This window comes from Oryx dammah, unplaced genomic scaffold (assembly GCF_014754425.2).
Source record: "Oryx dammah isolate SB20612 unplaced genomic scaffold, SCBI_Odam_1.1 HiC_scaffold_28, whole genome shotgun sequence".
NCBI classification, from domain to species: domain Eukaryota; kingdom Metazoa; phylum Chordata; class Mammalia; order Artiodactyla; family Bovidae; genus Oryx; species Oryx dammah.
Genome location: NW_024070212.1, coordinates 93874646 through 94018824, shown reverse-complemented (window position 1 = coordinate 94018824; position 144179 = coordinate 93874646). Strand labels below are relative to the sequence as shown.

The following is a 144179-nucleotide window of genomic DNA, read 5'->3' as shown; positions in this document are numbered from 1 at the left end:
AGTAATGTCCATGTGTAGAGTGTTCTCTTGTGTTGCTGGAAGAGGATGTTTGCTATGAGCAGTGTGTTCTCTTGGCAGAACTCTATTAACCTTTGCCCTGCTTCATTCTATACTCCAAGGCCAAATTTGCCTGTTACTCCAGGTGTTTCTTGACTTCCTGCTTTTGCATTCCAGTCCCCTATAATGCAAAGGACATCTTTTTAAGGGTGTTAGTTCTAGAAGGTCTTGTAGGTATTCATAGAACCATTCAACTTCTTCAGCATTCCTGGTTGGGGCATAGACTTGGATTACCGTGATATTGAATGGTTTGCCTTGGAAATGAATAGAGATCATTCTGTCATTTTTGAGATTGCATCCAAGTACTGTATTTAGGACTGTTTTGTTGACTATGATGGTTACTCTATTTCTTCTAAGGGATTCCTGCCCACAGTAGTAGAAGAAGAACTAAAGAACCTCTTGATGAGGGTGAAACAGGAGAGTGAAAAAGTTGGCTTAAAGCTCAACATTCAGAAAATGAAGATCATGGCATCCGGTCTCATCACTTCATGGCAAATAGAGGGGAAACAGTGAAAATACTGGCTGACTTTATTTTGGGGGCCTCCAAAATCACTGCAGATGGTGACTGTAGCCATGAAATTAAAAGATGCTTACTCCTTGGAAGGAAAGTTATGACCAACCTAGACAGCATATTAAAAAGCAGAGACATTACTTTGTCAACAAAGCCATCTAGTCAAGGCTATGGTTTTTCCAGTGGTTATGTATTGATGTGAGAGTTGAACTATAAAGAAAGCTGAGTGCCAAAGAATTGATGCTTTTGAACTGTGGTGTTGGAGAAGACTCTTGAGAGTCCCTTGGACTGCAAGTAGATCCAACCAGTCCTCCTAAAGGAGATCAGTCCTGGATGTTCATTGGAAGGACTGATGTTGACGCTGAAACTCCAGTACTTTGGCCACCTGATGTGAAGAGCTGACTCATTTGAAAAGACCCTGATGCTGGGAAAGATTGAGGGCAGGAGGAGAAGGGGATGACAGACGATGAGATGGTTGGATGGCATCACCGACTCAATGGACATGGTTTTGGGTGGACTCCAGGAGTTAGTGATGGACAGGGAGGCCTGATATGCTGCAGTTCATGGGGTCACAAAGAATCAGACACAACTGAGTGATTGAACTGAACTGATATATATATGAAGCAATTGTATGTAAATTGATACATATTAATTATGTATTAGTGTTAGTGGTGTTATTAGTGGTGGTTGTGATGTCAGTGATTACACAGAGACAAACTCGCATGCCTTCCGGGGCCTGCCAGGTAACATCAGTATGTGAAGCAGCCAAGGATAAGCTGGAAGAATAGAATATATGGAGACCTAGAGAGTGTCCTCTTAGTTTTCCATTAGGATTGACTGGTTTGCTCTCCTTGCTGTCCAAGGGATTCTCAAGACTTCTCCCCTACCACAATTTGAAAGCTTCAGTTCTTCAGTGCTCATCTTTCTTTATGGTCCAACTCTCACATCCATGACTACCCCAAAAACCTGTTAACTAAAGACACTGAAATCTGGGAATTTATAAAACACTGCTCGGCTGCCATCAATTTTTGACCCCTTGTCTACCATATGCCAAGCTGTGTAATGAGTGTTTTACAAGTAGTTCCCTTAATAATCCTGCTAGTGAGGTGTCTGTTTTACAGTAAGTGAAAGTTGCTCAGTCGTGTCCAACTTTTTGTGACCCCATGGACCATCCATGGAATTCTCCAGGCCAGAATACTGGAGTGGGTAGCTTTTCCCTTCTCCAGGGAATCTTCCCAAGCCAGGAAGTAAACCAGGGTCTCCTGCATTGCAGGTGGATTCTTTACCAACTGAACTATCAAGAGAAGCCCATTTTACAGATGTCAAAATCAAAGCTTACTTGCCAGGTAGTAAGTACCAGAGGAACTGGGACTGAATAAAGGCAACAGAGGCTCAACTCCAAAGCCAGCAGTACTCTTTCTTTTTAATTGGAGGATAATTGCTTTACCACATTGTGTTGCTTTCTACCATACAACAACACGAATGTCATAATTATCTATTTATTCCCTCCATCCTGAACCTTCCTCCCCACTCCCAGCCTACGCCTCTAGGCCATCACAGAGTGCCAGGCTGGGCTCCCTGTGTTATATAGCTGCTGACCATTATATGCCAATTAAAGTAGTACTCTTTTGACCCTGCTGTATGGTGTAGAGGTTGCTCAGTGAGTGGAACTGGGGTAGGCATCCTACAGGCTATCTGTCAGCATTGTCCCCCTTATAGATGTGCTTTCTTGCTGATCTACTTTTCTAGGTGGGGGAGTCAGGGCAAGTGAAAGAAGGAAGGTGCCTGTGATCCTTGAAGTGTCCCTGGAATGTCTTCAAGGCCCTCCCTGTACAAATTACACATCCTGCTGACATCACTGTCTATGCTCCTTTCTCATGCCTGACACAGGATCCTGTGTTGGTCACCATGCAGGTTATGACTGTGTTTGTGTTTGTGTAAGCTCAAAAGGGTTGGGCCCTTATTCATCTTTTCATCCCCTGCCACACTTGCACACTGGTATCCACTGAGTGACATCTGCTGGGTCTGAGTTCTGCTTGCGTCCATCTCATCAGGTGGTGAATTCAGGCGATCAGTTTACTGTCTGAGATGTTTGGTTTCCCAGCTTCAAAACTGGGATGATAATTGTCACAGGTTAGATTACCTAGGAAGCAGACTCTCAGACATAGACTAGTGTGCAGAAGGTTTAGCAGGGAGTACTCTTGGGATCATTGCCAGGGAGGGAAAGGGAGGGGAGGATAGAGGAAGAAGCAGGATCAGGCAGGGGGAGAAGTGGGGTGCAGTAGGGGTTGCAGTACAGTCTCAGTAAAGGCCTCAGGCAACCCCAAGAGGATCTCTTGAGATAGCCCTTCAAAACTGTCCTAAGTCAGAATAAGAGTGCCCTGTCATGCGAGGTCTTCATATTAACCAATTACTGGATGTGAGGTGCCCCAAGAAGGCGGCATGACCTTGGGAGAGACAACTCTCTTCAGTCAGCTGAGGGCTATCTATGAGACTGAGGCCTTCAGTCCTGAGGGAAGGTCTGGGTGGCTTATCACAGCCTCAACGGCAGAAGCAACTTCCAGGGTCATTGGAAAGCTGATACATACAAAAGCATACTCAAAAATGCTAAGCAAATATAAGGTTTCAGTTGTTGTTAATATTATATATAATATATATATAACATTACATATATATTATATAATATTATATATTGCCATCTTCAAAACTGGGATGATAATTGTTACATTATAATATTATATAATTTATATTATAATATATAGTAATTATATATATAATTATATGTGTATAAATGTATAATATATGTACTATGTATACATACATAATAATGTATTAATATGTAATTACTATTAGCATTTATATTTATATGTATTAGGGAATCAGTAGATATTTCTTCAACTTAGTTTAGTCTATTTTCTTAGAGTAGGGTCTCAGTTAGAATCAGGAAGTCAGTGTAAACCCTTTTTATTCCTCTCACTTCCCCAAAGACACCCTTTCCCCTCTCTCTTTTGTTATTAATCTTGTCTTAAAAGTGCTTATACTATCTTATTTTTAAACCTCTAGGGTTGGTTTGATTTGATTTCCTTTCCTCTGAAATGACTATTCTGAACTCTGACCTTAATCCGGGATGGTTAGAGCAGCTGGAAGCACTTTCTTAACTATCTATCTATCTTCACACTTTATATCCCATATAGGCTCAGAGAAATTCTAAGTCCTGGTACAGTTTTTAAATATTGCCAACATTATTCCTACCAGCGAGGTTAATTAAACATCATTGAGTGCTGGCTCTAGCATTCCCACTTTGTACTGACCCTGGAGTCAATTCTGTCAGCTTACAGGGCTCAGACATGAGAAAACCTTGGCAAAAACCGTCAGTATGGAAGATGAATGTTCCAGAGATCAAGAATATTGAGCAGCTCTGAGTCAATTCCAGGGACCAGCTGCTTATAGGAAGAACTGTGTATGGGAGTTCAAAGGTGTAATACATTCTTGATTTCACACACACACACACACACACAGATTGCTTAGGCAGTTATTCTACGAATTTCATCATATGATTTCTCTCAAACATGCACTCATGCGAATATATTTCTAACAAAAATCTCACTGTCACTTCCCTGCTAAATATCTTCTGTAGTTCCCTAACATCTAAAGTCATAGGAAAGCTCTTTTAGTTCTCTGTATATATCAGCATCTTTTATATCCATGCCATTTCCTTTCCCCAGAAACCTTCTCACTATTATGAATTCTTGAGGTCTCAGTTCAAATGTCATGTCCACCAAGCAGCCTTCCCTGGCTTCCCCACAGTGCCACAACACTTGCCACTCTGTATTGCCATTCCTTCCAAATTATGAGCCACTGGATGGGAAGGAAATTAATTCTTGGACCTGACAGAGAAGTGAGAGGATGAGGGTAGAGGGAGAATGAAACAAATTATATGCAAAACCCTTTTAGTTAAAACTTATGTTCTGTAGAGTCAGGTCTCAATTATGTATATGTCTAAAAGTGTGACATAATATATCTGATATTTGATTTTGTACTTGGTTTTAAGAAGAACCAAGAACCATCTTTTGATTCAAAGATTAGAAGAGCTTCTAAGGAAAGGTGTTCTGACAGAGGTAAAACTTTCCCCTGACTGCCCTCTTGTGGAGGTGCTAGAAGATCCCAGAGATGACAGATAGAAACATAAACCTTGTTCCCCAGGTTGAGAGAACAGTGTTCTGGATTGTTCATTGTTCTGTGTACTCAACCTGCCATATGTAGGTAATTACAGATTTTTAAAGAATTAGAGTATAGTGAGACTTGCTTCAAATGGAATTCAGTTTGTCTCTGGTAGATCAGATGGTTTCTTGAGAACATTAGAATATCTAGTGTGAAGGTTAATGAACAGCGCATGGAGAAAGGCCATGTATGGTTAAGAGAGGTCACTGGTGGATTTAAGTGTAGATTCACACCAGCTTTCACTAGCATATCTTCACAAGCTGAAGGAAGCGCTATTAAGCAAAAACACTTTAGATTCTATTTCCCCTAGACCAGTGGCTCTAGCCATGCCAAGAATCATCTGCCGAGCTATGTTAAAACACTGATTTCTGAGCTTCTAATTCAGATCTGATTCAGCGAGTCTGGGCCAGAGTCTTAGGAATATGAATTTTAGTGAGTACGCGGTTGTGATTCTAATGGATGAGACCCCACATATCTTTCAGTGGAGAGGGGTTTTGTAGAGTATATGCTTTTCCATAACTAGGGCAACTTTCTGTAGAAGTCATGATATTCTGACCCGTCATCCCATATAGCGTACTTTTTAGACCTCATGCCCTGATTTTTGGCTTGAAAGACATGGTGATGTTCATTTCTGTACATGGGATTGCTAGTTAGAATTAGTGTTTGATCTATAAGTATGGTGAAGTTTCCCTATCTCTCTTCCTCTCTTCCTCCCTTTCTTTGTAGCCACCCTCCTGTCTACCTGTCTATCTATTTACCTTTATACCTGCTTACTCATATTTATGGACCAACCTATGCTCCATGCCTTGTGCCAAGTGAACCACAGGAAGAACCAGCCATTTGAAACAGAGGTTACCCAAGATTTGGGCATTTTTGAAGGGGAAAGATGAAAGGCACTGGCTAGGAAAATAACTTCCTTTGGAGAATAATACCAACTACCATTTCTTGGGTCCTGGTGCATACAAGGTTTTGTTTGAGCCCTCCGAGCATCTCTGGTGGGCATGGGGTTTGATTCTAACATGATTTTGCCCCTCCTACCATCTTCTTGAGGCTTCTCCTTTGCCCTTGGACATTGGGTATCTTTTTGGTGGGATCCAACGTTCTCCTGTCAATGGTTGTTCAGCAGTTAGTTGCAATTTTAGAGTTCTTGTAGAAGATGAGAACACACATCCTTCTACTCTGCCATCTTGGTTCTGACTCACCTTGGGTCTCAGCTATGAAGATAACACAATCCTTATGGCAAAAAGCGAAGAGGAACTAAAGAGCCTCTTGATGAAAGTGAAAGAGAAGAGTGATAAAGCTGGCCTAAAACTCAACATTCAAAAAGCTAAGATCATGTCATCCGGTCCCATCACTTCATGGCAAATAGATGGGGAAACAATGGAAACAGTGACAGACTATTTTCTTGGGCTCCATAATCACTGCAGATGGTGACTGTAGCCATGAAATCAAAAGACTCTTACTCCTTGGAAGAAAAGCTGTGACCAACCTAGACAGCATATTCAAAAGCAGAGACATTACTTTGCCAACAAAGGTCCATCTAGTCAAAGCTGTGGTTTTTCCAGTAGTCACATAAGGATGTGAGAGTTGGATCATTAAGAAGGCTGAGTGCCGAAGAATTGATGCTTTTTAACAGTGGTGTTGGAGAAGACTCTTGAGAGTCCCTTGGACTACAAGGAGATCAAACTAGTCAATCCTAAAGGAAATAAGTCCTGAATTTTCATTGGAAGGACTGATGCTGAAGCTGAGGCGCCAATACTTTGGCCACCTGATGCAAAGAACTGACTCACTGGAAAAGACCTTGATGCAGAGAAAGATTGAAGGCAAGAAGAGAAGGGGATGACAGAGGATGAGATGGTTGGATGGCATCACTGACTCAATGGACATGAGTTTGAGCAAGCTCCAGGATTTGGTAATGGACAGAGAAGCCTTGAGTGCTTCAGTCTATGGGGTCACAAAGAGCTTGACACAATTGAGTGACCGGACTGAACAGACTGACCATTTCTTGAGCGCATACTAGGTGGCAGGTAATCTACAAGGTTTTTAGGTACATTATCACTAACCCAGTGAAGTAGTTCACAGGTGAGAGAACTGGAAACTTAAAGAGAGAATGTAACCATTGAAGTTGTCCAGAGTCACCAAGTTTGAAACTGTAAGTTGAATCCAGGTGTGTCTGACTCCAAAGCTCACTGCTTGCTTTCTCTGGATGAACAATATCGCTAACTATCTGCAGATGGGCACCAATGCTCATCAGCCTTTTCTAGGTCCATCAGTTAGTTTCTTTCTCATTAAACATAGAATTTTAGTTGAAAATTCCATTTTCAAGGAAGTAAATTAGCAAATCAAGAATTTCTCCAGGGCACTGCTACTAACATCTTCCCAGTTTTTGGAAAATCTAAAAATCAGTTGCATTTAAGCAAAGAGAAGTATGCTTACTGTGTTTTATAAAAGAGATTTCTGAAGATTGTTTAAGGACCAAACTGGGCAGCCATATTTCTTAATTTTGTATTTTGTGGAGAACCTACGGCATTGTTGGCACTCCTAAAAGGTCAATAGCAAGTTGTTTGATATTTCAAGTTAATTGTGAGTCTCTGCATGTTTGCATAGCTGAACCTTTATTGCTAAAGGTCCCTTATAAATGTTGCATTGCCCTCAATGTTTGAGGCTGCCTTGAATGCCTTGTATGCTGGTGGAAATGCAATTGTTGCAATGGGAAAGCATTTGATTTAACACAGTATAGTTCATTTTCCTTTAGTCATCAAAACATTTTAAAAAATTAAATTTCTCTTTTTCTATGAAAGAAACATGTTCAATTGTTTAAAATTAGGAAAATATAAAACAGTGTATAAAGAAGTTGAAAGTGTTAGTCATTCAGTCATGTCTGACTCTTTGTGACCCCATGGACTGTAGCCTGCCGGGCTTTTCTGTCCATGGAATTCTCCAGGCAAGAATACTGGAGTGAGAAGCCATTCCTTCTCCAGGGGATCTTTCCAACCCAGGGATCGAAACTGCGTCTCTGCATAAAGATGAATCTACCATAATCCTCTCATCCAAGAATAATGGTAGTAATAATTTTTAAAATGCTCTCTGAGTAAGGTGTGCTTACTGTGTGTCAGCCACTGTTGTGAGATAGGTGAGATAATCCTAACTTTGTAGATTTGGTAACTAAGTCTTAGAAAGGTTAATTAACTATCCTCCTGAGTGGCAGGTACTATAGCCTGGATATAGTGTTCTATTTTTTTTCCTAGTTCCAAGCTAATGCTTTGTGCATGTGCCTCTCCCATGTAGTCACTGTTAACGTTCTAGTATGTTCCTTCCAAGTCATTTTTATGCATATTTTCATGGCTGATATCATACTGTGAACACAGTTTTTGACCCTCCTATTTTCACTTAACATAAGGGTATTAGGGTTTTTCCTATATAATCTGGCTCTGCCTTCCTCTCTGACTTCATCTCATACCTGTCTGCCAGGTTTCAAGATCTCATGCAGAGGACAAATCTGATGAACTGAGGTTTAAAATGCTTCCATCCCTTAGTTGTCCCAAGTTCTTCCTCCATCATTGTGATATATCCTCAATCATCTCGGTAAAATATTTATTAAGTGACATTCTTTGAAAATTTAAAAAAAAAAAAGTGTCTTATAAGTATTTTTTTTTTTAAATGGATGTCAAATTCCAGCCACACTGACCTATGTGTTCCTGGAAAAAGCCCAGAGTGTTCCTGCCTCAGGACCTTTGCACCAGCCACTCCCTCTGCATCAGCTGTTCATGTCTCAGCTCTCAAATGGTTAGTTTTTTTTTTTTCTCATCCTTTAGATCTGAGCTGAAATGTGTAGGTTTTTCCTGAATGTCTGTCTCAGGTAGGTCCTGTTCTCTTTCTTAGCCCTTGTGGGTTTCCTTCATAGCACCTGTTACAACTTACTATGAGTTTATTTTATTTGCCTTTGTATTATATCCTCATGTCAGCTTCATCTTTGTAGATCTAGCCTAATGTGGGCCTAACATGATTCTATACTGAACACATTTGTATACATGTGCATGTGTGTGTGCTAAGTCGCTTCAGTTCCACGTAACTTCCACATAAGGGTACCAGTCACACTTCCCCCTTGCTAGTGAAAAGTCTTAACTAAGTATACATCTGTGAAACCATCCCCTCAGTAAAGTGGTTTTAAAATAAAGTGAAATAGACAAAAAAAAAAAAGTATTAGCTTTTTTGATAGGTGACTCAAATGATGCCTGCAACATTATAGATACCCAGAAATTTTTGTTGAATGAATAAAGGAATCTCACTTGATAAGGGGATGATATAAATTGACACATGGCCAGAGTTTCAAGAACACCTGAATCCTTTTCTCAGCCCGTTTTCTTATCAGGTCACACAGAGATATGTAAGTGTAGAGAGTGATGGCAAGCAGAGGTGCACAACTGGGCGCCCTCTTCAGCTCTGGTAACCTGGGCTGGACCTTGCAGAGGATCCCTTTTTCTGGGCCTATGGGCAGCCAGAGCCTAAAGACAGGGTTGCCCCCTTTCCCTTTTCTCTTTTCCCATTCATCAGAATGAGGAGCAAAAGAAGACTATTGTTGCTGGAATAGACCTCTCCAAATGTCATTTTCATGTCATCTCCTTAACAGATGAGCTACTATTTTTATTCATTGTATCAAATTAACAAAGACTTTTAAAACTGATAATATTTAATGCATGGCATAGTAAAAACTTTACCCTCTGAGACTGTGAGCCAATAAAAATCTCCTGAACCTGACTGGATTTATTCCTGCAAGCCTCTTTTCCAAGTGAGCAGTGAAAGGGGAGATAAAACCGGAGACCTGCCCTTATCAGTGTTGTTTTCATGTATGTGTTTTTTAAACTAGTCATGAGGTTAACATCTTAAGGGAAAAAATCAAAATAACCTTTTGGCCAACCCAATATTTTGCAAATGTTTGTTAGCCAATTTTAAGCCCACTTAGGGGTAACTGTTCACACATTTTGTCTATGTTGATGTCTTTTGTGATATATTTATGTTAGTGCTTTAAATAGTAAAAGCAGTAATCCTGTTTTATATCTGTGGCAAATGTTTTTCCATCTTATGTTTCTTATAATTTTTACTGTTTTAGTCTTATTAAGCTTTTAAATTTACATGTAGTCCATTCTGTCAATTTTTTTTCTTGTTAGTTGCTTTTAAACATAGAAAAATCCCAGATTGGATAAATGGTTCCTCATATTTTATTCTTATTTTATGCTTTGATGAGTATGTCTGGTTTAGAAGGTGCTTTTTCGTTGTATAAAGGAACATTGAAAATGTTTGAGTTGTAAATACCTGGTTCTGTAGTACCTTCCTCGAAATTGGTGTAAACTTTTTTTTTCCAATTTGGCTTTGAAAAAAAATAGATTTCAAAAAGAGGTATGTCCAGATAAGATTTAGAGGTATTTCTTTGTTTAGTTCCTTGGAATCATTCAGCTTTTTTTATGCTCTCCCTGCTATCTCCTTGAATAGTATGCAGAGGAACCCTTTAGCATACTAACATAATAAGGATGCTTTTTATGGCTTAAGAGATCTTGGGAATCCTTGGGAAATTGTTCGGTGACTCTCTGCAATGGAATTAATGTGTTTAAGCCAGAAGCCTGAATGCTATGTAAGAAATACATTTTCAGAGCTCTTCTTGCAGTAAGCTCTACCACCCCTCCCCCGACTGTCCCAGGAGTGATGCGCACTTGCCCCCCGCTCCCCCCCCATGCCGCCCCAGATAATTAGATTGCTGCCAGTGTTCCTTTGTTGCTTGTTTTTCACAGACGGGAGGTTGTGTATTATTCTAGAGGGCTGGGCGCTGCTGTGGTGTCAGTCCATTGTCTCAGGAGCTCCACAGATCCAAGGCTGGTCCTTCATTCTGAACACCTCAAGTCACTCCCTGGCCTTGGCTATTCTTCATCTAAAGGGAGAGACCCCCAGAGGCAGGTTTGATCCTTGAGTCAGGAAGATCCCCTGGAGCAGGAAATGGCAACTCACTCAGTATCCTTGCCTGGAAAATACCACGGACAGGGGAGCCCAGCAGGCTATAGTCCGTGGGGTCGCAAAGAGTCGGACATGACGGAGCAACTGAGCACACACACACTGATTGTTCTTACCTGTTTTTTCAAAGGGAGAGTGCTGGTACCAAGGAAAAGGGTGGGAAAATCAGTTCTCTTATTTCTTAAAACTAAAGAAAATGAGCCCACACTTTAAGGATATTTATTTTATCATCCATTATCTTCCTTAGATAGACCTTGTTGGAGCAGGAGATTCTTTTCCTAATCACCATACTGATTTGGATCCCCAAAAGAGCCACCTAGAAATGGAACTCTGAAATATGATTTATTTTAAATTAATGTGTTTTCTTATTTAAACCAGCTTGGTGTAATAAGGAAACATAGACACAGAGAGGGTTAGGAATTTAGCCAAGATGTTACTAACTAGACATAGCTACTTAGTTACAGAGTAAAGATGCTTGCTGTTCATGTCTTCCACGCCAGGACTTTCTATTGCTTCTTTTCTCACAATCTCCAGAGAAGTATATTTTACAGCTTTGGCAATGAACAACAAACAGAATACATATAGCTTCTATTTTTAAAAATTCTTTGCTAAAATGGCCCACTGAGGACAGATACATTTTTTTGTGTGTGAGTTTTACCTTAGTGATATGACGTACATTGTTACCACCTGAAGTAGACGCTGACTTTTCTACATAAAACTTGCTATAGACTGCTGCTGCTGCTGCTGCTAAGTCGCTTCAGTCGTGTCCGACTCTGTTCGACCCCATAGACGGCAGCCCACTAGGCTCCCCCGTCCCTGGGATTCTCCAGGCAAGAACACTGGAGTAGGTTGCCATTTCCTTCTCCAGTGCATGAAAGTGAAAAGTGAAAGTGAAGTTGCTCAGTAGTGCCAAACTCTTAGCGACCCCATGGGCTGCAGCCTACCAGGCTCCTCCGTCCATGGGATTTTCCAGGCAAGAGTACTGGAGTGGAGTGCCATTGCCTTCTCCATGCTATAGACTAAATAATGTCTAAAATTTATATGTTGAAGCTCTAACACCCAGTGAGACTATATTTAAACACGGGGTTTTAGGTGGTATTTGAGGTTAAAAATGTTAGTCACTCAGTCGTGTCCAACTCTTTGCAACCCATGGACCATAGCCCACCAGGCTCCTCTGTCCATGGCATTCTCTAGGCAAGAATACCAGAATGGGTAGCCATTCCCTTCTTCAGAGGATCTTCCCCACCCAGGGATCGAATCCAGGTCTCCTGCCTTACAGGCAGATTCTTTATCATATGAGCCATCAGGGAAGCCCAATTGAGGTTAAATGAAGTCATAAGTGTAGGGTCCTAATTCAGTAGGACTTGTGGCCTTATAAGCTGATGAAGAGAGAGATCTTTCCCTTTCTCTGCCATGTGAGTCCACAGCTAACATGAAAGTGATCGCATCTATGAGCCAGGAAAATTCCTATTATCAGAACCCATGACACCTTGATCTAAGGTGTTCCAACTTCCAGAACTGTGAGAAAATAAATTGCTGTTGTTTAAATCACACGGTCTATGATATTTTGTTATGATAGTCCAAGCTGACTAATATACAAGTATTATTGTCTTACTACATTCTGGTTCTTAGACCCAGCAGACCTGAAAATTACAAGATCATTGAGAATGATCTGTGGTTTTTTATTTCTCTGTTTTTGTGTTCCATTTTTGGCCACACCATGCGGCATGCAGGATCTTAAGTCTCCAACTAGGGATAGAACCCACGCCCTCTGCAATAGAAGCATGGCATCTCAACCACTGGACCTCCAGGGAAGTGCCATGATCCATGTTTTAGAAAAAATTGTTCTGATGGTTTCTTTGATGCTCTGGGTTCCTTTTGTGGATTTGAGTTGTGAATGCTTCAGAGCACTTGCTTTTTTTTGGACTAGTAAGAAATAGCACTTTTTTTGACTGGCAATGTCCTGGCTCACTGGTGGGTGGCAGCTGGCCTGTCTTCCATTAAACCAGGAGTAAAGGATACATTAGCGTCATGATGTCACTGCAGCCAGAGTTCTTTGCTATGCTCAGAACTCACTGCTGGGCTCCTGAAATCACTTAATCAAAGATAAACACACATATACCTGAACAGCATTACTCTGCTTGTTTTATCTTCCCTGCCATGCTGAGTTATTAACATCTGTATAAAACATCTGAATCATAGAATTCTTTTAGGCGGTCATCCCTTCTCTCTGTAGGCCAACTCTTCCACTTGCATCTATAATGAAATTCTGAGCTTCTCATCTTCCCCACCACAGATTTGGTATCCTCATGCCAGTGGATCCAGCTGATGTCAGAATTGGAGGCAATATTTAACATTGCAACCTTGGACAAAGTATGAGATCTAAAAATGTGTGACCTTATGCCTCATTAAGTTCTTTTTTAATGAATGTATTAGCTCATTTTAAAAAAATTTAATTGAAGGATAATTGCTTTACAATGTTTACAGTGTTGGTTTCTGCCATACAACAATGAGAATTACTCATAATTTTACATATATATATATATATATATCCCCTCCATCTTGAGCCTCCCTCCTATCCCCCCACCTCATAAATTCTTGAAATAAAAGAAACCCTGTCCCTGATCTGCAGGTGTTAGCAGAGTGGTAATGCTACTTTCATAATGTTAACCACCTCTGAGGATGGACAGGCTCCTTGGATCACTCAAGACTCTAGAAACCAGGAAACAAGAAAGAAAACCCACCCACATAGACAGTGAGCACCTCTCACATCCTCCTACAGACCTTGTTCTCCAAATGCTATTCAGTAGAATAATCAGTTAAACCTTGGTGAGCTGCAGTGATGCTTCAGATCCATTCAGATGACTATATTTGGTTCCTAGACAGGGTGGAAGCAAGCAGGGTGCAACCACAGCTCTATTTAGTAGCCAATGATGTTGACTTAAAGCAAGGCTTGAGGAGTCCACAGCAAAGCTCTGTGACTATGAGCCACCCTGAAAACCAACCAGCTCCCTAAGGATTATCTGGCCCACTGCCAGACACTGGGATCAAGAGGAGAATTAGACATGATCTGTGGCCTTGCAGAGCTCTCAACATAGTGGGAAAGAAAGACCTATAAACCCATCATTACAGCATGAAAAGTGCTGCAAAAGTGGAAAGGAAACAGGGGAGGAAATAGGAATAGAGAGGACAGTACCTAATGCATATTCTTAAAAACTGGCCAAATTAAGTTAAAGAGATAAGACATTGTGACCTTGTAAGTTACCTTTTAGATTCTAGGTAACCTTCCATAGTTTCTAATTGCCATGAAGAAAACACAAATTTTGATATGTCTTTTAAACTTTGAATTTCAGCATTTTCTCAAGTGTTGGCTTCTTAAAAACTTCTTTCTTACCCTTTTTGTAGTTAGAATGGACTGGAGAGGTGCGTGTGTTTTTTTCAGTGGATGCTACTTTGGGTGGCATGGATGAACCCAGGTGCAGGAAAATGCAGCTACTGGCTAAGGCCACCTGCAGAAGAATAGGTGGGAAACCTCAGTGCCCAAGGGACTCAGTTGTTTGTTTTAAGAGTCATGTAAAAGCCTGGCATTTGGGGTCCCAGCATGGAAAGCACAGCATTGGGATTCTGAGATTGATATTTGGGCATTAGGCAGGTAGAGATTGTAAGAAAGTCTGTTCACTGGAGGCAGTTGGAGAATTCTGGTGCTGAGATCAGTGGAAAATTGCAGAGGCCAAGCAGGCTCAGTCAGAGGTTCTGTACATCAACCTGCCTGAGTCTCCTTTTCCTCCTGTTCAAAATGGTGATAGTTTGGTTTGTCTGATAGTTATAAGGGATAAATGAAACTCACGTGCCTACGGACACTGGTCCTTGAAAAAAATCTAACCTTCCCCACCCTTCCTTCCTTCCCATACTCCCTTCCCCTGCCTTCCTGCACTACTCATTTTCACTTATCAGGAACTCATAGTCAGTCAGTCAGTTCAGTCACTCAGTCTTGTCCAGCTCTTTGCAACTTCATGCACGGCTGCATGCCAGACGTCACAGTCCATCACCAACTCCCAGAGCTTGCTCAAACCCATGTCCACTGAGTCAGTGATGCCATCCAACCATCTCATCCTCTGTCACCCCCTTCTCCTCCTGCCTTCAGTCTTTTCCAGCATCAGCAGGGTCTGTTCTAAAGAGTCAGTTCTTTGCATCAGGTGGTCAAAGTATTGGCATTTCAGCTTCAGCATCAGTCCTTCCAGTGAATATTCAGGACTGATTTCCTTTAGGATTGACTGGTTTGATCTCCTTGCAGTCCAAGGGACTCTCAAGAGTCTTCTCCAACACCACAATTCAAAAGGATCAGTTCTTCAGGGCTCAGCTTTCTTTATAGTCCAACTCTCACATCCATACATGACTACTGGAAAAACCATAGCTTTGACTATATGAACCTTTGTTGACAAAGTAATGTCTCTGCTTTTTAATATGCTGTCTAAGTTGGTTATAGCTTTTCTTCCAAGGAGCAAGTGTCTTTTAATTTCATGGCTGCAGTCACTATCTGCAGTGATTTGGAGCCCAAGAAGATAAATTTTCTCACTGTTTCCATTATTTCCCCATCTATTTGCCATGAAGTGATGGGACGAGATGCCCATCACTGGCCGAGCTTAGCTTCTTGAATGTTGAGTTTTAGGCCAGCTTTATCACTCTTCTCTTTTACTTTCATCAAGAGGTTCTTTAGTTCCTCTTTGCTTTCTGCCATAAGGGTAGTGTCATCTGCACATCTGAGGTTATTGATATTTCTCCTGGCAATCTTGATTCCAGATGTGATTCATGCAGCCTGGCATTTCACATGATGTACTCTGCGTATGAGTTAAATAAGCAGGGTGGCAATATGCAGCCTTGACGTACTCCTTTCCCAATTTGGAGCCAGTCTGTTGTTCCATGTCCTGTTCTAACTGTTGCTTCTTGACCAGCATACAGATTTCTTAGGAGGCAGGTAAGTGAAGTTACTCAGTCGTGCCTGACTCTTTGCGACCCCATGGACAGTAGCCTGCACCAAGCTCCTCCATCCATGGGATTTTCTAGGCAAGAGTACTAGAGTGGGTTGCTGTTTCCTTCTCCAGGGAATCTTCCCAACCCAGGGATCGAACCCAGGTCTCCCATATTGTAGACAGACGCTTCACCATCTGAGCCACCAGGGAAGTCCAAGGTGGTCTGGTATTCCCATCTGTTGAAGAATTTTCCACAGTTTGTTGTGATCCACACAGTCAAAGGCTTTAGTGTAGTCAACAGCCCACAGTACACAGATCTATACTAAAATGTTCTCTACAAAATGTACCAATAAGGCTTCTAAGGGAGGTGGAGATACAGTAACTTCTAAGACACTTAGTGCGGTATTGCCATTTGAATAAATGGAAGGAAAGGTTTGCTACAATAAACAAACAACCCTAACATCTCAGAGACTTTACAAGGTTACTTCTTACTCATACCAGAGTTCAACAGGGTTCGAAGAGGCTGTGTTGCTGTCATTCGGGACCCAACCCCTCTCATTTAGTGGCTCTGCCTTCCTTTACTAGCTGGGAGTTTTCCTTGGTACCTCTGCATCTACTTAGCAGGCAAGGAAAGAATGAGAAGATAAAATATCATACAGAGGTTATTTATGCACCAGGCTTAGAAGTGTTTATTTCTACCCACATTCCAATGGCCAGAATCCAATTTACTCAGCCCCACTGTTGCCCAGCTGGGTGGCCAGGCAAGAAAGTAGACAAAATTTGGTGGACACATAGTCCTTGCCCCATGGCCAGAACTAACTAAAATTGGGCAAGTTATTGGTAAAGAAGTGAATAACCTTCTCTCATTGAAGCTCTATAAGCAGTCTAGTGACCCTTTGTCTGGGATATGCTGTTGGGGTGGGTGGGGGCCTTTCAAGCCAGAAAAATGAGAGGACATTTCTCTCTGTGAGATTCTCTGATTTGGTAAAGCAGCAGAGAATTGGAACCACATTACCTAGCTGAATTTCTGGTGCCTTAAACTGAGTTCTTGGAGTAGAAATAGAACACTGAATTTCATTTCATAAATTGTTCTTCCAGCTTGACGTATTGGAGGTTTTTAGCACGCGGGATCACACCTGGCTGCCCGCCACCTTCTGCCATTGCAGATACGCTTACAGGAAGCTGTAAGAGGATCTGTTTCTGATGCTGGCGGCATCTTACTAAAATGCTTTTGCTGGCATCATGGAACAGGAGCAGAATTCAGCTGGGACCAATAATGAGGCTATTTAGAAAGTTCTTTCCTCTACCACCTGACAAGGCAGATATGGTGGGGATTTTTCCACTCTCATTCTGTCGATGGTGGCCGAAATTAGTTCAAGACCATCAAAAGTGTTTAGACCTCGAGAGCTGAAGTCCCAGACCGATAAAGAGGACAAATCCTCTTTTTCCTATCTAGTAGAAAAAGAAGCTCACCCCAGAGACTCCCGACATAGAGGTTTGTCACCTATTTGTTCTTTTAACAGACCTCGAAAAAGCACAGCCATGTGTTAGTTTGAAAGGAAAAAAGTATTGGTGTTTGTTTAAAATATCTCTAGATAACATTACTGTGGCTGATGCTTTTACCCATGAAGTAATATTAAATTAAAATATTTTTTTCTAAGCAGTTTCACTTCTATCTTCTCATTTAAAACTCCTGGTTATTATTGTACGAGCCAGAGATTTCATGATTTATTCCAATTTAATAGATAAGACTACTTGAGGTTCAGAGAGATTAAACGACTTGTTTAAGGTCTATGAGATGTAAATCAAGATTAGTACTCAGTTATCTACACTTCCAAACTCTTTTGCTAGACCACATGAGGTTATCTTAGCTGATGCTTTTTCTTTGGGGTGGAGGGGAAGGGGTGGTGGTGTTACAGCCCATTATAACGGGGTCCCTCTATATGTTGACCCATTCATCCATCTAGCCATCCACAAACTCTGTAGCAGGCACTGTGTTTGAAATACAAAGATGAATGAGGGTCTTTGCCTTAAATGAGTTCGCAGCTTAGTAGGGGAGATGGTTGTTGTTTAGTTGCTAAGTCTAGTCCAACTCTTTGCGACCTCATGGACTATAATCCACCAGGCTCCTCTGTCCATAGGACTTTCTAGACAAGAATACTGGAGTAGATTGCCATTTCCTTCTCCAGGGGATCTTCCCAACCCAGGGATCAAACCCACATCTCCTGCTTGGCAGGCAGATTCTTTACCACTGAGCCACCTAGGAAGCCCCTAGGGCAGATGCACATGTCGATAAATAAGTGATAGATACAATTGTATGTGAAGACACCAGGTTATGATGGGTGTGTACATGGGGAAGGAGCAGGATTGGACACACAGTGAAAGCGTGGTTAGTTCTTTCTGGTAAGGTCAGGGATGGGGTCACAAAGGGGGTGACTTTTGAGCTGACTCTCAATGACTATCAGACACATTAAGGGCTTGGGGGCATCCCAACCAAGGGCACCAGTTTGTGTGCAGAAGCATAAGAGACTGAGAGAATATGGCCCATGTATGGATATTCTGGCATATTTGGGGATGGTTTGGAGAGTAGTGAACTCGGGGGGTTACCTGGCAACACTGCTGGACTAAAAGTGAAGGATGACATTCTATAATGCTTGTATTCACTGGTGTCCTTGGGCCCATAGTGATATCTCAATTCTCTAAACGTAGGGAATGTTTTGAGTCTGACCTACTAGAGGCTTCCCTGGTGGCTCAGATACTAAGGAATCTGCCAGCAGTGCAGTAGACCTGGGTTCCATCCCTGGGTTGAAGATCCTCTGCAGAAGGGAATGCCTACCCACTCCAGTACTCTTGCTTGGAGAATTCCATGGACAGAGGAGCCTGGTGGGCTGCAGTCCATGGGGTTGCAAAGAGTTGGACATGATTGAGCAACTTAACACTTTGACTTCAATTCACATAGTCTAGAAGGGGATGGCAGCCCACTCCAGTACTCTTGCCTGGAAAATCCCATGGGTGGAGGACCCTGGTAGGCTGCAGTTCATGGGGTCGCAAAGAGTCAGACACGACTGAGCGACGTCACTTTCACTTTTCACTTTCATGCATTGGAGAAGGAAATGGCAACCCACTCCAGTGTTCTTGCCTGGAGAATCCTAGGGATGGCGGAGCCTGGTGGGCTGCCGTCTATGGGGTCTCACAGAGTCGGACACGACTGAAGCGACTTAGCAGCAGCGGCAGCAGCCCTTGATGATTGTGCACTTTCTTGTCTTATTCTGTCCTTATTCCCATAAGTCAGCTTGGCCTCCTTATTGTGATGGTAAATGTTCAAAGATCCTGAACCATGTTATGTTCTTGCTGCATCCCCTATCCCAGAACTAAGAAAAGTATATTGTGGATGCCAAGGAATTGCCTAGTGGTTTGTAAATCTTCAGAAATCAAGCCGTTAACTCTAGGGAATGTTCATAAGGCATGACATTATGAGAGAAGAAGCATGTGGCTTTCAGTTCAGTCAGGTAACCCAGCACTATGCCAGTCATGCGGACATAGTTGAAGAGTGGCTTTGGCCCTAGAAGAGTGTTCACTCTTGAGTGGAAGGTAGACATGAAAGGCAGTCATTACAATTCCATGAGGAATGGAATAGTCTTTGGGACAAGTTCTGTGAGATGTCAAAAAGGGAACTGTTAATTCTGCCTGGGGGAAGTTGGGAAGGTTTACTGTCTGCTCCTAGTCCGATATAATCTCTCAAGGCAAGGGATTTGTGTGCCTTGTTTAATGTTGAATTCCTAGTGTCTGGCACATAGTAGGTGCTCTGGGGAATTAATACTTGGACTTGATATTGAGGGGTGAATATGTGTTCACCAAGCAGAAGAAGCAGGGAGATTGTGATCCAGGCAGAGAGAATAGCTTGTACAATGATACATATGCAAGTATACGTTTTTATTTACCTAAATGTTGTTTCTTTGAATGTAATTCCAGAGAGTGTTCCTGTAGAGTGTGACTGTTAGTGGGCTTTCTGGATAATGGCTTTTCTTTTTTTGTTGTTGTTTTTGACCACATGCTCCTCACATATTGCTGTGCTGTGTCTTAGCAAGGTTGACCATAACCAGCACATATTCACCAGGGACTTTGTCAACATCATAAGTAGGTATCAGATTAAGCTGGTTTTAGCTAATGTGACCATGTAACCTGATTTGCCTTGGAGAGTGCTGATTTATGCCTGTTGTCTAAGCATAGTTATTAACAAAGCCTCCTTGTACTCTCAAATGTATCTGAGTTTGATCAAGAGAAGGAAGGGTTCCTTCTCTCAAGCATCAGTCTGGGAAGGTGGTTGATGTAGAAAATCCCACCACCAGATTTTAGGGGCACTAATTCAACACCTATTTAACAGATATTGAATGAATGTGATTCTATTCTGAATACTCCAAGAATCTCCAAGAACGACCAAGACATGGTTTCTCCTTGGCCCTTATTTCAAAGTGATGATTGCTTATATCCTGTCCTTCTCATGGTTGGTTGTGAGAATATCACAATAAATACTCTGAAAATGTTTGTTGAATGATTATAATGAGTCAGTGTATGCATATTTAAGTCTCTCTTCCTTAGTTGCCCTCATCTGTCAATGCAGGGATAACAGTAATAGTACCTACCTTATAGGATTATTGTGATATTAAGTGAGTTAGTGCATGTAAAGAGCTAAGACTGGTGCCTGGCATATTACTTATTGAGCATTTATGCCCAATAGATAGAAGTTTTTATGTGAAAGTGCTTTGCAAATAAAACAGAGCTACCTATAGCTTTATATAGCTTAAAAATGAGAAAAACATCTATTTGGAAGCTTTGCTTAAGGAAGGTTGCATTTTTCAATTCATTCAACCATTTGATTATGAATCAGATATGATCCTACCCTTAAGGAGCTTAAGCCTAATAAGAGAAGCAGACATGCAAAAAAAAAAGACTATGAACTTACCTATCTTTGTGGCATGAAACAATGGCTTTTAATTTCTGGAGTCTGAAATTTTTTATAGGTCTGCTGGGTACTCCTTCATAGACCATTCATTGAAAATCTCAGTAGAAGAGAAGGTGGACATTGAGGTTAATCAAGGAAGCAATGTAGTTAGACTAAAATTTTAGAAAGGTCACTATGGTTGGTAAGTGGGATTCAGTCAAAACTGGAGGTAAGAATATGTTGAAGACAATAATCCAGGAAAGAGATGCAAAGACTTGAACAATGACAGTAGCATTGGGTGTAAGAAAAATTAAGGAGATATAATCTACACAACCAAGCAGTTGGCAGGATTCTTAGGAAATTTTTTCTCAATTTTTACTTATTTGGCTGCACTAGGTCTTAGTTGCAGCACATGGGATCTTTGGTTGTGACCAGCTAGCTCTTTGTGGCAGCACATGGGCTCTAGTTCCCTGACAAGGGATCAAACCCAGGCCCCCTCCATTGGGAGCATGGAGTCTTAGCCACTGAATCACCAGGGAAGTCCCAGGACTCTTGGGAAACCTACAGACAGCTTTTTTCAACAAAAAGAGGTATATCTTGAAGGATAAGATAGAGACACCATTTTTATTTTCCAAGCCTCCTCTGGGTTCTTGTAAAACCTGTGTTGTCTTTGCTATTAATTGTTGAAGTTTGTATTTCTGTAAGTGAATAATGAAAGTGGATTAATTGTGAAGCTATAAGGTAGGTAGAAAGTATAAGAGGAGTAAGCACTATTACCCTGCTTGGTTGGGGAGCCTCAGCAGCTGAGACTTGCCATTTGGAGTCTCAGGTAACAATTGTTGTTCAGTAGCTAAGTCGTGTCCAGCTCTTCGTGACTCCGTGGACTACAGCACACCAGGCTTCCCTGTCCTTCACTATCTCCTGGAGCTCAAACCCATATCTACTGAGTCGGTAATGCCTTTCAACCATCTCATCCTCTGTCGTCCCCTTCTCCTCCTGCCTTCAATCTTTCCCAGCATCAGGGTCTTTTCCAGTGAGTCAGCTCTTCACATCAGGTGGCCAAAGTATTGGAGCTTCAACTTCAGCATCAGTCCTTCCAATGAATATTCAGGATTGATTTCCTTTAGGATGGACTGATTTGATTTTCTTGCTGTCCAAGGGACTCTGAAGAGTCTTCTCCAGCACTATATTTCAAAAGCATCAGTTATTTGGCACTCAGCCTTCTTTATGGTGCAGCTCTCACATCCCTACATGACAATTACCAAATGTTTTAAATTAGATGTAATAGATAAGGAAACTTGGGCCTAAGGGTGGTAGCTTTGGTGCTAGAACCCAAGTCTTCTGACCCTCAATTCACCTTTTACCCACAATATTATCATTTAGACTAGACTACGTTGGTTTCCTCACTGGTTTATGAGTTCCTCAGAGTGCCCAGGAAGTACATGGGGGCAGGGTAGATATTTAACGGGGCCCAATCTTCCCACCAGGAGACCTGCACCATTTTACTTGTTTATATGTTAGAGATTTTCCTAAGATTTTACTTTGAAAAATTCCCTTGCTAGAAAAAAGTTTGAAAGTAAATCCTCTGGAGTTACAAACCAGCTAGAAATAGCATAGTAGTCCTATAGTGCAGAGCTATCTACTCTCCTTTTAAACTACCTACCTACCTATCCATCTGTATATAATGATTTAACTTTACACACATGTTCATATGCATATTAAACATTAATTAATGTTACTGCCCATATAGGTAGTTATATTAGTTACATGATATTTAGAGTACGCTATTAATTCTCCTAGGCACTTGAATTTCCTAGACTTTTTGCAGAGTTGTGGTTGTTTCAGTTCAGTTCAGTTCAGTCGCTCAGTCGTGTCCAACTCTTTGTCAACTCCCATGAATCGCAGCACACCAGGCCTCCCTGTCCATCACCATCTCCCGGAGTTCACTCAGACTCACATCCATTGAATCTGTGATACCATCCAGCCATCTCATCCTCAGTTATCCCCTTCTCCTCCTGCCCCCAATCCCTCCCAGCATCAGAGTCTTTTCCAATGAGTCAACTCTTCGCATGAGGTGGCCAAAGTATTGGAGCTTCAGCTTTAGCATCATTCCTTGCAAGCAAATCCCAGGGCTGATCTTCTTCAGAATGGACAGGCTGGATCTCCTTGCAGTCCAAGGGACTCTCAAGAGTCTTCTCCAACACCACAGTTCAAAAGCATCAATTCTTCGGTGCTCAGCCTTCTTCACAGTCCAACTCTCACATCCATACATGACCACAGGAAAAACCATAGCCTTGACTAGACGGACCTTAGTCGGCAAAGTAATGTCTCTGCTTTTGAATATACTGTCTAGGTTGGTCATAACTTTTCTTCCAAGGAGTAAGTGTCTTTTAATTTCATGGCTGCAATCACCATCTGCAGTGATTTTGGAGCCCCCAAAAATAAAGTCTGACTCTGTTTCCACTGTTTCCCCATCTATTTCCCATGAAGTGATGGGACCGGATGCTGTGATTTTCGTTTTCTGAATGTTGAGCTTTAAGCCAACTTTTTCGCTCTCCTCTTTCACTTTCATCAAGAGGCTTTTTAGCTCCTCTTCACTTTCTGCCATAAGGGTGGTGTCATCTGCATATCTGAGGTTATTGATATTTCTCCTGGCAATCTTGATTCCAGCTTGTGTTTCTTCCAGTCCAGCGTTTCTCATGATGTACTCTGCATAGAAATTAAATAAGCAGGGTGACAATATACAGCCTTGACGTACTTCCTTTTCCTATTTGGAACCAGTCTGTTGTTTCATGTCCAGTTCTAACTGTTGCTTCCTGACCTGCATACAGATTTCTCAAGAGGCAGGTTAGGTGGTCTGGTATTCCCATCTCTTGAAGAATTTTCCACAGTTTATTGTGATCCACACAGTCAGAGGCTTTGGCATAGTCAATAAAGCAGAAATAGATGTTTTTCTGGAACTCTCTTGCTTTTTCCATGATCTAGCGGATGTTGGCAATTTGCTCTCTGGTTCCTCTGCCTTTTCTAAAACTAGCTTGAACATCAGGGAGTTCACGGTTCACGTGTTGCTGAAGCCTGGCTTGGAGAATTTTGAGCATTACTTTACTAGCATGTGAGATGAGTGCAATTGTGAAGTAGTTTGAGCATTCTTTTGCATTTCCTTTCTTTGGGATTGGAATGAAAACTGACCTTTTCCAGTCCTGTGGCCACTGCTGAGTTTTCCAGATTTGCTGGCATATTGAATGCAGCACTTTCACAGCATCATCTTTCAGGATTTGAAAGATGATGGTGGTTGTTTAGAGCATGGGAATATGAGCAGGTGATGAACTTACACTCCAAGCTGTAACATCAGCAGCACTTTCCTCTTTTCCATACTTTCTGCATCATCTGGGCCTTGCTGGAGTTCTCTGTGATTGAAGACCTCTCCAGCTATACAACCACAATTTCAGTGTGCAAACCCTCCCATTATACTCATTAAATAAGGTTGCAGCCAGAGCATCTCCCCCTCTAGCAATAAAATGATGTCTCTGTTGAAAGCTCATGGCTTCAGCTCATGGGTTTATTCTAAAGAGAGACTTCCACTTTATAGAGTTTCTGATTTTAGTCACTTGAACATTTATTAGAGGGGAAAAGATCATTCTTTAGCAGAGATTTCTCACTTCAGAAAAAATGATTTTGTGCAAGGGTAAATTCCAAAAGTTAATGTTTTTAGAACAATCTTTGAAATTCATCTATTTATCATTTATTTCTGAGAGGCCATATCTTCACCTGCCATGTGAATATATTCATTTTACTTTAACAAATATTTAGAGTGCCAACTATGAGACAGCCACTGTGCTCAGCTGGAGGGAAACAAAGACAGATAAGAACAATCCTTGCCCTGGAGTACCTTGAAAACATCTCCAGGAGACAGACCTGTAAACAACCATGGTAATTCTCTGGCATGAATTCTGTGGAGGCAGGAAGAACAAGCAGCTATGAAAGCTCAGATAATGAAGCAGCTAATTTTGCCTGGTGAGGCTGAAGCCTTGAAGGATGGGTATGATTCTTTCTCAAGAGAGAAGTCATACCAAAAGGAATGAAATAGCAGGGGAAAAAAGCATGGGATAGAAAGGCCAAGTGATGTAGGAGATTAGAGTAGCCAGCTTAGAGCAGTATATATGGAAGGGAATTTCCCAGAGAAGTCAGAAAGCTTAAATGAAGATCAGATTATAAGGAGTCTTGAACATCATACTGCATAATTGTATTTGATATAGGCAGTGAGGATCATGAAGGTTTTTCAGGTTAAAAAGTCACAGAACATAGATTGAATCATATGAACTTGACAGGATTTGACTGCTTTTGACCTAGAAAAACAATTTCATATGTTCAACCTAATATAAAAAATAGTTAACATTTTGAGTACTTAACAGTATATCATAAACCCCATGTAATACATGCCTTACTTACATCCATTATCTCATTTAATCTTCACAACCTCAGATTGTTGTCCTCATTTTAAGTATGATGATGCCAAGAGTATCCTTTGAACTTAAATCAAGATGCTAGTCAAATTTTTAATTTTAACCTACCATCTACAGCTCTGTAGTTTATTAAAATAACTCTAATGGCCAAACTATGTATTGGAGGAACATGATACTAATCTGGCTCTTCATTTGGGGCAGTTTTTTAAATCTCCTTCAAAAACTTGATTTCCCTTTAGCCAGCATTCTTATACTGTAACATCAGTTGAAAAATCTGAGTTAGCCTTACCGAAAATTTTGTTTGCTAATTAAAAACTATTTATATATAGACCCTGACATATTAGAGCTGGCATCTTTCACTTCTTCTTTACTCAAAAACATTCTGGTCCAAAGAGAACAAGTGATTTGCCTAAAGTCTAGAATTATTAGGATAGATGGAGCTGAGCTTGAGATCTCCTGACTCCTCTCTGTTCCCTTGTGATTTAAAATGGATCTTACTTTCAAGAACACACAATTAACACCTATTGTGCATGAGGGCCATTGTTCTAGGCATGTTCTTCAGTAATATTCTTACACATGGCTATGTGTAAAACTTCTTGTCAGTTGGATGGCGCAATGTGGCTATATACTGATACCAACTGAAAAGATATGTGGGGAGAATCTGTCTCTTACTTATTTGTATTTTGTAATTGACACACATGGATCGTGTGGACTTGATAATAAATTTTTACAGTGAAGAATTCCATTGAAGTCACCGCCTTTGTGCATTTTGTTTTCTTGTACCCCAAGGTACCCATATACTAATAGACAGTAAAGAAAAAATTTCAAGCAGGAGTTTGTATCTGAATTGTGAAATCTTTAAGATGACAAAAGAGTTTCAAAATTCTTGAAAAAGAAGTTTTAATAATGTACATAGCATATATGGCACACAGTTTATATTCCTAGGGTTTTGAAGGCTAGCAAAACCTTCAAGCATTTTCATTTTATTGGCAATGTAAAAATAATCAAATGGGATGATTAATTGATTATCCCATGATCCATTTTATGGCTAATAAATTAGGCAAGGTAGGTATTGTGCTTAGTCACTCAGTCGTCTCCAACTCTTTGCGACCCCATGGACCACAGCCACGAGGCTCCTCTGTCCATGGGGATTCTTCAGGTAAGAATACTGGAGTGGGTTGCCATGCCCTCCACCAGGGATCTTCCCAACCCAGGGATCGAACTCAGGTCTCCCGCATTGCAGGTGGATTCTTTACCGTCTGAGCCACCTACCAGGGAAGACCAAGGTAGGTATTAAATGGTATTAAATAACAGTGAGTACCAGTTTGGGGTAAAATTGGAATTCTTTTTTATATTTTTCTTTAAACTGTCCACAGAAGCTTAGGTTATATGTAACATAGTTTGTAAAACCTTGATGTACTGTTTAAAACTGTGAATTTAGTTATTCACTCTTCTCAATAAGGAAACAGACTGAATAGTGAGGTCAGTAACAATAATCCTTTTAAAAGAACTTAAGTATAATTTCTGTAATAACCTAGAATTGATGGTGACTTGATAAAAGTTATATATTTGTGAATAATGTTAGAGTAGGACCAGGGCTTCTCCAGAAGCTGAAATTTCACAGGAGCCCAGCATTATTATGGTTACATAGAGCATAACGTTAGATAATTTCATAATATCATAGAGCAAGGTTAGCATGAAATCAGTATTTGTAACCTACAAGGCTTTGGGGGTTACAATGTTAAAACTTCTGTTCAAAAATCTTATATTAAAAAAATACTCATCCTCGTTAAAGGTGTGATCATTTTCAAGGAGGTATTTTGAACTTGAATCTGCTGTTGCTAAGGTGTTGCTAAGGGAGATGAGCTACTCAGCACTAATGTATAACTTTACTCCTCTGCCTAAAAGTAGTTAAATCATTCCCCCAGCTTCAGAGTGAGAGAGGGAAAGAACTAAAAAGGGTCAAGTGGACAGTTGCCTCTTTCTGACAGTTATGTAGCATGCTTCTTGTTTTTCACATTTTTTCTTCACTTTTCATAGAGAAAGGAAGTGGCCTTCCTAGGCATAAGAGGGTTGAAAAGGCAAACTAGGATGCTGAGTAGGGTAGGGCTTGTAATGAATGTAGACTGTCCCTGGCTAAGGCAAAAGGAAGTGCTTGACCACTGAGAGAAATGCTTCTGCTGATGACCAACCTCAACAAAGGGCTTTTTACAATAAGCCAGCAAGCTGTAAGAGTGGTTTGAAAAAAGAAAATTATGTATCAATGAATGAAGCACCAAATCATTGTGCCCTAAGCATTTGGTTCAAAAGTTCTTCTAAAATATTTGGAATTAATTACTTATGTTCTTTTATTGTGTGCCCATTATGTTCCAGGTACTGATATTCTACGTACTGGGGTTGTAAGGGAAATAACATACAATTTCTACCCTTCAAACTCACTGTACAGTGTGAGAGTAACAAAGAACTAGAATTCATCAAATACAATCTGTAATAGAATTGTTTGAAAATTGTTCATGTTCGGAATTATGCTCACAGTTGAGTTTTTGATAAATAAAATGTTGAAAATATTTGGAAATTTTAACCTCTTGGGGATTTAGTTGACAATTCTATCTGAAGATCAGGCACTCTTACCTTTACTTTCAGAGATGGAGGAAGGACTAGAACACACACAAAATAATAGCAGGCAAAAACATGCCCCTGTAATTCTCAAGGACCAGGATTCTATCACTGCCTGGTGGCAGAATACTAAAATTACAGGTGTAAGTTAGGTGGCTGGGGTTTTTTTATTTTAATTATTGCTATTGTTTTAGATGTCAGCACATATCAACAGTATTATTCTTAATGTTAGTTTCCGATTATAGAGTAACAGTGAATAAGATTTAAATTTTTTCAATGTACACTTTTCTATATAAGGTAGAATTTATAGCAAAAAACGTGTGGACTGAGGTTAAACATATTTAAGCTTGAAACCTAAATTTGCATCTTTCTAGCTGTATGATCTTGTGCAAATCACTTAAATTCTCTAATCTTTCATTTTCTTATTTTTAACCTCAGAGTTGTGAGATTAAATGGGATTTATAAGCAAACCGCCTAATGCAATGTTTGACACACAGTTCAGTTCAGTTCAGTTGCTCAGTTGTGTCTGACTCTTTGTGACCCCATGAATCGCAGCATGCCAGGCCTCCCTGTCCATCACCAACTCCCGGAGTTCACTCAGACTCACATCCATTAAGTCAGTGATGCCATCCAGCCATCTCTCATCCTCTGTCGTCCCCTTCTCCTCCTGCCCCCAATCCCTCCCAGCATCAGGGTCTTTTCCAATGAGTCAACTCTTCGCATGAGGTGGCCAAAGTACTGGAGTTTCAGCTTTAGCATCATTCCTTCCAAAGAACACCCAGGGCTGATCTCCTTCAGAATGGACTGGTTGGATCTCCTTCCAGTCCAAGGGACTCTCAAGAATCTTCTCCAACACCACAGCTCAAAAGCAACAATTCTTCGGCACTCAAATTTCTTCACAGTGCAACTCTCACATCCATACATGACCACTGGAAAAACCATAGCCTTGACTAGACAGACCTTTGTTGGCAAAGTAATGTCTCTGCTTTTCAACATGCTATCTAGGTTGGTCATAACTTTTCTTCCAAGGAGTAAGCGTCTTTTAATTTCATGGCTGCAATCACCATCTGCAATGATTTTAGAGCCCAAAAAATTAAAGTCAGCCACTGTTTCCACTGTTTCCCCATCTATTTCCCATGAAGTGATGGGACCAGATGCCATGATCTTCATTTTCTGAATGTTGAGCTTTAAGCCAACTTTTTTGCTCTCCTCTTTCACTTTCACCAAGAGGCTTTTTAGTTCCTCTTCACTTTCTAGATGCTTAATAAATGCTAATTCTTGTTTTGGGTTTTTTTTTTTTTTTCATATAAGTGCTTACTGAATAAGAGGTTGTCTTTCCCACAGTCATCATGTCATAATTTTCCTCTATTTACAACTTTAAAAAAATGGAATGGATTCAGTTCAGTTCAGTCGCTCAGTCATGTCCGACTCTTTGCAACCCCATGAACCGCAGTTGGCCTCCCTATCCATCACCAGCTCCCAGAGTTTACCCAAATTCACCTCCATTGAGGCAGTAATGCCATCCAACCATCTCATCCTCTGTCATCCCCTTCTCCTCCTGCCCTCAATCTTTCCCAGCATCAGGGTCTTTTCAAATGAGTCAGCTGTTCACATCAGTTGGCCAAAGTATGGATTCAGAGGAGATCTCAAAAGGGGTCTAACTAGAATGAGATGACTGCCAATATCTCCTTCCTGTCTTCCTTTTCAACCCATGTACCTATATGAAATACTCTCCACTCTCCAGAACAAACCCTGTCATTCTTTAAGCTTACCTTCAGTTCCAGCTTCTCTCATGAAGCCTCCCCCCATCACTCCAGATGATATCCTCACCATTGACTGCCCTTCAGTATTTCATTTTGATACTGTTTTCTTTACATTCTTCCTTATACTATTAGGATTTATGCATAAAATGAAGCTCCTTTCCCAGCCAGACTGTAAGCTCCTTGGTGCACATTGTGACTTGTATTTCTTTTTAATCTTTATGCTAAGAATTTAGCACTGAACTTCACCCACAGGACCAAGTAAATGTTTATCTGCAGCAGAAATTTTTCATTAGAATTGGAACAGACAGTTCAGCCTTTCTTAGTTATTATTGTCTCTTTATTCTCTAATTATTTTGAGAAACTTTGAATTGTATTTTCTTCAACAAGATTGCCTTATCTTGTAGCTAGGTACTAATTCATTCAGTTTTTCTGTATTCTCCATGTTAATAATAATAACTACCATTTAGAGTGCTGCCTCCACCAAGCCTCTATCTACTTAATTCAGGAAACAAACTTTAATGGAAGTATTATTTTACCCATTTTTACAGATGAGGCTATTAAAGTTTAAGGAGCCAAGCATATCATTTCCTCCTGAGAAGGTTTTTGTGCATGCGTGCATGCTCAGGCACTCAGCTGAGTTTGACTCTTTGCAACACCATGGACTGCAGCCTGCCAGGCTCCTCTGTCCATAGGATTTTCCAGGCAAGAATATGGAAGTGGGTTGCCATTTCCTACTCCAGGGATCTTCCCGACCAAGGGGTCAAACCGATGTCTCCAGCATCAACAGGCAGATTCTTTACCACTGAGCCACCTGGGAAGCATCAAGAAGATGTTCATCAACCCCTAACAAATCAAAAGTAATAGGCTGTGGGATAGTATTTGAGGTGATGAGTGCAACTATTGATCTTCATTCATTCCCTATGACTGGAGTGCCGTCTGGAGCCAAACTCTGTACTGTAAGGGGCCGAGAACAAAGAAGCTGATTCAGTGTTTGCTGAGCAGATACTCTATGTAAGAGGTTTTGCCAGTTTTGGAAGAGGGTTGGGGACAGGGCTGGGAACTCAATTGTGCCTGCTTAGATTTTGTGCTTTGTAGCTTTAATTCTTTATTTGTCTCTCACTACAAATTTACAGCCTGGTCATAATGAAGGATTAAATGAGATACATTTGTGGGCATGCCTAGTTAGAAACACATTGCAAAAAAACCTTTTGGACATTTTTAATTGAGAAAAAAGTCAAACATGCCTTCCATCTTCCTTTTCCTTTCTCTTTTAGTCTGTGCCCATCTTCCTCATTCATTCAGTATGTGTATACTATGTATATTTTTCTGTGATTGTGGAGGGGAGCTCTTACTTTTTTAGATGAGGAAAACACCTAGAATTCTTAGCTATAAAAATTGTCACTACTGTGATGTTGAATGAGATTGTGCATATCAAGTGCCTAGTACAGTGTCTGATATATGGTAGACTCCTGGTAAATCAGCAGTGTTTATTCACACTTTTTAAGTCCTACTATTTCTTTCTTTCTTCTTCTCTTCCCTCCCCTCTACTCCCCTTTACCTTCATCTTTCCCTCTTCCTTCTACTTCTCCTCTCCCTCCTTCTTCCCCAAATTACCTACCTTGTCTTTTATAGTACACCTATTTGTTCTTATTTGTAGTTATAGAATTATAAATGAGTCCAGAGTTTTAAAAGGCCCTACATTGAATTATTTTCAATATTGTATTAATCTAGTTAAACACTATATCCTTTTGTGAATATTTATATCTATACTAAGGTTTTTTTCTTTGTTTTTTATTTTTAGTACAGTTCATCTGAACTGAAATGAAAAAGCCTCAAATCCCTTAATACAGAGGTCTTCAGAAATCTCTGTGTGTTTGTACATTGGCCCTTCTGAGTTCTCTTAAGTGATGATGAAGAATATATCAGTGAAAAGTCCAGTCAGGGACACCCCTAAATTAGATTTCTTGGATAAATGTGTATTTACCATTTTTTTAGAATTTTGTAATTAAGGCAATTTTTTTTTTTAAATTTTCTTTCCTAGAAAGACACCCTGGTTATTTAAGAGTGTGGTCAGAGGCACATTTGAAAAATCATGCATTGTTTCTGGAAAGAAGCCTCTGCTTTCAGCTGCTATTCTAGCATAGGCTTCTGAGTATGGTAAGAAAGCAGGGAGATCAAGTGTGTATCTACACTTAAGTTAGTTTCCTTGCCTAGGTGAACTCTTGGCCATTTAAGTGGACTAGACATCCATTTGTCATATTTCTCACACAATAGCATTTTTACAGCTATTTCCCACAATCCATAGTAGATAAAACTACTTAGGAAAGAGAAAGGCATCACACAGTCAGGTCATATATTAATATCTCTAGTAGAACATCAACAGTGAGTTCCTGATCATACTGATAGACTCTGTGTCATTCTGGCAGGTTCTTCTTTCGTCTATAGTATGTTTGCATTTTCTTATAAAATTTGACTTATTGTTTCTACAAGAAAAAAACTAGACAAAACCAACACAATTTATCAAAGGAAAATTAGGCTTTAAATTTTATCAAAAGCCCTTAAATATAATATGCCATTGTCTGGGCATACTGATTGTATTTTCCCTAAAAGAAGAAATGCCAGCAGCTCAGGTTTATTTTTCAGAGGAAGAGAGAGAGGATAAAAAGAAATTGAACCACAGGAAAATGTCAGGTCATAGTCACTGATGATGCTATTTAAATGATGTGCCATAATCATATTAGACCAGAGCACAAGGAATTCCTGAATTCTGCATGACAGCAAAGAAGGGCTGGCAATTACCTCTGTGTGTGTGTTTGTGTGTGTGTATGTGTGTGTGTGTGTATGTGGTTATGTGTCTGTTCACTCTACCTTTCCACCCCATTTTGCTAATTCAATTGAGGGGCAAGAAGAGGTAATCCAGACACCCGGAACAGGAGGGAAAGGTCTGCAGCTGTGCTTGGAGGGACTGGTGTGAAGAGAGAGGCTCAGTCTGACTTGGAGTTGTGTGCTATTGCACGTGAATGCTCCGGAGCTGCTCTAATCGACTGAAAATGAGCCGGCTACGGTCATATGGAACAGGTCTGTTTAGCCACATCGCTGGGTAGCATGGCAGATGGTAGACCGTCAATGGGTGGTATTGATTGGCTGGATTTGCCTTAGGGTAACAAGACTATGGGTCCTTAAAAACCCGCTTCATCTTATTTTCCTTTGTGCAGCTACGTACAGTTGTGGTTTTCTCTTCTCACTCCCCCAGCCCCCAATATCTCCTTTTTTCCCTTTCTAAATCAAAAGCCTTCCTTGGTAATCAAAATAGAGAGGTTACCTTGAGATAAACACTCTTTAAATTATCACCAAGGCAAGAAAACTCGAGAATATTTTACTTACTAGGCTGATTACATTTTAATGTTTGAAGAAAGTGACATTTTTAAATTAGTGTTTAAGGCATATGGTGAGTGTACAAATTAGCTTATTTCATACAACCAGAATTTGATGAGAGCAACTCCTCCTTCTCACTCCCCAGTTAAAAATTGTCATTTGAAACTTAATATATGCGAGGAGGTTAAATGGTATTAAGGGATGCAGACTTCACTTAAAGATGAAAAAGACAGTTACTGTTGTATGTGGCTAAATGTTATCTGGATGGGCTGGAAAAATACTAGTGTTAACATCCGTGTTTGCAAGAGGATGTGGAAGTTTCAGGGCTTTAATTTTGTCCAGCCAAGAAAACAAAATCCCAGGTATTTGTGTGTGTTGGTTTCTCTTTTAGATATGAGGGAACATAGAATGGTGCTTGCTTGCTCTGTGAGTAATAAAATCCTCCTTAAAAACAAGCCATATAATGATATAAGTGGTGAGATTTATTTTTGTCAGGTGGTTCTTTATCCTTTTAACATCATCCCTCCATCACTTGGAGCTTTCAACTTGAGACATTCTATTTATTCCTGGCAGAGTAGCAGATTAATTGGGATAGAATTGTACAAAGGAGATGCCAAGTTTAACTATACAGACAAAATAGTACAATTGTTCCATTTCAAGGTGGATCCTAGGGAAAAGGAACAGCACTGGGGATATATATGTGATAGTTTGCTCTTGTGGTTGTTAATAACTATTTGTATAATTGTGTTCTAAAAAGAGATGCTCAAGGCTTAGGTTTTTGTTTGTTTCCAGTATCTTTCAAGCTTGTGGTTATTTCCTATCATGAAAGATCATAGCAAATATTACTCTGGGAAAAGTTAACACCCTTAAACTCTTGCCTCCATCTTGTGTGTGCTTCGCTCATATGCACACTTTCAAATTGGGTTTTATCATGTGTCAATATTTCTTTCAAAATATCTCCATGAAGATTTTGGGTTTCCCCCTTGCTCTACATTGATTGGATTTTCCTTTTTCATCCTTTGCTGAATGAAACAAAGCTTGTTTGTGTTTCATTCTTCACAGTTCTTATTAGAATGGGTGGTGGTGTTTTGTTTCCTCACTATTAAGTCAGGAGAGGGAATTTTATTTGTTTATTTTGACAAGACACAGAGAGAGATACAAGACAGATGCCTCTTAGGATGCTGGCGTTTCTCATGTTACATCCTACACCAAGAGTTATTCCAAGGGAAAAAAAACACAAAACAATCTTTTAAGATGGTTCATTTGAATCTGTGCACTCTACCCACCTGGTGGTTATACAGTGAACTGTTACTTTAAAGAGTAGTTTAAACACCAGCCATGTTTGGGGCAGGCTGCTCTTGCAAAGAGAGCAGTACATATAACAGGAGTCTACTGTGTGTGAGATAAGGGGAAAATTCAGCTCACTGACTAGAGGTTTTAATGTGTGAACTCTAGGGAAATAATATATTGACTGTTCCGTGGCACGCAAGAAAATTGAAGAACCCTTTGCAGACGGAGTGCTTTGCAAAGGATTCTATCTGTTTCTCTTAAAACAAAATCTGTGGCAAGATGTTTGAAATCAGCAGGACGCTTAATGCTGCTTTGTTAAATAATGAGGTAATATTTTGTCACTTTTTTCTGGGCAGCATCTGTTTTTTCCCCCCCTCTTCATTTTTTCCTGTGTGTTTATGAAGGATTCCTTTTTTTTTCTTTCTTTCTTTCTTCTTTCTTTTTTTTTTTTTCCTTCACACTGAAGTCAAGGAAATACAATTCATGCTTCCATTTCCGTTCCTTCCTTTCGGTGCTTTTGGAGAATTTGGTTGTCTTTTTTTATTTGCTGTTTCAGCCGGCTGCTGTTTCCTAGCCCATTGTGCCACGTAAGGCTTCTCCACTGCGCGGAGTAGGTAGTTATTAACGCTGAATTGGCTTCTGGTACAGTCCATCTGGACTCTGTATGGGAAAGCTGTCTGCCGGCGACTGATGCTGAGATATCTGCAACCTTTGGGATGTGAGCATGGTGGCGAGGGGCTGACTGATAGGAGATTACTTCTTTTAAGGGAAATTGTTATTAATGAGTCAAGAAACTGCTCATTTATGGTAAGAAGGATACAGCGGCGCTGGCAGCCCCACTGCTCTAGGATATCATTTTTAGGTTGCCTTTGCTGCTGGAGTGAGACAAGTTTCTTCCCGTGGTGGTGGTGGCTTGTGGTGGAAAAAAAAAAAAATCATGCATGACTGGGAGACTCGCCTGCCTGATTCTTGCGATAATATATTGAGAATCTGTTGCTTTACAAATGTCACACCACTGATGTAGCGGTCAACCCCTCACTCTGAAAGATGAATGGTACTATTGGAAATGCAATAATAAGGTTGACTTTTCCCAACAATAGGATTCTGCCTTTGTCTTTAGAGAAAAGGCCTCTGAGGACATTTGTGCGTTTGTTTGAGGATTCTGTTGAAAGACTTTAGAGTGGAGGTTTTTGGAGAAGTGATCGATGTACAAAGTGCATGGATTTTTTAGCCTAGCAAAACCAGCTAATGATTTATACTGTAATATACACTTACTATTTTGGAAAAGTGGCCGGAATATCTTCTGATACACCTAATGTTAATTTATGGCTCACTAAGCATGCTGATATTAGTATGGATAGGAGAAAGGATTTTAAGAAATTCTGACTTTTATAAGCTCCAAAGAAATATACAGTAAATATTTCATTCCCAGTGAGCTCTTTTTATTTGTGTGTTTGTCAGCACTGTGTTCATGTTTACTTTTCAGAGTATCTTGATATTGGTGAACTTGCACTCAGAGTTTCTATTGTTGATTTGGGGCACCTGTACCTGCTCTGGGTACATATACTGAACTCTTTAGAATGCATAACCTGTGCATTTGTCCTTCGTACACAATTCAAAGGATACTGTAGTACTATTGTGACTCGTAGGACTCTTTATACATTTGTTCAAGAAATTATTTTAAAAGTTTATGTAATTCAGTATTGTTCCACTTGATAGGATTATGGTTTTAACATTTCTACTTTTCTGTTTCATGTACTTTCATTTCTAATAGCTGAATTTATTTATATTCAAGTGTAATTGTTCATATTGTATGTATAACAGATATTGTTTTATGGTGTATCTGTATTTATAACATGTGTATGTATATCTATATACTTGTGTATTTGTATCTGTGTGTTCGTGAAATAGTAGCTTGGAGAGAATAGTTTTAATTTTTAATGTAAAGGTTATTTTCTTTGATAATAATTTTTCACAGACCCATTTATTCTCGGACTTTGAAGCCCAGAGTGTAGCATGATTTTCGGCCTGGCATGTATTTCCACATGGCCCTATCCCATCCTGCTGTCAACTACAGCCAAAGATTAAAAATTATGTTAAACTATGTCTTGAGTAATATTTGTTACTTCTGTGTATTTGTTGAGGAACAAATTGACTAAATTATGAATTAAATAAATAGTGATAAAACAGCCTTTGGGATAAAAGTAAAGCATAAACTTCTTGGATAAGCCACTTTAAAACCCAAAGTAGAACAACAACAACAAAAAAAAATTATAATACTAAAGGCTTGGTAGCATAGAGGTTATGAAATGTATAAAATAGGCAGACGAACTGTATACATCACCACACACTATTTTAAGAGGCCAAAATAAAAAGACATCCTTGGAAGGAGAGAAACAAAATCATGTGTTCAGTTAAGATGAGCACTCTGCACTGGTTATGAAATGAGGCTGTTGTCAAAAGTGTATTTTACCTTTCTGTGAAGCAGAACAGAAAGAACAGAGAGAATGTGTTCCAGTGGATTTTTAAAAATTCAGATCCTGCCCCCATCCAAGTTGAGAAATAAATTCATTTGAATAAATCATTCATCATTCTGTTTTGAAAAACTCAGGCAGAAGGCAGAAAGGTAGAGGGTGGCAGCTGACCCCCTTCTCCCCCAGCTTTTTTTCTTTTTTCTATTTATGAGGAAATAGTTTTCTGAAGCAAACTGGTATGAACCTAGTTCACAGAGCAAGCCCAATCTCAAATTTTCTTTTAAAACACTGGCCATATTAGCTGCAGAAGGAGCATTACTTACTAAAAATCAGCAATACTGGAAAATAATAAAGTTAAAATGTAGATATATTTGCACATTAAAGTGCTTCTGTTGTATCTTTAAGCCCAGAGGCAGATCATTAAATATGCATTTCGCTAGAAAGCAACTGTCGAAAAAGATAAGGTGGTTGAAAACATTCTATGAGGGAAAAGCCCTTCTCTGAGGGGTGGGGTGGTACAGCCCTTAGGACAAGGGCAAGGGAGAACACTCCCACTGTTAAGGTTTGCAAGCCGCCAGTGACCTGCAGTTGTTACAGTACTTTTTGAACTGGGAGGAGGGAAAAGGTAAAAATACAAGTATGGCTGTTGTTGCTTCAGCCTGGCCTTAATTACCAGACACAAGAAGCAGTTCAGAAATCTGGTCTCTGTTGTTGTAGAGGTCACCAAATCATTAACATCGTCAATCTGGCAGTAGCTAATTTAAATAGCACCTGATGTTGCAACGCCTCCCTTCGTTTCCCCGGCCAATCAGATCCTGGCTTCGGCTGACAGATGGTCCCATAAATGGATGTAAAAAGGGGAAGCTTCGAGCCAATTTCAGCAAGGCTCTGTTCAGTTGTTCTTATCTACATCCTAGAATCGGGGGTTTCAGCTCACTGCTCCTTTTCTTTCTTTTTTTTTTTTTCTCTCCCCCCACTCCCCCCATTGAGATAATTGATTTACTTTACAATCATCCACTCTGTGTTTGTGGATCTTTAAAAATATATAACAATAGTAGTCATTTAAAAATATATTCTGAAACCTGTGCAAATTTTAAGAGAAGAGTCGAAGCTCTGCGAGACCCAATATTTGCCAATAAGAATGGTTATGGTAGGTATGACTAGATTTATAATCTGTTGTTTGTGTTGCTGGAGGGAAGAAAAGCATCTCCACCTTGACCAGTCTTATGCTTGCACAAGAGTTTAGTTCTCTGCTGCTGTTTGGTTCCTACATTTACTATCTCTTTTGTGTAGAGAGTGCGGGTAGGTCCTTTTATTGAGAAGCAGTGGGGAAATAGATTTTCATTTTTAACAGGTCATTGTCAATTTTCCCTTCAACATAAAGGTGGGGGTGGAGAAGGGGAGGTGGGCTGAAATAATTGCTGGTTTGCTGGAAGAGGTTATATTACATGAGACAATAATGGCAAAAGAAGGATTTTCTTTTTTTAAGGGAGAGGGAGGTTTGTCTATGTGCCTGGGTTTCGTGGGGCTGGAGGTGGGTGCAGCCGGCTTAGGAATCTCTCCATTTCTGAGCTGGAAATTTAAACCTTGTGAGGCAGCTCCTGAATCCTGAACGTTGAGATGGGCAGTTTGTGTTTCGGGGGACTGCGCAGTCAAAACGGCAAAGAGAGTGATTTATTTGGGCTTCAGTAAATGCTGCATCTTGTATTTCAAAGAGTTTCCTGTCATGACCTCATAAAAAAGAGGAGGCGGCTTGTATGTGTAGCGGTGCCTGGCGTGTTGAGTTGTTGCTTCCTTCTCTGGGCAGCAGCTCTGTTAGAAGGAATGTCAGCTTTTACATAACGTTCCTTTCCGCTTTTGACACACTGTGTGAGGGTCCATCTTCTTCTGATCACAGATGGAGTGGAATGGCTTGAAGATGGTAAGTGAAAAGAGGAAGGCAGCTTGGAGACTCCAGCCGTGTGTGCGTCTGTATGTGTGTGCATGAGGATGGTGGACTGTGCATTGTAAATCACTGTGCAGATCGTTTGTGTATGTGTGTGTTTGTTAGTATTTCTCTTTTCTGAAAACCAGAATCCATCTCCAAGTGTGACGGCACTGCATGCACACAAGGCACACACACTGTCTCTTCCATCAGGCTCACATTTTAGCCAAGGAAGGTTGGTGTCTTTTTTGACAATCACAGTGTCACCATCACTGTTGGCTGGCATGTCCACTGCCTCTGTGAGCTTTCAATGGAATTGCACGACTGTTAAAGTTAAAGGCACATTTCTTTTTCCGTCTCCTGCTCGGAGTGATGGGGAAGGCTGGGAACGAGGGGTGGAGGAGATGAGGTTCAGTAGCAGCAGATGCAATTGTGGAACAGGACTTTTGGATGTGGAAGGGGAAGTGGGAAACCTTTCTGCCAAAGTAGTAGATCTATTTTTAGTATCATCTTTTTCTGAAAAAAAAAAAAAAAAAAAAAGAAGCAGGGAAACTCCTTGAGTCCCACTCCTGTCGCCTGATGTTGACCCTGAAGATATGGCACAAAATGGCACGGTCAGATGCCACGGGTGCCCACTTTGACTTTGAATTTCACTAGCAATAGCTTTCACGGGATTTCAAAGCTGATATGGGGGAAGGCTGTAAATTCATATCAATCTCACTTATTTTTTGCTAGAAAAGCCTGGGGAGGACTTTTCGCTCTGCATAGATGTTATAACAAAGCTGTGGTCTTTTTCCCATTCTTAGCGGATTGCCTTTGTCTGGCTGCTTGTTTTGATGGGTGTAAAACAAATAAGATTAGACCGAGCAGCCCAACTGAAAGCGATAGCTGGGAGGAAAACCCAATGAAAGGTTGCCGGGGAAACGAACAGAGGAAAAGCCGAGTAGGGAGCAGGTGGCTATCATGAGAACACACTGCAAACAGTGTAAAAAAAGGAGGAGGGGGGGACAGGACCTCGATTATCTTTGCTGTTCTTTGTGGCCGGCCCAACTTTAATTATTCTTTATAAATAGGTGTTAATTACATTTCTAACTCTGGTTTACAGTGATTTTTAGAAATCTATTTTTAAGCATCTGTTCTGTCTCCCCTGGCTTTTTTTTTTTTTTTTTTTGGTTTAAAGAGAGAGAGAGAGAAGGAGAGGGGGAAGGGAGGGTAGGGAATCTTGCTTTTTTTCCCTCTCTGCCTCTCTGTCTTTCCCCCTTTTCCCTGCTGTGAAATTGTACGTGCGAAAAATCGCAAGGAATCCTGTGAGGCCATTTGAAAAAAATGTAAATTATATTGAATGAAGTTGACAGAAGCATAATAGTGAACTCCCACAGCTGATACGTTCTGCAAATGATTTCTTCGAAATTTCCAGCAAAATATCCATAGGAGAAACATAGGTAGAATAGATTTACCCTAAGCAATGATTTTGTGCTAGGCGATATTGGTGTTTTTACTAAATCAGATATTGATACTACAGTTCCAGGGAGTTCATTGTATCTCTCATTTCATATCCCGAGTAGAAATTACTTTTTAAAATAATACGTGAAAAGCTATATTCTAGTCTACTACTTTACCTTCATCTCTATGCCTCCAGCCGCAGGATCCATCAGGCTGTATCCTTGCAACTACTGCCTTCCATTTGGCATTTGGTCCTCGTCCTGGTCTTGGCATAAACTGAGTGAAAAGCTGATTTTTTTCCAGCATCTCTGAACGTCTGGGACCCATGCGTGCACTGGATGATAGGCATCTCTCGCTTTTTCTCTCTCAAAGTGTGCTTTACTAGTGGTCTCTTTCTCATGATGGTGGGTACCAAAAGGACTGAAAGATATATTACTTAGGTTAATAGAAGGTATCATAAAAACAACTGAAAGTATGATCTATTATGGTTTCTTCCGGAGAGATAAATTAGGTACATGATAATTTTAAGCCCAAGAATGAGAGATTAAAAGGCACTGAAATGTGTTAAAAGGTTGGGAAATATAACTGGCTGTATTGAAAGTACTCTTAATTTTACTCTCTCCAATGCAAATCTCCGCACCACCACCCTCCACCCCAATTCTTTCATCCTTGCAGATGCTTATGTTTTATCTTATTGGGGGATTTTTAAAATTTGTTTTGACTGTCGAGGTAATAATAAATAAACTTACATTTTTTGGTCATACACTTAAACCTTTCTCTCATATCATGAATGTGTAACCATATGTCGCTATTAAAAATAGAATAGTTTTCTGATTATCTCAAATGTATTTTTTCTGAGAATTTTTTGATATGTTTTAGTTAGGGGGAAAATAATTACTGTAGGAAATGTCACCTTGGCTTGGATTGTAAAAAAGACACGTGGTTCTACTGCTGACCTTCTTCGCGTCTTTGTCTTAAAAATATTAATACATACTACCTGCATGTGGAGGTGTGTCTTTATGGGAACACAAGGCTGAGTGTGCATTTATTAAGAAATGAAAATCTGATTGGGAATATTTCTGCAAAAAACACTTGACTACATTACAGTTTTAGTAATCAGAATGTTCATGTATCTTATTGTAAAATAATGCTTAAATAATTTAGTATTTAAATTTTTGAATGTAGGTAGGTAAACAGCTGAAAAATCTCTTTGAAAATCATTGATTTATAGGACAATGTTAATATCTCATTAAAAAACTAGCAAGCAACTTAACCATTCATTTGTGACCTCAGTTCCATTCATTCCTAACTGCTATTCTTTCAAGTCATCCTCCTGACCAGATATAGATGAGTTTGCTTATGTTTGATAGTTTTCCAAAGCCCTAAAACTTTTTTATCTTCCTGTAGCCTTTCCTTGGTCCTTTGAATAGTCAAGGATTTTATTATGATAGGAAGACCATATTGTTGTGAGGTAATAACAATAGAATATTTTTTAAAGAAAGAGAAAGGAAATGGGCTACACAGTTTAGTATTAAAACTCCGTCTTGAAATAGAGTTTGAGACGTGTTAGACTTCAAATATTTTAAACTTAGCATTTCTATTGGGGATAATCTATTTAAATTTTTAAATCTGGAAATCATTGCATGAATAGTGCTCTGTGTGTGTGTGTTTAATACCTCTAAAAGAATTTATAAGTGAATCAAGGTGTTTTACTCAAGTAAGGGTTACCATGAACAATAAACGGGTTTCTTCAGGGCAGGTCTTTTTCTTTGGTTTGATTTCTTCCCTTTGCTCTTATTTCCTTGTTGGGGGTAGGTTCTCTTCCTATATGTAGACCAAAAACTATTCCTTCCATGAGGAGATATGTTGATATGCTGCTCCAGTTAGCCCTTGGTAATGCCTTATTTTAATTAAGAAAAAGCTGAAACAAATTATCAGTGTGTACTGCGAGTAAGAAATGGCGGTCTTGATAGAGGTCACTGTACAGAGACAGAAGTACTTTGGCCTTGACAAATTTCTCCATCAGTTTCAATGATCTGTGGCCACTAGGCACTTAATTTATATGCCTGGACACTTAATATGTACATTTGTTGGCGAGCTGGCCAACGGATTCTAGACACGTGAGTGTGCACTGGCAAATGCTGCAATGCAGTATTTTTTCCCAATGTCATTGAGAATTTTGGGGGATTGAAGAGACATAAACAGTCCCAAGCTTTTATCATACTGTTTTCCAGTCGATGGGCCATATTGCACAGAATTGGCCAATTCCCCTTTTGAAAGTGAAGTAAACATTTTATTGCCCACTATCCATCTCCCATCCATTTGATAGATTATGTGTGTGTGAGCAAGAGGGATTGTGTGTGTGTGTGTATGTGTGTGTGTATCAGTGTAAGCATTTGTGTTTCTGGAATCCTGCACCTGTCTTAGGCTTTCCTTATTTGGTATTACCAAATGTGTATACATACTTGCAAATATATGTGCGTCTAAAAATGGAAAGAAAACCAAACTGGGCCGTCTTCCCATAAGAAGTGGCTTCTCTTCCTCACAAACTCCAAAAATTTTCTTATTAGAAAAATACAAAAATTCAGTAAAAAGACATATCTAAACCCCTTGGACCATTAGTAACCAAACACCTTTCTTTAGTTGTGATTTGAGAAACCATATATGTGCAGATTCATAACAATATTTGTACACTAAACGCTGCCCTTTCAATCAACCATTTGGGTTCAAGTTAAAATATACGTGTATATGAAAGGAGAATTGTGTTTTCTTGGGGAGCATTTGCACCCAATCTTTAACCACTGGTAAAAACAAGGAGGAGGTTGGGTGGCTTCTCTTGCTTCATTTTGTGAAGTGTGTGTGTGTGTTTTAGGAACTTCCTTATATTTCTTAAATCTCAGTGTATTATAGGGGTAGAGAGCTTTTATAGGTGAGCAGCTTTCTAAGGGTAAAAGGAAAGGTGATCTGTGGGTGGCTGGGAGTCATCACAAGCAGTAATTGTCATAAATTAGCCTTCTAGAGGTGGAAGGAAAAATGAAAGCTGGAAGACAAGAGTAGAGAGGGGTACCAACCTGGATCTGAACCTTGCCGACATAAGAGATAATGAGTGATAAATCTGAACCGGTGCAGTGCGGGATGCCCGATAATTTCTCAGAACCTTGACTTTGCAGGTTCATTACTTCTTTGCTTTGCTTGTTCACACCTTTAATTATATCCAGTTTGGGATGCTAGCTGGGGGCACCGAAGATGAGCCATTTTGTTTGTTGTTTACTTCATTAAGCATTCAGGCAGTGTGCTTACAATAGCTTTGGAGCATCAGCAATAAGAATCAAGCACTTTGGAAATGGAATTGTTACAAAAGAACAAAAAATGAGAAAGCAATCAGTCAGCTAGCTTGCTTTAGATGTTCACATCCACTCTGCCTAATGGTAATATTTATGCTGTTCCTTGTACATTCATTAAGAAATCACTTATGCAGTGTCAGTGCTCTGAATAGGCGATGGCTCTCTCTCTCTCCCTCTCTCTCCCCTCCCCATCTCTCTATCTCTGTCTCTCCCCATGCCCTCTCCCTGCTCCTGAGATTTTTACCTTTTGATGGACCATTTTAGCACTGGCCATTTTTGCTTTGGGTGAGAGCATTATTCAGATCTTCATTGTATCAAACACCAGAAATATTTTCCCCTCTAATGTGGATCCCCGCCCCCTGCAAGGATCAAGAAAGATTGAATGCTGAAAAAAGAATTCTTAAATAAATTTTGGTTGAAAAAGCGGTGAGAAATAGGGTCAGAGTAATTGTTGTAGTTGCGTTTTGTCTTTTGTTGTTTTAGGAAAGCCTTATTTTTAACCACAAAAGTAAAATGCAAAACTAGCAGATTCGATTTTTTTTAATGGACAAAAATTACAAGTCATAGGTCTCTCCTGAAAATAACTTTCTCTGGACTCTAGGTTTGAAAGTTACTTTTAAAATTGAATTTCATTTCTTAATTACTCATTTTAAAGCTATAAAATATAGTAATTCATGAGGATTTTTTTCTGTAAGAGGTTTAGTTCCTTTTTTAAGATATGAGGAAGCAGAGAAACAATTCCGATCAAAATGGTGAATTCTAAAAAACACACCACAATGTGGAGGTTGCTTCTGTTTTGCACTTTGTGGCTTTGAATCCTCTCCTGCTCATTCCGAGTTAGTTATCTTCTATTGTCTGCTCTCTTGGAACAACTCACCCTTGATGTTATTTTGCCAACTGTATTCATAGTTGAGGCTGGCTGCCATTTGTTGTTGGATGAAGAAATACTTGTTGAAGACTTACTATGTGCATTTTTTTTGAAATGTGAAACTGAAAGTCACCATTTCTTCTGACACTGATCACAATATATTTTAGAGACTAAATCTCTGTGACTTCAGGATAAAAGGGAGTGAGGGATTTTCAGGTTGGACATCATTCAATAAGGTTTATGTCAAATTTTGGGAAAAGATCTGCTGAAACATTCAAGTATATAAATGTTTTTCCTTTTGTATTTTAAGAGTCTGTGCATGACTCTAGAAGATAAAAATAAAAACTCTTCTGGACATTTTTGTCTATAAGCTTCCATGTATCCAGATGTTCACTCTCAGGAAAAGGTAAAGTTTGGACAGCTGGAAGGAACTTGTCTATCTGCTATAACTTGACTAGATAACCTATTAATTTTGCAAAAATAAGAAGGCCTTGCTTCTGACACGGCTGATTCTCTGAATACGTTTTCTCATGTTACTCTCCAAGGACGATTTGAGAAGATGGTGACCTCCTTGGCATACCACTGTGCAAACTTTTTCTTAGTTATATAGAAGTATAGCTGATGTCACCCCTGTGTAAACTTTACATTTGCTAGGAGAGTTACTTTGTCATGTACACCTAGATACTATGTGCAGTGTGGATATATGTGTGTATTTGTGTTCGTGTGTGTATGGTAGGGGTAGACAGCCATGACCCTGGGAAGTATCAGTAATGGCTTTTCAAGTAGCCTGTGTTTTCCTCAGCTGCCAGTCTAAACCCTGTAGAGTTTTGCTTTCTAATTTGTACATGAAAAATAACAGGCTGAGTTGAACTTTTTTTCTAGTGCCCCCTTTGAAGATGCAGCAGTAGTAAATACAGCTTTAATGATAAACTTTAGCTCTAAGTGCTATTTAAAAGTCTGTAGTGGAAAGCCTGAGAACTTGCAATCTTTACTAATGAAACTTTCATTAGGAAAGGACTCACTTAAAATGGAGTAAATGACTAAGTCCCTGTAATTTGTGATTTTGACCAGATTTGACTCATCATTTCTTATGTTACTTTTTGTAATGCAGCCAGCCACACATCTAAAATTCTGGATATCGTACATGTCTTCAATATTAATTATCTCTGTTAATGCACTGGGTACAGACAGTACAATTCCCATAGTCCAGATTCTTACTGTAACACTAAAACAAAAATGATATTTATAAATAATATTGGGAAAGTTGTCCTCATAGTAACCATTCCCCGAAGGAAGCTTTACCTAAATGTGCATTTATTATTCACGATATTAAAAGGGAATCCTTAGCTTTTACTTTTTTAATTTGGGCTAAAATATGTAAATTGGTTTTATTTTGGAGTTGCTCTGTTTTAGGTGGCTTTGGGGGAGGATAACTTTCTAGCTTGATTATATTTTAATCGTCTCTATGGTAGAAAAGGTTCCAGGCCTGAAATCAACCTGGTTATTGCGATTAGAAACCAGAGGGCCAGTGTGCAGATGAGGCTACAAACTTATTACATCGACGTGGGCACATGTAGGAAAATTAGATTTGTTTCTAACTAGATACCACTCTTCCCATGTCTTTGTTAGCAGGGCCAGCTCAGATGCCGTGGAAGCATGAGTCTGCCTCAGACTGCGAGGACCTTCATAGGGCATCTGTACTGGCAAGCCTCTGCAAAGAGTGCTCTGTCTTAGGAAACCAGGATGTGCAAAGAACTTCAGAGTCAGGTGGACTTGGTTAGAATCCCGGCTTCTCCAATTAGTAATAGGGTGATCTTGGATGAGATACCTGAACTTTCTGAGCCTCCAGCTTCCTCATTTTTAAGATGGGAATGATAATGGCTAACTCAATGGAGGTTCAGTGAGGCTCAGATGAGAAAGTATTAGAAGGCAGTAGTCATACACAAGACTTAAAGATGCGTGGAGGACATTCACTCCCTTTCAGTCTGTAGGCATTCTATCCATGCCAGTGTCCTGGAAAGGAGTAACGTTGCATGCTATGCTCACAGTCTCCTTCCTCTCCTTGGAACTCATGAGGATGGAGGTTTTGTTTGGCACGTCTTTAAACATAGACAGGCCCTTAGTTCTTCCCTGGAGTTGTGCAGCTTTATTAAGTTTTCTGTATTGTCCTAGGCTTTTGCCTAGGTGTGTACACGATCACCTTTGGAATTAGAATTAACTTGGGATTTGGTCATTAGAAAAAAGGTGAATATAAAATTAATTTTAGTTGAAGAAGTTTTTTTCCATTTCATGAAAGAGTGTCTTTAGGAACTTCAGAATTCAGACATAAATAAAATAAAAGGAAGTTGATGATTGGATAGCATCACCGACTCAATGGACATGAGTTTGGGTGGACTCCGGAGTTGGTGATGGACCGGGAGGCCTGGCGTGCTGCAATTCATGGGGTTGCAAAGAGTCGGACACGAGTGAGCGACTGAACTGAACTGAACTGAAGGTTAACTGATATGGTCTCGTTGTCTATAATAGATAGATAGAGTTATTTGACTTTGGCCCAGAAACCGACTTACTTTGGACCTATTTTTTCCCTTCATCACATCAGCTTTTCTTCCCTCTATCCCTCTTGTTTCCCCAACAGACAGTTTTGAAGTTCTGTTTCTCAAGGAGTTGGGAAGAGGTTGAGGCAGAAAGCAGTTTAATGAGATTTTTCTAACTTGCCATCAGTTTTTCTCCTGCTTGGTGAGGCAGGATGATGGATGACTTTGGCAGTGTAAACAGCTCTAGAAGTGATCAGATTGACTGAGAAGTGTGGGAGGTGGGAGTGGAATGCTGGCCCTCAATTAATAGCCTTCCATTTGAAGGAAGAAAAGAGAAAGGGCGGGAGGGTGGGGAGCGGAATCACCCCAAAGGTCTTGACACAGGTGTTGATCACACACATGTGGGAAGGGGTAGTGGGTGTCAGGACTGGTGTTAGGCCAAGCCTAATTTTATACCTTTTCCCAAGGCTCTGAAGCAGGAAATAAATAGGCATATAAAATAAATTCACAAATTGTTTTCAGTTGGGACCTGTTGCTGTCACCAGTGAGGGTGAAGCAGTAACACATGTAGTGCCTTCAGGGGATTCAAGAATTAAAATGGAAACATATCTTTAGAATACTGTTTTAATATCATGGATTTTGAATTCCACTCTATATATAATCATAGCAAGGATGTGAAGGGAGTAATTTTCTTTCCTTCAATTTAACACTTAAAACTAGGGGAAGGGATTATAAATTGATCTGATCCCCCAAGTGCCATTTTTCAGGCCTTATGTTTTTATGAAAAAGATCCTTTACTGTGAAACAGACAACTGAACTTTTTTCTTTCCGTATGTATACTATCTCAAGACTTCACCAAGTTTCATCAGAGGATTTTGTAAGCAGCTTTATATGTGGTATCCAAACTCTCTGGAAGAATTTGGTCAATTTTTAGATTGTGTTTATATGGTATAAATATATCAGTGAAAGAAAGGGGCTTAAATTTGAAGAAGGTAAACTAGAAGACGTTTCTGCATATTTTGTCCTAGAAAAATCTCATACCTAGTAATCAAAGACCAAAACGAGATGTTTAGGTAAAGCATTTGAACAGGTGAGTGAACAGGGGAAGGGCAGGTGGATATTCTTAGGATCGCCTTGCCAGATAAGTGTTTGCATTATTTTAAAATGATATATATGTAAGCCTATACTTGAACCTCAATTCCTTCTTGCTTTATACCTCTGGCTTAAGGTTATCTGCAAGAAGGAAAAAAAAAAAAAAGACTTCTAGCTTAAAAGAGTAAGAACTCTTGAACAGGTGAACTTGCGAGACATGGGCTTGTATTTGATACAATGTTAACAGTACTGTTCCTGAACTATCAGTTGTTCCGGAATAGAGGAGGAAGTTTACATTTCTAGAACTTCAGCTATTCCCAGTCCAGTTCTGCTGTAATGGATCTGTGACCATGGAGATCATTTCTCGTATTCACTTAACATTGTAAGATCATTTTAACCCTGTGTTGGCAGTACAGTCTCTTTAATGTAATTAAAGAAGGGACTGTTGGCCCCTTTCTATAGAAAAATAAAGCTCAACTGCCTGCCTTAGGTTACATGTTTAGCAACATCAGAAGTCCTAGATCCAGAGTGTTTGAGAATACATCCAACTTGGCTTCTCTGGAAGCAAAGGGGAACAATTCCTTTTCCAGATCAAGTTATTCAATGTGGAATCAGCAAACACAATTGTGTGTCTATTGCGTATAAACTACACTGTTGGTGCCTCCTGGGATGTCGCAGTATTTAAAACATACTCTAATATAGTAGATAAGGATTATGACAGAATGTGAAAATTGTCTCAGCAGAGGCGGTACAATGTACAGAAGAGGGAGACATTCACTGTTGCAGGAAGGAGACATGGCTTCGTGGAGGAAATGCCATTTGAGTGGGGTCAGAAAAGATGGATAGACAGAAAAATTAGGAGAAAGGGGAATTACAGATGGAAGAAATAGTGTAAGTAAAAACACAGAGGTGGGAACTTACTTATGGAATAAATAGTTTGGCATGAGTGCAGCATTTGTTTTTGTTCAGTTGCTAAATCGTGCCTGATTCTTTACAACCCCGTGGATTACAGCACACCAGGCTCCTCTGTCCTCCGCTATCTCCCAGAGTTTGCTCAAATTCATGTCCATTGAGTCAGTTATGCTATCTCTCTCATCCTCTGCCATCCCCTTCTCCTTTTGCCTTCAATCTTTTTCAGCATTTGAGTCTTTCCCAGTGAATCAGCTCTTCGCATCAGGTGGCCAAAGTATTGAAGCTTCAGCTGCAGCAACAATCTTTCCAATGAATATTCAGGGTTGATTTCCTTTAGGATTGACTGGTTTGATCTCCTTGCAGTCCAAGGGATTCTCAAGAGTCTTCTCCAGTACCACAGTTCAAAAGCATCAATTCTTCGGTGTTCTGCCTTCTTTATGGTCCAGCTCTCACATCTGTACATGACTACTAGAAAAAACCATAGCTTTGACTATACAGACCTTTGTCGGCAAAGTGATGTCTCTGCTTTAATACGCTGTCTAGGTTTGTCACAGCTTTCCTTCCAAGGAGCAAGCGTCTTTTAATTTCATGGCTGCAGTCACCGTCTGCAGTGATTTTGGAGCCCAAGAAAATAAAATCTGTCACTGAGTGCAGCATAGGATGTGTAAAGATAAAGCTAGAGAGACTGGTAAAAGCTATGGTTTAAGGTGATTCCAGTGTTTTGTTTTGGTTTCGGCTTTATTTGAATCAGTAGCTAAGAAATGTCTTAGATCAGAGGACTAGAGTTTCTTAATGGTTTTGCAGGGGGTCAAGACCCGTCTTTATTGAGTCATGATTTCTCAGAAGTTGAAGTCATCATGAAGATGCTTCTAAATTAAATATTGGTTGTTGAGAGGGTGTCAACATTAAAGCACTCTTCTGGTTATGGTGTGATGTTATAATGCTGCTGCTCATCAGTGGAGTCATACTGAGGATTGCTTTTAGGGTTACAGTGGCAAAGAGCAGTAGAAGGGAAAGTACTGACTTTATTTTAGATCGTAGAGAAATGTGCCATTAGAGGAGTTCACTGCATTCTCTCACCTACAGGTACTGGTGCTCATTTTGGGAGATGGGTGGCCAGAGAGAGGATGGTGGTACTTTGGGAATAAGATAATTTCCTCCAGAATAGAAAAGTACCCACTTCAGACTTTCAAGTGCATGTACTAAGACATGCTTGTCTCCCCTGGTAGTCTGGAAGCCCTAGGGGGTGGAGATCATGTCAAATGGTCTCTTATTTCACTGTTGGGTACATGGTAGGCACAATAAATGTTTATGGAATTATCATAATCTTTTTAAACAGCTTGATTTACAAAGTTAGAAAACTTGTGAATCTTGGGTCTGTCCTCAATTTGTGGGTCTATTTAGTCCAAGTCACCTAACCTTTCTAAGTTTCAGGTTTTTAATTTGTAAAATAGAATTTACTACAGCTTCATAGTTGATGGGAAGATCACTTAAACTATATCCTTAATACGCTTGAACAGACAAGATAACAATATTAGTTAAATTACTAAGTTCTAGTTTGCCTAAAGCTGTTTTACTGAGTCTTGACCAGAATTTTAAAAAATTAAAATAGTGAAGTTGCTCAGTCGTGTCCGACTCTTTGCGACTCCGTGGACTGTAGCCTACCAGGCTTCTCCGTCCATGGGATTCTCCAGGCAAGAATACTAGAGTGGGTTACCATTTCCTTCTCCAGGGTATCTTCCCGACCCAGGGATCAAACCCGGGTCTCCCGCATTGGAGGCAGACGCTTTAACCACTGAGCCACCAATGAAATAGAAATTTTCAGTTGCTGGTACTTAGTAAGGGTATATTTCGTGAAACTTTTGTTTTAGTTACTGATGTTCTGAGTTGCAATATGAAGTTGCTGTGTTCAATATATTTCTAACTTGTTTTTACTTTGTTAGATCATGGTTAGTAAAGTTTGAAAAACCCTGTTCTAGATGATAATGAGCTCTGAATTATCCAAAGGGAAAAAAACTAGACAACTTTTTCCAGAGCTGTGAAATGCAAATTCTCTAGTATCTTCCAAATTATTAAAGAAAGGACAACTTCTGATTATTTTAGCTTTAATGTGGAACATTATATCCTAAATCTTTGAAAATTAATGTCTGCCCAATATATGTTGGTGCTCTCTATTAATTACAATATTTGTTAACTAGCAAATCTCATTCCTTGGTTGAGCTCTTTTAGCTGAACCTGCAAAGTAATAATAATAAGGAACTTAGTAGGTAGTGGAGGTGAGCTAGATGTAGGACTAGAAATAACGAGGTTAGCTTTCACTAGTTGAGCTCTTACTATGACGCAGGCACTGCATCTTACAGACAGCATCTCTTTTAATCCTTAATACAGCCTTAAATGGTAAATATTAATTTTCCTGTTTATGGATGAGCTGAGATTTGGGAAGATAAAGTTGTATAGTCAATAATTGTTTGGGCAAGGATTTGTTTAGAACCCAGGTCTGTCAATTTTGTCTATTTCCAGAGCAAAATTTTAAAGAACTATTCAATTTCATGAAATTGTAGTAAGATGCCTACTATGTGTTAGCACAGTACTCCTCTAAAAACATAGGTGGGTCAGTTGGTCTTTACCCTTGAGTGCTTACTACATGTCCTTGAGATTTTGGGGAGCATGAAAGTAAGTAAAATGTGATTTAATAATAAGAGGACAGATATAAAGACTCTCATACTAAGTATTTTATTTTTGGAAAGTACTGAATAAAGTGCCTGGCACATAGTTGTTATTTGCTATTGTTGTTCAGTTGCCAAGTCATCTCTGAGTCTTTTGTGACCCCATGGATTATAGCCCCCCAGGCTCCTTGGTCCATAGGATTTCCCAGGCAAGAATACTGGGGTGGGTTGCCATTTCCTTCTCCAGGAGATCTTCTCGACCCAGGGATCAAACTCATGTGTCCTGCACTGGCAGGCGAATTCTTTTACCACTGAGCCACCAACGAAGTCCCTGGCACATAGTAGGTATTCAACAAACATGCACTAAACTGAATTGAAATTGGATTAATTCTTACCTGGTGATTGGGGAGAGAATGGGACAGTATTGGAGAAACTTTGTGCTAAAGAGTGTCTTTACATACAGTGTGGCAGATGTATCTGTCCTAAAGCCACCGAAGCTCCTGGAATGGCAGCATGGAAAAGCCCACCAAAGTTCAAGAATTCAAATTATAAACTTCAAGTTTGATTCAGGCAGAGAGAACTTTTCCCATTTTAGAATGAAACAAAAATCTGTGACAGAGACATTTGGAGAATGATAAATGGAGAGTGGGATTCCTTAGAATTAAAAATAAGCATTAATTATTATTGTTGTTATTTTTACTGTACCACTTACTAACCTTATAACCTCAAGCAAGTCACATTACCTCTCTGAACCTCAGTTTCCAAATTTGTAAAATATTTATCCCTCTGAGTGTTGTAAGGATTAAATAGATCCACTTGATAAATATTTACTAAGCACTTGGTGGTCTCTGAGAATTTATTATAATAAAGGAGACATAGCCCTCTGCCCTCAAAGAACTGAGTGTTTGGTGAAAGTGCTGTGAGAGTGGGATTCAGATTGCTACTACACGAACAGGCCACCATTGAAAGAATACAACACCCTGCAGTCTGCTTTGGGGCATGCCTGTTATGGTCATGCATGCCTCATTTGCATCATTAGAAGTTCAGGTTTATTGAGGGTGCTATGATAGTCAAAAAATTGATGCTTTTGAACTGTGGTGTTGAAAAAGACTCTTGAGAGTCCCTTGGACTGCAAGGAAATCCAACCAGTCCATCCTAAAGGAAATCAGTCCTGAATATTCATTGAAAGGGCTGATGTTGAAGCTGAAACGCCAATACTTTGGCCACCTGATGTGAAGAGTTGACTCATTTGAAAAGACCCTGATGCTGGGAAAGATTAAAGGCGGGAGGAGAAGGGGACAACAGAGGATGAGATGGTTGGATGGCATCACCAACTCAATGGGCATGAGTTTGAGTAAACTCCAGGAGTTGGTGATGGACAGGGAGGCCTGGTGTGCTGCTGTCCATGGGGTCACAAAGAGTCGGACATGACTGAGCAACTGAACTGAACTGATGACGGTCATTTTCTTATCTCCTCCCCCCCTTGAGACCCAGCCATGCCCATTGGTACAATGTTACCTTATGTAGTTGTCACTCAATGGATCCAACCTAATTCAGCAAATATTTATCAAGTTATTTGGCTACTGTACTGGGGAAGAGAGGGTAACATTTGCTGAGCAGAGTTGAGTTTAAAACAACTTTGGAGCACAAAGGAGGAACATTATCATGAGGCGATGATAAACTACACTAGTGCTAAAAGTTCTTGTGATCTATTCAGGAAGAAAATAGGGTCCCAAAGAAAATTTGGCACCTAAAAAAAAATAATGTATTCTTTCTCTTTCTTGGTGCTGTTTTGTTCGTATTTCATGGGGAACCGCTACAGGCACAGAAGTTGAGATGAGATCACAGAGATGGCTACCAAATAGATTTGTGGCTCAGGACCAAAGCCCACCACCTTCACCAGGCCCAGGAGATCCTCCATGGCCTGGCCTTGCCCACCTTTCTAGAGTCAAGTCCTGCACCTCTCTGCCTTCCACTCATTCTACACTGTGGAACTGCACTGTGCTGTGCTGTACTTACGCCCAAACAGATCCCTGGGTCTCAAACATCCTCTGCTTTTCTTCGCCTGACTTCCTGAGACAAAGTGGAGGTGATTTCTCACTCAGGAAAGATAGTCTGTGTGATGCCGGGTTAGAGCCTCTTCTGTGATCACTGCCGGCATCCATCCATCATCGATCTTCCACATGGCATAATCAGCTGCTGATTTGTCCATTTCACCACCACCTCAACACTTAAGACTGGGTTTATCTCTGTATCTGGCTCAGTAGGTGCTCATTAATTAATTGTTAATTGAATGATGTCTGTTAGATTGTCCATAAACGGATTCTTACCTAATGGCCTATTAAACTCTAGCCTATGAGACAGATGTTGGCCCCAAAGCCCCATAATTGCTAAGGCTGGTTTTGACACTCCTGTTGCTCACCAACCACAGTTCTATAACTTCAAGTTGAAGATCTTGAGTATGTCTGTTTACATGAAACTTCTCCTGATCACCATGACTCATCTATGATTCCTCAATAATTCTTCTTTCTTCTAGACTCCTTATGTCACTTGCTCTTTGTACCACACAGTTAACAATGATGTATCACAGTAATAGTGGCCCTTTATAGTGTATGTGTCAGACTTTGCAAAAAGAACTTTGCTTAGGTTATCTCATTAAACCTCACAACAACTCTAGAAAGCAGGTATTTTTATTCCCGTTTTGAAGAAAGAGCACCAAATAGCTTATATAACTCACATAAGGTCACATGAGTAGGATATGTCAGATTTGGAATTCCAAGCCTAGTCTGTTTGATTCCAAAGCCCATGTTCTGTCTCCCATTATCTGTTACTCACCTCTTAAAAGGTGGGGACTAATAAGAGGCATTTAGCCTAGTGGTTATTAATAGGGATTTTCAATCAAGACTGTCAGTGTTCAAATCCTGGCTTTACCAACTGTGACCTTGGGCAAATCACTTAGCCTCCCTATGCCTCAATTTCTTCATCTTTAAACTTGGGCTCTTCTGAGGATTTGATGGACCAATACATATTAAGGACTAAACTCAGTGTTTGGCACATAAAATGTTAATGATCATCATCATTATTATCATAAAAACATTAATCTGTGTCCCATTCTTCAAATATTTGTTTCAGTTCAAATCAGTTCAGTCGCTCAGTCATATCCAACTCTTTCCAACCCCATGAATTGCAGCATGCCAGGCCTCCCTGTCCATCACTAACTCCCGGAGTTCACTCAAACTCATGTCCATCGAGTCAGTTATGCCATCCAGCCATCTCATCCTTGGTCGTCCCCTTCTCCTCCTGCCCCCAATCCCTCCCAGCATCAGAGTATTTTCCAATGAGTCAACTCTTCACATCAGGTGGCCAAAGTATTGGAGTTTCAGCTTTAGCATCAGTCCTTCCAAAGCACACCCAGGACTGATCTCCTTCAAAATGGACTGGTTGAATCTCCTTGCAATCCAGGGGACCCTCAAGAATCTTCCCCAACACCACAGTTCAAAAGCATCACTTCTTCAGCACTCAGCTTTCTTCACAGTGCAACTCTCACATCCATACATGACTGCTGGAAAAACCATAGGCTTGACTAGACGGACCTTTGTTGGCAAAGTAATGTCTCTGCTTTTGAATATGCTGTCTAGGTTGGTCATGACTTTCCTTCCAAGGAGTAAGTGTCTTTTAATTTCATGGCTGCAGTCACAATCTACAGTGATTTTGGAGCCCCCAAAAATAAAGTCTGACACTGTTTCCACTGTTTCCCCATCTATTTCCCATGAAGTGATGGGACCAGACACCATAATCTTAGTTTTTTCAATGTTGAGCTTTAAGCCAACTTTTTCACTCTCCTCTTTCACTTTCATCAAGAGGCTTTTTAGTTCCTCTTCACTTTCTGCCATAAGGGTGGTGTCATCTACATATCTGAGGTTATTGATATTTCTCCCGGCAATCTTGATTCCAGCTTGTGCTTCTTCCAGCCCAGCATTTCTCATGATGTACTCTGCATAAGAGTTAAATAAGCAGGGTGACAATATACAGCCTTGATGTACTCCTTTTCCTATTTGGAACCAGTCTGTTGTTCCATGTCCAGTTCTAACTGTTGCCTCCTGACCTGCATATAGGTTTCTCAAGAGGCAGGTCAGGTGGTCTGGTATTCCCAACTCTTTCAAGATTTTCCACAGTTTATTGTGATCCACACAGTCAAAGGCTTTGGCATAGTCAAGAAAGCAGAAATAGATGTTTTTCTGGAACTCTCTTGCTTTTTCCATGATCCAGCGGATGTTGGCAATTTGATCTCTGGTTCCTCTGCCTTTTCTAAAACCAGCTTGAACATCTGGAAGTTCACGGTTCATGTACTGCTGAAGCCTGGCTTGGAGAATTTTGAGCATTACTTTGCTAGTGTGTGAGATGAGTGCAATTGTGCAGTAGTTTGAGCATTCTTTGGCATTTCCTTTCTTTGGGATTGGAACGAACACTGACCTTTTCCAGTCCTGTGGCCACTGCTGAGTTTTCCACATTTGCTGGCGTATTGAGTGCAGGAGTTTCATAGCAACACCTTTTAGGATTTGAAATAGCTCAGCTGGAATTCCATCACCTCCACTAGCTTTGTTCGTAGTGATGCTTTCTAAGGCCCACATGACTTCACATTCCAGGATGTCTGGCTCTAGGTGAGTGATCACACCATCGTGATTATCTTGGTCATGAAGATCTTTTTTGTATAGTTCTTCTGTGCATTCTTGCCACCTCTTCTTAATATCTTCTGCTTCTGTTAGGTCCATACCATTTCTGTCCTTTATCGAGCCCATCTTTGCATGAAATGTTCCCTTGTTATCTATAATTTTCTTGAAGAGATCTCTAGTCTTTCCCATTCTGTTGTTTTCCTCTATTTCTTTGCATTGATCGCTGAAGAAGTCTTTCTTATCTCTCCTTGCTATTCTTTGGAACTCTGCGTTCAGATGCTTATATCCTTCCTTTTCTCCTTTGCTTTTCACTTCTCTTCTTTTCACAGCTATTTGTAAGGCCTCCCCAGACAGTCATTTTGCTTTTTTGTATTTCTTTTCCATGAGGAGATATTGATCCCTGTCTTCTGAACAATGTCACAAACCTCCGTCCATAGTTCATCAGGCACTCTATCTATCAGATCTAGTCCCTTAAATCTATTTCTCACTTAGTGCTTGCTATATGCCAGACACTGTTCTAGGTGCTGGAGATGCAGTGATGAGTAAGACAAGTCCCTTGCCTCATGGAGCTTTCACTTTAGAGAGCGCAGACAGACAGCAGAGTAAATAAATAAGTGGATATTAGTAGGTAATATATATTGTGTGATATCTTAGTTCACATACTGGAATGTTATTTTAAAAATACAGATAATGAAAAGTGGCACTAAATGAGTATGTGTCTGTGGACATACCGAGAGGCCACCACAGTTCAGCCAATGTCTTATTTCTACTTGATGAGATAGAACAGTCCATGTCCTACTCTGAAAGCCTGGACTTTATACATGCAGCTGCTGACTTTTGGGTGACAGACTTGCCTTACCTGCACTTAGTGTAGGGTGGTTATCCCTGGAAAAATAACTCAATGATTAGGTTGAGATATCTGGGCCTCAGTAAAGCCCAACATAGAGAACTCATAAGTAGGCCAGAGGTCTCTGCTCATAAGTTGTCTATGAAGGAGAGGCTCTTCTCTGTTTCCCTACAGTTGAGGCTGTGAAATGGAGTAAACATGCTGAGAAGGTCAGAAGGAAGTTTTGGCCAATCATTCAGCTAAGGATAAGGCTGGTTGGAATGTTTTGTCAAGTAATTTCGTAAGATCTCCTGGTAGCTCTTTGCAGAAGCCTGGACCTGAAAAGTGCAGGAGTCATTGACTCTATCTTAAGGTTCTTTATGTTTGTAAGAATATTATAGTGGTTAAGAGCTTAATCTTTGGGCACTTCCCTGGTAGTCCAGTGGTTAGGACCCTGTGCTTTTACTGCAGGGGACATGGATTTAATCCCTGGTCAGGGAACTAGTCATGAGGCATGGCCAAAAACAAAGCAAACAGACATATAAAAAAAAGATCATGAGCTTTGGAGTCAGAGAAGCTGAGAGCTTTTTCTTTCCCTTCTTACCTGTAGTGGAGTCCTATAAGGTCACTAACTTGTCTGAGCCTCAGTTTGTCTATAAAATGGGGCTAAGAATACCTACTTTAGTGGCTTGTTCAGAGGATTAATTGTCAGCATATGTAAACAGGCTGGTTCAGGTTCTACTACTAGCTACGTAGTCCCCTCAGGGTGTGCATTTTATATATCAATCATTTATTGCAAGGCTCACAGAAAGAGATTTAGACTAAAATATGTGAGCTACTTCCCATTGTATAGCCTTCAAAAAGGAGAGCATATAACCTCAAAACTGAGGATATCATCTCAGAAGGGACTGTGGATGCCAGAGGAAAACAAGATTTGATTTGCTCCAAATCTTTACAGTAGAGACTGAACAGCCAGTCTTCCATTGCAAAGTTGTGTGGGCTCCATCCTTCTGAAGTCACAGGCCCTTAGAGGCCTGAGGCTCTGTGAAGAAAGGTACTTGGTAAAAGGGCTTTGAAATCTGAAATCCTGAGTTCAGTTTTAGTTTTAAGTTTGAGTACTTATAAATGTGTGTTTTCATAGGTCAAAAGGCCCCTATACTAACTGGAATTGTAAATAATTGATACTACTTGATACTTCAGTGTGAGCCACTGAAGAATATTGGTTTTATAATATAGATAATATAGATAAAAACCTGTATATTTTTATTTGCTCTCCATTGTATATACTATTGCCTAAAATTAGATTAAAAATCTTAAGATTAAAAAGGAGAAAGAGAAAACTTATCTCAAAGCTCCATTGCTTTCATTAGCAATGTGTAGAGTTAAAATTACTTAAAACAAACTCTCCATTAGACTCTTTTAACAGTAGAAAAATACTTATCCAAGCATTTGACAGCACACCTTTTGTGCAGAGCACTGGATGAAGCCCTAAATATTTTCTTCCTCTTGTGGTTAATGGCATGTTAGTATTGTGATTCTTAGAGACTTTATTTGACCCCCTCCACTATTAGTTCGTGTTTGTTTTGATCTTGATGCCTGCATTCATCTAAAGTGAAGAGTGAAGAAACGGCTTAAGAAAAGGATTTAAAAATTCAGAACAACATTTTCCTCTTTCTAAGCACACTGCAGAGTCTGGTGGGTCAGGAAAAAGGAAGTCTCTTCCAGGATGTCCTCGTGCTCTCTCCCTCTAAACTCTCCTAACACCCCGCCCTTGCCTCTGCTTACAGACTCATTCAGTGGGCTTTAGCTGATTTCTTTCTGGGTACTGCATGCAGGGAGCAGGAAGCCAACCAAAATTCAGGCTCTGCTCTCAAGAAGCTCCCAGTCTGTGGAGAGACAGACAGGCAGACTGTGACTGGATGCAGGATGGTAAGTGCTACAGCAGGAGAGAGAGGAGGGTCCCAAGGTTGTGTGGGCCAGGGAGGCTGGCTTCAGCTGAGTTTTGCAAAATGTCAGGGTTATTTAGATGGTGATGGGAGAAGCATTTTAGTGAGGGGATAGGGACCACACCTACAAAGACATGGAGAAGACGTAACGTGAAAGGAGCATACTGCAGGAAGCATTTCAGACTATGGCACTTCCCGTATCACATTTTGGAACTTTGTTTACAGATCTATCTGCTAATCCCTCAAGAGCTGAATTCCTAGAGGGCAGGTATCAAATGCCTTGGAACTCAATTATCTAAAAATAATAAAATATTTAATCTTTGCCACATCCCTGTTCAGTTCAGTTCAGTCGCTCAGTCATGTCCAACTCTTTGTGACCCCATGGACTGCAGGACACCAGGCTTCTCTGTCCATCACCAACTTCCAGAACTTACTCAAACTCATGTCCATCCAGTTGGTGATGCCATCCAGCCATCTCATCCTCTGTTGTCCCCTTCTCCTCCTACCTTCAATCTTTCCCAGCATCAGGGTCTTTTCCAGTGAGTCAGTTCTTCATATCAGGTGGCCCAAGTATTGGAGTTTCAACTTCAGATCAGTCCTTCCAATGAATATTCAGGACTGATTTCCTTTAGGATGGACTGGTTGGATTTCCTTGCTGCCCAAGAGACTCTCAAGAGTCCTCTCCAACACCACAGTTCAAAAGCATCAATTCTTCAGCGCTCAGCTTTCTTTGTAGTCCAACTCTCTCATCCCTGTGAACCTCACCAATACTGAGAAAATTGAGACATAGAACTAATAAGTAATATGGCCAAAGTCACACAGCACAACAAAAAAAAATTTTTTAAGTTAAAAAATGGACATTCAGGATCTGGTGCCTGTGTTCTTAAACATTATGCTATGCAATAGATATTTGATAAGTGTTTGAACAGGTTTGAATTGGATGGAGGTAGAAGTAATTACATGATAATGTATTCTCTTATTTCTTTGGAAAAAATGGCCAGCATGCAAGACTCTGATATTAACAGCCAAGTATTAAGACTTGGTTTGGGGGGGGCTATAGATTATGTGACATGTAGAAAATCTTACAGGTAGAAATGGTCTCTGGGCTCTTAATCTTCAGACTTCAGCCAGATTCAAACTCAAAGTGAAAATGAAATATGAGTTTAGGCCTGAAACAGAGGAAATCAGAGGTCAAAGGAATCTGCAAGTGACGAGACAGAGGCTATAAAGATTACCCAGAAAATGGAAGACCCCTGGCCTTAAAATACAGTCTTTTGAAACAGTTTTAAAGAAGTTGAGGGAAACAATAAAGGTAAGTACGTGTAGCTTTAAAGGATCAAAGTGCTCCTATTTTTAAATTGATTTTGAGGAGGAGAAAGAGAGAGATGAGAGAGGTTTATGATAAGAGCTGAATGGTGGGAAACAGAGCAAGGAAAACAGATTTCACTTAGAGCACAGAGAGCCATCCTTTCACTCACTGATTCTACTAATAAAACCTGGAGCTGGTCCCTGGGATTACAGATGAATCAAATACAGTTCCTGTGCTCAAAGAGTTCACAGTCCAGTGACAGAGGGAGACAGCAAGATGGAGAGTCCCAAAGCAACATGCTCAATGTCTGTGTTGGAAATATGTACAAGAGATAGAGGAAGGAGCCGTAATGGGGGGCCAGGGAGGGTGCACTAGGCCTGCTGAAGAGAGGAGAGGGCCTTCTGGGCCAACAGGAGTGCTTTACAGAGCATGGCAGGGGAAGGAACACAGTGTGCTCTGCTTTGCCACTGCTGGTCACAGAACAGTGCTGCCCAGAGTGTGCTTTCCAAGGGCTTATGGAGGTTGTGGTGGGTAAAGGAGGAAGATGGGAGTCAGATCTCAGCTCTGCACCTTATGAGCAGGGACTAGTCACTCTACCCCTCATTTTCTCCTTAACTCTCAGTTTGCTCACCTGTAAAATGCAATTGGTAGGAGGAGGGAGGATGGACCCCAACCCTCCCTGAGGATCTTTAGGAAGATTAAGTGGGATGTTGAATGTGCTTACAAACTTTTCTGCATCTAGCATGTGATTTAATGAATTCTTCCCAGTGGCTTTGTAAAGGTTTGTTTCGTTTCTGCAGGGAAATAACACTTGTAATGTCTGCTCTTGCCCACACACCTTTCCCATGGTAGCCTGGAAAATCCCTGAAGTGCATTTGGCCCATGTCTCTGCCCTTTGGGATCCACAGGAAGGCAGGGGCCATCCAAGTGGAGGGTGGACCAAAAATACACCCTGCTCTTAAACCCTAAGCAGGTCCACGTGGAAAGCCAGAAGTGCCCCCCACTCGCAGTATACAGAGAACACTGTGGTGATTTACTGAAATTTCCCATGAAAACAAGAGGGTTTTCATTTCGAGAAATCTGAAGCCCTAATGACTTTGTTTATTGCATTTGAAGTATCTAACTTTAACCCGTTCACAGTAGAGAGTTTTTTTAAAAGGGCTAAGTGTACCTGAAATTGTGTTTGTAAGTGATTAAAATGGTGCTTTCATTATTCAGTTTTTTAAAGTTCACTTAATCTCTCCCCCTTTGCTCTATATTTTCCTGACTGGCATTATTGTGAGAACTTATTAGTTAATGCTTGTGAAGCATTTTGAAGATAGAAATGACTATTGATATAGCTGATGAGTAATAACGTTTTTAAGTGTTCTTTTCTATTTCAGAAATTAAATTCCAAGGACAAATCTTTCCAGCTCTCAACTTTGCCACCTGCAACACATTTTAATGGGCACATATTTTCAGTATGTTATGGTTTAGACAATAGAAATGAACATATACTAAGTGATTACTATGTGCCAAGCTCTGAGCCAAATGCCTTAAATTTGTTATTTTTCAATCTTCACAGTAACCCTGCAAGGCAGACAGAAAATTGTTCACATTTTTATTATGAGTAAATTTAAATTACACCTCAGAGAGTCATAAGTAGCTAAGACAAGGTCAAGACTGGAATTCATTTTCAAACCCAGATCAGATCAACTCTAAACCTCATGTTCTTTCCATTACACCATATAGAATTTTGAATTAAGATCTTTCCAGTAATACCAATTTATTTGGCAGTATTTATTGACTAATAGCAGATACATAGCATAGAATTGTTTTAATCGGATTATTGACTTTCCCTGAGACTACTGGATTGCCTTTTATGCTGATAGGAATTCTTTGCCCAGACTTGGAGGTTTAGGAAAGGGCACAGAATTTGGTTTCAGACTTGAGTTCAGATTGTGTTCTGGCTGATTGACAGCAGGCACTGCCTGAAGCCTCATTTCTCCACCATATGTCAAGTGACTTCACTTTAAGCTGCAGGCCTCATCTGTAAGTGATAGGAGTGACAATTACCTGCTTTGCAAAGTTGTGGGAAAATTAAGTAAAGTAATATACGTGGAGATACGTATCACCTTTTTGTGTGTGCTGTTGGGAGTATTGGAAAGACTTCATGGTAGTTGCTTGCCTAGACATCTCCCTGTGTAAACCAAAGGACTTTTTAATCAGCCTTATCTCAGTATCTCCTCTGAGACTGAGCCTTTGCCACATTCCAGGCAGGGACTGTGTTAGGCACTTAGTATGTGCTTCTCCATTACCACTTAGTATGGGCTACCCTGGTGGCTCAGAGGTTAAAGCGTCTGCCTCCAACGTGGGAGACCTGGGTTCGATCCCTGGATCAGGAAGATCCCCTGGAGAAGGAAATGGCAATCCACTCCAGTATTCTTGCCTGGAGAATCCCACGGACGGAGAAGTCTAGTAGGTTACAGTCCATGGGGTCGCAAAGAATCAGACACGACTGAGCGACTTCACCTTCACCTTCTCCATTACCACATTTATGACATTATACAGTAATTATTTACTTATTTATTTACTTTCTTGCAGGCAGGAACCTCTTTTATTTCCTTCATATCCCTGGCATTTAACAGAATGGCTTCTGGCTCATTGAAGGAACTCATTAATATTAAGGAAGTTAGCTTGGCTTTTTGTTCCTTTATACTGCTTTTCTTCTTTTAAAAGCTAACTTCAGTTGTGGGAAGAGGCTATTCAAATGAACTGGTATATTATCATTATTAAATTGTGACTTATAACTTGCTTTAAAATATGCCTGTAACTAAAGAAATGCATGCTTTCCTGGCTCAAACAAGAAAGGAATCGGTTTGCAATGCCGGGAACCTGGGTTCAATTCCTGGGTCAGGAAGATCACCTGGAAAAGGGAGTGGCAACCCACTGCAGTATATTCTTGCCTTGGAAATCCCAAGGACAGAGGAGCCTGGCAGGCTATGGTCCATGGGGTCTCAAAGAGTCAGACACAACTGAGTGACTAACATACACTCTAACTGGCTTTAAAATATGCCTGTAACCAAAGAAGTTTACGTTGCACTGATTTGGCAACAGGTCATTCTGAACATTTGGTACTCTTTCACTCTTTTAAAAGGTAAATTTCTGGGATGAAAAGAATATGTCAAGAGTCGAAAGACCTTGCAAACAAATTTATTTTGTGATTTCAGAGGAGACTGGTTACCCTACTCAAAGAAGTAAACTCTTCAGTAACCTTAGTGTATTGTAATTTGGATGTGTCATATCCAAATTATTCTTAGGGATGTATTAAATTATCCCTTAAAGGACCTTACCTGAGAATTATTTATTACACACTTTGAGTTTTAAAAAGATGCACATATATATGCATATATAATAATTTTGGAACTTCATCATGTGTTTTTTAAAGGCTGATTATTTCTCAATTTTTTAAATACCAGTTTGACTCTTGCCCAATTGCTATGAATTAGATTTTAAAGGCATGTTTTGATAAAGACAAAAGATTGTGAAGACAGAAATAGAAACATATTTATCCTCTGTTCTAATCCAAAATTCTCACTGTTATGAAGCAAATCCTAATGCATATAGTAGGAGAGTTTGAAAAATAGCACAGTGAGATTGAGATGAAGGAAAATGAAGAGAATTTTAAAAATAAGATAAACTCATGGGTAAGGTTTGTGCTTAAGAAAAATTAGCTGCAGTGAGATCCTGTGCTCTTTCTTTACACAGAGAGGGCCACAGATCTGGCACTCATTTTCCTAGCAGTATTACAAAGAGGGAACCCAGTGAATTACAGGATGTAGCACCCATAAAATAAAAGTAAACCCATCACACAGATAATAGAGAATATTAGTTGTTATTGTCATAATAATGTATTTGCCTCAAAGCAGGTAGAAGTATTCTGATATTTGGTATTTGTGATTTTTTTTTTTTTTTTTGCCTCTCCACTTTGCCTCTTGTTCATGAGATTTTTATAAATATGTATTAGGAGGATCTCCGTAAGCAGGAAAGAGAGCACGAGAAGCTTAAAAAGCATAGCGTGGAATGCTGCTTGACAGTGTCATACACTCACAAGATGTCCTTGAAGATGGAGCACAGAACAGAGATCAGGGAAATTTTGGCAGCTGCAGTTGGGAAAATAAATGGCTGTTGTATGATTGGGCAGATCCTGAAAGCAGGCTCCTGCTCAAACCATGTAATTAAGAGAAGTGGGAGCTTTTGTCCAAGTGCAGAATGTTCATAATATCAGAGTTTGTCAGCAGGAGCTTTTAGAACGGATCAGTACTTTTCACTCCCTGATCCAAGAAATGTTTTTCTTATAAATCATCCACTCTCCTTGCTGTCCTCATGAAGGTTGCCACCAGGCGATAAGGCAGACTTCAGAGTGTAAACTTGCTAATACGCAGTGATTTAGGTGAAGGGGAGACCAAACCAGAGACTGTCTCAAGAAATGCGATTTTTGTTCATTTGGGCTCCTACGTAGAAACAAGCAGAGTGTGGCCAAGGAGAAATCCTGCAGGATGGCTCTGGAAAGGAGATGACATCCTTGTTAATACTGGATCTGAACTGGGTTGAAGTATTTGATGCTTCTTTTCTTTTTAAAATATAACTTTCTTTCAGATTATAAAGGTGCTATTGTAAAACAAACAAAAAACTTGAAGAATAGAAATGGTGACAAATATAACAATCACCTATAATCCTACTATTTATTATTAGCATTTTCATTTTTTCCCTCCTACACTGTACATGTTTATGTGATTGACATAATCCATTTTTAATTCTACCTTTTCTCTACATTGATTACAAACATTTTCTCATGTTATAAAAATGCATTATAAACATGATTTTAACATTTGTAGAATGCTGTATCACAAAATTATATGATAGCTTAGTCACCCCCTCTGTTGGGCCCTCAGCTGGTTTCTATTTTTCACTCTTCTAGGCACACTGTTCTTAAGATACCTTACTGTGCATACTTTTGGTCTACAGAATTTTGGATTCTCTTCTGAGCTTCAGAATGGATCAACAGGTCTAAGAATATGAACATAAGGTTCAGAAAGGTTGTGCCAATTTATATTTCCACCTATAATGATCAGAGAGACTGTTTCACGGCACTTTAAAGCAACACTTTCAAATCTTGAATTTCTGTGTATGTTCTCAGTTAAGCATTTTGTCCAGAGATAATTCAGATCCACACTTCTCCCTGCCCAGGTCTGCATTATCACCAGCCATGGTTTGCTAGAGCCTAAGTTTACTTTCTCCCCCTTGCTTTCCCAGAGGGTGTCCCTTTTTTCTAATGTTTCTTTCTTATACAAAAACAAACAAAAACACCTGAAAGGAAGTCAATGAAGAAGGAAAAAAACAAAATTTCAAGTGTGATAAAGGAGTTTTTAAAACTACCGTAACAGATTGATGTTCAAAATCTTTTCACTGATGAACAGATAGATGTACTATGAGGCTGTGTGCCTTGTCCATGGGTCTAATTTATATATTGGTCACTTACATTACATGCATTGAGGTGCTGAGATCCGGTTTGTTTCTCTCAGTGTCTTTGGCTTCGTAATGTCCCCAGATAATCACTCTCCTTTGAATTGGAAGAGCCGTTGGCATTATACAATTCCTCTCAACAAAGCAAATGTTGCTCTGTGCAGATTTTTCTAGATACTAATTCTCTCCACTTCCCTCTGCTCTCTTCCTCATCTCTATCTCAACTGTGTTAAGAAAACAAGTACCTGTTTTCAAAATAAAAAATATTTTTATATGGATTTCTGAAAAATTTAATCTGAGTGTGCACAGAACAAATGGAGAGAAGTGACCCTATGCTTTAGGTCATAATATAGATACCGAATAACCCATGACTTTTTACAGCTGAATCTTGGTGAGTTTGCTCACACTCTGAGCCACTAGCCAGGCTTTTTATAAATACACAGTATTTAATATGTTTACATAAATTGTGCCACTGGCTATTCTTTATGCATTTAATCAGAAGTCTGACTTAGTCTGTGGACAGTTTTACAAGTGACTCATTAGTGTTCTTTGTATGGAAGACGAAGATAACATAGATACCATCACAACTGGCTCCCATCCCAACAGGAATCCGTAGCTTATTACTAGGCATTTTGGTTATTTTGTCTACATTACATATTCAGAGTTTGAGGTCTTAGGGAGTAGAATGGGAAGGAAATTGTTTTCCAATTGATTTTTTTATTAAAGGTGATATTTTTTCAGGAAGCCTGAGTGCTTGCCCATGAAATTACATTTATATTAATATGAAGACATTTCTTTTTCAAATACGTCTTTAACAAAGAGAGCTTATTGAAAGTTTGGGACTGTATTTATTTACAGGCCATTTTGGAAAAGAAGACTGAATGGACGGTGGGGTGGGTGTGGTTTGAAGATTTCCTTGTTTTTACAGTGAACTAGATAATTAAGCCATCCCTCTGCTCTGGAGAGTTTTCTGTAAGTCTGTTAAAACCAAGTACTCAGGAGTTTTAGCAGCACTGCCCCAGGACGGGCACACTAGGAGATCATTTTAGGCCAAAACTGAAGCCCTAAAGGGACACTGTAAGATATTAAGGAGGCCAGTATTTATTTAGGAGGAGAAATGTATGTGATGTGTCTGGGGATAAAGATTAAAAACTCAGATTTCTGTGAATTTGAGAATAATGCCTAAGAGAAATTAAATTTTGATTATGCTTTTCATTTAAATGCTGGCCCTGCTATTTTAAGTATTAATGCCTCTTATTCTCTCCAGTGGCTGCTGATTTAAAACAAAAAACACAACCCTGACTACCACCACTGAGAATACTTTTGGCATGCCCTGTGCTCATCTCCAGTGAAGAAGATGCTGTTTCAGAGGAGTAATGCCTCAAGCTTACCTCATTGTTCCAAATAGTCATTTGTTCAGGACGTAAGCATTCAGACCTGAAACAGGATTGTCAGTTCAGTATCAGAGTGGCATGTGACTTGTCTGTGTATAATTTCATTCACGTGCTTTTGGTGAGGGGGTGGGGGTGGGAGTCATCAGAGACAGTCTGGAGGGAATTGCTGAAAGAAAGGGGTGTATACCTTGATTTTAATTATTTGTTTATCTCCCCTCCTTTCTCATTCTCTCAACTTGAACCCTGTAAGAGCAGGGATCAAATTATTTTTGTTTCCCCAATTCCTCGAACAGTGCCTTAGTCTATAAAGCATTCAATAAACTTGTCTTGAATTGAATACACTTGTTTTAAAGATATGCTGAGAATTTATTACCACATAACTTCCTAGAGTAAATAGGTCTTTCAGGTTATTTGTGCATCTGCCCAAAGGTATTATTAAACTGTCAGCATGTTTTCCCCAGTTGGAATTAAATTTTTTTTCTAGAGTTTTCTAGTTACCTTCTAGCAGAATCTACAGAAACTTGGTACAAGTGGTTTGGGGGGACATACAGGCAGTCTTCAGCCAGATCCTCCCGCCTAGCAGTCTCTGTGAGTCATCACCTATAATTTGTGAGTCATTACGTTAGTGGTGGGGGTATAGTCCTAAGTTCCCTTTTCCTAGAGTGATCAGATCATAGATTCTCAGCCCCTCCTTTTGGGCCCCAGTAATAGCTTATGGCTCCTTCCCAGTTGAATCATAACCAGGAAAGCACTGCATTTAGAAAAAAGTTGATCTGAAGGGATCTGAGCAAATTAAAACCTCTTGAAAAGGAGAAGAGAGTATAGAGTTTATGAGCTGATGGACAAAACTTTAAAGAAATATGAAATTGGAGGGGGGGGTGTTGTAAAGACATTTTTAGTATCTTTCAAGGAGCAAGAAGCAAAGTGAAGAATTATTCCTAAAAATAATATGTCTTCAGGAACACAGAGCCTGCTGTGTAATTTTCTAACTTTGGGGATTTGTTTTTCAGGCTTTTGAAAAGGGGGTGAGAGGCAGTAGTCTGGGCTGCTCCACCAGAGTCTCACATACTGCATGTTGGAATTTTATAAGGGTTAACTGGGAAATGCCTACAAAGAGAATTAGGACTTTTATTTTTGTTCTCATGAATAATTTAAATCTATTTCTTTAATGGCTTGATTCAGTGACTGCCCTTGGTAAACATTATTCTTCATGCTCTTGGGAGTGCTTGTTCTATTACATAAGGCTTAGCTTTTATACATAAATTTTCAAAAGTCCTTCCAACATGGTAAAAGAAAACACCTTTAAATACTCATTAAAATATTTAATAAAATGCATAGGTGTATTGCAGATGTACACACCTGAGACATCTTTGCAATCAGCACAGTCCTTTAGTATCTTTCTAGTTTCCGGGGATGCTGACATTTTGAGGGCACTGAGAGTAGAAGGGAGAGTATTTGAAAAAGAAACATATATCTGTGACCTGCTTAGGTTCTTTTCTCTTGAACCTTTTGCCTGCTTTTGGAGTATCAAGGCCACCCCTCCCCTAGAAAATCAGAAGTTGAGGATAGCTGAGTGTGGCGTGATAGTTACAAGGGCCCTGCACTGAGCTCTCGGATGATACATGTCAGCAGTGAGTTCTACAGGCGCAGGTTCCTGTAATATAAAGTTGTAATCTTTTATTTTGCCTCATGACGTAAATACTGATGGTGTAAACTAGGTTAAGATTCATAAATGCAAGACCGTACAGTTTATTGTCAGACTGCCACTTCTATGGAAAATACTGGAGCAAAGCTATGACATGGTGTGGCTGACAGAACTGGTGAGGGGGCTATGGTGGGACCCCTGATTTACCTCTCTGGGGCCTGAAATAGTGATGTCCTCAGTTGTAAGGCGAGTGACCAGCCCTATAATTCTAACCTGACTTCCCCACCCCTGAGCTTGAGTACAGGAAAGCCTTGTGAAGAGTTGGGGATAGAGGGAGCTGTAAGGGATTCATGAGCTGATGGAAGAAACGTTAAAGGAGGCTTTAAGTCCTTTTTAGGATTTCAGAATGGCTCTTGCTTAATTAACTTAAAGGACTTTCTGGCCATAGGACATGCTTATTCTCTCCTCTGACATGTGGACCCTTTGGCAATAAATATTTGTTTATTTATTGAATGAATTCTGAGGGCAAGACATTACATGAAAAGAGTGATTTGGGAAAGAACTGGTGGCTCAGACGGTAAAACGTCTGTCTGCAATGCAGGAGACCCGGGTTCAATCCCTGGGTTGGGAAGATCCCCTGGAGAAGGAAATGGCAACCCACTCCAGTATTCTTGCCTGGAGAATCCCATGGGCAGAGGAGCCTGGTGGGCTACAGTCTACAGGGTCGCAAAGAGTCGGACACGACCGAGCGACTTCACTTTTCACTTCTGCCCTTTAATTATATTACTACTCTTAGAGTCGATTGGGAGATTTCAGTCAGAGACCAAGAATTGACTTTAGTGTACCCAAAGTGTTATGTGCATATATATATATATATATAATTTCTGAGGAGAAAGGGCAAAGGTATTCAGCAAGTTCTCTACAGGGTCCATGTCAGCCAAAGCTTTAGCAGTCCTGCTAGAATGAATGCCTCTTAAAATCTGCATTTAAAATAATATCTAAATATATGTCTGGCATATGATAGGAACTCAATAATTATTCTGTCTTCTTGCTATACAGAAGATGGAGATGACACTACTAAAATTATTGGGTTATACTTCCCAGGGTTGTTAGAAGGATTTAGGAACTATTGGACTTGCAAGGACTTTCATTCATTCAGTCGTTCTTAATGCAGAACCTACCCATTCTCAGGCCCTGTCCTACGTGCAGGAGGCACTATTATGAATAAAGCAGATGTGGTCTCTCTACTGTGGAATCCGTAGTTGAGGTTGCCATTCTTTGTGAACTGCGAAGTACTTTACTCAGAAGAATAAGGAAATAGACATATCTCCACACCTATATTCAGGCACATATCTGTGATATAACCATCTTCACACTTCCCCCAAAGATAAAGTAGAAGTAAGCTCTCATCCAAAGAGGCATGTCTGCATTGTCACAAGAATACGCAATGAGATATAGGCCTGGACTTAAGTGCCATCTCTGCCTCTAACTAGCACTGTGACCTTGTGCAAGTCACTTCCACTTTCTCGTCCTCGGATTCCTTGTTAAGATTACAGTGTTAGGCTCAGTGGCCCCTGATGTTCTCTGACATCATGCATCCACCCTGTGAGCTCAATGAGGGCCAGCTCCCAGTCTTTGTGTATTCCCTGGACCCTGCACAGTCCCTGGCACTCCAGAGCTCCATCCCCGTTCATCTAACATTTCCAGATCTAGCTATCATGGAAATAAACCCTTTTTTAATGAATATAACCTGGCCTGTCCAGGAAGCAGTCTAACATATACTTTAGATGAACAATAACAAAAGATGTTATTGAATGGTTACTTAGGACAGTTGGGAAGGACCCTGGATTGTGGCAACAGAGATGCCACAAAGGGCTGAGAGGGTTGGCTTTTTTTTTTTTCTCAGTATCATCCTGAGAAAGAAAGAAGCCTGACCCAACCTCTGCTTCTTCTCCCTCCTGTCTCTGCAGAGATAAACGACCCTGCAGCTGCATGCCTGAAGCCTTCCCTCTTGCTTTTGTTGTATATTTTGCAGGAAAAAAAAAAAAAAAAAAAGAGGATGGGAGGGGTGAGGTTAATGCGTTGAGTGTGAGTAATTAGTCATTCAAACCATCGACATTGACAGTGACAGGATTTGAGTGCCTGCGTTATTGTGCACTGCTTTAATAGTTTATCCCTGAAATTTTCTGCCTGTATAATGTTTCTTAAAATACATCATGGGAACATAAAAGATTTAATGCAGTGCTTTGTGTAACCATTAGAGTTTGAAGTCAACTGAACCTCCTCAAGGCTCTCTTCTGGATGCTGACTGTAATTCTGTTCTTAATTGCCGTTCAGAAGAGAGAAGGAAGGCAAGTCAGGAGGTTGGAACCTGGTCAGCTACGAAGTTGGCTGTGAGACCCACACAGAATCCTTCATTAAAGTACATATGCACACTTAAGTAACTGATATATTTACTTGCAGTGAAAATTGTGCTGTTAGAATATCAAAGGTGTTACCCTGCGGAAGCAAGCGTTCTGATTTCGCCAAGCCAGCTTCTGAATTTATTGGAGAATAGATTCCCACAAACACACATGTTTATCTCTGGTCTTTTTCCCAAGCTGAGATTGCAGGTGTCCTCTCTGTAAGGTCTAGCATGTGACCTTAAAATGCCGTAGTTTCATACTCCATATATTTACATCCTGGCAGCTTCTCTTATTTTCCAAGTAACGCTCTTGGTTCTCTTGTGTGTCAGATTTCAGTCTGACATTTTACATTTCTGATTCTTTTTTTAAGCCTGTCTTGCATCCTGGGATGCGTCATTAAGACCAGCAAGGGGTCTTATTACACAATGTATATTAACACATTTGCAAATGTTTCTCAGCTTTAAAACTGTACGCTTTTATTGAGAAAACTCTGTGTGTGTGCATATGTACATTTCCCTCAGTTCCTTCTGAGCCCACAAAAGGATAACTGTGCAGTGTATGTGCAGAGTAGAGAGAGCTCCATCTCCACGAGACGGGAATGACTTGACCTGATTTATAGGTTTGTTCAATGAAAGGAGCTCAGTACTGAACATTGTATTTCATGGTTCCTTTTCAGAGGTTTGGACCCCAGTTAGGGTACGATTGTCTAATGCACAGATGGGGCTCAGCTCCAGGAGTCAACATAAATTAGGAAATCCACACAGGATGTAAGGAGATCCAGAAGGCTTATTGGGGAACTGAAATTTCTTTGCCTGCAGACTTGATACTTCCTAGGCCTTTCTGGGGCACGGAGACCTGTGAAATATTCACAGGGACAAGTACTGGCATTCAGCACATGTGTCTGTGAGTCAAGCATCCAGTGAATTAAAAAGGAACGCAGCTTTCAGGTGACCTTTTATAGTCTTGGTCCCACAGAATCTCAACATGCTTGGGAATGACTTACATTTGTCCTGCCCCATCACTGACACTCTAAGTGCTGCCTCGCTGCAGGATATTTCTCAGGTGTCTGTGTAGGAACCGGAAGAAGGGTAACCTAGGAAAGTGGTGCAGGGAAGGCGTTCTGTAGATTGTGGGACTGATTTTTTTTGCCACTAAATCAAAATATAGCTGTTGGGCAACTCTGTGGTTCTGCCAGCCAAGCCTCCTGAACTGGATAAATTCTGTTTTTCAAGTTCCTTATTGAGTTGTTGGTGCTCCTTAGGTTTGTTGCCTGGACACCTGACTCGGTGAAGCAGTGAGACGACACACCAAAGGGAGGCACTGCACAGACCCAGGAGGCCGATGGCTTGGCAGAGCAGAAACCTACCTCCCAGCCAGGAGTTGCGATGATGTTCTAAAACATTATCCCCATTAGCATGATTCCTCCCCTGGGCACAACACCCTGATTCTTTCCTGGACCCTTGCCTCAAGGGCAGAGTATCTGCATAGGAGTTACTGGGTGCTTTTTTTTTTTTTAATCAGTGCTGAGGAGAGCTTGATTTAAGATTCCTCTATAGAGCCCTTCACTTTCTCCTTGTTCTCTGGACCAGCCTAACGCAATCCTACAGTTGTCCTGAAAGTTTTGATGTGATAAGTGAAGCCACTTAGTTACCTACGTGATGGCAAAGAATCTTAGACGCTTCCCACCTTCCTCCATCTGCCTTGTTTCCCTGATTCCTCTGAGACTTCTTTTCTTTCTTTTGGTTTCAGTTCCCACTTGTGACCCTCAGAAGGAGAAGCAATTAGAGCAAAGCTTATCCATGTAGGGCATAATGAGGAGTAATAGTTACTATGCTTCTAGCCACTTTATGTTCTAGGCATCTTACATATATAAATAACCCTGCATGGTGGTGTTATTCTGGTTTATAAAGAGAAAACAAGCCCAAGAGCCCAACTGCCTGAGATCACGGAGCTAATAAGTAGTAGAACTAGAGTTTTAAGTCAGCTAAAACTCTAAAACTTATTCCCTTTTTATTATAGCACTGTTTCAGGTGAGCAAATAAGCAAAAAGCAAAACAAAACAAAAAGAGAAACAACAACAAAAAACAGCCTCTGAACATTGATGAGGACAAGCAGCAACTAGAACTTTCATATTCTGCTAGTGGGAGAGTCAGTTGGTACATCTACTTAGAAAAACTATAGACAGTACCTACTAAAGCCGAAATACCCCTGAACCCCAAAATAGACTCCAAAGAATATTCCCAACAGAAATGTGTATGTACACCATAGGATGTGTATGTAATGATCATAGCAGCATTATCTATAATAGTTAAAAAAAAAACTAAAAATAACCCAGTGTTCTTCAAAGTAAAAGAGATACATAAAATATAATATTTTAATACAATGCAATTTTCTCCAATAGTGGAGAAGAACAGCCTACCTCTACATTTCAAGACATGAAAGACACTCAGATATAAAGTGCGAAAAGACATAAAGAGTACATTTTGTGTGGTTCCAGGTATATAAAATTCAAAAAAAGATAAGTCTGTGAATTAGAAATCAGAGTAGTGGTTACCTTGGTGGGTGGTATGAATGATGAGAATGGGGACACAAGAAAGTCTTCTGGAATGCTGGTCATTTTCTATATCATGATCTGAAAGGTGGTTACTTGAGTTTGAGTTGTGTTCATTTTGTAAACATTCCTTGAGTTGTACCCTTGAGACTTGTACACTTTACTCCATGTATATTACATAAACAGGCTTATCTCCCTAGATTTCTCAGAGCAGCCAAATAATAGTAATAATAATGGAAGCTACTAGTAATCAGATATCCGCTAAGCTTGGGTTTCCTTGTCTATAATACACAGAGGATGTTAGAATATGCCTCACTCCTTTCTTGTGGGGAGTCAGTGAGAGAAGTCACGTCAGGTAATTGCAGAGCCACCAGGGAAGCCCAAGAATACTGGAGTGGGTAGCCTATCCCTTCTCCAGGGCATCTTCCCAACCCAGGAATCAAACCAGGGTCTCCTGCATTGCAGGTGGATTCCTTACCAGCTGAGCTACCAGGGGAAGCCCTAGAATAACTTTAATGGATATCAGTGATTGTGGTTATGTTCCCACCACTATTCAGGCACTTTACATATATTCTGTCACCAGATCCTTCTTAACACCTTGCAAGGCAGGCAGCATTGTTCTTCTCCTCTTTCAAATGAGGAACGCTAAGGTTCTCAGAGTTCAAGTCCCTTACCCAAAGTTACACAACTAGGGAATAACAGAACATGATCCCATTTCCAAGGAGTTGATGTTCAATTTCACAGAAGATGGAAAGAACCCCATAAAGGATGAGTAAGGGGTGGAGCTCAGACAGAATGGGAAAGTGGGACTGATGGACTGCGTTTGGGCCAGGAAAACTGGGTACAGGCCTAGACTCTGCCCCACTTTCCTGTGATGACAAAGAAATCTCTGGATGTCTCTGGAATTCATCTCCAACAGGAGAGTTTTGAACTGAATTGTACTGCCTGAAGTGCCTTCTTTCTGGCTGTGCAGTTTTCTGATTCTCAGTGCTTGTCATACCATACAAAGCATCTTCATGAACCAGCTCCATGGGCTTAAACCCGCTTTTCATGTAAAACCTACTTCCAACAACATCTTGGGACTTTCCCCGAGTACCCCTATCCTTTAAGCAGGTTTGATTGCTCCTCCGTTATATGGCCACTGTCTTGTTGCAGCCCTTTGCCTTCTATGTCCTCTGTGGACTGTAAGCTCCTTGTGGATAGAGACTGAGGCTTGTCTCTTTATTCCCATGCATACTGCCTCAAACAGTTAACACATTCGTGGAAATATTCCTTTAATTAACTATTTAAATACATAGAAGTCTTTTTTTGAGTAATGTGTGAGAGGACCATCTGGGGCTGTACTAGACTTGAAGCAGAGACCTAGAGAGAACTTTCCTTCATGTTTTTTATTTTATTTGAAGTCCAGGAGAAACAATAACAGAGTAGCTGGGGAGAAACATCGTTAGATAACTTTGTAGCTCCCCACCGTGCTTTTATGAAACCTAAACTTTGATCATTATTAAGCATCAGTGAAAATCTAAACCCTTCCCATATGGAACAGCCCCACTTAATTTAATGTCATTTTACTTTATGAGATAGTTAATAAACAGGTACTGTATTTGATCTTGTGAGCGTAGCCCCCTATGTTTAGCTTTTTCAGCTTTAATGGAACTATAATTTTAATCATGATTATTACTTTACATTTTAATTATAATTTGGTGTGGCTTAAGTATACATTTCTGAGAGTGATTGTGTAATGAAAACAGGAATTAGCTTTTCATTAACAAAATAATGGGAGAGTTCCCACTGCATTCTAGTCTGTGTTCAAAATCTATGGGCTGGCCTAAAAATAGCAAGGGGAGTTTAACATTTTGGTTAAAAACATGTTTCTAAATGGCTGTGTTCACAACCATATCTCTTTTGCTCCATCCTGCTTTATCTTGTTCCCTTTCTTTACAAAAAATAAAATCAAATCTTGAAAGAGACTTTGTATCTTTGAGATATCAAAAGGCTTAATATTTTTATTTTTATTTAGATAATTAGCACCATGGAGCCTCAGGTGTCAAATGGCCCGACATCCAATACAAGCAATGGACCCTCCAGCAACAATAGAAACTGTCCTTCTCCCATGCAGACAGGGGCAGCCACAGATGACAGCAAAACCAACCTCATAGTCAACTATTTACCCCAGAATATGACCCAGGAGGAATTCAGGAGTCTCTTTGGGAGCATTGGTGAAATAGAATCCTGCAAACTCGTGAGAGACAAAATTACAGGTATGCTCTTCTTCACTATTCTAGGCTTGGGATTCACAGCTACCTTGTTCCATTGGACATGCAGACCTTGGCAGGAGTGCGTGTGTGTGGTGGTGGCTTTGAGTGTTTGCAGCTTGTGCCTTGCATTCAAGGATAGCACGGGTACAGTCACAAATGTATATGTGTGTGAACACTACATGAAACCTCATTGCAGATTGGTAGGACCAGGAAGCAGATAAAGATTTTGGAGCTTCCTCAGCTTTACTTCATGTGAAATAATCCTTTGATTGTATCCTCTTTTATTCTTAATCAGCCACCCCAACACTTTGTTCTTTAGTTCTCAGTTCTGCCCTCTGCCCCCAAACCCCGTTCTCGTTTTTGTCTGTTTATTCCTTTCCTCTCAAACATTTGGTTCGTGTGTGTCCAGTGCTCTTCCTTGTGTCTGAGACAGTGTTTTAGAGGGGGCTCTTGTCATCACAACTGCCCATTGTCCCTGGGAGTAATAGGCCTTAAGGAGAGCAGATTATTCTGGAATAAATCTACTCTGTCATGGGAGGGGGATGCTACATGAAGGAATTTTATTTTACTTGTTTGTTGTGAAGATACTCTTTGAGAATTCAGAGACTTTTTACTGGAAAGTAAAACAATACCCTGTCCTTCAATACTTGAAAACTTTAGGTTGTGATTTTTTTCTAATTGACAGTTATTCATTGAGGACCTAGTGTCTGCCAGATACTGACGCTATAATCCTTTGGGGCTGGAGCTGGGGGTCGTTTCCCTGTAATCTTTCTGGAAGTGAGAATGTTTTCTTGGAAAAATATTGGACTACATCGTGATGGCAGTGAAGCTGCTATGCTTTGATGCTCCCCTCCTAAAATCATTCACACTCAGCTTTGAGTATTTATCATTTTTAAATGTTGACTTTTATTTCCCTCTCTCTGGACAGTTTAACTGAAGAGCAGCTGGCCTATGTAGGAAAAAGGAAACTTTAAAATACAGAAATACGTTATCTTGATTTTTAAATCAGAGAATACAGTGTATTTGTGTGCATGTAGCTATATTCTCCAATTCTTCTGATTCGCTTGTCAGTTTGTCCCCTATATATATTATTTTGAAAAATCATAAAATTCAAATAATTCTCAACATATAGAAATCACATAACTCACCAAACATAATTTCCTCTTCTGTAAAGTTGGAAAATAGTACTTATCTCAAAGGACTTTTTGTGAGAATTAAATGGGAGACTGGATATATACTGCCTAGCACAATGCCTCTTGCATAGTAGTTTCTCAGTAACGGGGGAGGGTGTTATTATTATAAGTACAGTTAGTGTGTTTCAAGAAGAGTGACTAGAACAGAGAAATTTTACCAGGGTCTCAAATAGGGCCACGGCTTTGGTGTTCTTATCCCAGAGCCCTGGATCATACATGCTTTGACAGAACTGCCTATGCTGTCAGAAAGCCAATGTTTAGATTCCTGAATAATCTTTATATAATAGGATGATAATTCAAACCAAATTAAAACCAGTTAACCATATGATTCTTCCTCCTACTCCTGTATGGAAAATGTATTTTTGGTATAGCCTTACCTTCTAAATAGGGACTCTGCCAGCTATCTTAGTGAATATTATTAAGCACCTTTTCAAAAGAGTTCCTTTAGAAGTGTAGTGAGATTTTTCAGAAGTACTGATTCATGGTGTTGTTCTTTGTTTTCTAAAGACACATGTTTAAACAAGCAGATTCCTTTACTGAAAGAATGCTAATTTGGTAGTTCACTGAGTGGATTTGAATAGGAGTGACAGCTTCGAAGACAGCCTTTAATTTGGTATAAAAACCAAAATTGTCAACTTTGGTTTGTTTAGCACCCTCTCCAGCACAAGCAGAGACATACAGTAGCATCTGAGCTTAAAGAAGAAGCTTATGGGTTGAAGGCAGAAATACAATTCAGGCATAGATTTATAATTATGCATTTTTTTAATTCAGGGGGAAAAAGAATTTTATTTGCAAAGAACTTATGGGAACGAGGCAGGGAAATACAGAGAGACCAGCGATATTTGCCCTCATTTGGTAGCAGTGTTTAATAAAAGTAGAACTTGTGGTTGTAAAGAGTGCTTATTAAATTCTTCATTTACACTACCTAATTAATTCTAGCATTTTAAATTAACAGTGAAACTGGTCCCTGCTGTACCATTCCATAGATGCAGCGTATTTCCTCCATCCACCCGTTGTTCAGGTTTAATTGGCTACGCTAAAAGTCAGAGAAGGAGAGAGAGCTAGACTGTAGGGAGGTGGGGAAGGAGTGGGGATCTCTCTAATGGAAGACCCTCTGAGGCCTGCATTTGGGGTTAAGTGATAACACAGGCTGGGAAGCTGAGGTTTCACACCTGCCAAGTTAAAAGGCTGCTGGTGGTGGTTCAGAAGTCAGGGTAAATGACATCATAGGTATTTTTGTTGCCCTGATTTTTAACATCCTAGTCCCCCCTTTTCCTCCAACACCTCCTACAGATCTCAATGCATCTCAATCCTGTGAAGTTTACAGGGAGTTCTAAATACCCAGTGGGAGGATTAGGGGGTGGGAAGTGGCAAAAAGATAAGAATTCAAGATTAAGATTTCCCAGCCTAACCACTCCCTAAGAGAATGTAATCGATCTCCTTAGAAGGTTCTGGTTTCTGAAAGTGCAGGAGGGTGGGGAGGGAGGGAGGAAAGAAGGAGAGAAGAGGGAAAGAGAAACTGTTAATGGTGTTGCCAGTAGGCTGGCTTTGCTCCTTGCTGTGGGTTGTCAATGAGTTCTCCATCTGAATTTGGGCATGGACTTAAGTTGCTATTATGTATCAAGTACTTCTAGGCCAGGTACTTACTGGACACTGAACATACCTTATTTTATTTAACATTGAGAACAACCTCCATTTCCTTAGATGAAGACGCAGAAGCTTAGTGAAGTTAAAGTAACTTACCGAGGCAGCACCATTTATTAGCAGGTGGTGGAGCTGGGATTCACCCCTCGTTTCCAAAAGCGTGACCTTACATGGAAGCATGTGAGGACACTCCTGCCTGTGTTACCTGAAGATACCTGCTAAGCCTCCCCTATAACCCAGTGAAACATCACGTTCCTCTGAGCAGCGGTTGCTCCACTCTGCAAAGTCTACCTAATGCACCATGGCTTAAAACAAGACCCCTGTGTATAACCAGAGGCAAAGATAACAATATTTATTATCCTCTGGGGATATAACTCAGCCTTCAGTGGAGAGTCAAATTTACTGAAAATGCCAGGTTTAAGATTCCCTTACAGTGCTTTTGGACATCTCTGTTACTTATCTTCTCAGAGATATTAGATTTTCTTTTTTCCAACTGGGAAAGGACACTTATCAGGATAATCTAGGTACCGGGGAGAGAAAATGTGTGTTGCAAGTTGCTTTTGTGTGCATCTGTGAACACAAGGAGGCTTTGGAAGCTATGTTCTTTATTCTTCTCCATCTACCTGCACCTCTGCTCCTGGAGAGAAAGGAAGATGGCATGTATCCTGCAAGGATTCGTGCCACCGAGGAACTCAGGCAAAGAACACCAAACCCCTGGTAGAAATTCTGTTGTTCCTGTGGACTGCGGATAATTGAATGAAGTTCTTTTTTGTTGTTGTTGCCTTTTTGTTTTTCAGGCTTTGAGATTGCATTTCTGAATTCAGGTTCCTAGATGATTAGTATTTTAGGGGAGGAAACATATGGCTGAACCAGGATAGTTAGGTGGCTCATGGTATGTCTTAAAGCCAGCACAGCTGGAATGCTAAATTGCATCTTTATAATTGTCTCTCTTGTTATCACCCCTCTCGAAAAGGAACAGAGAATGGAGGGAGGAAAGTAACAAAGAAAATTCCCCAGAAATAAATCAGTGTACGACAGCAAGAAGTTTTGATCTGCCTATCTAGACTGTGTGATTATTTGCATCATGGTGATAAAAAAAAGAGTTATATTTTTACTTGATATCACTCTTCATGTACCCATGCAGCATAGTTTTTAACAGTAGTTTTCTATCCATTTCAGGCAAACGAGAACTGTGAAGTGGGGGTTTTGAGGATGGGGTGATCCAAAATGAACATTATCTGTTATAAAACTGAATATATGGAGAGACCAGTATATGAAATAGATTATATGAGCTGTGGGTGGTTGAGAAAAGGTGAAGTCTCCATTAGCTAGAGCTACTGAGGTGGCATTTGAAGAATGGGGTTAGGATTTAGGTAGACAGAAGAAAAGCAAAAGGAATGGAGCAAAAATTCCAGTCTAAGAACAAAAGTCTTTTTTTTGTTCTTCTGTGCTTTGGACAAAGGAAGTAAAGCCAGGTCATGCCTCTCAGAAGCAGTCCTCTCATATTGAAGCAGTGCTGCCAAGCGAAGTTAAGCATATGAAAACATTAAGTCAGGGACTTCCCTCATAGTCCAGTGGTTAAGATTCAGAGCTTCCAGTGCAAGGGGTGGCAATTCAATTCCTGGCCAGGAAACTAAGATCCCACGTGCTGTGCATCGGGGCCAAAACACAGAGCGTTATCAGTTAGAGTAGTGCCTGATGGACAAAGACAGCATTTCCTAACACCCACCTCTAATCCATCTTTTCATTCTTCCTTTATAATAGATGACTTTGGCTTCATTAATATTATCATCTAATGGAAAGAGCAAAAAAGATGCTTCACTACCAGAGGCATCAGGGTGAATTCTTTGCCACAGCCTTTGTGTGTAGAATCACAGCTCTAATTAAAGGAACCAATTCAGCGTTGATTCAGTGACATTGGGTAACTTCTGTTCTTTCTTGGATTTGTGAAAGTGCTAATAATTCCCTCTCAGGAGGTAGGATTGGACTACAGCAGTGGGGGGTTGGGGGTTAGGGGTTGGGAGGAAGCTGTGTCTGTTAGAGCATCAAGGCCAAGAGGTATTACACAGGATACAGTCTCTTGGGTTCAAGAGGGAGAGGTGAGTGAGGATTGTGGGTTACCTTATGTTACCTCATATACTTACAAGGAACTGGACTAATAGGGACACTGTGGGAATTTAATTGTTTTGCCTCTAAGATAACATTATAAACAATAAAAAGGCTCTGAAAAAAAAAATCCTAAAGTACAAAAATGCTTTGAATTTACTCCTGAAATGTCAGTTCAGCCCTGGGATAAGTTTATTGGTGTAATTTCTGACAGCATCCAGCAAAGACAAATAAAAATAATAACAGCACTTTTTGTATGTTTTGTGTGCCTTCTGTGTATTCTGGATACCATATTACAAGCTTTAAATATAGTTGCTCATTTAAATAGTAAATTGGGACTTCTTGGAGATTCATAATCATAGCCAGTGTTTATTGAGTGCTTACTATGAGTGCTGATCATTGGGCTGAGATCAATAAATGAAGTTTCATGTAATACCCAAGACAGTCATTTTACAGTCCAAAAAACTTGGACTCAGGAGCAATTGAGTCATTTACCCAAGATGACTTAGCTTCCAAGTAGGGGAGCTGGGACTTGAACTCTTGGCTCTCTGACTAATTGTGAGTTGTCCCATTATAGTTTATTTCTGGCAGTTTCCCTAAAAATACTAAACTGACATCTCCCCCTTACAAACCAACGCAACTTATATTACCTAGGGAATGAAAACTTTTAGTATAGGGAAAATATAATTAGAGTTCAAAATCTTTTGTCTTGGAAAATAGCAGGGTATGCATTTAAAAAAAATACCAGTGACCAGTAAGGTCACTGCTTATCTGAACAAGAAAGAATAGATTTCGAGTGGTTCCTACCTTCAGATTCTCTCTTCACAAGATACCCTTCACTGTGCTCTCCTCTTCTTTATCTTGCAAGCACTGTGTTGAAATGGATGCCGCCTTAAGTTTAAGCATACTTAAAACCCAGCCTCAATTATGCAGATCCAAGAAAATCCCAAGATATTGATTAGCTAAATGAACTTTGCTACATGCACATCAGAGGGATATGCGTTAGCAATGGGAAGGGTAGAGGAAATAGTAGGATTTATCAGCATATTTTGCTGCTGATTTTGCAAATGTACTTGATACAGTGCAATGTGCCTCCTGAATTCAGAGGAAAATCAGGCAGATTTGCATCTATTATTTTATTTATCACCTCCCTGCAGTCATTTTATACACATTCCACAAAGAAGAGTAAAAGAAATTTGAGTTGTTGACTTGGGGAGAGGATTGATTATTGTTGGGGGTTGAATGGAAAATTTTTAGTTAAGGAGAAGATTTGACAGACTAATGGGGTTACAAAACAGGAGAATAGGGGTCTGCTTTATTAAGGGGAACTTAAAGAACTCCAAAACGTTAAGTGCAAACCGTGAACCATATAATCATTGTGCCTCTTATACACCCATCAAGGGCAATCAGGGACCTCCCATCCTTTCTAATTAGGACAGGTTGGCAATTGAGTGGAGCTGTGAGGCTTAGAGCTTGTGCAGGTACGTTCTTTTTCTTTCAACGCATTTTTTCCCCAGGACGGCAATAGGCAGGATTATAGACCAGGTATGGTTTCCTTTTGCCCCCTGGCTATCTTTCCCTTCATCTTCCCTTCCAAATCAAATGGTTCTGTCCTGCTTCCAAACTCAGATAACTGTAGGAAAGTATTCTCACATCCCAAGAGAGGTGTCTCAAAGGATTTTTACCTGGGATGTGAATCAGGACTGAGTATTTTAAGGATTTTCTATTTCTGTACTTTAGCTGGCTGTTTGGTTCCTAAGACCAATTCCCTGTTCACTCAGCCACCCCTCCTTCCTCCAACACATACACACCACACACACACACACACACACACACACACACACTCTCACTCTCCACTTCTCTTCCCCCCTTCTCTATAGAGTGACCTGATTGATTGAGACTAGGAACTAAGCAGGAAGGTAATGTCAAACTGAAATTTCCATACATTATCTAAAAATGTAATTCATCAGCTTCAGGGTAGGAGGAAAGTGCTTTCTGAAATGTGTTAATGGGAAAATCATTTTTTCTTGTCTTCTGTGAGCTGTGATAGTGGTGATTTTTTTTCATTCTCCCCCACCCCACCCCGTACTGCTCTTAACTGATGAACTTTGTTACCTGTCTTTTATTCCTTGTCAGAACTAAAGATCTTTAAGTCGCCTTTTTGTTTTTCCTACAGTCCCAAAATTGAGCTTTGATGGGAGAAGATATTTCTAGTTTGGAGAGAAGATAAAATTCAGATGGAGACCATATAGTTGTATAAGGCTTTTACATTTGTGAAAGATTTTCAATCAGCCAACTTTATTTATTTAATGTCTGCTCCCTCAGACCAAATAAATATTATATCTTTTCCTTCTCTTCTCTTAAATTCTATATCAGAGTCTGTGAGGAAGCTAAAGAGAATAAGACGTAGTTTGCGCCCACATGTTGCTGCTAGCACGGCCAATGAGTAGAGGAAGTCAGGACAAATTACAGGGCCCTACAGCAGCCTGCAGGTCTGGGAGTGGCTGGGAGCCCATGTGACGCATAAAGGTGGTGCCACATTTGCTGTTTTCTGTGTGCTGGAGTTGCGGAGGCGGGCAAGGGGCGAGAAGGACCTAGTGGTTGGGTGGGAGGTGTTTGTTTTGTTTTTCACCAAAGCCCAAACTCGCTTTTCCTGACCCTTGCTGTTAATTTCATTGGAAAGAGAGCACAAAAGGATTCATAACAGAACAATGAAGTTGTCGTTTTGATGAGGTACCTACTGTGTGTCAGGCCTTCCCGGGTGGTGCTAGATCCCCTCAAGGAGCGCATGGCAACCCACTCCAGTATTCTTGCCTAGAGAATCCCATGGACACAGGAGCCTGGAAGGTTACAGTCCGTGCTTAGTCGCTCAGTCGTGTCTGATTCTTTGCAACCCCATGGGCTGTAGCCCACCAGGCTCCTCTGTCCATGGGGATGCTCCAGGCAAGAAAACTGGAGTGGGTTTCCATGACCTTCTACAGGGTATTTTCCTGACCCAGCGATCAAACCCAGGTCTCCTACATTGCAGGCAGATTCTTTACCGTCTGAGCCACCAGGGTAGCCCATGAATACTGGGAGTGGGTAGCCTATCGCTTCTCCAGGTATCTTCCCAACCCGGGAATTGAACCAGGGTCTCCTGCATTGCAGGCGGATTCTTTATCAGGTGAGCTACCAGGGAAGCCCTAGGGTCACAAAAAGTCAGACACGACTGAAGTGGCTTGGCACGCATGCACACAGTACTGTGTGTCAGCTGCGGTGAGATATGGCATGGATGTTGTCTCACTGAGGCTTTGTACCAGTTATGTGTGGTCCATGGTATCAGCTCCATTTTACAGGTCAGAAAGCCAAGGCTGAGAATCAGTTAGCTGCACAGCACTATTTACAACAGCCAGGACATGGAAGCAACCTAGATGTCTATCAGCAGACAAACGGATAAGAAAGCTGTGGTATATATAGACAATGGAATATTACTCAGCCATTAAAAAGAATACATTTGAATCAGTTCTAATGAGGTGGATGGAACTGGAGCCTATTATACAGAGTGAAGTAAGCCAGAAAGAAAAACATCAATACAGTATACTAATGCATATATATGGAATTTAGAAAGATAGTAACGATAACCCTATATGCGAGACAGCAAAAGAGACACAGATGTATAGAACAGTCTTTTGGATTCTGTGGGAGAGGGTGAGGGTGAGATGATTTGGGAGAATGGCTTTGAAACATGTATGTTATCATATGTGAAACGGATCACCAGTCCAGGTTCAATGCATGAGACAGGGTGCTCGGGGCTGGTGCACTGGGATGACCCAGAGGGATAGGATGGGGAGGGAGGTGGGAGGGGGGTTCAGGATGGGGAACACATGTACACCCATGGCGAATTCATATCAATGTATGGCAAAACCACTACAATATTGTAAAGTAATTAGCCTCCAATTAAAATGAATAAATTTATTTTTTAAAAAAAGAATCAGCTGGAGAAAAAAAGCCTATGGTGTTTCTTTTACCTTACTAGTCTGCTGTTGCTGAATGAAAATGAATAAAACATCAGCTATGGGTGTTCAGAGGAGAAAAAGATCACTGTGGGCTGGGGTTCTCAGAGCAAGTGTCAAATAGGAGTGAGCCTTGAACTTGGTAGAGAGTAGATTATCCGAGATGAGTACACACAGAGAAAACAGCTGAGCCAAGCTTCAGAGACCTCTTCAAGGGGTAATGAATAGAACAGTCAGAACTACTCTGGGGGGTAAAGTTAGTACCCACTTTGTGTTGATGAAAGAAGGTCAGAGAGGTTAAGAAATTTATCTAAGGTCATAGCTAATAAGTTGTGAAACTGAGATTTGAACGCAAGTCTGTCAGACTCCAAAGTCTGTGTTCCTTCTACTTTGCCAATAAATAACCTGACCTAACACAGGTGGGAGAAGGCAATGGCACCCCACTCCAGTACTCTTGCCTGGAAAATCCCATGGATGGAGGAGCCTGGTGGGCTGCAGTCCATGGGGTCGCTAGAAGTTGGATAGGACTGAGCGACTTCACTTTCACTTTTCACTTTCATGCATTGGAGAAGGAAATGGCAACCCACTCCAGTGTTCTTGCCTGGAGAATCCCAGGGACGGGGGAGCCTGGTGGGCTGCCGTCTGTGGGGTCGCACAGAGCCGGACACGACTGAGGCGACTTAGCAGCAGCAACACAGGAGGGATGGACAAGTTACAGACTTCTCATGGTGATTTGGGAATTACTGTTTTTCTCACTGAGGTCAGAGTCATGTTCTCTAGTGAGTTTCTTTCCAAAAACTTCAGTTTTGTACTGATTTATCAGTTTGGTTTTCTGCTTGGCCGTTGTTTTGTTGTTGGATGTCTGGTGAGACAGGGCCCAATCTACACTGAGTGGAATACAGCTAATTAGGGTAATTACTCTAATTCCTATGGCCACCTCTCTTCACAAACATCTCAAATCAGATTAAATAATTTTACTGGTAGTGTGACCATGAAAGGTATACTTAATAACCCCTGATATTTGCCTTTCATGTTTATTTGCAAAGGTTTTTATACTCAGTACCTCTTCTGACCCTATTAAAGTACCCAATATCGGCAATGTCTATACTTACTTTACAGATAAGACCAGTGCACCCCAAAGAAGAAACTCTTAACTTCTTATTTTCCTTTCTTCCTCTTTTTTCTTTTCCTTGCTTGTTTCCTGTCCTGCCTCCTCTTTCTGCCTTCTTATTTATTTATATGCCATTTGATCCAAAAAGAATTTGAATTGACTTATAAGATAGAAAAGAGCTAAAATTTAAATAGCCACAGATTCAAAAAAAAAAAAAAATAAGGTAGAAGGGAAATAGAAGTAGAATGGTAAAAGGAGACCAGAGAGAATGTTCATAAATTAATTGTGGCTAGATGACTCATCTCAGAAGTAACAGACCAACTCACCACAATGACCTAGTCTGAGTTTTCTTTGCATCAAGGAAATGTGGATGATGACAACCTTAATCCCATTCTCAAGTGGTAACCAGGATCCCAGCCCTGCTCCCTTCCCACCACACTCACTAGAGCCTCTGATCATGAAGACTGTTGCCAGTTATCCTATAGGTTGGGGTATGAAGCCTGAAATCACATACATATAGTTTTCCTTTTTTCAAATTAAATCCATGTTGGATTGATAGACTTGTTTTTTATGGCTGGGGCAGGCAGCCAACAGAGAAGCTGCCTGAGTGGAGTCCCTGTTTTCATTAATAAAAGGTATAGACAGTTGAAGCAGGCTTCCTTGCCTGCTGCCCTGAACTGAGATACAGGTGGCTTCTGAGTCTCTGCAGCCACCCTGTCCCCTCTGCATCCCAGGACTGGGCATCAGACCTCTGCGCCCATTTCCCTGGTAAGGGTTCCTACACTAAGTTCTGTCAGGTTCCCCATCAGCCAGGACCCTGAGCTGGATAATAAATAGGAAAAAAAATGTCAGCTTCACTTTCAGGTACTGATCCTGGAAACTGCAATCAGTCCTCAGCTGCCTTTTCTTTCCCCAGTGGCCCTCACCTGTCAGCGGAGCCTTCCCAGTGAGACAGACCACCCTTTAACTACAAAAGAAATGAGCACTACCCAAGAACTCTACAGTACCCCCCACCCGCCCCTCACCACACACACATACTTTCTGGTCAAAAACACCAGATGCCAGAAAAAAGAAAACCAGATGCAATGCATTGGACTAACCAAAGGTGGGACAGATGTCAAACTTCTGTAGGTGGGCCAGATGTCAAACTTCTGTACCACAACCCCCTCCCCACACACACACACTTAGTAGAAGTGGGCATGCCCTTGCAGAGGTCACTGTATTCACCTAGACCTCCATTCTCAATATACAATATAAAGATAAATCTTTACTCTACCTTCTTTGAACAGTACTTGTGAGTTCAAACCAAATGCCACATGAAGACACTTGTAAACTAAAGCAATAAATGGGAGGGGCCCCTTCTGTCTCATAACTCCTTCCCGCTTCTCTCCAAGGGTTCTACCACTGGGCCAGCAGATGGATAAGGGAGAGGAGTGGAGAGGAGTGTAAAAGTGGATTTCTGTTCTGGTTCAGTCCTCAGCATGTTATTCCAAGGAGCAAGAAGGACACAGGGTGTGAGAAGGCCGAAGAATGGAACAGGAACTTAGATTTATTAAGTACTGTTAGATGCCAGCTACTCTGTTATCTCATTTAATCCTGGCCTTGCCCACAGGAGGTAATGGTGGTCCCGTTTTTCAGATGAGAAAACTGAGGCTCAGAAAGTTTAAAATGACTGACCTGAAGTCACACACTTGGCAGGTGACCAAGCTGTGTACCTGTGTCTGTCTGACTACATGCTGTGGCCAGTTGGGTCAGGAGACCTTCACAGAAAGTGTTCCTTGTATTCTGCTGTTTCATCCTGAGTCATGAACATGGCTGTGTAGGATGATCCTGGTAAGCCTCAGAGATAACTACAGTAATAATGCACAGCAGTTTTAGTGGCTCTGGAAGATTATAAATGAATACCTTTAGTTCAGTATTGGAAAATGTCAGGATGGTTTCTGAGAATTATTTAAAAATCAGACCAGCTTTTATGAGTGGCAGCATGAGGAACTGGAAGGAGTCACCAGGTTCTTATTTTAGCTCTAGCTCTGGGCCATTCAGTACCTCAGTGCCTCATTATATGTTGTGCATAAAATGGGAATAACATTGGCTCTTTCCACCTTGCCATCTGTTGTGACATCAGATGAGCTGCTAATGTGTCCATAAGTAGTTAAAGAGCTACACCAATTCAGGATATTACTGCGGTCACCCAGAAGATAGGCTACTGTAAGCAGGGGATCTGAGGGTAAGATAAATACTAAAACCCCTGTGATAAGCTAGCTTTGCTTTCTAGTCCAGATGTTTTCTTCAGTTATCTACGTACATCTCAACAAAAGCTGATTACCTCTTTCAGACATCAGTGTGTAACTGTTATTAATGCTCAAGCTGATCAAATTACAATGCCACAGATCCTACTTGTGCTTTAATATTAGATTTTGGATTCCGGTCTATAATGAATGATTTTTCTCCATGTATTGGAAAAATTGGTTAGCAGAGTTCATAAGAAAGTTTAATTAGCAGGCTGTTTGTGAAAATAGCGGCTGTGAGTCATCGTTCAGAATGAACTAACATTTCTCAGGGTTGGATTTGTTCTTCTGTTCCTTGAGCAGCCACACAGGATCCTTGTGTTTGGGAAGCTGATGTCTGCATGCTGCCCACTTGAACTGCATCGTGTAATAAATTAATGACAAAAACAGCAGATCTGAAAAGCTAGAGAGGAAGAGGAGGTGTAAGGTGTTTATATATTTAAGTATGTGTGTCTCTGTCTTCCAGGGAAATATCATGGACCTACTATAATCCAGGATTGTATGAGGCAGGAGAGCCTAGTGATTAAGAGCTAGCTGCCTATGCTTGTATCCCAGCCTCACCACCTGAAAGTTAAAAGTGTTAGTCTCGCAGTCACGTCCAACTCTTTGCAACCCCATGGACTGTAGACCACCAGGCTTCTCTGTCCATGGAATTCTCCAGGCAAGAATACTAGAGTTTGCAGCCATTCCCTTCTTCAAGGCATCTTCTTGATCCAGGGATTGAATTCAGGTCTTCTGCATTGCAGGTGGATTCTTTACCATCTGAGCCACCAGGGAAGCCCTTACTAGCTGTATAACAGACAAATTTTCATTCTTTCGGTGCCTCAGTTTTCTCATTTGTAAAATAGGGATAGTGACAGGATTGCTGTGAGCATCAGTATATGTAAAACATCCAGAACAGCACCTGACATATGGTATATAATTCTTACAGCGGTTCTGTGAGGTGTATGTATTATTTGTCCTATTAAATGGGTGAGAAAACAGACTCAGAAAGGTTAAGTAACTTGTCCTAGGTCACACAGCTTCTAAAAGGCAGAGAAAAATTGAACCCATGTTTATTTGACTCCAAAGCCTCTATTTTTATCTATAATACTAGACTTCTCTAAGTAGTTAGTAAGGTATAGATAGTTAGTAGATAGCCTAGTTAGTAAGGTATAGATAGTGTTCACATGTGTGCCTGTGTATATATATACCTATAAGTGTGTATTCCTGCTTGGGGGCCCATGTAGTCATGCTTGTGTTTTGTTTTTCTCCTGGATCTTTGGTTCTCCTGGTGAAACTCCTTGAACTCGTTGCATGCCAACTACTGATGGGTAGCAAGCTAGGACCAGACTTGCACAGTGTGTGCTCAGTCTCGAAGTCATGTCTGATTCTCTGCAACCCTGTGGACTGTGGCCTGCCAGGCTCCTCTGTCCCTGGGATTTCCCAGGCAAGAATACTGGAATGGGTTGCCATTTCCTTCTCCAGGATGTACAGTGTGTGCTGACATGAAAATCTATACACAGATGTCTGATCTTCTCCCCACTGTGCATGTATGTCCTGCCTAGATTATCCCAGAAGCAAGTCTGTGTGATGTCTTCTGAGAAACAGAATCATGGACTATCACAGTGAAAAGAGACCTTAGACGTAATCTCTGGCTTGGTCTCCATGTTTTCTGCTAGCCCTTGTGGTATCTCAGGAATTGTCAATGTCCACACCCCCAACTTTAGGTTAATTATATCTTGAATTCAGTCCTGTTTCAAAGAGTAATGTTCATTTGGGAATTCTGTCTAAACTTCTTTCCCAAAGGTATTTAATAGGTAATTTATTTTTTTTAAATAGTTTATGTGATTGCATGAGTTTTGGAAACTGAAGTAAACCAATTTAGGAAGGGGTTTCTTTTTATCACTACTTCTCTAAGTCTGTGCTCCTGTGTACTATAAATCTTAAAAAGAATGGTATATAATATGTAGCATTACCCAAAGAAGCTTTTCTTCTCCAACATTTTGTGGAATGTACATTCTAAACCAAGAGGAAGAAATGGAGCTCCTTAAGGTAGAAGGGAAGAAGACAGTTGGGCCAGTTACTACCTGATGACCTCATTTCTTTTGTTAAGAAAGAGGTGAGGTCATCTCCTGCATGGGGATGGGCAAGTGGAGGCTTCGGTGACCCAGGAAAGTCTTACCAACACCCAGGAGGAACAGAAAATGATGTCACATGGGTCCATCTCTCAAGCACCAGCAAAGTTCCATCACATACTCAGCATTTTTGTTGAAAATTATTGAGTACTAGATATGTTCTAGAAATTATTTACATTATGCATTCTTTTGGTCTCCTGATTGTCAGGATGACATTTTATTTTCCATTGCTCAAAAAAGCTGAGTTATTAGAAAATGTTTACATTTGGTGATTCTCACACACATCCCAGGTACGCCTTCATTTTCACCTCTCCCAGGTATTTGGCATCTTTCACTTCAGTTCAGTTGCTCAGTCATGTCCGACTCTTTGCAACCCCTGGACTGCAGCATGCCAGGCTTCCCTGTGCATCACCAACTCCTGGAACTTGCTCAAACTCATGTCCATTAGGTCGGTGATGCCATCCAACCATCTCGTCCTCTGTCATCCCCTTCTCCTCCTTTCCCAGCATGAGGGTCTTTTCCAAGGAGCCAGTTCTTCGCATCAAGTGGCCAAAAGATTGGAGCTTCAGCTTCAGCATCAGTCCTTCCAATGAATATCAGGACTGATTTCCTTTAGGATTGACTGGTTTGAACTCTTTGCTGTCCAAGGGACTCTCAAGAGTCTTCTCCAACGCCATAATTCAAAAGCATCATCAGTTTTTGAACCACAGTTCAAAAGCATCAAGCATTTATTTCTTTATTTTGTCTTACTTCTTACCTATAAGCAGAATGGTGAAGAAAAGGAAAAATAGACCTTTGCTTCTTATTTCTCTTCTTTTTCATGCATCTGGGGAATTTCTTTCATTTATAACATTTGTTGGAACCAAACTGAGCTTTCAGATCATGGTCATGAGCTTCCTGATGGCACTTTGCTATCAGTGAACTGTTTGATGATAGGGATAGGGAGTTCCCCACAGCTATTAGTCGTAACCAAGGCCAGAGAACCCCAGACACTTAGTTCGGAAAAGACACACTGACAAAGGTTTTCCCATAAAGTTCTTCTCCAAGTCATATTTGACATGTTGACTTATCTCTGCACAGACAATTATTTATCTCACTTCCTTTGTTGGGAGCTATGAATTTTCTTTCACTTCAAATAAAGGAAATTTTAATAGATTTATATTCAGTTAATATTTATGAAGCCTCTCCCTTTTACCAAGCCCTCTCAAGTAACTTATCTCTATTAATTTAAATCCCAACATGACATCAGAAACCTGCACCTGCCCTTTATAAGAACAGCGTCTGATGGGAGTTTCGAAAGCCATTGTCTTAGTGCCTAAATACAGCAATTCCTTTCTTCCACAGACATTTCACCCAAAGATAATCTCATTTTGCCCAAAGGCTGATCACAGTGTATATAATTTGTATTAACCTGATAACTTTTTCTACCTCTTCTTCCTTTGTCACTAAACTCTCCACTGATATTAGCTGCATTTCTGAAATCGCCAGTTGGTTCACATTCATTTTAGGGGGAAAGTCTGGTCTGTCTGACCTCTGTGTCATGTAAGAGTAAGCCAACCAAGAATGAAGAATTCTAGTTCATCTCTCTGGCTAGCTGGGAGTTTGCCAAATTCTCTCTCTCTCTCTCTTTTTTTTTTTTCCCGACCCTTGTTAAAAACATTTAAAGATGTAACTATTCTTTCCTGTCTGTAAGAATATTCTGAACATAAATTAATTTAATGTTGCTTCTATTAAGAATCTTTTATTGCCCCAGGGTCATCAGTCTGAACACTTCTTTCTGTGTGATAAATGCTGAAAGTAAGATAGTTGTCATTGAAGCTTCTATTTTCTCCCATACATTACCTAGAATATTTTTTCCTTTTTTTTTTTTTTAAAGTCTAAGTTCTTGATACTGGCTTTTTATCCTATGAATTGCCTTTCTTTCCTGAACAGACAGAAGAAAAATAAGGTTCAGATTAGTTCTTCAATTCTACCTGGTATATTTATTGAGGCTTATTATTGAAAAGTATGTTTGAAGATCTGTTTGGAACAACTAATTTTATAGGATGGGCTTCCCTGGTGGCTCAGACAGTAAAGCATCTGCCCGCAGTGCAGGAGACCTGAGTTTGATCCCTGGGTCAGGAATATCCCATGGAGAAGAAAATGGCAACCCATTCCAGTACTCTTCCCTGGAAAATCCCATGGACTGAGGAGCCTGGCAGGCTACAGTCCACAGGGTCACAAAGAGTCAGACATCACTGAGCGACTAAACAGCGACAATTTTATAGGATAAACCAAAAGGGTAAATTAACCAAAAAAAAAAATTCCTTTGAGAATTGGTTGATTGTCTCTCTTTATGAAATAGTATACTTTGTAGCTGGTCCTTCTTGCTTTGGGGACTCCTGGAAATCATCATATATATACTCTGAATTTCCATGTACCTTGCCCCAGTAGCAGAGGTAGTATTTTTCATCTACTTGAACAGTTTGGTTGATATTGTCTCTGAAATCAGAAAACTCTGTTGAAAGCCTGTGTAAGTCCACACAGATGAACTTGTGTCTTGGGATCTGAGGCCTCTGGATATCAGTCTTCTCAATGGTAAATGGCAGTGATCATGCCTACCTTGTAGGATTGTTTTAGGGAGCAAAAGAGATGATATAAATAAAGCCGTCAAGTAGAATTTAAATGTTCTCACCACAGAAAAAGATAAATATGTGTTGATAAACTAGATTGGAGGAATCCTTTCACAATGTATACACATATCAAATCATCATGATGTACACTTTATCTTACAAGCTTATTTGTCAAATTATGCCTCTGTGAAGCTTGGGGAAAAAAATAAAATAAAGCACTCAATACAGTGACTAATACATAGTAAGCCCTCAAAAAAAAAATGATATCTATTTTGTTACTATTTATTTGCTTATTGAATTCATGCATTCATTTAGTCATTCAACACAGATTTATTGAAAGCCTGCTATGTGCCAGACATTGGTTATACCAAGATTAATAAGACCTGTATCCCTGTCCTAAGGAGCTTAGGGTCCTTTGAGAAACACAGTTAGTTTGACAAGTCTATATTGAAAGTCCACTGTGGACCAAGTGCTTTGCTTGTTTTCATCTTGATGTCACACGATGAGTTCTCAACTGGGAAATTACATCTTCTTAGGAAGCCAGAATGTAGCCTCTGGAAATAACCAAGTACTGCTTCAATGTAATTTTAAATACTTTGGGAAATCAGAAGAGGGAAGGCTGGGTTCTGTCCTTTTTTAATAGTGCTTGTTGTTGGCAGAGAACTGAGGCACTCAAAATTTCAGATGTCTAAATGGTTCCTGAATCTGTGCCAGACTATGGGGAGATCTCTTATATACATCTGAGCACTCAACTTAGAGTCGATATTGTCAGTTCAGGTTGATATCCACAGAATTGACCTCCTGGAAGTGATAGTTATAAACTGAGTAGCAGTCTTCTCTCCTCAAGGAGCAGATGCTCAAACTGTCCCCTCCTCCTGGAATGCTCTTGTCTGTCTATTGCCTGGCTATCTTGTATCAATCTTTTCCAATTAGTCTCAGCTCATATATATCTTCTAGAAAATACTCTCGCCTTCTCTCCATCATAACACTTAGCCACACTCTCCTATAGTCGTTGATTCAAAGTTCTGATTTTCTTACTAGGCTGTGAACTGCTTGTTTCTTGCTTGGTCCTCTGGTGCTGAATTTGTAGGTGACTCAAGAGGATTGATAGTGAAGTCTTTTTCAAGACTATCATTCTATGACATACCAGGTCCAGTTTCAGAGACACAGTCAGTGTAGAAGATGGGAATGGAATACTTTGGGGTATATATGGGAATTAAACGGAAAGAATGAGGATTTGAAGATAGTCCTAGAAAATCCATGCCCTCTTGATGTCTCAGGCACACTGTGCTTTGTCAGGGCAAATGTTTAACACACAAATAAGCACATATTCAAGAAATCAAGGTGCAGCAGAAGGGTACAGGCTCTGGAATCAGATGAGTCTGGCTACTATTCTCCAGCCAAATAACCCTGGTATGTTGCTTCTCTTTTTGAGGCCTCAGTTTCCCCTTCTGTAAAACAAGGATGGAAATGCCTGCTTCAGAGATTATAAAGATTTAGATAATAATATATGTAAAGTGCTTAGCCCACAGCATGTGCTTAATAAATATTCTCTATTATTTTTATTTTCTCAGTTAGAAAATCAGGGTAAACTATGGACATGGAGTCTCAAATAAATATAACTTAGAAGCTTTGTGTCTTAGCATTAGAAGGGATCTTATGAGTTGATTTTGCTAACTGCTGCAACATCTCCTGATAAAATGTAGACCTGGCCTCTGTTAGCATAGTTTTAGTCATGGAGTACTTACCACCTCACAAGACAGCCTATATCTTTATAAAATCATTGGTTGAAAGTTCTTCCTCTTATCAAGGCAAAAGTCTACTCTCTAACTTTCTTCTGTTGCCTGATCCTCATTCTCTCCCCTGGTAGCCCACGTAGCAAGTCTACCCCTGCCTTCCCATTGCAGCCTTTTAAGTATTGGAAGGGGCTTTGCACCTCTAGAATTTTCTCTCCTTCAGTATTAAAGCCCACAGAGCTTTCAAATGTGTCTCATGAGTTCTGGTTCCATATCTCTTACCACCATCCTCTGGGAGCATAGCAGAGAACCAAAAAGACTTGGTTTCTGCCATCAATGAATTGATATTCTGATTAGGAATGAGGGAGTGAGACAAGTTCCCTGAAGGCAGGAACAATTTTTTGGTCACTGTGGGCCCACTCGTAGTATCTGGCATGTATTAGGTGTCAGTTAAGTATAGAATTTATGTACCTATTACATGGTATGTGCTCCAAAGTGAAAGTAAAGCATCAGAAATATTCTCCACCTTTGAGGAGGTTGGGGTCTCATTCAAGAGACAGCATCCTCAGAGACATCGGTGAAGGCAGTGTCTACTAGAGCATGGGAGCAAAAAGGAAAGGAACCAGAACCTATTGTGAAAATGTTAGTCCCTCAGTCCTGTGTGACCCTTCGCAACTCCATGGACTGTAGCCCTCCAGGCTCCTCTGTCCATGGGATTTTCCCATCAAGAATACTGGGGTGGGCTGCCATTTCCTCCTCCAGGGGATCTTCCTGACCCAAGGATAGAACCTGGGTCTCCTGCATTGCAGGCAGATTTTTTTACCATCCGAGCCACAAGGGAAGCCCTATTGAGCATCTGTTATATACCAGGCGTTTCACAGGCATTATCACTCTCAATGCTCCTAATAACACCATGAAAAAATATAAGTCCATTTTACAGATGAGATTACCACAGCAAAAAGGGGGGCAATGCAAGAATGCAAAATCTGAGAATGAAAAGAAATAACACATATTAAGAAATCCTAAGAGCTTTCCTATCATAGGGGCTTCCCAGGTAGCTCAGCAGTAAAGAATCTGCCTGCAATGCAGGAGACATGGGTTTAATCCCTGAGTCTGGAAGATTCCCTGGGGAAGGAAGTGGCAACCAGCTCCAGGATTCTTGCCTGGGAAATTCCATGGACAGAGAAGCCTAGTGGGCCACAGTCCAATCAGAGCTTCCCTTCCCCATGACTATGGTTAGATGTGTTGTTTTCTCAAAATCCAGGGTATGGGGAGGTTCATTTAACTTAGCGAGGGTCATGCAGCAATAAGCCGAAGCTGCGTTTCTTACAAGCGCCAAGTGAGGCCAGTGATGCTGGTACAGGGATCACACTTAGAGGAACAAGGCTTTAAAACATACTTAATTTGAGGGAATTGTGTGAACTACCAAGAGAAGATAAATCCTCTGATTAGTTGGCTCTGCCAACACTGAATCTGCAGTAGAAAACCCAAGACCCAGACTGTCCAACACGTGGAAACAACCATAGAGGTGGGATGGGAAGGAGCAGAGCCATGGCTGCTCTAGAATCTCAAAGCATCCCAGTCATTGTGAGGAAGGAAAAGGGTCCCCAGCATACGGGGTTTGCATCCCCTTGAGTTCTTGCCTGGTGTCAGACCTCTGCTGTGCCTTTGCACAGAGAGCCAAACCCAGTGGAGAGAAGGTATGAACTGGGAAGTCACATAGACCTGGGTTCATTCAAATCCTAGCCTGGAAGCCTACTTCCTGGTTGACTTTGGGGCAGGTTATTGAACATTTCTTAGCCTCACTTTCCTCCTCCTCACAGTGGGCTTGATGATACCCATTTCGCACAGGATTAAATTAGGTAATTTTAGTAAGCCACTTAGCTGGGTGCCTGGCACAGAGTCAGCACTGAATAAATTGTAGCTGCTGTTCATCCACATGTTAATATAGTTAATCCACAATGATGCTTTGATTGTGAGGATAAGGGATTATCCCTGTTTTTCCAGATAAGGGAACAGGCTGGCGAAGCTTAAATGATTTAACCAAGGATATACAATGAGTACAGTTTGGGGCCACACACTCGAACACATATATACATGCCGTAATAGCCATGGAGCTCTCTGACCCACTTTAGGGTGTGTTGAGATAGGTTTCAAGGCAGCTGACGGCAGGGAAAGTCATCCCAGGACTCGCAGCGAGGGAGTCCTGGGGTTTGGAGTTGGCTGCCGTGAACCCAGCATGTGGATTACTGCCATGCAGGTGATCTTGAGGTGACTGGGGATTTTTATCATGCGCTTTGAGAACAGAATTTCAGCCTGAGCTAGGAGTTCTAACATCCACAAAAACTCCTTACTCGACTCAGAAGTTTTTATCAACAGCAGCTACCCACCTGGCTGCCCCCAAGGGGACTTTGCAAATGAGGGGAGTAGCTGTCAGGTTTCTGGAGAATGACGGTTTTGGGAGAAAGAAAGAGCAGAGCGTGCAGGTTGACAGGCAGAAATGCTGAGGTTCCTTCCGGTCAGCCCTGAGAGGAGACAGCTTCTCTTCTGCTGCCATCAGCCATGAGGATGTCACATTTAGGGTCCTGTTGTCATAACCTCTAGGGCCCCAAAGCAAGGGACAACAACTTCTATCTGGAATGACTGGAAAATGAGGGGTTGTATTTAGCTGTGATGGTAACACTTCCTAGAGTTTGAATACAATACAAGTGCTTAACACAAGCTATTGAAGGTAATTTGTTTTTTTTTAGGTGGTTCAAAAAAACTTCAGAGGTATTTCCAGGCCTCAGAATAGTCACTAACACTTTAGTTCCAGTGGAGTAACTGTAGTCACAGCAAAGGGGACTGGCTTTTCAGTCAGAAGATTTGGACTGGGGGTCAGCAAACTATGGCCCAAAAGCCAAAGGCAATGGCACCCCACTCCAGTACTCTTGCCTGGAAAATCCCATGGACGGAGGAGCCTGGTGGGCTGCAGCCCATGGGGTCGCTGAGAGTTGGACACAACTCAGTGACTTCACTTTCACTTTTCACTTTCATGCATTGGAGAAGGAAATGGCAACCCACTGCAGTGTTCTTGCCTGGAGAATCCCAGGGACGGGGGAGCCTGGTGGGCTGCCGTCTATGGGGTCACACAAAGTCAGACACGACTGACTGAAGCGACTTAGCAGCAGCAGCAGCAGCAGCCTATTTTTCTACATAAAGTTTTATTGACACTCCATCATGCTCCTCATCTTACACATTGTACGTGGCTGCCTTCATGGTACAATGGCAGGATTGTCTTGACAGAGCAGAGGACCCACCAATCCTAAACTATTTAGTCTGTCACCCTGAACATAAAACAGTTTGCCATCCCCTGATTTAGACTTGGTTTCAGCTATTCAGAAAGAGTAGAGTAAATTGCTTTTTCCTCAGAGCTTCAGTTTCCAGCAAATCGCCATTCCCTCAGAGCTTCCATTTCCACAACTGGTAATGATGATTCTCTCTCCCACAGGGTTGCTGTGAGAATCAAATGCGACAAAATGGGTGGGAAAGCACTTTGGAAACTCAGGATCTCTATGGAAAGGTGGGCAGGGATGGGCTTTACTGTTCACCTGATCTGTGCTGGAGGGGAACCCACCAGGACATGTTTTGTTTCTGGTTGTTGTTTTTTTTTCCAGTCCCTGGTGTCAGCTTGTTGTCCTGTTCTCCCTTTGACACAAATACTAAATGAATTCCCCTCTCAGGCACTCTCATGCTCTTCTCCTGCCAAACATAAACATATTCTGGTTATATACTTCCAGCAATGGAGAATTAATACAAAGGTATGTATTCATTCTTCCCCTTCTCAGACATCTGTTGAGTACCTACTGTGTTCAAGTATGCAGACTTTATAAACTAGAGCTTGTAGGGAGAAGTGTTGTTTCTAAGCAGAGAAGTTAGGTATAGAATTACAACAGAAGAGAGAGAATGCCACATCGTAATACAAGGACACGGCATGTCTTTGTATGTGATGTGCACATGTGCACAGTTTTAAAAATAGAAGTATTCAGGTTCAGATTTAAGAAAAGCTTGTTAAAAACAAAAATCTGTTTAATCCAAAATACACTGAAGCGCCTCAAAAATGTAGCCATTATGTGTAACAGTTTTCTCTTCAAAATTGCTTTCTAATTTTAAGTTTCCATCCCAAACTGCCAAGAATGCCTTTCTTGCCCATTCATGGTCACTGAGGCCTCTCATCCAAGCCTGCTGGTCAGCCTATTAAGGATTATTAAGGACTGGTCACAGGAAAGGGTTATCCTGGGCATCAAGGAGCCAGGCAGTCACCATAGTTTCTAAATGTTGGAGGTAGTCTTTATCTGGGGCTTTCCAGGTGGCTCAGTAGTAAAGACTCCGTCTGCCAAGCTGGTTCAATCCTTGGGTCCAGGAGAGCCTCTGGAGGAGGAAATGGCAACTCACTCCAGTATTCTTACCTGAGAAATCCCATGGTCAGAGGAACCTGGCAGGCTACAGTCCATGGGGTTGCAAAGAGTCAGACACGACCTAGTGACTAAACAGCAGCAGCAGCAGTCATTTTATAACATTTTATCTTTTCTTTAATTATTGTTTCTCTTTTATTGATGATTCAATGAACACAACTTCAATGATTTAATTTCTTTGATTTGCTATCAAAATATGCTCATAAACTGGGAGCAAAAAAAGTTTAATTTTATGTTCTGAAAGTACTGTCACCATATCAGTATGGTCAGATCTTGCTACCGTTGATAAAGGGAGATGATGCAGTTATTAGAGAAAAAGAAGAAGGAAAGTTTATCTATTTCTGGGATGCTCTAGGCTCCAGACTGATTATCCTGGGCTTTCCCCGTATGGTGACTCTCTTGGTCCTCATGGAAATAATATTGATATTCTTTGTGAATGTGTATTTTCCATATTTTTCTATGTACTATGTACAATTTAAATACAGAAGTGCAAATCAAAAACCCATCACCAATATATGGCCACCAAAATTAAAACATAAAATTCTTCCTCATTTTACTCCCCTTTCCCCCCTACCCCCCGCCCATTACTAAAAAGTTTCTGAAAGAAATGAGGCTTGGGTTTTTATATTTTCTACCTAAGGGATTTAATTCTCTCTAGAGTTTTTGTTTTTTTTTTAAAGAATATGCTTAGATCCATCAAGTATTTTTTTATTAGACTTAGCTGTATTCCTTCTATGATGGCAAGAAGCACACAAATGAAACTTGTTCATGAACTAGGCTAACCACAGGTAGTTTCATTGTGTTGCAAGTTTATCTCATAGCTTTCAATTCACAGGCAAGCCTTTCCACCCAGCTCCTCCTCCTGTTCAGTGCTGCTGCTGCTACTGCTGCTGCTGTTGCTGCTGCTGCTAAGTCGCTTCAGTCGTGTCCGACTCTGTGCGACCCCATAAACGGCAGCCCACCAGGCTCCCCCGTCCCTGAGATTCTCCAGGCAAGAACACTGGAGTGGGTTGCCATTTCCTTCTCCAATGCATGAAAGTGAAAAGTGAAAGTGAAGGCGCTCAGTCATGTCTGACTCTTAGCGACCCCATGGACTGCAGCCTACCAGGCTCCTCTGTCCATGGCAGTGCCCTGTTTTTGAGTTTGCAGTTCGTTATTTTATATCAAGGAGACTCTCTGATCTTTTTTCCCTTCCATTCTGAAATGATGTTCATCTGGTTTTTTAGTTTTCCCCAAAGCACCTTTGTTCTTGACGTTAAGTGCAATCTCTCTCTAAACCTGAAGCAGGTGATGATAGCACAGTAGTGCTCACTGCAGTCAGGTACTAAGGAGATGGTGGGTTTGCAACCATACAGACAGGTCGGTAGATATGATGTATCTCGCTGGGCAGGAGTCTTTCCTTTACTTGACCTTCAGAACCTTCCTAGAATCCGAGTGTGTTTTCCTTCCTCTTGAAGCAGAGCTCTACAATAAAGATAAAATATAGAATATAAAGTTATAGCCACTATATATACTCAAGATTTCCATAAATATATGAATAATTGGAAAGAAAGTATCTCAGGGAACATGCACCACTAGTAGGCACGATAAATTCTTCCACATATATTTCATCAGTACCATGAGTCATGAATTGCTTGCAGTTAAGTGGTGAGTGTTTTGTCTATATTTTCCATATTTCATTTTAATTTTATACAAATTAAATTTAGTTGGATAGATTGACTTTGTCTGACCTGTTTCCTAGTACTCATACATAAGGTTTGTCACTGAGATTATTGCTTTTAAAATGCCTTTTAAAGCCCCTCAACTTGGTGCATGACTGTTTAAAAGAAATAACTGTAAGAATATTTTACAGCAATTGTTAAGGCTTCTCTTATATCCATGGTAAATAGGACTGATAAATTTGCATGATGAAAATAAATTTAATTAGGTGAATTTAGCTAGGCTTGATGAGGTGAAGCTGAATTTAGGATAAATGATATTTTTAAACCAATGAATTAGTCTCATGTATTTTGGGATTTGCAAAAAAATTTTCTCAGAACATGTGGCAGGGTCTTGTAATTCTCACACACACAGCTCTTTCTCTAATTCTTACTTTCCTGTGCATGTGTGTGAATGTGTGTGTCTGAGCACCGGCATGTGCATGCACACGCTGCTTGTACACACATGGGTCACATACCACACACAACATAGTAAGAGAAGGGACCCAGCTACAGGGTGCTCCACATTCTCTCCCCTTCTTCAGTTACTGATTCTGGCTGGTGAAGGCATGTCTGGCAAAGTTTGCCCCTGTCTTTCCTATTCTAACCTTGTTATTCCAAAACAGAAGGAATATCCTAATGTATTGTCATTTTAGGTTTCCCATTTTAGGGACAAAATGCAGTTGAATTTCCTCCTGATTCTCTTTACTTCCACCCTATAAAGAATAACAAAGTCACCCATTTTCTGATCCGGAACCCAACTTGTTTTCCCAGGTTCCCTCCTACAACCAACATAAACACAGACATTTACCAGCAAAACAGAAGCTGTTGGAAAGATTTTTTGGCTGCTGAAATGGGCTCCTGTCACCAGGGCATGGCAGACTTTTTGCTGTATTGTCTCCCAGCCCTGGCCTCAGTACTCCAAAGAGAGCTTTATATAATCAGTCTTTCCTGACATGTGACGTCCTGTCATTTTCCTCCCCTTTGGCTCTGCTGCCACCCACAAATCAATAACATTGCCTAGGAAGTTCAAGCTGGTTGTGCAGCCACCCAAAGCTCTGTATTTCTTAAAGAGTATGTCATAAAATGTAAAGTTTCCTAATGATATTTCTGACTGATGACACATGGCAGAGCTGATGGACTATTTATAATCAGTGGCACGATCACAAGCACATTATTTTTATTTCACTTAGTGGGGAGCCCTGTCACTTGCTACTGCTCGTTTCAGACAAGTTGATGCCATCTTCACCTAAAGTAGCTAAATCCTTTTTGCGGAACTCATTTGCACCCTTCCCTTTGTGTTAAGCGCTCCCCAGTTCCTTCCAATCAAGCCACCTCCCCTTTTTATTGTTCTTAAGCTGGGTGGATGATGAGGGCAATGAATGATTTGTAGCAACTGCTTTAAGTTCAGGCCATGCCTTCAATATAAATGTCTCCAGTCTTTGCTACTTGGATCTTGCTACGGGTCTTCTGAGTGTGGGCGTGGCTGACATGACAGGCAGCAGACACAGCCACTGCATCCAGCACTTGCCCCAGTTTTACAGGTCTGAACATAGCAGAGCTGTCTTTCGTTGAGCAGCTACTATGTTGCAGGTAGGCATTTATTTCAGATTCAATATCTCATTAACTCTCTCACACCTGTCTGTGCAAGTGCTGTTATCTGCAGAGAAGAAATATCAGGGGACAGGGGGAAGCAGGAGATTAAATGAATTCAGAGTCACACAGCTTAATTCCTGGGGAAAACCCCAGGACTCCAGTTCAAATCTCTTCTAACAGACCACACCTTCTTTCTTTCCACTTCCCTGCCCTGCCTCTTCCCAATTAAGTGGACACTTGTGGGTATATGATGTGTATGTGGTGTGGATGTAGGGGAACTTATGAATTCCCAGCTAGGGCATCTCCTGTGAGTTTAAAGCCTGGCCAGAGTGAGAGATAAAAGAAATAGAAACTTCTCAACCTGAGAGTAAACCTTGGTATAAAAGGAACCATATACTAGAGGGTTTTGACACATTGCAATGGGAAGTTTTACCTCTATCAAGATAATGAGCTCTCTCTTTCTCTCTCTCTTAAAACATGTTCCCACAGGACAGAGTTTAGGGTATGGATTCGTTAACTATATTGACCCAAAGGATGCAGAGAAAGCCATCAACACTTTAAATGGACTCAGACTCCAGACCAAAACCATAAAGGTAAGAGGTTATATGTCATACGCCTCTTTACTTAGGAGACACTGGTTAAATTTCATCCTTTGATCTAATAAATCCAGGCTATGAGGGAGCTGGCAGTGGCTTCTTCATTTTTTCAAAGGACACTTCCTATCTACTGTACTAAATGAGGGACACAGATCATTACAGAAGAACAAGGTGAGAGCTGAGTAGAAGGAGGGGACCACAAGCTATGGGACTTCCTATCCAGGGAGCAGGTAAGATGCCAGGGATGACCCACATCAAGAAGGCCAGGGAGCCCAAGCCTGCAAAGATGGTCAGGACAGAGCCAAGGGAAGAAGCTGCTCTAGGTGGAGGTAACACCACATGCAAAGTTGTGAAAATGTATATATACATTGTGAGTGGGGAATGACATACAGAACTCTATGACCTGAGATTCAGTGAGAAGACAATGAAGATGAGGGTGGGAGGTGGGCAGGGGCCTCACACGCTAGGCCAAACAGCTTGGCTTTACCCACAGGTAAAGAGGACTCTCTTAAACAAGACTTGAAAAGGAAGAATCAGTTATAAAGAAACACACTGGTATAATAGGGATGGGTGCTATAACATCTGGGAACATAGTAAAGGGATGACAGGAAAAGTAACATTCTAGCAATCCAGAAATAATCAGACTGGTAGGTAATATCTCAAGAGGGGTTGTTTTAAGTAAAAAAAAAAAAAAATTCAGTTATGCAGTCTGCTCCTCCAGACTGAGGTTTCTGTGGCTGGATTGTCACGCTCTTGGTTCAAGTTTCACCCTGAGGGGATCCTTGAGAAGGTGGTGCTGTTTGCTTTTGGCCGCTGACCCTTGACAGACAGTGGTGGTCTCCTGGATGGAGCCTGCCTCCTCCTCAGCCTCCCTTTCCCTTCTTCCCCTACCTACGGGCAGATTCCTGTTTGGGGGCAGCTGCCAGCCGATTAATGAGTCCCATCCTTCATAGCCTATTAAACCACAAAGAGGTGTCTCCTGGGCACTCTTATCCTCACGACAGCAGGTCTGACGCAAAGTAGGACAAAAGAGAAACCTCTCCCAGAATGGAAATCTATAGATGGCACCAGCTGTTAGCATCTGAAAACACAAAATCAGAACTTTTTAGTATAAGAGATGACTTTTCTAACATCCAGATGGATAAGGAGGCTACCTAGTGTAAGATAATCTTAGCTGGGAGTTAATCAAAACAAAAAACAAAACAGAAGCCTTCTCTTTTGTGAATGTATTATGTGGTTATCTATTTTTCTTTTCTACTCTTCCTTCCTTCCTTTCTGCCTTCCCTCTTTCTTTCCTTCTTTCCTTTCCTTTAAGCCACTCCACTTTTGGAATTTCATTTAGCTTATTTCTAAAGACGATTGCTTTCCGGATCTCACACAGTCTGTGCATTACAAAGACCCCAAAACGGGCTTGATTCAGGTTGCCTCAGTCTCAGCTTAGAATCAGTCCCTGTGAGTTCTCTAAGGGGGAAATAACAGAGAGTTGTATAATTATGGATTATCCTCTGAGAGACAGGAGTGTTGATTTCTTTCGAAGGAAAAACACCTATTTTCAATGCTTTGAGATGGGATGCTCTTGTCACCTGACTCTTGGATGAGGCCACACCAGGTTGATAGCTGTATTTGTGGGTTTGACTGATTTTTCTCTGTTATCCAGTTCAGCATTAGAATGTCAGGCATTAGTTCTTCCCTAACTTGAACTGAGAAAGGTACTTTTCTTTCCTCTAGTTTTCTTAAAACCCAAGCCTCCCCAAGAGCTTAAGATCAAATTCTCAGCCATCCATTCTGCTTTTTATAAATAACAGATTCCATGAAGCTGCTGGGGATTCCCCAAAGGCTGAGTGGACCTGGCTTTTCTGACCTCAGAATGCACTCCCTGGCCCACAGTGCCACCAGGAGCAGTGCTTTGTCTCAGTGGATCTTAGAGACAAGGAACATTGATTATTTTCTTTCTGTGAAGAATCAATCTGCCTCCTTCCCTTCTCTGTATCCCTTTCCCCACCCCCTCACCCACCCTGTGCTCACCCGGCATCAAACTGCTGCCAACACGTTTGCACCCAACAGTAACGTGGGCTTCTGTAGGATCCAAAATGCATGATGCCACGGCTGAATCAATAATTTCTATTCTCTATGACGAATGAAAATTTAATGTGCTAACCTGGGAATTTCAGCCCTTTCATTAAAGCAGTTTATTTGCCATACTAAAAATTAAGTTTGAGTGATAGGTTCCTTTATTAACTTTTCTTCCCTTTCCTAAAGGGACACAGTGTTTAAGGTAAAAATCATATTAAAGAGAAGGAAAAAGAGCAGACCCTTTTCCTGTGCTGTTAATAGTCTCATCATTTATTAATTTTTTTAAAATTGCTTTTCTGCCTTTCGGGCTGCTATTTACTTCTTCTGCATCAGTTTGCTTTAATAAGTGACATGAGATTTATCTCTTTGCTCTGACTCTCATGAAGGAATAGATAACTTGCCTATCTGAAAAAAATAAGTATCTTCTTTGGAAGCATGCATCATATAGATCTCCTCAGAACCACGTAGTACGTGTTTGCAAACTTTGGTCAAGTCTGTCTCTCCTTTTGCTTCATGTAAAACACATGAGTTTAAATGTACAGCACAGATGCAGGCAAACCAAGAGTTAATTACTAAGCTTTGAAGGTTAATGATGAGCAGCTAGATTCAGAGACAGTTCTGGAAAGCCCTGAGAAGCGGTGGAAACCATAGTGAGCCAGAGAGCACTAAAAAAGGCAACTATTCTTCAGCTACTGCTGATTATTTAGGCCCAGTTCATTGTCAGATCTCCCACTTATTCTGTAGAAGCCAAAATCTAGGTATTTTATGCCAAATCTCCCAATTTTGAAAGGTTGGATCAACTAAGAAACTTTTAGAGCATTATGTAGGCAAATCAAACAAAACTTAAAAGAGTTGACCTGTGGAGAATTTTGCAACCTCTGAACTCAAATTTAGATACACAAACACTGTTTTGCATTTTGAAAGTGAGTGATTCAATACTAGGTTGCTAGTAGAAGGTGCCCACAAATGATAGTTCCCTGTTAACAGATATTCCTCTCCCCTTGATTAGGGGGGATGTCCTATAACTGTGCATGAATACTGAGGACCAATGGAGGGCGAGACCAAGTCTCTGTGCTCAGGGAGAATACAGTCTTGGTGCAGACACAGCATCAAAGCAGAAAAAAGAAACTGCTTCATTAAGTAATCCCCTCCAAGTAATGTGGATGACTGCAGATAACTTGCCTATCAGGAAGAAACAAGTATCTTCATTGGAAGTATGCATTACCAAGATCTCCCTGGAACCATCTAGTACATGCTTGCAAACATGAGACTGCAGAGGAATTGTTCTTTGAATCATAACTTCTTTAGTGGGAGAAAGTGGCCAGGTCCCCATCCCTCTGGAGATCAGGCTCAGAGATGAAGTGACTTGTGCAAAGGCACACAAGTGGCCAGCAATTGAGCTGAGTTAGCATCCAAAGATACTGTGAGTCTTCCAGGAGTTACTTAATAGGCGTGCATGAGCTTGAAAGGAAATAGTAATGATAGTAATGATACCTTACATTGAGTGTTTATGGTATCTAACTCCTTTATATTTCATGCTTAGTAATATTTAACCCTTGAAGCTTCCCAAAGACTAGAAGCTTTATACACATCAGCTCTGATTCTTAAAATAGTGATTCTCTCCCTTATACAAATGAGGAAACTGAGGCCCAAAGAGGTTAAGAGACTTACCTAGGATCAGTTCGTAAGTGAGATTTGGAGTAAGAAAAATATGTGTTAAAAATAACTCTGGCAATAGGTCGCCTGTGTTGGAATGTCACACCACCTGCTTGCTCAGCGGCACATGTATTCTGTGAGTGTGTGGGTGTGTATTTGGTTCTGTGCACACATGGGTTATACTCACTGGCGAGGGAAGGAGATATAAAAAGCAAACAGATGAATTGCGTGGCTCCTCTAGGTTCTTCAGTAAACAGATTTGCGGTTCGGGGCTTCTGCCATCCTTCTGGAGACAGACCTGACTTCAGATCATGTCTTCTCAGACCCCTCCCTTCCAGGCCCTGCAGTAGGTCCTTAGCTGACCCAGAGATGACAGTGCCTGGAGGGTCTTCCATCCATGTATGTCAGAGAGGCATAGGGTATGGACCAAGGGGTTATTTACACTGACTAGCCCCAAAGACCCCAAACTGGGTCTTTTCTCAGCATTTCAACCCTAAACCCAGTGAAGTTAATTTGCCCTGTTTAGGGCCTCAGAAGTGTTGTTTAGCTCCCCATAACCCACTTTCTCCAACAGAGATCACTTTAGACTCCAAGAAGCATTGGGTTAAACGGCTGTGGATTCTGGAAAATAATTCCCAGTATCCCCTAAACCTCACAGTGGACGCCAGTCCAGTCCTGCACCTCCCTGTGGGCTTTACAAAACAGCTTCTGAATTTACTCTTTATTCCAGCTTCTCACTAAGAAGCACTCCCCTTCTTAGTGCTTCTTAAGAATGCAGTTGCAGTGGGTCCAGCTCTTTGTTGCATGAATTAGGAACAAAGAAAAGTAGATGATTCTGTAGTAGCTTCAAAGAGGGATATGTTTATCAAAAGTCTGGGCTGATATACAAGTGACACTGACCACCTCCAGTAAAAAGTGATCCAAAATGGAATTTGAGGATTTGGAATCCTAAAGCTCTGAGGAGTGAGACACCTGTTTGGATTTTAACCCAAGCTTGAGAAACAGGATTAGAGAAGGGTTCAGTGCTCTGCCTCTGGAAGTTCCGCTCTCATGGGAGACACAATGCAGGGAGGTGGGGGTGGCCACGGAGCTGCAGGGGTTCCCACTTGATTGGGGCAGAGGGGCGGGAGTAGGAGGCTGCACCAGGTTTGAGCACAGGAGGGATCCAGTCAAAGTGAAGTTCCAAGAAATTTCACCCGGCAGTGGCAGGTCACTTGGGGTTTTTGACGAATGAGGCCAGAGGCCTGCGGGCTGTTATGCTAAGTTTTTGTCAGCCTTAGACTTTGGTTTTTCATCATCTCTATTAGGAGCTTTGTTTTACTCATTTTAAAGGCAAAACAGGCTTATTTATAAATAATTTGGAAAATTCATTATCATCTGATGAAGGCAACAGCAGCCATTCCCAACTCAACGCTGTTAACGTTTTTGTTTCCTTCCTTTTCTCATTGTATTACATTCACAAATGCTTTTGTGGCTTTTCTTGTTCTAATCCTTGCATTCAGCTATTCCTCAAATTCTGAAACTGCATTAAAGACAGCATTCCCAGAGCACAGCTCTTGTGCAGACTGGAGGTGTGAGTGATTTCAGGATTAGGTTTGGCTGAGGGGACACAAAGCCTACTCCTGCCACTCTGCCTGAACCCAGGAGAGTTGGCACTCCATCAGGAGAGAGGGTGAGAGAGTAAGAAGGAAGCTTTATCACGAGGCAGCAGCCTGGTTCCAGAGGGAGCAGGGCTAGAGGAGGGGAAGGTGTGTGAGTGAAGGCTTTTCAGAAGCGGAAAAAAAATCTCTTTTCTCCAGGAAGGAGAGCAGTTCCTTTATTTCAGCCTCTCTTGCTCCGACACCTTAGCCATTTCTCCCATTTCGCTTTTTTCTTCTAATAGCACTAACGGTGCCTCCAGGGGAATCTTTCCACACTTGAGTTTCACAGGTTCCCGTTTGCCCCTCCTGCTTCTTTCTGTTGCCAGGGGTCATCAGGGAGCCTCGCCTCCCTCCCTCCGCCCACAATCCACCTGCCTCGCTAAAGACCTCCATTCCGCTGAGGCATCTTTTCTTTGCACTCGGCATAAGCAATTATTTCTCCTATCACTGCCCTTAATGCCTCCTGGAGAGTTAGCAGATCATTTTTTGCTGACGGATATCACCCCACCCAGAAATGATAGACTACCTCCCTCAGTCTCATTAATAATAAAAAGGCATTTGTCTCTCCTCCTCCATTATGGCTGTAGTCAGAGCCAGGATGGGAGTGCTTCCTGGCCAAGGTCAGCAGGGGCAGCTGGATCACTGAATCCCCAAGGAGTGAAGAGAGAGGGTGGCAACACCAGTGAAATTGGGAGACCCATTTACCCCAGTTGTACCGGACCCTTTTCTCTCCTGTGATAGATTCTTTTCAGCTGCTTTGCTTCCCAGAGCCCTGTTAACTTGCTCTGAGTGAATAATTTCAGATACAGGTATAGGAGTTGGAAACATGGAGATATAGTCAGTGAGGCTCATATGTTTCCAGTATCTTAAAGGTCATCCACAGTGCCCTGTGTCTGGGAGACAGAAGACGACTGGGCAGGTACAGGTTACAAGCACACCTAGGTTTTCACAGTATGTGGAATGAGGCTTAGGGCCTTTAACTAGCTACGGGTGTAAAAGATTCCACAATGTGATGTGAGCTGTCTTAGGAGAATTGTCCACTCCGGATCCCAGGAAGCAGTGGTCCTATCTGGTCTACTCTGGTCAACCCATCCCAGGTGTCTTGTGTCCCATTCTCAGCTCCGTGTTTTGAAAGGACCAGACACTGTAAGGCTTATTCAGAGGCAAATGAAGAAGACAGCCAAATGGTCGTGCACTCACATATTCACCCCACAGTGGTTGCTCTTCCATTCTCTAGAGAAAAAAAAAAAAAAAAAGTCTGCAGTGACTCTGAAGCTCAATCTTGCATGTCCAGAATCTGAGAAGAGAAGCTTTGTGTCTGTCATTTGCCTCGGGTCCTAGTGAGTCCCTGACTGTCAGAGACATTCGTGTGGAGTCATTAGGGATGGCTTAGAGGGACTGCTATACCAGACTGGAGTCTGACCAAATGATCCTAAAGGGCCCCTGTAGCTCTAAGATGCTGTAACTTTGTGTTGCTTCTGGACTTTGAACTGTTCTGTCAAGTATAATAGCCACTAGCCACATATGGCTATTTATATTTGAATTTAAATTGATAAGTTAAAAAGAAATGAAAAGTTCAATTCCTCATTCACACTAGACACGTTGGAAGTACTCAGGAGCCACATGTAGATGGTGGCTACCACGTTGGACAGCACAAATCTAGAACTTTTTCTGAAAGTCCTCTTGGGCAATGCTGGCCTAGAACATCAGTGGCCCTGGAGAATAAAAGATCATTTCTCTGTGGTTACCGTGAAGCCCCAGAGCAAACCAGCTGGTCTGTCAAAGGTCATAGAGCCACACCCCTCTCCCCTTCCCCTTTGTTGTTCATTCAAAAGAACTCTGAGTTCAGACGGAGTCAGATCCAGCTCCGTTAAAAATTACTACAATGACCTTGGACAATTTAGTTTAATTCTCTGGACTTATTTCCTGATCTGCAGAATGGTTCCTTCCAACTTTACCAGTATAGCTAATAAAATATTATAGCGTGATCTTTCCAGCGTGGTAATTTTCCAAGGAAAGTAGCAGTTTGTGCCAAGTACATGGCTTCTGTTTCACTGTCCACGTTAGCCTGGCGTAGTGGAAAGATCCCAGAGTCATATCCAGCACTGGCACAGTGCTGGCTGTGTGACTTTGGACAAGTACTTGTCACACTGAGTCAGAATTTATCGTCCGGAAAAGGGACCTAATAATATCTCACTTATAGGTAATCCTGGTTTATAGGGAATGCTCAAGTAATGCTTCCCAGAATGAAGATGATAGTGAATAGGGTTACCCCAAGGTAAGAATTACATAGAGAGAGGGGAAGACTTTTCCCTATCTGCATGTTTCAGAGATACATGAAGAATGAATCTGAGTTTCACTTTGTGTAGTGGAAAGTATTATGGAGCTTTCAAGAGGCCACAGTAGTCTTACCAGTATGATGAGAATCGGAAGTTGCAATTTAGTGAGGACACTCAGTGTCTTAAGCCCTGAGTTTGAGACCGGCTCTTCCACTAACCAGGCCATGAAATCTTTAGCACATCTCTCTCCCTTCCAGGGACCACCAGGCAGACCACAAGGTGCTTATACCAAGTAATCCCCCTTGATAATTAGATGGGCTTTTAAAAAGAAGTTGTAAGGCACATGAATTCTATCACCACACCCCTTTTTAAAAGAAGTCTTTATCCAGTCTACTGTGTACCAAATACTTTCATGACATTGTTGGATTCACTTCATATCCATGGGTCCCTCTAGCTCCTTCTCTACATCTGAGTCAGTTCCTGGGAAAAGAGCTAAAATGTGTTCCATACAGTATATTACACATTTTCTTTGTTTCAGTTCAAAGAATGTTATTGAGTTCCTGCCCTCTGTAAAGCTTGGAGACTAGATGCCACAGTCTGCAGAGACCACCAGAATGCTCTTACTTTGGGCGATATGAAATGTTAGCCCGGATGGTTGTGATGGGTGGGAGGGTGTGATAGCTACTGTCATTGAAATGTGTATCATCTGCAGAGTCTGAGGAGAGAGCAGGCATTTGTGCCTGGGCTTCATGGAGGAAGTGGCATTCAGTCTGAGCCTGGAAGGAGGGGAAGGAGTTCATTTTGCCGTGAGGATGACAGATAGCAGGAACAGAGATATTTTGTTTGAACTGAGGCTTAGGCTGCTTAGAGGTGTTAGTAGGAGATTAGAGGTGGATCCAGATCACAGAGGACCTTAGATGCTCAGGTAAGGGATTTGAGCTTCCATCACAAGGTGCTGGAGAAACACTGAAGGTTTTGAGCAGGAAGAAGCAGCACAATTATAAATTATTAGAGGGACTTCCCTGGTTGTCCAGTGGTTAAGACTCCACACTCCCAATGCAGGGGGCCCAGGTCCGATCCCTGGTCAGGGAACTAGATACCATGAGTTGCAACTAAGTGTTTGCAGCTAAAGATTCCACATGCCACAACTAAAAGGATCCCGCACGCAGCAACAAAGATTGTGTGTGCCACAACTAAGACCCAATGCAGCCAATAAGTATTAAAAAAAAAAAAAAAAGAACTCATTAGAAACAGTACCATCAGGTCTTGCCCCTGATAGAAGGACATCATATACTACGTGGTGGGTGGGGTAAATATGAGGTGTGGGGCCACACAAGCAGACACCTGTCCTGTCTGTGGGCAGGGCTGTAGCCATAGGCACAGGAGTAAGCTGATTCTCACAATCAAAACTGTCATTTCTAGGAACTGGCTGGCTGCTTTCTTCTCTCCCTACTCCCGGAGGTGGGATCAGAGGTCCCAGGGAGGGTTTGCTCCTAGAAGGCCTTGGAAGCACCACAGTCTGTTCTCTGCTGCCATCTTTCTGGTCTTTTTGGAATGAATGTCCCCAGGGATGTGTTTGTTCTGGGAAGTTTCTGCTCACTCAGAGAGTACTGCGTTACAACAGACTGGGGAAAATCTGCAATCTGATCTTCTGAAATAAGTGTCTCCTCTGCTAGACTAATAGTCCTGCGTGTCAGGGGCTGTTGTATTCATCTTTGTACCGCCAGTGTCTAGCATCAGGCCTAAGTACACAGCAGTTGTTTCAAAGCCTTATTTATTGAGCATTTGCTGTGTGGCAGGCATCTGCAGAAGGAAATGGCAACCCATTCCCAGTGTTCTTGCCTGGGAAATCCCATAGACAGAGCAGCCTGGCAAGCTGCAGTCCATGGGGTTTCAAAGAGTTGGACATGACTGAGCAGCTTAACACTTTCACTTACTATGTGCCAGGCATGGTGCGTAAGAATCATATATGCGTTAGCTTGTTTAATGCTCTATTAGCTCTATTAGGAAGCTTCCAAACTAGGTTATTCAAGTGATAAGCTCAGAAAGTGTAAGTGACTTACCCCAAGCTTTACCATTTACAGCTAGTAAGTGATTAGGATTCAAAACTACATCTCTCTACAAAACCCTTGGTCTTAATCTCTGTCTCTTTCCCATTGCTGAAGAGATGCTCTGTTTCTGTTAAAGTAACATAAATGAGAGCTTCCTTGGAGTGATCTGTCTCAAAATACAGTTGTCTGATGCTCTAACTATGATGTATCAGTGAGACCCACAAGATAAGGGGTGATGAGGACAGGAAGGATGCTGCTAGTGTGTGGAACCAGAATAGAAATAGGAAGTTAGAAGCTTTGGGAGAGAGGTTTGAACGCAGCAGAAGGAAGAACTTTCCAATAGTGATGGCCAGTGATTACATGGGATGCTTCCTGTCCTTGGAAATGTCTAAGGTGGTTGGCCAACTGTCTTACATCCTGCCTTGAACTTTTGAGGTCACTTCCAGCATCAAGTTTCTATGAAACAAATTTCAAAGATAATGCATTCTGCTGAGATCACCGTTATCACTTGTCACCCTTACCACTTACCGTGAACTGTGGTTGTGGAAATGAACAGTTTTGTGAACAGAACACCAAGCTCATGAAAACATCCAGTCAATGCTAGAGGTCCTTGGAATTCAAAGGAGCTCGCAAATGACACCCCTGTTTTCTACATCCAAGTTTTAAGCCAATTGAGATATAAGACAGAAAGAAAAACTATGGAACCCTAAGTTCTTTATTACTGATTAAGGCCCAAATGGCATCTGTGGACACCTTGAACTTCTTAACACAGAACCGCATGCTTTGACAAACTGATATACTATGTCATGGGTAATTTGGACCCCATAGGACTCCCCACATGAGAGCATAGCTGACTCCCATAGAACATAAAACTGGAAATAGAAAGTGGGCTTCCAGCTGGCATCTGGCTCCCAGGAGGGAGGAAGCAGGCAGCGTCTGTGGCTCACATGCTCATTCCCTTTATTAAAGCCTATTCAGAGCCATTACGCCACTTCCCTGGAGAAGAGGGGATACAGGGGTACAAAGGAGCTGGACGTTATCCAGGAGGCATCCTCCATGTGGAAGGAAAGTGAGTCTCCCCCTGGCGGGAACAGCCCTCAGCATTGCACTCTCCACCTGTTTGCTTACTCTCATCACTGGACTGTGAGACCCTTAAAGAAAAAACCCTCCCAGCACAGGGCCTGGCACACAGTAAGTGTTCAAGAAAGAGGGGAATGAGTGAACGCTCACCTTCTACACCAGTGTTTTCCTGAAGAAGCCCCTTTCCTCTCATCTCACCCTCCTTGTAGCACTCAAGACCATGTCTTTACCATGCTTTCCAAGCGCCCTCTTTTTCTGTTCCATGGTGGGTCAGACGAGGGCCACAGTGTTACCAGGTGATTCAGGAAATGTTTCCCCAGGCCGTGTTGTTCCTGCCACGCCCCAGCTGTGAGCAGGTGAAGGTACCTGTGAGTGCTGCGTGGCGAGGGGCCGATCCCACCTTGGTCCTGCTGCTGTCCCTCTTGTAGAGAGTACGAGTAACTGTAAGCATGTAGGGGGAAGGGAGAGGGAGTTTGGAGTGACATGATCTTCCAACAAGATCATTTGTACAGTCACCTGCCTTTGGACCGCCCTTCCCCAGAGAGAGGAGTGGTCTCCCTATTCCAGCTCCTGAGATCCAGAGCAAGATTGGTGCAGGCATAGAAATGCCAGTCTTGTCTTCAGATTCTGGATGAAAGAAGTGAGCAAGACCCCGATGGTCTGAGACTCAGGGTTCTTTAGGGCACTTCCAGTGTTGGAAGCCCTGGGTTCTAGTGGGGTTAATAAACTAGCAATTGTGCTAAACGTCAGGACGGAGCTAAAAGTCAACAATGTTTTTAGAAATATTTCAGCCTAACAAAGGGCCTGAGACCTGTAGTCACTCAGTTAGGATTTAATAAATGTATGAAGAAACATGAAAAGTTTTCATACTGGGACAAGCATTTGGATACTGAATGTGGGAAGATCCTTTTTCTGTTATTTTTGCCCACTCTCACTTCTGCAGGTTTCCAGGATAGAGGACTAAGAGAAATGATAAACCTAAAGTTCCAAATAAAAGAGAAAAATTAAGCAGGATTTAGGTTTTGGTGAATGATCGAGGTGCTGTTCACCCTTGAGATCTGTTGCTGGGCTAGGACTGGAGTATGTTGTGGTAATCCTTCCCAGCTGAGATTCTGCCTCTGTCAGAATCCTCTTTTGGGGAATCGATTTTGGTTCGGTCATTAACTTTCCTGTGCCAGCTCCTTTTCCCTAGCAGGCCTGTCCCCAGCCTGCTCCCCCCTGTACCTCAGCTCTGGCTGCCCAGAATTAAGAGGATCAAGGTCATCACTATCCATTATGCATTGATGGGGCAGACAGGCACTGCCCTACGCCCTTAACCTCCATCATCTCTTTTGTCCTCACAGCAGTGGAGAGTTATCATCAGGCGATGGTTCCCTGACCCCACCACACACTGTCGTACACCTGTCTCCCCACCTGTCTCTCCCCATATAGCCCTGGAATGGCACTCATCTTGTGGCGCTATGATAACTGGTCCATTTGTGCACCATTCTTCTGTGCAGCTCATTTGTTGAGTACCTGCTGTGGTGTTGCCTGTTGCCCCCGTTGAATTCGGAAGTCCACTGGGGCAAGAGACCATGCCTGTTCTTGCTTGCTGTGTATCCCCAGCATACAGCACTATGCCTGGCTCATAGTAGATCTTTAGGAAATGTTTTCTAAGAGTGGCCTCTAAGTCTAGTTCTTGAACAAGATTCAGTCCTTCTTACCCCAGACCCTGGAGAATAGGAGACTTATCTCTTAGCTCACAGCTTAGCCAATAAACACAGCTATGATTCTGGATGCTTAACTCTCAGTGATCCCCCTAAGTGGAGGAACTCAAGCTGCAGTTAACCCGACATGCCATTAATGCCCAAGTCATTCATTATGATCTGTGGGTGTTCATTCACTCTTTCAGTAGATGTTAAGCACCCTGTGAGTGTCTGGGTAAGGAGCTAGAACCACAGAGATGAATAAGACACACACACACAACGCGTGACCACAAGAAGATCAGCAGACTAGATAGAGAGGTGGAGAATCAAGGTCAGAATGGGTTAAGTACCATGGGTGCAGTTCATCAAGAGCACTGCCAGGGAGATTTTTAAGAGAAGGTAAAATTAGGGAAAGCTATCTAGAGAAGGTGGCGTTCGAGCTGGACCTTAAAAGGGCCATACAATTAGGAGCTGAGGAAGTAGGTGGGAAAATGTTCCCTATGAACAAAAGCATGGAGATGGGGACGTATGTTTTGGGGGAACATGAAGATCATTCACATAATTAATTTGTCAGCAATCAGCAGGGGTGAGACAAGGGTGACCCTCATTTCCACAGACATATCACTGTGATGTTTTTATTTCCTTCTCCCTACCGCTCCCTCTTCATGCCTAAGAAAAATAGCTCTGCTAGGTTATAACCTGAAAGGTCAGGGTAGGACAACCTTATGTGGAGTGATGCCCTGTTCTGGCAGTCACATGGTCTTTCAGTCCTCACCCCTAAATGCACACACAAGGACCTTCCATGCAAAGGCCTTTCTGCGTGTCGTCCATTTGCTGGGAAGGAGTCTACAGAAGCCACACGTGAGTTTCTGGAAGAGGTAGACGCTGCCAACAGGATTCCTTACTCCACTGGCAGTAGGAGGCCAGCGAGGCAGATTCGTCACTAGCATCATTTTATCTGTTGAGTCAACATCTATTTTTAGGTGTGGAACCCATAAAGGGCCTGGCATCTCTGCGTGGAAAGGGATAGAGTGAGGGGATATACTCATCCTTCATGCCGCTCTGTGGGATTCACTGCTAGACCCATTCTGAGAGGCAAGGTCTGCTTCACTGATGGAGATTTAGTTTCTAATGCCAAAGGTCCAATTTAATGCATACAATTCCTTTTACAAACATGCTTTCGTGTGTGCAGAGCACACATACACACAAGCATACCCACTCACTCCCTCACCCCTGTAGTCTTAGCAGGTCCTGTGAATTGTTTATACAAATTAAATAAAACTGAAAAACGCTAAGGCATATAGGTCCCTTCCTGTCCAACATTGTCAGATGTGCTCTGAAATGACTGTTTTCATCATCTATTCTGAGCCATAACCGCCGCAGAAATAGCTTTAGCAGGAAAATGCTTTTGTTAGACTAGCTGTAAATTATATTTCAAATGTCTGATGTTGTTTTCTTAAAAAAATAAATAAGTAAATGAAAGTCTAAAATTAATGACTGCTGGGGTTTGCTTTGCTTATGTGTACTGCTACAGATTTGGCTTCTTGCAGATGGAATTTCAGATCTGTTTACACTTCTGTGTTAGCTTTTTGGGGAGGAAAAAAAAAGCAGTTGAGAGATCTGGGAGGACAAATTTATAAAGTCAAACTTATTATAACCATCGGAGAGGCTCGCGTCTCTCTCCACTGGCCTCTCCTCCCTCCTTCCCATCGTGCCCTCATTTTTGTTTATTGTGGTTTTAGCTGCTCTGCTTCCAAGTTCGAAGGCAACTGGTTCTTGCAGATGCTATGACAAGGTCACATATCTAGTTTCGCAAGCAGATGTTCATTCAGCCCCATTTCACCAGCACTTTGTCATTCAGCGAGAGCAGGCCTTGTGGGAACTGATTGGAACAACACAAAGGATGGGACATTAAAAAAAAAATCTTGCAGAGAACCTGGTCATTTTTTATATGTTCAAGAAGGGACTGGGGGTTGGGAGTGGCAAGGAAAAACCTGCAGAGCAGAGCTTTATGGGGATTTTTTTTTTTTTTTGGTTTATTCAAAGATTATTATGTGTTGGATACAGTAAATCATCTATACACCCACATCCAGGAGGTAAATCTTCAGAACTCCATGCGTGGGTTGTTCTGCATTTAACAGCTGCCATACAGTAGCTATTTGTTCTGCACTTAGAGACCCTTATCTGTGCATTTGTTTTAAGTTATCATCCACTCTCCTTTTGTTCCTCTATTGCTGTTCTCCTGGTTCTCGTTACTAGTACAAGCACAGCTAAAAATCTGAACTACAGAGTTGGTTATTTGAACTGACACTGTGAGTTAGAATGATAGACGCGGGGCTGTCGTCTCGGTTGTGGACTCAGTCTCTACTTGAAGGATGTTGCCTGTAATGCATTTAGCAGCTCTTGCCTTCTCCTAGGTCTCATATGCCCGCCCGAGCTCTGCCTCAATCAGGGATGCTAACCTGTACGTTAGCGGCCTTCCCAAAACCATGACCCAGAAGGAACTGGAACAGCTTTTCTCACAATATGGCCGTATCATCACCTCACGAATCCTGGTTGATCAAGTCACAGGTGAAGTATTTCTAAGCTATTTCCTTCCTTTGGGTCAGTGTCACCAGCCGGTGCCCTGTGACCCACCGGAGCAGAGGGGTAATGCTCACTTAGGGAAACGGATATGGGTCACAAGTAGACAGCTTTTTGACTTAAAAGAAAGACTTTTTATCAATCAACTGCTGAAATTTAAAATGGGCCATCCTGGGAAGTAGAAGGACTCCATCATGGGAATGGTTCCAGCAGCAGCTAAACTACTTGGCAGAGTTGTAACGAGGATTCAGCCATCAGGCTGGGAGTGGGGCTGAATGACCTTCAAACTCTTTCCACCCTCAACCAAAAAACATTACTTTTGCATGTGAAAAGAACCTCTGTGCATAGCTCTGGCTGCTCTGATAGCACTGGAGAGTTAAAGGGAAACTGAAACTGGCTCATTTCACAGGTAAGAGAACAGAGGTCCAAAGTAGGACACCTGTCCAGTTAGTAGCAGTGCAGGGATAACCCAGGATTGGATCCTGTGGTTCTTGGGCTATCATAAAGAAAAGCAGCTGCCATCACCTCTCAGTAAGAAAGGCACCCAGGTTGCATTTTTGATGACAGAAGGTTTTCACCTACTCTAATTAAAAACACCCCCCTGAGAGTCATTTAAAAGTGAGAGTGTTAGTCACTCAGTCATGTCTGACTTTTTGTTACCTCATGGACTGTAGCCCACTAGGCTCCTCTGTCCATGGAATTCTCCAGACTAAATACTGGAGTGAGTTGCCATTCCCTTCTCCAAGGGATCTTTCCGACCCAGGGATCCAACCCAGGTCTCCTGCATTGCATGCAGATTCTTTACCATCTGAACCACCAAGAGAATCATTTAGCGTGTGTTTATCATCTGATTATTGCAACAAACCTCACCGAAGGCAGCTCTGCCCCAGATGCTATGCAGAGGGACACCAGAGATCAGGGACAAAGGTGTCACAGCCCCATCCTTACAAGACCACAGTGTGATGAGTACCAGCTAGAGCTGCCCAGCGCCCCAGGAGAGCTCAGGAGAAGGTGTGCTGTGCCTGGTAGGCACTGATGGAAGGGAAGTCTCCATCAAGAGGATGGTGTTTGAATGGAGTTTTAGAGAAGGACTTGAGGCTGTCCAGTGAGAAAGAGAGAGAGAACATTCTAGGTGGATAGGATATATCCCATAGAATAGGTGATAGGACATACCCAAAGGCATGGAGTTGAGGAGGAACACAGCATATTCAAGAACTATCTGGCAGTTAGCTTGGCTTACATGAGGTTCAACAGGGAGTTGGGACCAGATCATCAGGAGCATTAAATGCCATGCCAAGAAGTCTGGAATTCCTCTGTATGCCACCTGGAGCCATGGAAGGGGTTTTTATGGGTTTTGTTCATTTGTTTTTCTGCCATTGGAGTAGGGAACAAAAAACAGAAAAGGTACAGAGAGGTATAAAAGGTGTTTTAAAGGGTATCATATGGTCAGAGTTTGCTTTCAAGTGGATTACTTAGTTGCCAGGTATGGAGGGCACATTGAGGGTCTAGAAACTGGACAGCGGATGATCAGTTACAGCAACTAAAGGAAGGCTTGAGGGCTGAGCAGGATGGTGGAGGAAGGCAGGAAGGGACAGACGTGAAATATGCCTGTATTCTGTAGGCAGGAATTGCCAGCCCAGAGCCATGATGGCAAAAAAGGCAGGCAGATGCATTTTGATGGGTGAGAGAGATTCAGGAAGCCAGGCTCAGCCCTGGCCCCACAAGTGGACTGACTCCCCTAGAAACATCAATGGGACTCAGCCCATAACTTCCTGGGGATCTTTACCAGTTTGGTTTGTTCGCTGCTTACAAAGGCTCTTTCTCTTTCCCCAGGAGTGTCCAGAGGGGTGGGATTCATCCGATTTGATAAGAGGATTGAGGCAGAAGAAGCAATCAAAGGCCTGAATGGCCAGAAGCCCAGCGGTGCTACGGAACCGATTACTGTGAAGTTCGCCAACAACCCCAGCCAGAAGTCCAGCCAGGCCCTGCTCTCCCAGCTATACCAGTCCCCCAACCGGCGCTACCCTGGCCCACTTCACCACCAGGCTCAGAGGTTCAGGTAGGTGCACCCACAGGCTCAAGAGCCCTACTACACGAGTACAGAGCTGGGCAAGAGCCAGGGAAGCCCTTGGCCCTGAAGGATGTGGCTGAGTGAGGACATCTGCCCCCTGGAATCACAGTGGGACACTCCCCCTGAGCCTCAGTTTCCACTGCTGTAAAATGTGATGACTGGGCCTGGAGGCGCTTCTAAGCCCCCTTTCAAACTAGCACATGACTGTGGTTAAACTTCAGATTCTTTGATTGAAACAAATTTCTACATTTAACCAGATAAGAAGGTTCAGTTTCAACAAGAGCTCATCACAGATAAGGGACTACATTCAGCAGTTTAGACTTAAGGCTAAGGCAGTGAGTGACTTTTAATGAAGTCAAAGAAAAGAGTAGCCCAGGAGGCATGTCCTTGCCAAAGGGAGTGGTCTGGTCTGCTCTCCTCTTTCTCTTGCCGGTTCTTCTATTGGGTTGGGTAGGGAGATCCGCTCTTCTGTGTTAACTTCACTCTGACATCAAGTCAGCAGACTTTGGGAAGGCAAGGAGGCAGACTTTGTCCAAACCTTATTAGCATTTCCCTGAGGTACCCAACCCCTAGGAAGCTCCAGGTGCAGTGAGACGGTCTCCTTCTCCTGAGACATTTCTGAAAGGCAGATATCTCTCCATGAAGGCAGTCTGACATTGACCAGTCTCTACTGTGCAAGAGATAAGAATATTCTTAACCTACCCACAATAATTCTAAATAATTATTTTAGTTGACCTATGCCCTGACTTCCCTTTAATGAAAGGGTCTTTCTCTTTTTCACACATCACATGGATAGTAGGCCCTTCCATCTGGCCACAAAGAGGAGAAAAATCAGCCTCTGAGTGTCCTCCCATGCCCCCTGAATATGAAACGGGTAATGATTTCATGAAGAGTCCAAGTCATTTAATTTTTATTTTGTGTGAGAGCACATGCAGTATTTATGTAAAAAGCCTTTCCAGCAGGCTTCTAATGGTGGAAACTATGGTTACTACTGCCCCATGATGTGAAAAGCTTGTCCCTGAGTAAGATACTGAACATGAAGGAGATTGTAACAAAATGGCAATTTGCTGGGAGGTGCTTTCAGGTTGTAAATAGTAAGCTGGTTTAAAAAAAAAAAAAAGTCTGAACTCTCCCTCCTGTCCAAAAATGTGTATGGTAAGAAGATTTAGTTAAAGTAGTCAGGCTACTAAGAAAGATCCATTCTGATAGGCATGATGTGTGTGCATGTATTGTTAATCCATAACAGAGACCTTTATTCACAAATTTCATTAAAATAAAAGGTGAACAACATAAGAAGCCATCAGTCCCTTTTTAAAAAATTTCACACACAACATAAATAATATCCACACATGTTCTAAGAGATGGGGGGGAGTGAGATTAATTTAGACCTTGAAATAAAGGAAGGTTCATTTAGACACTTGCTTTAAACTCCAGCATTGACCTCAACATGAATTACTTTAGGTAGGAAAAGGGGAAACTACCAGTGGATAGGCTCCTGAGCACTGGGGAAAGTTTTTGAGCTTTTCTTCTTTGAAAATGGAGCATTCTTATTAATAGTTCCATTGAGCGATCTTGCCATCTGTGAGGCATTAACCCAGAGACCCTCCTTCTCTTTGCAGGCTGGACAATTTGCTTAATATGGCCTATGGCGTAAAGAGGTAATTAAAACTCCACAGATTGCCAGATGTCCGTGTTGGCACAGACTGGGGCTAGAATTTTTTTTTTTTTTAATTCACTAACTTTACTTTTTTTTTTTTTTAATTCTTCCTTTTTCTTCCACCAGCATGTCACACTCTTTTTTACTCTCAGACCTCAGTTGGTTTTGTTTCTTTTAGGGCACTCAGTGTGTTTGTGTGTTTCACTTTTTCTTTTATTTGCAGGTGGGTTTCTCCTACGGTTCAGGTGCCACAGCTACCAAGCCCTTGATAATCTGGTCCTCGAACAGCTCCCCGAAGAGGGAAAGCTGTGACTCTTTGCCAGCTGATTTTGTAAACTTGCAAGGCAACTGTTTTGCATTAGCGATGCCAAGATTCAGTTAAGAGGGCAGATTCCAGCAAATCAAAATTAGAACATTTTGCTTGTCATGGTTGACAATCTTATGATTACCAGTGGAAAAATTAGATTCTGGACTACCAGCCCTGGCCAAAGGATGAATAAATGCGTGGGTGACCTTATGACTCCTGCCCCCACCTCAGTGTTCATTTCAGGGCACAGCCTGAGAATAAAGTGTATCTGTGTGCACCTCAACCAGAGGTTTCTTTTGTTACAGGTTTTAGCAGTAATTATCAGTCCTCCCTTGGTTATATGTGTATGTGCATTTTAAACTTGCTGTTTCTTTTATTTAAAACCTTTTTGTGGGATTGAGGGTCCAAACAGAGTCAAAGTTTGGGGGACTTTCTAAATGTAGTCACAGGGGTGCTCCAGACCTAGTCTGAAAATCGAATCTGCAAATTGGGTGCTGTATGTCACTGTGTCCATGAGACTTCCATGTGTACTTTTGAAAAGCCCTATTGAGCTGCCAGGGACATAGCATCTTTCTCATCCTGCTCTGCAGAGCTGCACACTTTAATTCCGCTTCCTACTGTCAAGGGAAAAAAGTGTGGTCATGAGGAGTCTGAATCATACTCCCATATGAGGCAAGTCTTTTACCACTTGGCTGTGCAGGATAAGTATTGGGTTGCCCAAAAACTTTGCTTGAGTTTTTCTATAACATCTTATGGAAAAGCCCACACATACTTTTTGGCCAGCCCAGTTCCTGCTCTGGAAACTGGCACAGAGTAGAGGAAGTAACTTGACTGCAGACTTCACTCTCGAATTGCAATCCCAGCCCCTATGAGGTTAACTGTGAATTACCTCCATGTATCTGGCACATGGCTTGCCTGTTCCCACACATTTTACATTTTTCCCAGCTCTGTCCCATACCTTTGCTCCTCTCGGACTTAGTGAGATACTCTGAAGAGAGTGATGCTTATATACAGATGAGGTCAGGGAAGACAGCACACGTGCTGCCATCTTTTCCAGTTCCCTACCCATAGTTAAACATCACGAGTCCATAAGAGCATTCTCTTTTCCTAAGCCCAGATTTGGATCCAGAGTCCTTCCTACCAAAGTGCTCAGGTAGCATTACCACCTGCAGTTGAGGGTCTACTTGAAACCTCTTTGCTAGCCCCTGACTTTGGCTTTATAATATTTAGCTGCTCTCTACCTATAAACAGAAAGAGGTCCGTTGACTTAGTTGGAGGAGAGAAAGTTGAGAAGACAATCTTCAGAAATAATGCAAATAACAATTACATATGGATTTGCCCTTCTAAGAATTCACACCATGATGATTTGGGTTTTGTCCTGTTAATTTGTTTTTAAGTAAGAGGGAAGATTGACTTAGTGAATAATACTGAAAATAATATCTGTTGAGTTTTTATGTTTAGCATATTTTCAGGAGCCATGTGATTATTTAAATTCTAGTTAGATACAGAGTATTCTTTCATAGGGCTTTCAAATCCTATGCGTATATGGATATATGCTTATTTTTAAAACAGTCCTAAATGACACTTAATCCATTCTCTTCCCTGGTTTTTGCTTCCTCTCTTTCTGTCCCTCTCTTCAGGAAAAAAAAAAAAAAACTAACCAAATGAAAAGCAAATACTAGTCAGTGTATAGAATCAAAATACCTGTATAAGTTTGATATAAGTAAAATGTTAACAAATATTTTTTCTGCTGTAGGCACTGGTAACCTAATTGTTTCATCTGATGCATCCATCATGAATCACATACATATTTTATCAGACAGTGAATAGTATCTGAAGGATTGTTTTTCTTTCCAAGATTATGTGAAAACTGAGAAGATTTCGAAGCCTAATACAAAAGTAGTCATAATAGGACATATAACAGTTTCCTGCTTTTCTAATGTACAGCGATTCAAGATATGTAAATGCACAAACCACTTGAAATCTCACTCCTGTGACGCTTAGAAATGAATTCCAGATAATATAGCATCAAGGAGTGATCACCTTTATTATTATTGCTCAGGGCTTTTTTTTTGGAACTCTCTTGAATAAATGCTAAATGAAACATAAGCCGCCCTTTGGAGTAATAACAAGTCCTGTCTATTCATTCTCATGTATCTCCATCCTCAATAATGTCAAGAGATCTTTAACGATTGTTAAGTCAAGGGACTGCAAAGATGGTGGACTTGAGCACTTCTAGGGCCTTAACTTCCTTAAAAAAAAAAAGTTTCCCAAGCATTGACCTCTACCAGTGTTATTCACCTATTCAACCAATAAACAGTTATTGAGTGTTTTCTATGTGTCATGTCTGTGAGATTCCTGTATGGCCTCCACTGAATAAATAGAGTGAAAGGATGGATGAAGTAGGGCCCCTTCTATGAAGAGTTCACTGTCTACTGTGGGGAGGGAGGGAGAGTGTCAGGGTGGGATACCCCATGAACATATACTGTGATAGTGTGACAGAGCCTTGCTCTGAGAGTTCTTCCTGGTTTTTAGGAGTTGAGCTAGGATTTTCTCTTGGCATTTACATGCCTTAGCCAGTCTAGCTGTTCCCATCAGAAGAAATGCTGCAGACATTAGTTTTTGCATTTTGGTTTTTAAACCCTGAAGACTCTCCTGCAAACACTCACTCAGCCCTCTGCCCCGTGTCTGTGTCTGTGCATCTGTGTGTTATCCACGGTCAGACTGATGTCTGGACCAGTCCCCCCTTCTGCTTGTCCCCCCAGGTTCTCTCCAATCACCATTGATGGGATGACAAGCCTTGTGGGAATGAACATCCCTGGTCACACAGGAACGGGCTGGTGCATCTTTGTCTACAACCTGTCCCCTGATTCTGACGAGAGTGTCCTCTGGCAGCTCTTTGGCCCCTTTGGCGCAGTGAACAACGTCAAGGTCATCCGCGACTTCAACACCAACAAGTGCAAGGGATTCGGCTTCGTCACCATGACCAACTACGATGAGGCAGCTATGGCCATCGCCAGCCTCAACGGGTACCGCCTGGGGGACCGAGTGCTGCAAGTTTCCTTCAAAACCAACAAAGCTCACAAGTCCTGAATTTCCCATCCCTACCTATCAAACTATATATATAAATATATACGAACAAAACACACGCGTGCACACACACACACACACACAAAAGAGAGAGAGACAAACTTTTCGAGGCTTATATTCAACCATGGACTTTATAAGCCAGTGTTGCCTAAGTATTAAAACATTGGATTATCCTGAGGTGTACCAGGAAAGGATTTTATAATGCTTAGAAAAAAAGAAAAAAAAACACAAAAAAAATACCTTTGATGCATTGAATGTTCTTTCATAGCTGTCGTTGTTGACTATATATACATAGATAGCGACGTGCAGGGATTTTTACCCAGCCAGCTAACTTTACTACCTTCCTTGAAGGTGGATCTTTTTAAGATGACCATTCGCTCATTTGAAGAAGAAAAACAAAAAACAAAAAAAAATAATAAAAATAAAACAATTTTTACAAAGCAATGGGATTCAAAGAGAGAAAATAAAAGATTTTTTTTTTTTGTCAAAATGTTGATCCAATCAGATTGGTGAAAAAAAAAAAAAAACAAAACAAAACCCCCACACAAATTAAAGAGGAATAATAAAAATTGCAAAAATTAAAAAACTTTTGCAAATTTTTTTATTTTTCCTTTTTTCTTTTATATCATGTGAACTAAAAACAGTCTTCTGTTAGGGGATGGGGGCGAGGGGGATACCTGATGACATTAACAATTTAATAACATTAACATTGTTGCCAAAGAGGTGGTCTCTTTGCTGAAAATGGGTTTCAAGAAAAATCTATTTTTATAAAATATAAAGAATTTTTACAAGAGAATCTGGATTTGAGAAAAAAATATTTTGACTGGCTAATTTAGGGGAAATTGACAACTTTGTCGCGTTCATACTGCACTGGTAACTTTTTAGAGATCAAGATGTGTGTTTTAAACTGGATTCGTAGACTGTTTTTTGAAGGATGGGCTATAAACAGATGATCTTCATATCTTTTCATAGCATGTAATAATAATATAAAAAATTATTAATTACTAGGGGAAAGGAGTGTTCGTTCTACCCAGGGTACCACAGTTCCCCACAGTCAAAACCCAAAAGCAAGGAGATGAGTTGAAAGACAGTTTTTCTTTAAGTCATCAGTATGGGATGTCAGCAGAATAAAAATTAAAAAGATTAATTTTCCTTTCAATCTAAAACTTCCTTAGTTTGAGCAGTAGGTGCTACGAAATTATTTACATATCTTAGTATCATAGTTAAATGTAATGTGTTTAGGAGAGGAAAACAAAAGATACATTTGCTTTAAATTCATTAAGGAATTTTCAAATTCACTTTGTAGCCCATGCTGATAGAATTGGGCTGTGTTGGTACATTTGAAACACTGTTTATGTTGCTTGAAACACTTATTTATTTAATCGCAGATGTGATGATGCCTATGGCCGAGATCAAATATAGCTAGATTGGCTAGACTACGTATTTGTTTACTTAAACTATGGGAAGAAGCATATTATTGTGTCATTCTGTTGTGTGTGTATGTGTATATACAATATAAATATATATATATAAAGTTATTTTTTCTTTGGGTTAATTTATTATAAGTTGTAACACTTGGCTAGTTTTGTTTGTATATGTCTTAAAATGTTTTCTTATGATATTTAAGTGACAGTTAAAGAGGTATCAAGGTAACTTGTGTAGAACTATTGTTTGATATATTGTCATGTTTGTTGTGAATATTTTTTTCTTACTGCACAGTAGAAAAATAAAAACAACTGGGTCTTTCCTTTAATGTAATTCAGATTGGGGAAAACAAAACAGAGCTAAGGGAACAAAATGACTGAGGGAGCATTCTCCCACGTCCAGTGCACTGATCATTTTAGTATGTTTGTGCTTTGTACGGTTATATATTTAAAACAAAAACGAAACAAAAAAATACAAGGGTTCATGCTCTTCCCTGGGTAATAGAAACAGTTACTCGCTATGCATAATCTAGTTGATAGTTAAATTTGCTATTGCTTTTCTTGTCTTGTTATATACAATCTTTTCAATACCAGTTTAGTCTTAATGGTAATAAAACGTTATGGTTATTTATAACTTGTGCTTATTTTGTGCGTTTTTTCCCATGCTGAACCCACTAAGTGCATGTAGACAGAGCTGTTGTTTTCACACTGAAGAGGCAAACTTTGTGGTAGTAGTCGTAGTGGTAGGCAGATAACAAAAACCAGGGCTGCACCATAGACTCCTCCTTGAAATTTTTTTTCTATTTTTTTTCCTCATTTCGGTTTTGAGAAAAAAAAAAAAATCAGATTTCAGTTCAGAGAACACTCGTTCAACATTCAGAGAAACCTTTTTATATCACCTGCTATGAATGAACGCAGTTTGCTAGCAAAGTTTTGATGCATTTGCTAAGCATTAGTGGGAAAGGCATGCCAACATCTCTTCTCTATAACGTGTTCACTCTTGGGGGAAAAAAAAGGAAAAAAAATCTTAGGACCAGGCAGTTGTATACTTTAGTTATAATGAATGACTTCATGTTAATCTTGCTAGTTTAGATGATTTCTGAGGGAAAGTATTGTAAATGTTTTTTTTTTCCTTAATCTTGTTGTGTTTGAATTATTTGTACTTTATTGTCCAGACAATAAATGAAAGTGTGTAGAATGGATTTGAGCTTCCCAGATTTTTAAATGTGTTTATTCACATGTTTTTTTTTCTTTTTGGTAGCATCTTCAGATTTCCCCAATATTTTTACTGTTAAACGAAAAAGAGTAAAATTCTGTTTTGCAACTTAGCCAAGTCTCTCGAAGTCAATTCAGTATTCAAAAGTCATTGCCCTAGTTCCACACTACTATAAGGTGTGGTCTTTAACCCGCAGTATAGGCGTCATCTGGGAGCTTGTTAAAATGCAGAATCTCAGGCTGTATGCAAATCTATATTTAACCAGATTCCCAAGTGAATCACTGGTAAAGTGTCAGAAGCACTGTCCTGGTTGATAACAAGCCATTTGGCATTGTGTTTGGCTTTATGATCCATTAGCGTCTGTTATTCATTTATAAGCGTACTTGTGACTTGTGCAGAAGAAAGGGAGTCACTATTTGCAGACCATCTATTATGTCTATGTGGTGCCGTCTGTGTTCCCTCCCTTGGTCCCACAGCGATCTGGGAGAGGGAGATAGCACTATCCTCATTTCACAGATGGCAAGACTGAGGTCAGTGAGAGAGATTAAGTAACTTGAAATGCCTAGCAAATTTCCAGTTGGGATTTATATTTATATATATATATATAATAATATAATTTATTTGGCTGTACCAGGTCTTAGTTGCGACATGTGGGATCTAGTTCCCTGATCAGGGATCTAACCTGGAACCCCTACATTGGGAGCACAGAGTTGTAGCCACTGGACCACCAGCAAAGTTCCCCAGTTGGAACTTGAATCCAAGTCTGATAGACCTGCACCACACTTCAGTTTTGAGATGGCAGAGCTTGAGCAATAGTAAGGAAACAGACCGTCTCTACTGTAAGTGACAAGAAAGATCACTTCTTTATTTAAATTCATTTTTGCTTGCTGCTGCTGCTAAGTCGCTTTAGTTGTGTCTGACTATGTGAGACCCCATAGAGGGTAGTCCCCCAGGCTCCCCGGTCCCTGGGATTCTCCAGGCAAGAACACTGGAGTGCCATTTCCTTCTCCAATGGATGAAAGTGAAAAGTGAAAGTGAAGTTGCTCAGTCGTGTCCAACTCTCAGCAACCCCATGGACTGCAGCCCACCAGGGTCCTCCATCCATGGGATTTTCCAGGCAAGAGTACTGGAGTGGGATGCCATTGCCTTCTCCGAATTTTTGCTTAGAAGTGGCAAATATCTGACTTTCTTACCTTTGAGTAGAAACCCTAAACAAAGACTTTTTCATACTGTGTATAAAGTACATGATTTAAGCTCAGCCTAGGGGGAAAAGACTACCTAAAATATCATGAAGTCATATTAAAATATGATCTGAACTTTACAGATGAGCATTTTAGTGATTTCCTGATATGATCATTCACTGATGATCTACTATCTTTCTTTTGCATCTTCTCACTAATTGAAAATTCATATTACTCCATAAAACATCACATCACCATCCACAAGCTGACACAGGAAGAAGAAATGCCCCCACTGATCCAAAGCAAGGAGTAGTCAAGATTCACCTCCATTTCTCATTACCTCCTTTTTTATTATTATATTAAATTACTTCAGTGGTTAGCATAATTAAATTCAGGGCAAAGAATGGGATTTAATTAACCACACTAAATATTAAAACTCCAAGTCAGCCTGAACTTCACATACTTAAAGTTTCTTCCTTTAGTTTTATCTTAAAGGCAAGACCCTATGTTCCTTTTCTGAAGAAAAACAGGCATTCAAACTAATCACTGCCCCCCAGGAATAACAGAGCTTCACAAATGTGTGTCTAGGGTCCAAAAATGTTGCTGCCAAGCCTATGATAGTTATCACCAAGCATCACCACCCTTGCTCCTTAAAGATGTCATTTTAGTGCACTTTAAACAAATGGATAGATTATTTTGGAATACTGGAAGTTGATGGAATCTTACCAGTTCAAACAGTTCATTCCCCGACCTCCAAAAGTTTCACAAGTAGCTGTAGGTGTTTAAATAGATCTTTAAAATATCCGTAGAAGGGTATTCTACATACACTCTCTCAGCAATGCTTCCCACCATCAGCACAACGTTGTCTGCCTAACATCTAATAAAAAATCCATCTCACTGCAAGTGTAAGCCTGTTACCTCAAATCTCCAGGCAAACATTGTATAGTTTCTCTAGGTGTTTGTTGGAAAGGTTTAACAAATCACAAGAATGCAGAGATTATTAAATTTCTTTCAGGTCCTAGGTACATTATGTTTTGCTTGGATGAAAAATTGCATTCCAGAGAAGACTGAAGGCATTTACTTAGTATTACTTCTGTCAACGTGATAGGAAGAGAAGGCAAAAAAACACAAAATTGTGTCCATAACCAGCCCGCATCATCACCACCATCATCAAAACTACTTACATCTGCTACCAAAGATCAAACACAACCAAATGATAGTTGCAGCCAGCAGTTTTCATCAGCTAGGGTCCTGTTTAAATTTCTTTCATCAAAATCAATCATTACTTGTTCATTTGTAAATAAAACATTTGAATCCCAAAGAATAATATTTGAAAGCATATTTGATACTCATAAAGCCTCTTGGGGCCCCTGCTTAGTCAGTATTTGGGTCTGGCTACTTTATCCTTGTCAGAGTTCAACACTTAATCACCTTTTACCATAGATGATTCAGGAAACTCCCAGTTCTTGAAATTGTTTTGTCCTGACTTTCTGTAGGCACTAGGCATTTGTTCCCTAACAGACATATGCATGCAAACACAAGAGGCAAACATTTGTACAGTTGAATAGGAAATGGGGTTTTCTACTTTCATCTGCAAATTCAAAAATCAGATCTGATAAGACAGCATTAACAGCCAGAGCATGATTTCTAAATGGAAGAGCTATTGAGGCCATCCTTCCTGGATCCATTCCACAGCCTTAACAAGCTCTCACGGAACACAGCTATATAATATCCTTACACCCTTCACTGCCTTTGTTCTACCTGTAAAAGAGAATAATAAAAGGAAATTACATTTTATTTCCATGAGCTAAAATCAAATTTTAATATTGTCCAAAAACGACTCGAACTGTTCCTTTATCTTATTAGCTTTTTGGCATATTAGGTAATAAGATAATTTCTCATGGTACAGTATTTATGTTAGAATCATATTTCTCTCTGTGCAGATCACTTACAGAAGTGTCTGTTAACAGGAGAGAATGATGCATAATCGGCACTTAAGATTAAAATAGACCTGAGAACATAAATGTGTTCCTTCAATTAAAGGAATAGCATTTCTCCAGTCTCATCATTTTGGGATTCCGCGGCAGAATAAAAACTGGCTCAAAATCACCCAACCCCGGGTTAATTACCAGAAGTTCTCCCTATGCAAGCCCAGTTTGATCTACTAGTAGTTCAAATGCAAAATGGACTCAACGCCACTCCAAGATGCCATGTAATTATTTTAAATGGTTTCCAGCAAAGTCCTCGAGGTTCAAGAAATGGTTTCTAGAAAGAGCACTAGCATTTATTATCTTTCCAATATGCCAGGCAGTGTACATTCAGCATTTGGTCCTTCTACCAACTCAGCGAGGAATGATATCCCCCTTTCACACTGAGCCAAATGAAATTCAGAGAGAGTTGGCATCCTGTCCAAGGGAGTAGGTGGTGAAGACAGAATTCAAACCCAGACCTATGTGACCCCAAATCTCCCAGTTATACCACCCTGGCTATAAGCCAATTCTGTCATAATTAGAGTTTCATTTCAATTAAAAGTGGAGATGAGTCCTGTTACATAACAAACAAGGGAAATAGCATTAATGCTCTGTGCCTGGGGCTAACTTTCTCCTCAAATCTTTAATGGAAAAATGGGTCCAATAACTTCGGTTTACTAGCAAATTGAAAAACAAAACCTAAAAGTAACAGTTTTTAAACTGCTGTTTTCCCAGCAGTGCTAAAAAAATCGAGTAAGATTATTTGTTGACAGACACCAAAAGTCATTGAGGTAGAAAGGAGTCAAGGATAGGATTATAAAGTAAGAACGTTTACAAGCCGCCTTAGCTGCCCTTGAACTTGGTCCTGTTAGACTCCCTATGAATTAAAGAAATTGTGTGAACAAACCAGCATTACTTTGGTGGGCACTCCTTTCTCTACCTGTGCTGCCACCAGATTCTCAGAACAATCCTGGGAAGCACATTACTTAATTCCCATTTTATATCTGACAAAACAGGCCCAGAGATGTCAGGCCCAAGATTGTACAGCATGAAGTAGAATTGGAATTTACACCCATGCCATCTGGCTCCAGTCCAATGTCTTTCCACTAAACCACCTCCAATTACCTTTCAATGTGACACCACTATCAGTGAGGAAACGAACCTAAAAGCCTTGTCCACACTAGAATCCTTACCCTGACCACCTGCCACGTGCCAGGCACTGAGCTAGAGGCACACGTTGAGTAAACATACTCAATTTTCTTTCTTCCACTTATTTTGGGTGACACTGCAGTAGGTTATGACAGAAAGTAAAAGTGAATGTGAAGTCGCTCAGTCGTGTCCGACTCTTTGCGACCCTGTGGACTGTAGCCTATCAGGCTCCTCCGTCCGTGGGATTCTCCAGGCAAGAATACTGGAGTGGGTTGCCATTTCCTTCTCCAGGGGATCTTCCCGACCCAGGGGTGGAACCAGGGTCTCCTGCATTGCAGGCAGATGCTTTATCTTCTGAGCCACCAGGAAACAAACCAAAAAGAAAGGGGGATACAAGTTTGGAATCCTGTTACAAAGATAAGATATATGAAACAATTATTTAGCTATGCCAGATCGTTTCTATGCTGGGAGGGGAATTAGAGGAAATTTTTTAAATCCGTGAAGAGTGAAAGGAGTATTCCAGGGCCCAGACTGGAAAGAGAATATGGCCTGAAGGGAAGAGGACAGCTCTGGTGAAAGAAAGTTCTGGGTTTCAGTTCCCTGGTAAACTGTTTAATGTCTCTGAGACTCCTGATCAGAGAAGGAAGGATATAAAATGTATCGAACTTCCCTTGTGGTCCAGTGGTTAAGAATTCAGTTACCAATGAAGGGGACATGGACTCTGTCCCTGGTTCTGGGAAGATCCCACATGCTGGAGAGCGGCTAAGCCCATGCGCCACAGCTGCTGAAGCCCGAGAACCCTAGAGTCCATGCTCTGCAACAAGAGAAGCCACCGCAATGAGAAGTATACACACTGCAACTAGAGAGTAGTCCCAGCTTGCCGAAACTAGAGAAAGCTCATGCATAGCAACAGAGACCCAGCACAGCCAAACACAATAAATGATTTTTTAAAAAAACAGATAAAATACATCAAGTCTCTGACACTCAGTGAAGAATAGTGGAAGTGAAACTGTAGCCAGAAAGATTCCCAGAGGAAAACAGCTCAGATGGGGCCAGCTGACTGTGGGGCAGGAGGGCAGTGGGGATCAGTGGCGGATGCCTCTGAATATAAAGAACAGAAAAACCCTCAAGTAAAGGAGGGACAAGACAGTAGGGATGCATGTGGGAACAGGTGCTTGGAAATCTTCCTGGGTCTCATGGTGCTTGAGTTGCTTTCAAAACATTGGGTTGGCCAGTTGGGTTCTAATTGGGTTCCCCATCATACAGAAAACCCAGAACAAACATTTTGGCCAACCCAATACAATAATAACTGCAACCACACACCAGAAGAGGCTCTAATTCCTCCTCAGCAACCAGAGAATGAATTGGCCCATCCTCTGGAGCCTCGCCACTATGGTGACTCCACCATTTTCCTTCCTTATTCCCTGCAACTCTTCAATGATGCACTTTATCGAAGGTCCACTTCTCCCTGCATAAACAGCTCAAATTCCAGAGAGAGGGACCAGGTTGACCCTGGTTGGCTGGCATTTACAGACTGCTGCTATTATTAATTTTCTTTCCCACAGAGCAACCTAGTCCAAACAGCTGAAGCCAGGGCTGGAGTCATGTGCTGCACAAGATGGCCTGCTGGTAAAGAATGGCTTGGGTGGGGCAGGCATCTTGAAGAGCCTGGGCAATACAGTGAGGAGTGTCTGGGCATGGCAGAGCTAAAGCAGGCCTTCCTGAGGTTGGTGAACAGATGGAGGCAGGTGCCGAGGAGCTTAGGTAGGCAGTGGTGGGCAGATAGCAACAGAATAAGAGAAAGAGAGTTGAACACTCAGGCTGAAGCAGGGGTTTTCTTTAGAAACACCGGGTGCCAGAAAGTTTTAGAGGAGAGAAATGAGGCATTTTCATTCATAAGCAAATACCTGTTAAAAGACTGATATCACCAAGTCCAGCTCCTCTGGGCTGTAGGCACAAGAGTCGTAAGATCTGTCTCACTCAAGGTGATCTGATCAGACTATTTATAAAAGGTAGCCCTCCCCAACTTTTCACACAATTGGCCTTGGCCTTGCCTTCCTTGGTGGGGCAGTAGTGGTAAAGAACTCCCCTCCCGATTCAGGAGACATAAGAGACATGGGTTCAGTCCTTGGGTCGGGAAGATCCCCTGGAAGAGGGCATGGCAACCCACTCCAGTATCCTTGCCTGGAAAATCCCATGGACAGAGGAGACTGGCAGGCTATGGTCCACAGGGTCACAGAGAGTTGGACACAATTGCGATTTCGCAAGCAGCATGCATGCACTGCCTTCCCTGGTAGCTATGAGAAGTCCTTGGAAGTCAGTTCAGCCTCCTTATTTGGTCCTCCCTGACGCCCAGCATTAGTGAGAGCAGGGTTGGGGTTTGTGGTGGCCCCATCTGCCCACCCCTTAGTATACCCTCATCAAACTAGGCCCTCCAGGAGCAAGATGCTGCCACTGGATCAATTTCATCTCTGGGCTTTCATGACTGGGGAATAGAGGAGGGGAAGACCAATCAGTGGGTCCAATGACATCAGGAGACTGTTTTTCCTGGCTCCAGAGGATAGAGGTTGAAGAATAAAGTAGAAAAATGGAAAGAACACTTTCCTATGAGAGCTGGGTTCAATTACCAGCTCTGCCACCAAACTTCCGGTGAGATTTTGAACAAATTATAGTTGACCCTTGAACAACTCAGACTTTAGGGGTGCCATTGGCCCTTTGGCAATTGAAAATCTGAATATACATTATAGTTGGCCCTCTGCATCCCTGGATTCAACCAACCATGAACTGTATAGTACTGCTGTGGTGTTTACTATTGAAAAAAATTTGTGTATAAGTGGACCCATGCAGCTCAAACCCATATTGTTCAAGTGTTGACTATATATTCCAGACCTACTTTTTCTCTTGTATTCCACATCCCAATTAATGGGGGACACCCAGGAGTATTTCTAAACTTCAACCCCCTTCCCCTAATTATGCAATCATTTGCCAAACTCAGTCATTTTTTACCTGCTGAAAATTTCTCAGAGTCCTCCCTTTCTCCCCTCCTCATGGCTGATATCCTAGTTTGAGTCTTAACATCTCATTCAGAGATCGCCTGGATCCCGTGTGTGTTTGTACACAGCTTCTGGCACTAACCTCACAGGAGAACTTCCCTTCTCACCATCAACACTCCTTTCACCCCCTCAATCAGGATGATCTGCCAAAAAGACTAATCTGACCAAATCACTCCCCTGCCTACATCCCATCACTGGATTTCCATCTTTCAGATGATACAGCCCAGAAGCCTGAATATGATTTTCAAGGCCTTGCATCACCTTGGCTCTGATGGTTCAGCTAGCTACATTCCTCCTTTTTTTCCTGCCTCATGGTTTGTGGTCCAGCTGTGCAAAACTAGGAACTGTTCCCTGAATACACGCAGCATTTGTCACAGTCTTACTCACATTTGTTCTTCCTTTCTAACAGGACTCTGATGTCATTGGGGCAACAAAATGCTTAGCTACAAAATATCTTTCAGTTTTCCTTACAATTAGAGGTAGCCACATCACAAGGTTCTGGTCAATGAGATATAACAAGTCCTTGGTGAGGCTTCCAGGAAAGCTCTTGAAAAGATGACACAGGGCCTTCCCTGGTGGCTCAGTGGTAAAGAATCTGCCTGCCAATGCAGGAGACACAGGTTCGATCCCTAGTCTGGGAAGATCCCACATACCACAGAGCAATTAAGCCCGTGTGCTGCAACTACTGAACCGGAGCTCTGGAGCCCATGAACAGCAGCTACTGAAGTTCATGTGCCCTAGAGTCTGTGCTCTGCAACAAAAGAAGCCACTGCAATGGGAAGTCTGTGCACTGCAACTAGAGAGTAGCTGCTGTTCACCATAACCAGAGGGAAAAGCCCACCAGCAATGAAGACCTAGCACAGCCAAAAATAAATTAACAAATAAAATCTGTAACCTAAAAAAAGAAAGAAAAAAAATGTCTAAAAAGGAACAGATAACACAATATTTACCCTTTTCCATTGCCCTCTTCCCCTTCTTCCTTCCTCCCACATGGAATGCTGATGTGATGTCTGGAGCTGCATGTGTCTTGCTGCAACCAAGAAAGCACTAGTAAAAACCAAGGAATGGCAGATTAGAAGCACATGAGGTGACTAGGTCCTCAGTGGTACCTCTGAATTGCTATAGCAACCCTGCATTATCTCCCTAAGATCTCTTATTATTTGAGAAAAAAATATACTCCTTACTGCAGAGCTTCCCAGCCACTGAACATATTCTCATTGATGTGCTCATTTTACCTCCTCGGCCCTCTGAGCCACCAGGTGGGACCCTGGGTTCTTACAGCCCCTGAGCATGCAACCTCTGAGCTTACAACCCCACACGTCTGTCCCTCTACTCTTCTGGGGACAAATGAATACTTTTGTACTGCATCACCATGTGACAAAGACTAGACAACTTTGTCTCACTGGTTTAACTTTGCTTACTACTTTGTTGCGCTTGGCTGTTGCCTGTACCCCTCAGTTTGACCACATTGATGAAGCCTACCTTGAACTTCAAGTTCACACCAGATGTTCAGAGCCCCTAACGTCTCCACTGCCATGCATTCCATCCCCACTCACCTCACTGTCACAGCTGTATTTCTGCATCAGTCTGCCATGTGGCTAAGGCTTCTCCTGGGGTATCCATCCAGTGGCACTGACCTGTCTTTGACCTCTCATGCCCCTTGGGGCCTTGATCCCTGCCACCCACTAACTGGAAATCTCAGCATCTTTGCTCACCTCCAGATCCCCAGGACTGTCTCTCTCTCTCTCTAACATGCTTGCTCTCTCACTCTTGTTCATCACTGGGGATGCACCCTTCCTCTCTCTTATCCCACTTTGCTTGGAAAGGAACGATCCTACCACAGAGTTACCCTAGTGTCTTACCGAAATGGTTTTCAGGATTTACCAAGGGGCCAGGTCAAAGTTGGCTAAGAAGAGCTCTACACTATGCCCACGACTAGTGCCCCTTACCTTCACACCAGTTTACCGGCCTGATCCTCTGTGCTTGCCTCCCTCCACTCCTACAGTGATGTTTTCTCTCGGTAATTCCTTATCCTCATTGTAATCTGGCTTCCAATGCTCTCTTTCCCCACAACCTCAATGTCCATCACATATGGACATTGTATATGTCTGAACCTTAAATATGAACAATCCAAATTCTAACCTGTGGAGTCTATGCCAACCTGGGGACATAGCTAGACATCCAAAGAGCTTAACCAATGTGCAGAATCCTGAGGCTCCTGTGACAGAATGAATATCTAAATTATCCAGGCCTCAGTTTCCCCATTTATAAATGCAGGAGCAGGACTACCTAATCTCAGCCTCATCAGTCTGATACCAGGAGGAACCCCAGGGGCAGGCTTGAGGACCCAGAATACATTAGCACCAGTCTAGGCGCTGGGGGAGGGGGAGAATGAGGGGGAGAGGAAGTTTTCAATCAGGTGCTGAGCTTTCACTGCCAAAAAATTTCCCACAAACAAACCCACCCCAGCAAAGGAAGCTACTGTCGGCTGGCACACTGCAGAAAAGAAGGCGGGCATGAGGCCTCATTAATCCAGCAAACGTGGGATCAGTCACAGATACCCCCAGCCCACCCACTTCTCACCATCTGCTGCTGCTGCCACGGAGCTGGAGGCGCGCGGCTCTGGTGGGAGTCCAGCCCGAAGCCTGCAGAAGGACCTGCGCCCTAGACTACTGGGCAACCTCGGCCACAGGGATCCACACATTCCAGGCTGGTGCCCCAACTGTGTCTTGCAACCCCCATCCCCACTTGAAATGCAATATCACAACCCTCCACGGAGCTCTGCCTCACTTGGAAGTACCCATAGGAGAAGCCTCAGCACCCTGAACAAATATTAAGCAAATAAATGATCAAATTGCATTGACTGAGAACCAACCATGTGTCAGGCACACATCTATCTCTCATAAATACTCCCCCAAATCACACTAAGACTCTCCAAAACCAGTCTTAATTCTTGATGATTTTGATATGCACACAGATGATCCTTCCAATATGCTTGCTTCTGAATTCTCAACCTCTGCTTCTCCCTCCTCCTCATTACTCCCTCCCTGCTCATATGTCAATCCTTAAGACCTGAATGCCAGTTTCAAACATCCTCTTGTCAATGCCTACTTCCTATCCCACTCTTTTTACTACCCTGACTCGAAATAACCCTTCAATCCACTGAGACCTTCAACTCACTTTTTACTGTCCCTTCCCTCCCCAGCCTGCATGTCCTCACTTCCACTTCTATTCAGTTTAAATTCCATGGTTGAATATATAATCCCACGCTTACAAGCATCCTTTTTTGGCCCTCCCAAATTTCACTGTACTCTAGTTCATTCACTCTCCCTCTCTCCAAGATGACACCATCCTGCCTTCTCCTCTTTCTTTCAAACCTCCAATACCTCCTGCCTCATCTTCATTTTCAAGTGAAGACTCTGCTTCCTATTCTTACTTTCCTACTTGCCATCTCTAAATCTCTTCCTCATCTTTTTGACCTCTAAATACTGGAGTCTGAGTTCTTGGACCTTTTCTCTAACTACATTCACTCATCAGAATCACTCATCCAGGGTCATTGCTTTTAACATAATTTATCTTCAGATGACTCCCAAATATAATTCCAGCCCAGATTTCTCCCTTTGACTCTGAAGACATATATAGAATTGCCAAATTGATGTCTCCTCCTGACTGTCTAAAGTGCACCTCAAACTTAACATAACCAAAAGCCATGCCGTTTTACTTTCTCATCCACTCAATCTACTCTCTTCCCCACTTTAGCAAAAGGCAGCACCATCCTTCCAGTCTTTTAAGGCAAAACCTGTGGGGTTACCATTAACTCCATTTATTTTCCTTCTCTCCTCTAGACATTTTCCCCATTGTGCAGAGATTTCGACCTTTGTTCACTATTGTAACCTCAGCTTCTGAAATAATGGCCATTAGTAGGTGCTCAGTAAATGTTTAATAATAAATAAATATTAAATAAGTGAATAATTAAGTTAATTTAATTAAATGACTTGAGTATCAAGTCAACCTATCTGTTTATTCAATAAATAAAATAGTTACAGATTGTAATACGGTCAACAAAAGAATCCAAAATGCAGTATTTGGGTGCAATCTCAAAAATGACAGAATGATCTCTGTTCATTTCCAAGGCAAAACATTCAGTATCACAGTCATCCAAGTCTATGCCCCAATCACTAATGCTGAAGAAGCTGAATGGTCCTATAACGAGTTACAAGAACTTCTAGAACTAACATCAAAAAAAAAAAAAGATGTCCCTTTCATCATAGGGGACTGGAATGCAAAAGTAGGAAATCAAGAGATAACTGGAGTAACAGGCAAGTTTGGCCTTGGAGTACAGAATGAAGCAGGGCAAAGGCTAACAGAGTTTTGCCAAGAGAATGCACTGGTCACAGAAAACACCTTCTTCCAACAATACAAGAGATGACTCTACACATGGACATCACCAGACGGTCAACACTGAAATCACATTAATTATATTCTTTGCAGCCGAAGATGGAGAAGCTCTATACGCTCAGCAAAAAAATAAGACCAGGAGCTGACTATGGCTTGGATTATGAACTCCTTATTGCAAAATTCAGACTTAAATTGAAAAAAGTAGGGAAAACCAGGTAATTCAGGTATTACCTAAGTCAAATGCCTTATGATTATACAGTGGAAGTGACAAATATATTCAAGGGATTAGATCTGATAGAGTGCCTGAAGAACTTTGGATGGAGGTTCATGACTTTGTGCAGGAGGCAGTGATCAAGACCACCCCCAAAAAAAGAAATGCAAAAAAGGCAAAATGGTCTGAGGAGGCCTGAGGAGGCCTTACAAATAGCTGAGAAAAGAAGAGAAGCAAAAAGCAAAGGAGAAAAGGAAAGATGTACACATCTGAATGCAGAGTTCCATAGAATAGCGAGGAGAGATAAGATAGAGGAAAACAATAGAATGAGAAAGACTAGAGATCTCTTCAAGAAAATTAGAGATACCAAGGGAACGTTTCATGCAAAGATGGGCTCAATAAAGGACAGAAATGGTATGGACCTAACAGAAGCAAAAGATATTAGAAGAGGTGGCAAGAATACAGAGAAGAACTATACAAAAAAAAGATCTTAATGACCCAGATAATCATGATGGTATGATCACTCACTTAGAGCCAGACATCCTGGAATGTAAAGTCAAGTGGGCCTTAGGAAACATCACTACAAACAAAGCTATTGGAGGTGATAGAATTCCAGTTTAACTATTTTAAATCCTAAAAGATGATGCTGTGAAAGTGCTGCACTCACTATGCCAGCAAATTTGGAAAACTCAGCAGTGGCCACAGGACTGGAAAAGATCAGTTTTCATTCTAGTCCCTAAGAAAGGCAGTGCCAAAGAATGTTCAAACTATCGCACAATTGTACTCATCTAGCAAAGAAATGTTCAAAATTCTCCAAGCAAGTCTTCAACTGAGAATTTCCAGATGTTCAAGCTGGATTTAGAAAAGGCAAAGGAACAAGAGATCAAATTGCCAACATCCACTGGATCATCGAAAAAGCAAGAGAGTTCCAGAAAAACATCTACGTTTGCTTTATTGACTACACCAAAGCCTTTGACTGTGTGGATCACAACAAACTGTGGAAAATTCTTCAAGAGATGGGAATACCAAACCACCTTACATGCATCCTGAGAAATCTGTATGCAGGTCAAGAGGCAACAGTTAGAGCCAGACATGGAACAACAGACTAGTTCCAAACTGGGAAAGGAGTACATCACAGTTATATATTGTCATCCTGCTTATTTAACTCATATTCAGAGTACATCATGTGAAATGCCAGGCTGGATGAAACATAAGCTAGAATCAAGATTGCTGGGAGAAACATCAATAACCTCAGATATGCAGATGACACCACCCTTATGGCAGAAAGCAAAGAGAAACTAAAGAGCCTCTTGATGAACATAAAAAAGGAGAGTGAAAAAACTGGCTTAAAACTTAACATTCAAAAAATGAAGATCATGGCTGCTGGTCCCATCACTTTATGGCAAATAGATGGGGAAGCAATGGAAACAGTGACAGACTTTATTTTTTTGAGCTCCAAAATCATTGCAGATGGTGACTGCAGCCATGAAATTAAAACACACTTGCTCCTTGGAAGAAAAGCTATGAGTAACCTAGACAGCATATTAAAAAGCAGAGGCATTACTTTGCTGACAAAGGTCCATCTAGTCAAAGCTATGGTTTTTCCAGTAGTCATGTATGGATATGAGAGTTGGACCATGAAAAAATCTGAGCGCCGAAGAATTGATGCTTTTGAGCTGTGGTATTGGAGAAGACTCTTGAGAGTCCCTCGGACATAAAGAAGATCCAACCAGTCCATTCTAACGGAAATCAGTCCTGAATATTCATCGGAAGGACTGATGCTGAAGCTGAAGCTCCAATACTGGCCACCTGATGAGAAGAACGACTTATGGGGAAAGACACTGATTCTGAGAAAGATTGAGGGCAGGAGGAGAAGGGGATGACAGAGGATGAGATGGTTGGATGGCATCACTGACTCAATGGACATGAGTTTGAGAAAGCTCCGGGAGTTGGTGATGAACAGGGAAGCCTGCCATGCTGCAGTCCACGGGGTCGCAAAGAGTCAGACATGACTGAGCAACTGAACTGAACTGAACTGTGATAAGGTCTGGGAAGGAAAATACTATGGAAGAAAATAGCAGAGGGGTTCTAGCTAGGCAGGGTAGAAGTCTTTTCCCTGAGAAAAAGACTTTGAAATGAGCCCTGACGGATTAGAGGAGTCATTGTGAAACAAACAGGCAAAGAATATCTCTACAAAGTCCTAGAGGTAAGTGAGAACTTAATAGGTTCTAGGAAGCAACAAATGGCCAGAGGGGCAGAAGAACGGGAAGCGAAGGGACAGAGATGTCAGAAGACATTGGAGAGCTGGCTAAATCATACAGGCTTTTGCAGACCCCAGTAAGGACCGTGGATTTTATTCTAAGGTCACTGAATTCATCTGTCTTGTCAACTTTCTAGAGTGTGGAGTAATGTTAAGACCTGAGGATTTGGATCCCTGTTCAGAGGTTAAAGTGTCTGCCTCCAATGCAGGAGACCCAGGTTCGATCCCTGGATCGGGAAGATCCCCTGGAGAAGGAAGAGGTAACCCACTCCAGTATTCTTGCCTAGAGAATCCCATGGAAGGAGAAGCCTGGTAGGCTACAGTCTATGGGGTTGCAAAGAGTCGGACACCACTGAGCGACTTCACTTTTCTTTCTGCCAGACTTACACTGTGTGACCTCTACCAAATATCACTCCTTTGGGATAACCATTTCTGACCTGCTTCCTTTTGATCACCGTCTTCAGATTCAAGTGAGGTCAGCCAGGGATCATCAGAGGTGTCATTGCCAGGGCCTGTAGGGCATTTTAACCACATTGTTAAACACACAGACCAAGTGAAAGGGAAAGCTAGAAATGGATTGCATTTAAAGAGGTTAAATATAGTTTATAGCAGCAAGGGCTGTTTTGCTATGGTGGCAGTTAAAAGGCATTTTCTAGCAATGCCTGGGGGTTTCCAGCCAAGATTCCAGCTAAGTGCTTGGCATTTGAGAAGGGAGGTTGAAAAGTGACCTACTAACAGGAAAGTACCTGGAGCCTGGAGCTCTGTCCTGTTAAGACCACAAAGGTGGGGCTGGCTTTGTCAATCCTTACTTCTGATTTGGCCATTAACCCTCACCCAAACTTTTACCTCTGCAGAATCTTGCTAGGTCTCATCTCCGTGCTTAGGGAGAGTTAAATATAAACCTAACAAAACTGCCTTGAGGTCAGGACAGCCCCAAGAAGAACTACAAAAGGAGTAGGGCACCTGAATCAGGCTTGCCAGACCCATGTGTGCAGCCAGGCTGGAGTTCTAGGTCAGCACCGGTTGGGCAGGATAGTAGCTACGGGTAGCTACATCTCCTCCGTCTTCAGACAGTTGCCCATGGCTGCTCAAGGGAAATGGAGGCAGTTCAGGGGAAAGGACCAGAGTTATACACACTAACATAGCCAGGTCAAGCCCAGGCATGGGGTCTAGGAGGTCAGAGCAGACTTAATAACGATGATGCCTTTTCTTGAGTACAGACCAGGAACCAGGAGCTTGAATACACTCTCTGTCATCTTCCTACACCCCCTTTGAAGTATGTAGCATTTTTCCCACATTACAGGTGAGGATTCAGATGCAAAGGAGTCTTGTGACTCTCCCAGCAGCTACAGGTTGTCTGTGGGGAAGATGGGATTCTAGCCCAGTCTTTCTGACTCCAAAGCTTATGTATTCTTTCTACTAAATTTCATTATCTCTTCCAAGAGATCTGCTTCCTCCCTTCTCTCACATAGCCTGAGGGAGGGGACATCTAAGGCACTTTTGCAACAAAAGTCTTTGCCCCTCAAAGGTGGACACTTAAGAGTATCATCATTGTTTTCAGTATCAGCATCATCATCTAACCAAGATTCCTTCCTATGCAGCTGTGCCTTTACCCTCTGGAGACCCAAGGTTATTCTCTCATTGGCATGAAATCCTTGAACTTGGTGTAAGAGTCAAGATAGTAATTCTTAAAATGTAGTTCCCATACAGGCAGCACCACCTAGCAATTAAAAAAAAAAAAAATACAAGTTTTCAGGCCCTTGGAGTGGGGTCCAGAAATCTGTTTTAACAAGCATTGCTAGTAATTTCGGTACATGCTAGAGTTTGAGGAGCACTGAGGAAAGGCATCCGCCAGCTGCGATAATGGCTTCCCAGGTGGCAACAGTTGGTAAAGAATCCTCCTGCCAACAAAGGAGACACAAGAGATGCGGGTTCGATCTCTCAGTCAGGAAGATCCCCTGGAGGTGGAAATGGCAGCCCACTCCAGTATTCTTGCCTGGAAAATTCCACGGACAGAGGAGCCTGG

At 41.3% G+C, this 144179-nt stretch overlaps 1 protein-coding gene across 4 annotated transcripts; it reads left to right on the top strand.

Annotated features, from left to right (window-relative positions):
• Nucleotides 1-37542: 37542 nt before the first annotated feature.
• ELAVL4 (ELAV like RNA binding protein 4) lies at nucleotides 37543-127917 on the top strand. Of its 4 annotated transcripts, none has more exons than XM_040231210.1 (7): nucleotides 37543-37835; nucleotides 75740-75980; nucleotides 103013-103116; nucleotides 118001-118154; nucleotides 120000-120225; nucleotides 121857-121895; nucleotides 124967-127917. In XM_040231210.1, exons 1-7 carry the CDS (start codon nucleotides 37827-37829, stop codon nucleotides 125292-125294), a joined length of 1101 nt encoding a protein of 366 aa, XP_040087144.1. In that variant the 5' UTR covers nucleotides 37543-37826; the 3' UTR covers nucleotides 125295-127917. The 4 variants fall into 4 exon arrangements, with proteins under 4 accessions (XP_040087144.1, XP_040087142.1, XP_040087141.1 ...); XM_040231208.1 differs by having other exon boundaries at nucleotides 37565-37835; nucleotides 124925-125517; XM_040231207.1 differs by lacking the exon at nucleotides 37543-37835 and adding an exon at nucleotides 38012-38606 and having other exon boundaries at nucleotides 124925-127917.
• The last annotated feature ends 16262 nt before the right edge of the window (nucleotides 127918-144179 follow it).

Bases quoted from the DNA above. Each gene is read 5' to 3' on its own strand.
- ELAVL4 (XM_040231207.1), top strand. From the start codon at position 38,583: ATGGAGTGGAATGGCTTGAAGATG. The intron at 75,981-103,012 runs GTATGCTCTTCT...ATGTTCCCACAG, and splicing joins CGTGAGAGACAAAATTACAG to GACAGAGTTTAGGGTATGGA. The intron at 103,117-118,000 runs GTAAGAGGTTAT...GCCTTCTCCTAG, and splicing joins TCCAGACCAAAACCATAAAG to GTCTCATATGCCCGCCCGAG.